Source organism: Urocitellus parryii, chromosome 12 (genome assembly GCF_045843805.1).
Source record: "Urocitellus parryii isolate mUroPar1 chromosome 12, mUroPar1.hap1, whole genome shotgun sequence".
Taxonomy (NCBI): domain Eukaryota; kingdom Metazoa; phylum Chordata; class Mammalia; order Rodentia; family Sciuridae; genus Urocitellus; species Urocitellus parryii.
The window spans coordinates 6,790,642-6,934,820 of NC_135542.1; the positions used below are offsets into that span (position 1 = coordinate 6,790,642).

General features: G+C 40.1%; 2 protein-coding genes and 1 long non-coding RNA gene across 3 annotated transcripts; 2 read left to right on the forward strand and 1 right to left on the reverse strand.

Moving 5' to 3' along the window:
• Positions 1-3,416: 3,416 nt before the first annotated feature.
• Slc67a2 (solute carrier family 67 member 2) lies at positions 3,417-21,509 on the reverse strand. The gene is made up of 6 exons (XM_026408618.2): positions 21,321-21,509; positions 17,451-17,538; positions 16,194-16,237; positions 11,648-11,777; positions 8,863-9,072; positions 3,417-4,907 (listed from the first exon to the last, which is right to left on the reverse strand). Exons 1-6 carry the CDS (start codon positions 21,483-21,485, stop codon positions 4,117-4,119), a joined length of 1,428 nt encoding a protein of 475 aa, XP_026264403.1. The 5' UTR covers positions 21,486-21,509; the 3' UTR covers positions 3,417-4,116.
• Positions 21,510-37,707: 16,198 nt separating this feature from the next.
• Tmem182 (transmembrane protein 182) lies at positions 37,708-89,491 on the forward strand. Its single transcript, XM_026408613.2, has 5 exons — positions 37,708-38,033; positions 38,268-38,367; positions 39,973-40,071; positions 70,401-70,538; positions 87,418-89,491. The coding sequence occupies exons 1-5, from the start codon at positions 37,902-37,904 to the stop codon at positions 87,636-87,638; spliced, it is 690 nt and encodes a 229-aa protein (XP_026264398.1). The 5' UTR covers positions 37,708-37,901; the 3' UTR covers positions 87,639-89,491.
• LOC144249559 (uncharacterized) lies at positions 61,906-64,518 on the forward strand. Its single transcript, XR_013342237.1, has 3 exons — positions 61,906-61,956; positions 62,941-63,217; positions 63,921-64,518. It is a non-coding gene; the product is annotated as an uncharacterized LOC144249559 (long non-coding RNA).
• Positions 89,492-144,179: the final 54,688 nt, after the last annotated feature.

The following is a 144,179-nucleotide window of genomic DNA, read 5'->3' on the forward strand; positions in this document are numbered from 1 at the left end:
CAAGGCCTGAAGTGATTTTTTTATAAGCCTGAAGGAAGGGTATATCCTATCCTTGTTGTAAATTGCAAGGGTATATCCTATCCTTGTAAATTTTCCCTCCAGAGTATGCTTTGCAAAAAAGAATTTTAGTCCTCAAGATGTAATAAATATACTGTTAATCAAGATTGACAAAAATATAATTCTTTGTTCAAACCAGATCCTTACAGTGCCCTTTTATGCTCTGTAAGTTATTAGTACTAATTAGCATTCCTCCATAACAGCTGTAATTATCTTCTCCCTTCAAGGAAAAACACGAACTGTTTCAAAGTATTTCTTTTCAAAGAATAAGAACCATTTCTTACAATGTATTCAACAAAGAAAGCCAGTTTTATTTTAATTTTTTTTCATAGAAAGCTATCTATAAAATGTGTGGTGAATTTAGAGATTTGGGTAAAAGCAGAGATCCAAAATAAAAAATGTTTAAAAATAGGCGCTATGTATCTGCTTCATTAGAAACAAATGCTACCTCAAATTACCCTACTTAACAGCCATCAGTATAAATTTCAGAATACATATATTATTTCATATTACCATAGGGTTGTAAAAGCCCAAGTCTTATTACTGTTAGGCTGTGTTTTAGCATACTGGAGATTAGATTTTTCAAGCACTTTGGGACCCTGAATTTTAAATAAATATATAATCAGGATACAACAATGACTTCTAAAAATACAATTTATTATAATAGTATTTAATTACAATTTTAAAGGGATTTTATTGGCAAAATTATATAACTGGCATGCTCTTCAGGAAAAGAGAATTGGGCCTAACTGATTTTTCAACTTATTACCCTGTTTTAAGAAGAGTTACATCATCATAGATTTGGAGTCACTCATTTCAAAAACTTCTTAAAAGCATGTTGAAGTTAGCTTGGGAGGAACTGGGTGTGAAGAATCGCCCTGATGAGGTTTTTACTGAGTTTTCCAAATGAGCAGCTGTTTTCTGAATGAAGCTGCCCAAATTCGTGAAATATTCCTGAGCCTGGCCTGACTCTCTCTCCTGGTAAGTTTCTAAATCTTTCATAAAAGTGTCCTCAGGAAAAGATGCCAGACAGTCTTTTAAACATCTTCAGTGTTCCAGAGAACAAGTTCCTATAAATGCCCACACATGTTCTCTGCAGGTTAATGGAGACTCAACCACCAGCCTCTTTAACTTTGCCTAGAGCTCTGCCCAGACCAGACACTTGGGCGGCTCGGAGCACCACCTGGAATGGCCCTGCGGGCCCTCCTGCCCAGGAATCTGGTTCCCACAGGCTAGGGCATGCAGCCAGGCCAGAGAACCCGCGGTTTCAACCCCTTCTTTGGGCTCCAGGCATGACTCTTGCACACTTTCTTGTCTAGGCCACCCAAGGCAGCAAGAACACCCTGCTCCTTTTTTTTTTTTTCTTTTCTAACCACAGCTTGAACCAGAGCTTGAACCCTGTGTGCTTAACCCCTGAGCCACATCCCCAGGCTTTGTGTGTGTGTGTGTGTGTGTGTGTGTGTGTGTATTTTATTTAGAGACAGGGTCTTGCTGAGTTGCTTAGGGCCTCACAAAGTTGCTAAGGCTAGCTTTGAACTCACGATCCTCCTGCCTCAGCCTCTCAAGATGCTGGGATTATAGCACCCGGCTTCCTGTCTCTCACTAGGCCATGTCTACTGGAACTCCAAGCTCCAAGCCATCCTCCGCAGCATAATGTTGGAAAGGTCTCTGCTTCCTTCATAAACACCCAGGCAAGTTTAATATCTCTATGATTCCATAGAAAATTATTAAGTTGAACCACAGGAAAATATTTTTGACTTACAAAAAAAATTTCTTGTGACCCAAACTGATATTTTAGAGAGGATTATGGAAATTACCCAAGAAATTTTAAACAACATGAATGTTAGTTGAACAGATTTAATATCCCTGAGATTCATATTCCGTAAACAATATAAAAAGTGTTCATTACACCAGTGGTTTTCAAATTTTACTGTGCAAACAAATCAGCTAGGTATCTTGTCAAAATGGTCCCTGGGAGGTCTGTGCTGGGACCTCAGCATCTCCATGTCTAATAAACTCCCAGAGATGAGGAGGCAGCCAATTTCCAGACCACACTTTGAACAACAAGATGCTAGACTATGTAAGAGGAACTGGGAGGAAATATTTTCTAGGGGGAAAAAAATGAGCTTAACAAAAACTCAAATCACCAGCAGAGAATAACAACATTTCTCTATTCTGTAGAGTAAGATCAATCTTTGGTTTTCAATATTTTCATGTATCTGATTAGTTATAAAGCCTCATTAAGTTTTAGGTTTTGTTAAACTTCAAAATAAAGTGCTATAATTTAAAAAATTAAAAAATAAATGGCTGTATTTAAGAGCTTTTAAGAAACATTTCTGAGAATGAAGAAAAGCTAATCTTTTGGAGAAATCCTTGTGAATTACACTTCATTACATAAACCCTTATTATTTATTGTCCCATTAGTCTAATCTACATGACATTTAGTATGCTCCTTAAGGGCAAGGACATTTCATATATATTTTGGTCTCAAAAGCACTTAGCTCTTGTGTTACCATTTTAACACCTAATGAAAAGTGATTTTTCTTGAAGCCAGGTAAGAGAAAGGACAATCTTCAAACTAAAACATATTTTCAATTGTTATAAATATTTAGGGTCACACCATTCAAAATTTCTGAAACTATGGAAAATATTTTTCCAGTTTACAAACAATAAATATTCAAGTTATGAAAAATTAGTATATTAACATATTGTTTATAATTACATGTGTGTTAGGTTCAAAATAGGAATAATATCCTAATGGACTATTTAAAAGGATTAAAAGGAATGTGAACTTTGGCAGTATGAAGAAAAGTGGGGCGCCCCCAGTGATTTTTATTAGGAACCAATGTAACTGTACTGGGTGGCCTGCCCACCGCATGCCTTTCCTGCAAGTGTGCTCAGTTCTTGCTCAGGGTCCCTTTCCTGACCCCTTGAATGATGCTAACTAATAGCAGTTTAGAGAGGGCCCAGGTAAAGACACACCAGAACACTTCCCCGTAGGTCAACGGGCTCTTCCTGGGAATAGAACTGAACTGAAATACAGGAAATGATTTTTAATACAAACCCCATGGAGTCAAGTTACTCCAATATGGCATGACACCTGGCCCTTACTCTGCATGAGACATTCATCTTAAATGCATTCAAGTACTTTGATTTCACCGCCTAGCAGCACCAGAATGACATAATGTGACTGGGACACAGGCTTCTAGGAGCAGATTGTCATGGCTGAAGCCCAGGGGGATTTAGTCCCAATGAAGACAGGGAGCATCCTAGAGTACATTTGCTGTCAGGTGGGAGAGTGTAACACATGGTGAGTACAGTTTTAACAGTCGAAACTTAATTGGCCATTGATAAAAACATCCGGGTCTCAGGCTTTTACTTTAATGAAAGACAGTACGTCTCAGTGTGATCCTTCATCTAACGGCACGAGACATCACCAGTGGCATTTAAGACTGCAGATTTCTCAGTCTCATCGAGCCACAGAGTCTGTCCAGGGGTAAGGTCAGCATCTGGGTTTTAATCAACTCTGAGAAGTGAAAGCCTGGTTTTAATAAAGCAGCTTCTTCAACCTCTAGGACTTTGACAGCAGCAAAGCTCCCCCTTAGCTTATGGAATTTACCAGGAAGCCCATTTTCCAGGTGGTCTGCATGTGACTGTTGGCTGTCGCTGCACTGCTCAGTGAGGAGAAGACTGTGGCTTCCTCACTTTATCACTCACCATGTTCTGTTCTTCTACCATCATTTCCTTCTCTTGAGCTGGTAGTTTTTAGCTCAGGAGAAATTTAACCTCGTGGACCCAGATGAGAAGAGGTAAACACTGCATCTGGCCCCCAGGCAAAGGATCCCTCCAATCTTAACTCTCCTGCCTTCCATTGTGACTTCTGTTTGACTCAGGCACAGCCGCACAGCGCGGGGCCCACCTGGGAGCCCAACACCAGAGCCACCCACCAGGAAATGAGGTTCACTCACACCAGCCCCCCTCTCTGCAGAGCCCTTATTGATGGCCTTTGTTCCTGACTCTCAGACGCCACTCTGCTTCTTCGTGTGGTCCAGATCCACCCTATTCACGTTTTAATTTACCACTTCTACCACCTCCAGCACGAGATTTGTTTAGAGACATTATGAAAATAGCCACCAAGGCTAAAGCTGCCCCCAGAATGGGGGGACCACAAGGGCTGACCTCCTGGGCCACCCCCGAGAGGAGAGGGGCGATGATGCGGCCCACGGCTGTCACCGACTGCCCCATGCCAATGAGGGTGCCGCTGGCCTGGGCCCCGCCCATGGTCAGCTGGAGGTCTGTGATGCAGGTCCTGCCGATGCTGGTGGAGAAGGACAGGAGCGTGGAGGAGAGGACCACCACGCCCATGGTGTGGGCGGTGGAGTAGAGCAGCAGCAGGGTGCAGGTGAGCGCACTCGAGTGCAGCAGCACCGCATGGGAGTTGTGCTTGTACAGCCGCAGGATGGGCCCCAGGGCAAAGCCGGCCAGCGTCCCCAGGGCGCTGCTGTAACTGATGAGGTAGCCCGTGGTCTTGGGCCGCACCCCAAAGCGCTCCTCCAGGGCCAAGACAAAGTTGCTATAGTACAGCATGACAGCCAGCGCCATCAACAAGCGCACGAGGAATATGTCCCACATTTCGGAGAATATCAGGCTCCTCATGTCCCGCAAGGCCCACGTGACATCTTCCCAGGGCCACCGAGCAGTCCCTTTACTCTCTGAGGCCCCAGGAGTGGGGGCTGCTTCCGGCAGTTCATAGTCGGTCTCTCCCGGCAGCACAGGCTTCCTGCCCAATCTCAGGCCATTCTTTGTACCACTGAGTTTTGCTTCACTCCAAGGAAATAGCCAAACGAGACCTGTTCAAAGGGCATAAGACCTGTTAGCACAAACCCAAAGCACTGAGTTCCTACTCAGTGGCCTACTTCGTGGGCCACCCCTGGGCAGACAGCTTCAGAAACAAGACAATCCACACTGTCCAGTTCCCCTCCTCCCCAGCTGCACGCTGCCCCACTGCAGCTGTGTGAATCCCCACCCTCAGGGCATGCTACTGAGCCGGGGGCTGTGTGGTTGAGAAGCAAAGTTCATAAATTTAATCTTAATCCTCCTAAGAATACTTACAAAACTACCACTTTTTTTCTCCTTGGGGGTATAAGCTATTATAGTGATAGGTTATGAATCTGCACTTTCACTTGCAGTTTGTCCACCATTCTCACAGCTCCCCTGTGATGAGGGGATTCTAGAAATAGGTTCCTCACCTTCCACAAACCCCACCAAAGCTATACCATGAAACATCCACTTTCTCCCAAGCTCAAATATTGCATCATTTAATATCTAAACTTACAAATTTAAATTTATATTTAAATTCTTAACTTTCTTAACTAAGGGTGGGAGGGGTGCAGAGGGGCATGGGGGTGAAAAGGTGGTGGAATGAGGTGGACATCATGATCCTAGGCACATATGAGACTGCGTGTATAGTGCGACACCACATCCTGTATAACCAGAGAAATGAAAAGTTGTGCTGCAAGGTACAGTGAATCAAAATGCATTCTGCCATCATGTATACTTAATTAAAATAAATAAACTAATTTAAAAAAAAACTTTCTGAATCCCTGTCTATCATGTAGCCACATGCCCACGTATCTGTCGTCCATCCACTTATCCATCCATCTGAACATGCAGTACTTACGGAGTGCTTCCTAAGTGCTAAGCCCTGAGCTTGTTGATATATTAACATCGCTGGATGCAGAATATAAAATCCCTGTCCTCAAAGAACTGAAGCCTCCAAAACAGTTCACACAAGTAAACAGGCAATTAGATTGAAATGTAAAGGTCATGTTGCGGGGAGGCTCAGTCTGCTGTGTACAGTGACAAATCAATCTTGGCGTAGGTATAGGGAGACAGCTTGGCAGTACAGCCAAAGTCAGGGCCTCTGTGTGGTATCACAGGTCACACCTGCAAAATCTCAAGGGCTGCCATTCTCACAGAACACACTGCAGTTCTGACCACCATCATTAAGATAATCCTGCCCCTGCCATCAGGACTAGTGTGTTCAGATGCCAGAGTGTGAGTTCTTAACCAGAACAGAAGACATGGGGTACAGACACGAGAAAGGGTTTCTTGGGCAAAGTGGCAGATCTGAGCAAGGACGTGAGAAGCTGAGTAAAAGGGCCGAGCCAAACAACTAAAGTCACATGGGCAGGTGTGTCAGCCAGCTTTTCATTGTTGTGACTAAAATACCAGATAATTTTTAGAGGAGAAAAAGATTATCTGGGCCTCATGGTTTCAGAGGTTTCAGTTCATGATGGGACCACTCCATAGCTCTGGTGCTGAGGTGAGATGAGGCAGAACATCATGGTACAATAGCACGGCAGAGGAAGGCTGCTCAGCTCATGGGCACCCAGAAGCAAAAAGAGGTCAAAGTGCCAGGACAAGATATATCCCCCACAGGCACATCCCCAGTGACCTGCCACACTCTACCTATGGTTACCACCCAGTATGACATTCAAATTATTAATACAACATATAGATTAATCTACCGATTAGGGCACAGCCTTCATAATCTAATCATTTTGCCTCTAAATATTCCTGCATTAACACATGAACTTTTATTTATTTATTTATTTTTTTCAAGACACCTTATATACAAATCATAATAGCAGGAAAAGACTGCAAAACTAGAATGAGAAAACAGCAGTGAATCGTGTTTACTGCACTGGATGGGCAGAGCCCTCTGTGAGACTATCTGCTGTCTCGCCCAGTCCTTCTCCCACTCCTCTGCTGAACCCTTCATCAGCCCAGGTTAAATGTGGGACAAGTAAATCCTTATTGCTTTAAGCCATAGTGGTTGGGAACACCTGCAACTGAAGTATTCCTAACTGACCCATATCCATTCACAGGCTTTAAATAGGACAAAGTACTAACACTATCAATGGAAAATCTAAACTAGAACTCCATAATCATTTTTTGTTTATATGCTGACTCTGGACTTTGAATAATAACACATTCACAAACTGGCCCCACTACTGATCATGTACTTGAAGTCATTTTATCCAAATTTACCCAATCAGGCCTGCCCCCTGGCTGAGGTCATAGGTCAAGTTCCTGGCAGAAAACCATACATGATTCCTATGAGTACTAAGAGATTTAACTTCTGAACTTTACTTCCTGAATCTGATAGTTTAACCCAACATGGTTATCATTCAACATCATGCCCTGAGTGAGAAGATTCAGAAAGTTCTAGTAAAGTAGAATCTGAGTAAATACAATGGAAACTAAATAGCACAAATTATCTTGTTTATGTGGCTTTTTATCCAAGGATTGGCTGCAGCCCAGTCTTTTAGCCAAGATGGTGAAAAATGCTTTAGGCCACAAGCTCTGCAGCCAAGGACCACCCAGCCTGTGTCTCGCTTTGAATTTATTAAATGTTACTGAACATCTGCCATATGTTGGTCCATCCTGCATGGGGTAGCAGCAGTAAGCAGATCTGACAAAATAGCTGGCCTTGTGCAGTGTGCTAGCCAGAGGTGTGTGTTTGGGGGAGGGCGGTGGTGGGAGGAGGGAGAACAAATACAACACAAGCAGAACAATTTAATAAGAGAAGTGCTACAAAGAAAGCGCTATAAAGAAAACTGAGCTCTTTCAGGCAAAATGATTGGGAAGACCTAAGGCAGCAAATATTTGAGACCTGAATAATGGTGGGAAGAGAAAGCCAGTAATATATGGGAAGAACATGGCAGGTAGGGCAAGCCACCAGCATATACTGCTCTCCCCTGAAAGCCAGCCTGGTCAGCGTGAGGAGGACCAGGAACCAGTGGCCAGTGCTCAGAGGAGGTGCAGCCATGCAGGCTGCGTGAGGCAGCGCACTACCATGATGGACAGAAAGCCACAGTGGGGAAGGACTGAGGCGGGGATGGGGTACTCTTTCCTTTTAAAAAAAATACCATAATCTTATTAAATTTTTAATAAATTAGTTTAAAAATGTTTTCACTTAAACCACAACTAAGAGAGTATGCATCACACAGAAGAATGAAACTGAATGCTTCCCTTACACTAAACACAAAAATACACTCAAAACAGATTCAAGAGCCACATGATCCTGAAATTATACAACTCTCTGAGGAAAAAAGCTTCTTAAAATTAGCCTTAGTAAGATTTCTTGGAAATGACACAAAAAGCACAAGCAACAAAAGAATAAATAGAGAACTGTGACAATATCAAACCCAAAAGCTTCTGCACAGCAAAGGAAATAGACAGGAAAGTAAAAAGGCACAACCATGGCATGGACTTGAGGTTTGCAAACCCAATATCCAGTAGAGGAGTGATATCTAAAATGTGCAAAGTGCTCCCACAACTCAACAGCAAAAACAAACACCAAACCCAAACAAACCAAACAAAAAACCTGCTGAAAAAATGGGCAAAAGCAAAAAACCTGTATAGATATTTCTTTATAAAGAATGGCCAACAGGTACATGAAATATGTTCAACATCACTAAAGATCAGGGAAGTGCAAAACCAAACCACAAAAAAAGGGTTACCTCATTTCTGTTAAGAGGGTTATTTAAAAAAAAAAAAAAGAAAGAAAAAAAAAAGATAGCAAGAATTTGAAGGAAAGGGTCGTACATACTACTGGTGAGAATGTAAACTGGCGTAACCATCACAAATAATGATATGGAAGTTCTTCAAAATGACTTTAATTTTTAAACAAGTCTGCCTATTCCAACCAAACACAAATTTTAGGAGATAAAAGTAGGTAGACGCAGAGGCCGTACACATGAGTGATCAGTATAGTCTTGTGCTTAACCATCAACTTACCAGCATTGAGAAGGAAGACGGAAAAACAGATGAGGGCTGTGAGATAGAATCCACCGTCCAACTCCGTGAGATATCCCCCGACCATGGGGCCCAGGATGAAGCCCACGCCGGAGGCTGTATTGAACTGTCCCAGTACAAGTGGCCGTTCTTTCTCTGCAACCAGATCAGAGAGCAGAGCCCTGGAGATGGAGAGGGTGTGTTTAAAAATACCTGCAGGAGGACAAGAAACATGCTCTGTAACTTCTTCCAGACCCAAAGGATCTCCCTTGTGGTCCTGCACTTCACTTCTGTCCCAGATGGAGTCCTGACCTCTACTTTCTTTGAATCTCTAAGATCCACAGGTCCCAGCCCACAGTAACTGTACTGCTGGGCTGGCGTCACGACCATGGTAGGTCACCATGTCCGGCAGCAAGCCCCTGAACCCTCAGCTTCCCCGACTCCTGTCATGACATCCCAGCTTTTCTAGTTCTATGTTATCCATCTGCATATGCATATGGCGGCTTTCATGTAAAGCTATGGTTCTTGATTCATGTACTTACTGAATAAATATTACTGCAAGCCTACTAGACGTCCAGCACTGATCCTGACCCTGAGGATAAAGCCATGGACCAAAGCCAGGAGAAAAAATATGAAAGCTCTTCTTACAGTTCCGGAGTCTGGGTTTCCACTGGAGGGAACATAGAGTACACATTGGAAGGTGTAAAAGGCCATGGGCAGGAGCAGAGCAGGGAAGAGGACAGGGCAGAAGCCGAAAAATGGTGCACGTTCATCCACCCAATTCCAGCTGATTTCCACTAGCTAGAGTCATGGATTTGTTGACCAAACTACCTGAGAGTCGTGAGCTGATTCTGTACCTGCACAGTTCTGAGGATGTATTGGACTCTGTGTCCTCAGACACCCCCGTGTGCTGAACACACACACACTCTCATGGACATACAGTGGCTGTCAGTCTGTGGATCACACATGGCCACCAACAGTCAGCCTGAATCGCTTCTAACTGTGAGGTGACATGATGGCTTCTGATGAACTCCCCACAGGCAGCCTGATGGCTCTGGGCCCAGGTCGGCCTCAGAATTAGAGAGTGCATCTGCTGGGCACTCAATGTCTTCTGGAAACAAACCTATAAGTCCCTTTTAGAAATTGGGCAGGTTGAGTCTTTCTAGACTTGTTTTCTTTAATGTAAGGAAGGGCTGGGATGGAAGATGATTCCCAAGAGGTCTTATAGGAATTCTGTGATTTTAAAAAAATTATATCAATGTCAGATTCGCCTTACACATAGGAGGGAAGAGGACTGCAGAACAACCCCAAGAAAGGTTCTCTAGTCTTTTACAGGCCGAGAGGGGAAAAGCAGGTATCCATTTCAGGCACATTCAAAGTCAGTGACTCACTATTAGGATACAAAGATCTAAATCCTCAACAGACGACATAGTAGTACACTGGTGAAACTCTCTAGGGCTCCCTCCCCATTCATGACCACCAAACGGTATGGCAGTCACATGGGCCCTGAAGAAGAAATTTTTATGTATAGCTTCACTTGTTTGCAAAGATGACGATGTCCATATAATAGAGCTATCAACAGTTAACCAGGTTCGCTTCATGTTAAAGAGAAAAACATTTTAATCTTCCTTATAAATCTCCACCCATTTTGTAACAAATCCTGGTTCTCCTCCAACTTCCTCCTCAGCTTCTTTAGCTATGAACAGCTCGTGCCAGTGAGTGGGCAAAGGGAGCACGCTGTGAGAAACCACACGGCCAGCACTTCAAGAACACGGCACACTCAGCACCAGATGCACATGAACAAGCCATCAGTGGGAGTTTGTGTGCGCTGGGAGGGGTTTGTTAGGATTGTTCACCATGTTTGAGCTGAAACCTCAAGCACTTTTCTACAGTAAATGAAAAAACTGTGAATTTTAGAGTGTGAACTCAATAGACTTTTAGACTAAAGATGTGTGTTCCAGAAATGGTGTGAAAATTCCAAGTGAGCTGATCATCAGCTAAATGTTTAATGCCTCATCTGATGCTCTACTCCTTTGGGGTGTTAATTTAGACCAAGCAGTTTGACTGAATATGGGCAAATGTCCAGTTGTCAAGACCTGGGAACCAGAGTAGCAAAAACTGTCAGTGCTCTCACAGGTACAGGATGAAATAAACACTGAAACTCCAGTCTCCGGATGCTCCAGGAGAGAATAAGGACTTCCATAGTAACTATCACCCACCAGACACCAGCTGAATTTATGGATGGTGTTTCTAAGAATAGACAAAATATTTCAACGAATGCACAAACTAAAAGCTATTTCAAAATGTTAGAAATAGTCAAGACCAGTCCAGAAACAAAAAGACAACCCATGAGCTGTTACATCACAATCATAGCCTTATTCCCCAACAACCTCCAGATTTCTAGGAGGCTGCAGGAAACAGACTGAGGTAAATTTCCTGACTCCATTTGAAGTCAGAAAACCCAGTTATAAAACTAGAAGCTCACGGAGAGAGGAAGTCATCAGAGCACTGGCCAAAGACATTCTGCACATTGTTACTGACTGTTGAGAAGACACCAGGAAGTGGGCAGGTCAGGTGTAGTAGCACAGTGGTTACAGACTCTGAGGGGCTCTGGGATCTGTCACAAGATTGAAGCTAAGTACTCAATAATCAGCAGCTGTGATGATAGGGTTATTATTATCATTGCTGTTATCAAGGCCCTTTCTTTAGGTCAGCTCTAATCAAAGGGACAGGCTTTATGTACAGAGATTTATTTTGAATGAAGACACACTCATGGCCCAGCACTTACCCACAGGGACCCTAGCCAGGGCAAACAGGAAGACATTGGTGGCCATCCCAAGGAGGAGATAACCCAGGGCACTTAGCAGAATGCACACCAGCAAGGAGGATCGTCTTCCCACCACATCACTCCAGCAACCCTGAAGAAAGCAAGAAAAGATCCACAGTAATGATCACCACTGTGACAATGCCCAGGACAGTGTGACCCCCGAAAATCAAGTCAGAGAACCTGGTTTGAGGGCCTCAGATGTTCAGGTCTACTACGCTATTGGCCAGGTTAAGTTACTTCCTCTGGCCCTCCCACAAGGGTAGTGAAAAAAATATATATCTATCTATCCTTGTGGATTTTACAGGATATATTTTTATATATCCACAAGGGATAGATATTGGGAATCAAACCCAGGGACTCTTTATCACTGAGCTAAAAAGTAAAGAAATATACTTTTCTTTATCTAAAAATTGAAGCCTAATGATCTGGTAACTGAGAATTATCTGAAGAAAGGGTGAAACATCATTTACAAAGCCCCATTTTTAAATTTATTCTCATTATATTATGCAACTAAACTCCTCAGAGATAGTATCCATGTCTAAAAATTTACAATATACTGAAAAACAAAATGAAGAACAGAAATCTACATGATCCCAAATCTATGTACGGTATATTTCTTTTAAGAAAATGGTCTGTAGAACTCCATTTTATAACTTCCATTTTTATTATTTGGACATCATTGCATGTCATTAAAAATTTGCCATTGTTACCATCTGAAGGGGTGGATATTGGAAATTGAACCCAGGGGCTCTTTATCATTGAGCTATATCTCCAGCCCTTTTTATTTTTATTGTTCTAAATTTTGAGACAGGGTCTTATTAAGTTGTTTAGGGCCTCTTAAGTCTTTGAAGCTGTCCTTAAGTTTGTGAACCTCCCCGCTCAGCCTTCCAAGTCACTGGGATCACATGTTCTCATTTTTAATCATATTCCACATCCCACTATGTGCCTATGTTTACTTAACTAATCTACTCTTTGTTAGACTTTCGGTTCTTTTCAATTTGTCAGCAAAATAAATAATGCTACAAGAGGCACCTCATAGCAAACATCCCTGAAAATGTCCTTAGAATAAAGTTCCAGCACTAGAATTGTTAGGTTAAAAGATAGGCATATTTTCAGGTATCTGATATACACTGACAAATCACTTCCTTGAAAGATCAATATCCCACATTGGTTTGCGTGTCTCTGTTCCCCATGTTCCAACATTGTATACTGTCAATGAAAAAAATTTGCAAATTTGTTAAGTGGCATCTTCTCCCTGTTATTTTACTTTTTTCCTCCATATGAGATGAATTCTGTATGGGTACCATCTGCATTTTCTCCTGAGAAGCTAGCACTGCAGTGTGTTTGCATCTCACATCCACCTCAGAGTCCTGACAGGTATGGGCTCCCCACTGTGCCATTCTTTATGTAAGGACATTTGCTGAGACCACAAGGAGGGCCAGGAGGAGGCTTGCCCAGTAGGGAACTAGAAGGTTGGTGGTAACCAGCTGGACCTCCCAGTGCCTCTGCGGGAGGAAAGCAGAGCTCATGGGGAACAGGAGCTGAGAAGCACACAAGAAGGTACTAAGCAAGCGGAGGCCAGCAGGAAAGAAACAGGCACAGAGAGGCTGCCTCAAGTCCTGCTGTTCCCTGGGGTGGATCATAGGTGGAAAGAGAGCAGCAAGGTACGTGGGGCTCTAGGCCACCTTTCTAGCTCATCTTTACTTGAATAGTCTCTGTTCCTCAGCAACACATCCAGCTAAAAGAACAGCCCTCACTTGAAAGCAGACAGCCCTGCTTATGAAGATGCACTGGATGTTACCAGGTAAGGCTCTGAGAAGGTTCTTCAGAGGTGGCTGGTTGGCCTTTTGTTCTTTCCTCATTCCCTTCTCCCTGCTCAGACACTTTCCACCACGAGGGAGGCTGAGCAGCCACTCAAGGATGGTAGAAGAGGAAGATAGCAGGGGTCTGGGCCTTTGGTGGCAATTCAGACACCTGAAGTGGATGCTCAGATTGGGGCACTGAGCTTCACTTTTTGTCTTCACACCGTGGAAAGTGCTCTGCTACTAGCAGACAGACATAGCCTGACAAATAACACCCCGTAAACCACGGCACTGACCCATTCTATACACCAAGGTTCGGGGTGAAGTTCTGTTTGAAGGAAAACTGTCTTAAAATAAAATTTGCCAGATACTGTGATAGCAATGGAGCATCATCTGAGACGGGTCAAGGACTGGATTGCTGGGCCTGTGAAGCTCCCCGGATGAGCCTTGCTTCTTGAGCAATACACAGGTCTTCATCAGTCCTGCCTAGGAGGTGAACGAGACCACATCCACCCCTCTGATAAACACAGGACCTCAGCTTGCCTCTCTTGGCCAGAAGCCAGCCACAACTGCTGATTCCCTGTCCCCATTTTTATTTATATGCTTATCTTTAAGGATTTAAAAGATCTCATTGCACAAGTATATAACCTGTCCTAAAATTTCTCTATGAAACATTCTGAGGGCAAATCCTCCAAATATGCCATCCTTTTACAAGTGCCATCAATCTTCTCCCCAACATACATTTCAATGGATTTTAGAAATTTCCCCCTCCCTTCAGATTGTGGATCACTGGCCTCCTGAATTCAGGAGAAATCTGAACTTTTGATTCAGGTTCTCTGGCCTCCTTGCAGCTAACATTGCACTGGTATAACCTGGTGATGGGCCGCAGGACCAAGTTATCTGGGTTCAATTCTGAATTTTGGACATATTAATTATTTTCTCTAAGAATCAGTTTCTTCATTTATAAAAAAGGAATAAATTCTACCTCAGATAATTTTCCCCTCTCAACACTATGTGCTTAATATAAAATGATCACTAAAGACCAACAATGACCCTCCATGCTGGTTATTATGAACATTAAACAATGTTCTCAGAACAGGACTTGATACATTTATATATAACCACATATACAATTACGTATACATAAAATTTAATAAATGCTAGTCATAAAATATGTACTATAAAAGTATTGGTTAAAAAAGAAATTTTAATTAGGTGTTTCTCTGACAAATTTTTAAGAAAAGTTTTCATTAAATTCTAGCTATATGTGAAGAGTGCTTTGTAGCTATATGTGTAAGTGCTTTGTAAAACAATCGACTTGAATAAGTGGGCAGGGTCATAGTTAGCAGTAAAAATTCACATTTACAAAATGCTAACCATGTGTCAAGTCCTCCAATAAGTGCTAGTGACAACAGTCAAACAATTACAACCAGTCTTTATCTCCAGGAGGCCAGAGTGCACCAGGACAGAGGTGGGAGACATGCACCTTGGCCTCACGCTGGAATAGACACACATAACCAAAACTTTGGGAGGTGTTTACTAAGATATAGCCCAAATTCCACTGTCACAAGAGTATGAAAGGTGACATTCTGACTGATAAGTAAGTGCCTGTCTAATTTCAGGCATCTATTTCTATATCACTAAGGCAATGGCAGGTGACATCAGGACATTAGGAGCCTCGAGACTGGTGGATGATTCAAATTATTTAAACTCTAATGAGTCTTAATTTTTAATATAAAATGAAGATACCAACTACTTTGCTGGGTTGTTAAAAAGTTTAAATGAGAATAAAACTATGATTGTTACACAGTTAAATGAAGAAAAAATTTCCATCAAAAGCAAAGATCAATAAGGGAGTAGCTGTTATTTAAAATTTCATCATGGAATCCAACTGAATTTCTTTTAAAAAAATACACATATATACATATACATATATATGTATATTAACATATGCATATTAAAAACTCAAGGAAACAACTATTGGGATACATAAATGCAGAATATCTTTATCTTTCTTCTAAACATGTGAACATCAGGCCAGCTATTCAGACCAGTCACTGATGATCAATCCATGAGACTAAACTGATCATTCTATGGATCACTGGACCATGAGGTCCCAAAATCAGAGTGGCCACAGTAGAATACACCAGGGAGAGAGAAGGGGAATTCTCTGAATTTCAAATTATTGACTGGTCAAAAGCAGAGTGACAGGATTGCCTCTGGATCATTCCACACACGTGGGCAGATTAAAACCAACCAACCACTCCAAATGGCTTCTGTCGATTCACTTAAGTCTTGTAATAATAAGACTCTTAGTTCAACTTAAACAGCCCCAAACAGAATCCTAGAAATCCAAACAGATTAAACGAAACAATAAAAATTGTCAATACTTTTGTTTACATTTTTTTCAGTAAAAACGTAGCAGGGACTTATAGAAAAAGCAGATTACAATCTCATCCCAGATCTACCACTGACCCAGTGTGTCTCCCAGAACAAGCCACCTGAGCCCTTTAGTTCTGCGCCTTCTCACAGGCCAAATAAAAAGAATGCATAACGAAAGGATCCTACTTAATCTAACAACACCGCACATTGCAACCATCTGCAAACCTACTTTTGTAAACCTTAAGCACTCAATCTAAGATAGATGACCCTCAGAAGCATACGCTATGATCTTGAGATGAGCTGCCGGATGGAAGATAACTTACCACCAATGTGCTAGAAAAGAGCTGCAAAATGCCATAGGAGGAACCTACAAAACAAAAAACAAATAAGAACATAAGCAAAATTCCCTAGATCTGGCCCAGAAATAATTTAATGGAGGGACAATTTCAGAGAAATTAACAGAAAAGCATGAGGACTGTTTTTAGTAAAGGAGATTGTCCCATATAGTTTTCTTAGTTGGAAAAAGACAATGACATAAGGCTTTTAGGATAAAATTGAGAAAAGCAGAAGAGAGAATATAGACAGGGGCTGACTTCAAAAACCCTGAAAGACCAGTACTTTTTTGTATGTGAGAACTGGGTGGCTCCGACACAAGAACTTGCATGGTGAGTACTCAAGGGAACAGAAATATGAATTCTAGAGAAATCCTACTCGGTCTTAAAATTTTAACAATGACTCATACATCTCTAACATTTTACAGTCTTACAAAGTGCTTTAATTTTATAAGGAAGTTATAGAGGTTCTTTTTTTGTTTTGTTTTAAACTCCATTATCATGTTACTTGTTCCTTCTGTTTTTCCTAAAAATCTTCAGAAGTCTAGGTGATCCAATATAATTCAAAGTGTGTTTCTCAAAGAAAATACCAATCATGGTATGGATCAGGATTTTAATAAAGATTATTTACAAAATTCTCTCAAAACATTTGCTTTCTAGCTTGTGAATGCTTAAGTGCTGTTGGTCTTAAGGATTTTCTTGTTCATCAGCATAGTCTTAAACCCTGCTAAGTTCTGACTCTTTCATTAATCAATCACTTCTGGATAGAATTTTTACATTGCACAGGCAGAGAAACCCCATCTAAGAAGTACTGGTAGTACTGCAGAGAGGTTGCAACTGATTTACCAAGGCTCATCCAAGCCCATCCCCACAGATGTGACTTCTGTAGACTCTCTCTGATCTCTCAAATGAGATTATAGGCTCCTGTAGGCAAGAGTTCATTTCTATCCTTTAACAGAGACAGATCCCTAGACAGGCTATACCAGTATACTGGTTGCACCAGTGGTGGTATGGGATATAGGGTCAGCACTCCAACTTCAAAGTCATTCTAAAAATGGGTACTCCAGGAAAAGATGAATTATGTTTGCTTCAGGATTATATTTTAAATATTCAGAAAATTCATTTTCTCTCATTTCTCATTTACCTTGTTTGGATTCTATCTGGCTGTAAGACTGAGATATTTTCAGGTACTAAGTTCAGAGGATTTCAAATCCAGTGCTTTGTAAATGAGCACCAGTAACCACCCACCTACTATTCCAGCTACTGCAGGACTTGCTCCAAGGGACTTGACATGAAGGCTCAATAAAGGAACAACCATGCTGACACCAAATAAATCCTAAGAAAGCAAACACAGATTGAAGTCAGTACTGAAATCTACCAGTTTTTTAAGTGTTGATCTTAAAATTATAAACAGATTTTAAAAATAAATCCAACATCTAAACTTCTAACATTCAAGATATCAAAGCTTCCACAGTATGCCATATTAATCAGTTGAAGTTAGGATGAAATCCTAATAAAACGTGTTATAACAGCTGTCAGGTGTAAAAGCCTGACCTAGGATCGATTTTTAACATCACCTTGTTTGTAGTTGACCCTTAACATTCAAGGAGGATGTGTAACAGAATTTTCTCAAATAAAAACAACAAGCAAATGAAAAACCCACAATGTTCTATGGAAGATGAAGGAGAGGAGGGAGGGATGATTAGTATTTATTGGTGAAGCAGCACTTCATTAAAAATTAGAATGTACTTGTGCAGGTAGAAAAAGCAGCAAATATGCTAGAACCTGCAGTTTATCTTCATAAGGTAACACATGAAAAGAAATTCTAAGGATAGCAGGAAGGAGAGAGAAGCATATTGGGAAGGGTGATGTTTTGCAGTCAAGTCACAAAAAGTGCATGGGTGGATGGGTGGGAAAGACAGCTTTCAATTCCAGCTTGGGCCCGTAGTGAACCTGTGCCCTAGAAACGCTACTTACTGCTACCACACTCCAGTGCTGTCTTCTGTGAAGAATGGATCTAATTCCTGCCTGGTAAAACCACCATGAGTATTAAGTGGCACAATGGCCGAGGAAGGTCTCACACAAAAGAGAGGTTCAAATCCATCTCCTTTCTTGAGTTCTGAGGATAACTATGTCCCTGCTGGGTATTTGGAGTTACTAGGAAGATTTAATTTTCCTTTAAGTTTTGCTCTCATTTCACTTGGTTACCTTCTACAACTGGCTTAGGGGAAGAATAACAATGTATACATCATACTTTTTATAAAGCCTGAATTCCCTTTTCTACACACCTGGTTAAATTGAAAGAATACACACACACACACACACACACACACAAATATTTTGTTTAGGCCCAGAGCTAATATTTGAGCTTCTGGTAGCTGTGCATTCACATAATAAGAGAAGTATGAATGTCCACATATACTTCAAAGGTTCTATTTCATGGTTACATCTTTAGATAGCCATATACCAAATATCTAGTATTCTTAGCTCATAAATGTATACTTCCAAAACTATGGCTTATCAAGTCAATTTTATAATTACTTAAACTTTTTTTTAAAGGCTGCATCAATTTCTTTAGGGCTTTTCTATCAGTTCTGTCTCATCAGTCTTCTGATATTTCTATCTCTTTCTGTCATGCTGGATCAACCAGCTATTGAGCATTCTGGATATTTCAGAAAAAGATACTCAATTGCCCAATAAGATTTTTTTTTCCCCAGAAAGTGTCCCAGTATTGTGTCATTTAATATTCAAATGGTTAAAGATGGGAGAGAAATATTTATGTCACAGGCCAAGATCAATGGAAGGTAAATATGAAAATACAGATTCAGAAGCAATAGCTGATGCTTAGTATTATTTTAGTACTATGCAAGTCTGAAAAAGTCTATCTTTTCCTAAGGAGCCCGGCTGCTGGCTCTTTCAGGAAGTCCTATTCTAAATCTGCTATCTCCTTTACTATAAAAGACAAGTCCTCTCTTCTTCTGAATCCATAGCTTCCCAAAACACCATCTTTGAAGGTACATTGCATTTGGCAACTGATCATATGCTTGTAATCGTTTATAAGAAAGTCAGGTCAGATGGGGTCACCTAAGCCTTTCACTGAACATGAATATCTCTCAATGAAAACTGATGAATACATGAAAAAATTTGGCACCTTTTTCAAGGTAGGAACTCCTTCCTATTTCTTTGTTGGTGGACTACCACATCAAAAGTGAATTCTCATTTGCTAAAAGCTAATGAAACAGTAGATATCTCACCAGGGTTCTGGAGGAAAGACAGGATTAAAATCATATATCTTAATATCTTAGATTCCTAACCAACAAAGGCCTATCAGGTCATCTTAGTTTTCTTTTTAAAATAAGTTAAAACATGAGAGTACAGGTAAGAGCTAAAATAGAACATTCTGACATATATTTCTAATCTTGTTCCCTTTGTCTCCCAATCAGAAACCATTTTTTTTTTCCAGGAGTCTTAGGCATTCTTACATATCTAAACATATCAAGAATAATAATTTGTATAGGATATTCCTTAATCTACCTAGCAAAGGAGCATTAGATCCTTCAAAGATAGACAAAGCTGCATATATTTTAATTGTTTACAACATTTTCCACCAAACAGAGAAAAAAAAATCTCTCTCTACTCTTGGTTTTCTGGAAATTTTGCATTTTCCCCTGAAGATATTAGGCATCTAATGATTTTTTTTTCCAAAACATCATTAAAATCACAAAATTTTACATCATGCTTTCTAGATTATATTCGCCATCACACATAATATGGAAAATATATGAGAGGCTGTGAATATAGCAATCCATATTGGAAGGCTGAGCGGCATGAACGATCTTTGAAATGATTTGTTGTACTGTAAAGCTCAAATAACTATTGTGAATTCTAGGTAATGTTAGTTTCCAAAACCTTTTGAAAACAAATCTGGTTTCTGCGAGGGAGGGCTCAAATTTTCTTTCCATTTGGCAAAAGTGGTCCAGTTGGGCCATAATTGCTGGAAGTCCACATCACTTTTCAGAGGGTGGATGGCTTCACTAGTTTTGAATTCTGGGCAACTAGACTGAAATTAGGAAAAACACGTGCATCTTAAGACTGAATCAAGGAAAAAGATGAAAGGAAGAAGGGAGCTGGGCAGAAGGAGTGCCAGGCTCTGATGTCAAAGGCATGGAGCCTGAGAACATGACAGGCACAGGGTCTGCAATACTGATTGGAAGCCGAGAGATCTCCCTTATATACAATAAGTCAGACTTAGAAGGGGTTGGGGGGTGAGGAAGTGGATCAGGGCCACTGCAGTTATAGTGGTTGGGGACTACCAAGGAAAGCTTATGGGTAAGAATTTTAAGTTCTTTGGTGGCAGGAACTCCATATTACAATATTGGAGTTCCATGGCACCTACCACATGGCACATGTTCAAAAATTCCATAATACTAAATTAATGGATTTACCCTACCACACTCTAGGTTCTCCAAGTTTTCAAATCCACGGGGGAAATGACTATTTCTGGCCCCAACCTGCGAGCGGGCGCGCGCGCGCACACACACATCATAAAGAGAGGAAACCTGTGTTGTGCAATACAGAAACGTTTTGTCCAAAGGAAGAAGTGTAAGGTTCACGTGATTTGCATTTTCAAACATCAAGTCAACGGGGAGCCCGAAAGAAAATGTGCCTAATTCAGTCCAGGTGGGATCATCAACAGACTTTCCCTACCTACCCTGGTCGGCCGCAGCCGCTGCCCCAGCAGCAGCTGGCCTTTCCCCAGGTCGCTCTCAGACTTGAACCCCCAGGGTCACCCTCGAGAGCGGCTAGATCAATAAGACACATCGGAAGCTAGTTCTGGGGCTCTTAAAACGGCAGGGGGAGGTCAAGGGCGCCCAGGACCGGGTCCAACTGAAAGCAGGGAGGACAGCAGGCTGTGGGGCCAGATGCAGAGGGACGTGAGTGACGAGTGACAGGGACAATTGAGGTTTGAGAGGCAGGGAGGCAACTGAACAAGCAGATGGCAGGACCGCATCCCCGGCTGAGCTTTGCAAATCCCCGGAGCCTGAACACCGCGGAGCCTCGCTGGAGTCCCCGGCCCCTGACCCAGCCTACCTGGCCCCCAGCCCGGCTCGCACTCACCAGGAATCCCACCAGGTAGAGGCAGAGCAGGAAGCGGCGGGCTCGGACGTCGCCGGGGCCCGGAGGCCCCACCTTTGTCCCCGTCCTCGGCTCGGGCGGGGGCTCCCGGGTCGCCGAGGCCAGCCCCGACGCCGAGCCCAGGCCCCGGCGACCCCCCAGCTCCATAGGAGCGCAGGCTGCGAGTGCTGACGCCGCCGCCGCCGCCGCCGCCTGGCCCCGCCCCCGCCGCCGCCTGGCCCCGCCCCCGACGCGCCGACCCCGCCCCAGGCGGAAGTGGGCAGCGCGCCTGCGCACGACAGCGGAGCGGTGGGGGCTCGGTGGCCGGAGGCTCGACACTCGGCGGGTAGGGGTCCCAGGCTGGTCGAGAAATGGCGCGCCTCAGCGGGTTAGTTTTGTGTGGATTCCGAGAATGCTGTGTTTCCTCGGCCGCCCTGTCACTGAAAAGTGGGAGGGGATTTCCTGATTCTTCTGCTAGCTGGGGGTCGCTGTAGGTGCGGGCCAGCTCTGGCTTGAAGAGTCAGGATTCCCGTCCTTCGTTCACTGTGACAGGATAAGTTAATTCGGATCACCAAGCTTTGGTGTGCTTGTTGGAAACACCAGAGTTGTGGAAATCCTGCCTCTGATTATTGAGCACTTTCTCTGGTGCTCTGCCTTGGGAACAAGACAGCCATGGCCTCTGCCAGTCTCCTGGAGTGATAGTAATCACATAATAAACCAAATGAAAGAATTTAAAAAAAAATGTAGACATAGAATAAATAGAAATAAAAACCAAGGACATGGTAACAAATGATGTAAGGCACGGCCTTGATGTGGGGGCTCATGAAGTAGGGAGTGAACTGCTTTAGAAAGGCAGTTTGGAGGAGGGCACTGAAACTGAGTTGCAAAGAGAGATTTATGATCGAAATTTTCTGAAGAAACTGAGAGGTCAGAGAGGTAGGCAAGGTCGAAGATCACTGAGGACCTAAATGTCGTGTCAGAGTGAGAGGAAGTGGACAGTGAGTGGTGGGAACATGAGGTTAAGGGAGTAATTCTATAAACTGGGCCCATTGTGCTAACCTTCTCTTTCCTTTTTAAGAAGCAATTTACCTGCATCCCTGCCTGGCTTAGGTTGATGGGATTTGTTACCTTCCTCATCAAACTACCAGTCATCTGCAAGAGAAATGCAGGCCCCAAATGCTGATATGAAGAGCACAAATTATACTGAATTGGGAGATTTTGTGACTGTTGTGTAGACTGGAATCTGGAAGTCAGGATGATAAGGATAATTCCTCTTAAGCACAAAATCTGTAAGAACAGGTTTCAATTAGAACAAGTCAACATGGACCAAAGTGATCTAGAGGTACCATGTGCAACTAGCTTGGAAGGTTGATATCATCCTACCGTCAGTCAAAAGTCAAGATGTGATCCTCAGCAGGACTGTCTGGAAACTTCCCTGTGACCCCTCCTCACCCACCCATTAAAGGAGGGCAAGAGAGACTTACTTCCTCTGCTTCTGAAAGAACCCACTCTCTCCCTTGAGAGTGTCCCCTTTTCCCCTTTCCTATTCCCTCTAATAAACATATACTTATTACTCTGAGTGACATGTGGGAAATCTTTCTGGAATGATGGCAACAATCAGGGATTGAAGAAGGGGTCTCCTCAGTTACATAGCAGGCCCCAGCCCTATAACTAGAGCCTTGGAGTTTCTGAGTGCAATGTGAAAAAATTAAATGGATGCATGATACAATATAGTGTGTATAAACCCCTAAGGGCAGTGCCTGACACATGTTAAGTACCTCATAAATATTAACTATGGTTAGGAGCCTCTCTTTTATTCAGCAACTCAGTTTATTCCTTATTTCTCTCATTCTGATATCAAGAAGAGTCTTGAGATTTTACCAAAATTTTCTCAAAATCCCATTTTAATTGGGTCTATGGCTGAATTCTGAGATCTGATAAATTCAATCTTTCAGTGTTTCTCAGGGAAAAGTAAGGGATCTGTTTAGGGAAGGATGTGATACCAAAAGTTAGAATGAAGACATCTGACTGGATCCAAATGAAACTGTTGGTCTTTAACTCCTCAATCTCCTGAATCTCATTTGTCGGTAGCTGTAGTTCACTTTCCTGAATCTGAGGAAACTAGTCTTTTTTTTTTTTTTTTTTTTTTTGCTTAGAATTTTGTTATTGAACCATCTGAGATAGATGTATTGACAGGTGAAGTTCATATTTTTCATGATTATTAATTACCCACCAAGGCCACTAGACATAGCTAAGTTGAAATCTATATGCTCCAGAGGATAGGTACACATCATGACCTGGGGGATAATTGTTTACACATGAGAAAAATTGGAAGATTCTGCTAATACATAGTCAGCAGAAACCTTGGAACTATACTGGGAGAGGTTTTTGCAGATATTAGATTAAGAGAGCAGGGAATTTTAAATTAGGTAAAATTCATTAATGGGTACATTCACTAGAGATTCCTGATGTGATATGTTAGCTTGTGCAGCTGGAGGTGGCTCTAATAGCTTGCTTGCTTGGTCGGCTGAATCTTGTACTTAAAGTGGCCTACATTTAATGCAGTTTAGATGCTAGAGTTTTTCTGGCATAATCTGAAGAAAATAACCCAAAATCTTGGGAAGATATGCATGTTATAATGCATTTATCATGTATGAACTGCAGTCTAATCTCCCAAAATATTTCACAAGAAGGCCTCCAAAGCCCTCCCTTCACTAAGGCGTTGAGAAATATGTTGTGGGAGACTTGCTTGCATTCCTGTAAAGGTTTGGGATTTTGCCCTCTTTCCTAGGCCAGGACTATCCATGCATGATACCACTAGTGAGATGAGTTCCTGACTGACAAGAAGGAGATTCTAAGATTATCAGAGACTTGGTGGTAGCATTTAAATTCCAAAGGTAATATGGGCACATTTCCCATAAAGAGCAGCTTGGATAGCCCAGTAATCAGAATGCCTTGATCTACAGGTATTTTTGACTAATTGAGTTGTAACCCTAAGAAGGAATAGGTAGGAGGCTTAAGCTTTATAATAGAAGAAATTCTAGAACTAACACTCCAAACTCTGACTTGATTTGCCACAAAGGAAGAGAATGAAAGTGTTTCCAGTTACCAGCCAAGGGTTAGTATTTCAAGCAGAAGTTTCAAAAGATAATTGTCAGGCCTGCTATAGTAAATCTTTTTTTTTTTTTTTTTTTTTTTTTTTTTAGTCAGGTGATAAATGGAATCTTAATTTAAGCCAATTCACAGTGGGCCCAATTGCTCAATGGATGTCCTCAGTTCCTGAATGTATAATTGGAATTGTATACTTGACAACTGGCAGTGTCCATACCTTAGCTCTCTGACCCATAGGGAAGCTCTATTATAATAGAAAAGCATAAGTAGAACTCTCTAAAATGTCCTTGTAAAGATAGTAAACCAGAAGCTGGAGATGAATGTCATCATCAAAGCCTATAAGAAGCAAAGGTAGCCAGACCTATTCCATCCCGTTTAATTCGTTTGCATGTCCTATGAAGAAGTGAAGTGCATCCTAGAGACTGGGTGTCATTTGTCATGAACATAGTCAGTGGAGACTTCAACTGTAACAACTGGCCTGGCTGATGCTCTTTTTCTTTTTCTTTCTTTTTTTTGTACATACCAATTGGTAAGAGCAAATTGAAAACGAAATTTGCATTTACTTTACACTATCAAGAGCACATATTCAGTTTTGCCTCAGGCCAAGTAAGTTCTTCTGTCTCTTGCTATAAGAAAGTTGTTCACAGACATCTTGATCACCTTAAAAATTCCCAAAACATCCCACAATATATGTCTACTACATTTACAACTTTATACTGGTTGGATCTGATTTGCAAGATATAGAAAGAACTTCAAGTAACTTATTAAGATAAATGCAAACTAGCAGGTGGGAGATGAATCCCACCAAAAATCAGGGCTGTTCACTTTGAAGTTTCTGAAGGATTAAAGATGTGAAGCATATACATGGATCCCTTTCAAGGGGAAAGACAAGCTCCTGCATCATTGTCATTTACCATGAAATAACAGGCATGATGATTGTTAGGGCTGTTTGAGTGATGAAGACAACATATTTCCATTTGATTGTACTACTTCAAGCCAACTAGAATGTTACCAGTAAAGCTGACAGTTTTGCGTGGGAAATTCAGTAAGCGAAGATTCTGCAGCAAGTTCAGGGAACAGTTCAAGGTGCTGTCATAATCAGGGCTCACAATTCAGTATATCCACTTATCTTAAGAATATCTGTGGCAGAACTGGGGTGTAACTTAGTGGTAGAGTGCTTACCTAGCATGCATAAGGACCCAGGTTCAATTCCTAGCACTGTAAAAAAACAAAAAAACAAAACAAAAAAAAAAAACAACCACCCAAACAAACAAACAAAAGTCTATGGCAAATAGGAAAACTGCCTGGTTCCTTTGTCAACACCACTGTGAGAATCATAACACAGATTGCTAAGATGTTATCACAAATATATGCTCTCTTCAGCACATACCTATTATTCTTTTGAATCTTCTAGATTGCTCCCAGGTCTTGGTGGGAACTACACAACTAACAGTGGAACATATGGCCTATGAACTGCATGTTCTCCGAATCTCCTTATTAGTTTCCTATAGCTGCTGTAACAGATTATCACAAACTTGGCAGTTAAAAATAATAAATTTATTTTTTTACAGTATTGACAGAAATCTAAAATCAGTATCACTGGGTTGTAATCAAGGAGTTAGAAGGGCTGTGCTCCTTCTGAAAACTCTGGAGCAGAATGCTTTTCCTGTTTGGTTTAGTTTTGTTGTTTCAGCTTCTGGTAGCTGACAGCCCCCCTTGGCTTGAAGCTTTTTCACTCCAGTCTCTGAGTGAGATCTTCAAAGCTCTCTCTACTCTGTACTCACAGAACCTTCTCTTTTGGGTATGTGTCTTAAGGATTCATGGGTTTGCATTTAAGGACTATCTGAATAATTTAGGATAATCTCCCATACCTTGAACTTTAATCACATCTGAAAATAACTTTAATTTTTCCATGTAAGATAACACTCATAGGCTTCAAGAATTAGAACATGAATATCTTTTGAGGAGCCATTTTTTGTCTCACCATACCCACATAGACATGAGATGGTATGTGTGCATTATTAAATGGAAGATCAATTTTGGGCTATTCTAGAAAGGGAAAATAAATTATTTGTACTTATGGACTAAAGTTTGTAGCTTGATTCAAAATCCTTTAACACTGCTGAGCGCAGTGATGCATGCCTACAATCCCAGTGGATTGGAAGGAAGAAGCAGGAGGATTGCAAATTCAAAGGCAGCTTCAGCAACTTGAGAAGGTTCTGAACAACTTAGTGAGACCCTGTCTTAAAATTTTTAAATATGGGCCGGTAATGTGCTTCAGTGGTTAAATGCCACTGGGTTCAATCCCTTTCAATCCCTGGTACAAAAAAAAAAAAATCCTTCAACACTGAAACCCATTGCAATATCTTCCCACATTCTGTCCTGGCCCATAGCCTCCTTGAGGAGTTCATTATAACCAGCTGACCGAGGAAGACACAAAGTTGAGCCTGGTTTATAAATAGCTATGCAAGGTATTCTTCACCACCTGAAAGTGGGCAGCTGGATTACTACATACTACCCAGAGGCAACTCTGAAAGATAATGGTGAGTAAAAGTATTCCCAGTGGATGGAACTTCAAATGGTGCTTTTTCTTGTCTATTTTATCTATAGTGAGAGATGGACAAAAATAAATTATGCTATTTGTGGACAGTTTCTAACAGGCTGGATGCAACAGATTAGTGACAAGGAAGTCTGCAGAAGTATGTTAATGGATTTTTCAAGGGAGAACAGGAAGTGGAAGATGTTTTTGTCCTATGTGAATGCCCATGAATGCGTTTCCACTGCAGAGTCAGTTCTTAGTGATCAGACAGACAGGACGATGCCCTCTTTGGGTGTCACCACTCACACAATGCTTCTTCAACAAGCAGAGGCTATCTATGAGCTTAACAGTATGGTCCTCTCCTTACTGATGCTATTTCTTTACACCTAATCTGCCAACAAAACAGACCAAAATTGAGATCCTTCTATGCCACCATTTCCTGAAGAAGACTAGTTAGCAACCTGGTAGATACATTAGACCTCCATTATGGAAGGTGCAGTCATTCTCGGTGGAATACACACATATTCTTGATGTGATTTGCCTCCTCTATTCAGAATGCTTGTGACACTGCTACCATTTCTGAGTCACAGAGTACCTTATTCACTATGGCACTTCACAAAACATTGCTCCTGATCAGTGTTCTCATTTAACAGCAAAAGGAGTGAAACAGTGAAATAATGGGCCCATCTATGTTGAATTAACTGATCTTATTCATCATCACCTATGAGAAACTGACCTAACTGAATGGAAGATTGGCTCACTGAAGGTGCAGTTATAGTGCCAGATTGTGATAACACCCTGAAAAGACAGATATGTCTTAAGGTATACAGAATTTGCTTTGAATCAGAAATAATTTATGGTGCTGTCTGTTCAATGGACAGAATACATGAGTTTGAAATCAAGGGGTGAAAGCAAGAGTGCTTCCTTTTAATATCCAGCTAATAATCCACTGACAGAACAATTACTTCATAACCTGAGAATTTTGAGCTCTGCTGGCTTAGAGAGCTAGATCCCAGGGTGGAAATGCTTCCAATAGGAGGTGTAACAAAACTTCTGTTGAATTAGAAGATGAGGCCACCAGTTGGGCATTTTGGAAGAAAGAGAGATGACCCTTCTGATTGGAGTATTTGATTCTGATTACCAAGGAGAAGTTGAGTTGATATTATACAACAGTTGATACATACTGCAACAGTTGATATTATACAAGAGGACTATATCTGGAAAACTATGAAAACAAAATGGTGGAACTATTGAAGAATCACACCCTTCATGAATGAAGGATGCACGTCACTCCATTAACTACAGAAGACCAACAAGTTGATATTTCTGCTGAGTGAAGTATGAAATCAGTGGCAAAAGAAAAAATAGATGTCAACTATAACTGCATGATGTTACAGAATGAGGACTGTAGAAGCTTTGCATATTTTCCTCTTTGTTTATTATGCATATGTATTAACTATTGTCTCCTTCTGAACCTTCATTCAATATAATTTTATATACAGGTAGTTGGAGCTTAACTTTACAATGTAGTATTTAGATAACAATATTCAGTATTCAGAGATTGACTAAATTTAAAGAATAATTAATGTAGCCGACAATGATTACAACTATTGAGACTGTTTCTTTTTGTAAGGTAGAAAAAGTTATTTTTATTTCATAGAATTGAAAGATGTAAATGGAATCTGAGTAATCAAAGGGTGGAATGTGCCAGTTATCACTTTATATGAGAGACTTTGTTTCTCTCGGTTTCAAATATGTCCTTTATTGCCCTGCTTTACACTACTGAAACTGGACCCCGTAAATGCTTCTTATTGAATGGCATGCCAAGTTTTGTCAATAGATGGTGCTAAGGGACACTGCATGAAGAAGGGGCTTCTCTTCCAGCTTCATCTGCTTTGCTCTCTCCTTACTTCTGTGGAGAGTGGTAGCCAGAAGAGTGCAAGACATCCAGTGGTCCTTAATCCCCTGGAGTTTCAGTAGCACCCACGTAGTCAGAAATTTCCCTGGCATCCTAGTCGGTTTCCAAGTCAGCCTCCCAAGTGCCCCAGCAAGTAGTTCCAAGTTATTTCCATAGGCAACCCTGTTGATGACTTCTCAGTGAGTTTTGTCAAGAGAAAGAAAAGATTGTGTACAATAGGCATGATAAAGAAATAAATTTATATTTGAAAAGAAGTAAAACCATCTTTAATCACAGATTACATAGTCTATGTAAAAAATTCTAAGAAATCTACAAAAAATTTACTAAAATTAACAAAGTGATTTGAGTGAGGTTGCAGAATACAAAGTTAGTATAGAATTTTATTCACATGTATTATTAGAAATCAGAGTTTGAGAACAAAACCATCTTTGAAATATTAAATATGGAAAAATAGGACCAAAATGTGCAGAGAGACAATCCTCCTTTGGTCTACTGCCCTACACTTCATGATGGGTATACCAGTATAGCACTGATCTGACCAATCTTTTATTTTCACCAGGTGAATATACACCTTGTGACCCTGAAACATGAGATAATATCTCCCAACTGGTCAAAAAAGAAAGCTTACTGTTTAAAAAAGCAATGGATAAGCCAAGATCTGTCTTCTTCAATTGTAATGCAAAACTCTATGTGTGAGGCATCCATAGGGGTCTACCGCATTGTGCTTATGGGATACGGAGGCAAGGGAAAGCAATACAGATATGCTTGTGTTTGTGCCGATTGCTGTTTCTTGAGTGAGGAAGTTTTTTTTCCTCTGGTCCTGTAATCTCATGTCTTCTTCTGACATCCATGAAATTATAACAGGCTTAGTTTCTAAATAGGTTAAGGTCAAACCAAAGACGCAACAGTGTTCGGCATACTGAAAACTATGAAACATTGCTGACAGATATGAAATTAGACTAAAATAAATAAGTATAACACCAATATGAACTGGAAGATTGCATATGATTAAGATGACCATTCTTATTTATAGCATACCACATTGACAACTTGTTGTTTTATTGGTTAAATATTAAAAGATTTTGCCAAGAGTTTGTAGGACATGAAACAATAATGCACAATTGCATAAGCACTTGGGAAAAGAGTTTAGGATTTCTTAGCAAGTGAAACAAACATCCACCTACCATATGACCCAGTTTTCATACTCCAATATATTTACCAAAGAGATATAAGAGGAGATATGAAACTATATTTTTATACATACATATATTTACTACCCCCAAGCTGGAGACAACCTAAATATTGATCAATAAGTGAATGGAGAAACGAATGTGGCATATCCACACAACTGAGTAAAACCGTAAACAGTTCCTATAACAAGATGGAGACAGGGAGTCCCTAGAGAAAATCCAAAGACAAAGAAAGAGAGAAATAAAACAGAAGTTCTCAAAGACACTAATGTCTCTGACACCTCTACCTGTGAAACTATTCAACACAGTTAAGCTGCTGGTCAGACTAATGTTCAAGCTGTCACTAAAAGCCTAGCTACCTGAGATTCTATTACTCACTACATCATTTCTTCACCAAAAAATTACAACCCATGCTAAGAGACAAGAGAAACAGTCTGAAGACACAAATCAAGCATTAGAGCCAGACTCAAAGATGACACAGGTCTTGAAATGATCAGACAGGGAATTGAAAATAACTACTTACTGTATTAAGGATGCTAATAGAAAAAGATAGATAATATGAAAGAACAAAGAGATAAAATAATCAGATGAAAACTAAGAAAAGGAAATGATAAAAACCAAGAACACTGACAGAAATACAGATTGCTTTTGATGGACTCATCAATAGGTTAGACTCACTCATGGAAAGAATCACAGAATTTTAAGATAGGTCAATAGAAGATTCCCAAACTGAAAAGCAAAGAGAATAATATGATTTTTTTAAAGAATGGAACATTCATATGTGGTGGGACAATTTTGAGAATTGTAAGATAAGCATATTGGATTACTAGATAGAGAAAAAGAGAGAACAATCATTTGAAGTAGTAATGGCTCAGAGTTTTCTAAATTTAATGACAGACGCCAAATCACAAGCTTAGATAGTTCAGAGAACACCAAGCAGGACCCATATCAGAAAATTAACAATGCAGAAAGCCAAAGATAAAGAAAATGCTGAAATAAACCAGAGGACAAAACTACCTATATAGAACTTTACCATCAGATGTACAAGGTTTGAAAAGTGAAACCTACCACCTCATATGGATCTCCTGTGGTTGTAAATAGGATAGTTATGCTTGTTTACTTTTTTCCCTGATGATGTTGTTTCTATCCCAAGGAAATTCTTCCATATGAGTGTTCCTTGAAGAAAGACTTCTTTTTTTCTGGAATCTGGAATATTTTCCCTCTTCTTTTGTCCATCTGTCCAATTTATCACAATAGAACATTTTCCCAAATGTTAGAGTCAAACCCTATGGAAATGATTATTGGTGATTCTTCAAGGTCTTTGCAGGTATTCATGGGTGAATAAAAATTTATTGAATTGGTTTGAACTTAGGTATTGGAATGGGTATCACTGAAACCCATTCTCTCTCAGACTGCAGAAGTATTGTAATGAATTCTTTCAAGAGTTAATGTACTTAAACCCATTAATTTTGTTCTTCCCACAGCTGGCAGCATCAAACCCTTTTACAAAATGAAATAAATGTTTTGGGGGTTGGGGGTACTGGGGACTGAACTCAGGGACACTTGGCCACTGAGCCACATCCCTAGCCCTATTTTGTATATTTTTAAATTTAGAGACAGGGTCTCACTGAGTTTCTTAGTGCCTCACCATTGCTGAGGGTGGCTTTTAACTCGGGATTTTCCTGTCTCAGCCTCCCAAGCTGCTGAGATTACAGGCATGTGCCACCGCACCCAGCATGAAAGATATATATTTTTTTAACATTTATTTTTTTTAGTTAAAGGTGGACACAATATCTTTATTTTATTTTTTTGTGGTGCTGAGGATCAAACCCAGTGTCTCACGCATGGTAGGCAAGCACTCTACCTCTGAGCCACAACCCCAGCCCTGTGAAAGATATTTTTAATATAACTTCCTTTGAGCCATTTCTTGTGAGCCATTTGTGTGATTAACTCTCAATATATTTTTGTTGTTGTTTTGGTAGTGGGTGTTTAGCCCAGGGGTACTTTACCACTGAGCAACATTCCCATCCCTTTTTATTTTGAAACAAGTTTTCACTAAGTTACTTAGGACTTCACTAAGTTGCTGAGGCTGCCTTTGAACTTGTGATCTATCTACCTCAGCCTCTGGAATTGCTAGGATTGCAGGCATGGCACAGCCGTAACTTTTGATTTACTGGAGAGTAAACTGCCTAAATTCATGAAGCAAATGAGCCTGCAGATTTTGATACAGTTGTGTTCAGTATAAGCTATTCATCAAGACCTTCATACTACAGTACTAAACATATTAGTTAGGGCTATTCCACATCTTATGCCATGAAAACAGCAAATCCCTGCTCTGCAATATTTTTAATGTACAAAAAGCTCAACGACTGATCATGTAGCACTGTAGAATGCAAATTTTATCTGTGGCCAGCAGATGGCAGTGTTCAAACCTATTCTATACAAATGGATAAGATTGGTAGTTCAGTTTAACCATCTACAGAATTGAACAAGATTTTAGGGATGCAACAGAAAACAAAAATAATAAGAACCACTTCTTACCCCCATAAAGTTTATCTATCATTCTTGCACCATATGTAAGACTAAAAGATCTCTGAAAATGTCTCAAAATGCTTGTGATGTGGCAGTGTGGTCATATTGGTTAGTTGGGAGGTGGAAGAGTAAGAGGATGTCTAGGATGTAAAACAGGAAGCTAAGATTAACAGCATTGATAGAGGGGCAGAGAATGTGGGTCATAGTAAGAATCTGTTTAAATGATGTTCATAGGAAAGTGATTTAGGGTCATCATAAGTTTGGTCATCATAGGGTCATCACTAAGTTTACAGTCGTATGTCTCAGACCTGGACACCATCACTTATCTGTAACCCCTGGGTACAGATGTGTTTAGATCTCAGAATTTGGAGGGATTTTAGAAAAATAGCCTGATGCATATACTATATGCTACCTAACACTATACACTTGCAGTGGTAGTTGGGGAGCCCTCTCATCAGACCTTCTTATTTATGAATAAAATATAGGAGAATCCACATTACAGTTCATATGCAGCCTCGTATTCATCAGATATGTGGTGCTAAAAGCTTTAGATTTCAGAGACTTTTAGGTATTGGATTTTTGGATAGTGTGAACCTATAATATCACATGAACAAAAGAATGTACCCTGAAATTAAAAAAAAAAAGTCTCAGTTTTCTTTTGTATACCATCCCAATATTCTGGAACATAGAGTCCATAAGAGTTTGATTTTATATTTGTTTTTGATTTTATATTTGCTTAGAAAAAGGAATCCTATCTTATTAACTGCTTAGTTTTGATTTTCAGCATATCTACTGATGATCTATAATTTATCTATCTACATACACATGTGCAAATACATGCAGAGTTAATTTAACAAAGAGGCCTTGGATCAAAGCAGGAGAAGTCTTCCAATGTTTATGGTCCTGCAACCTTTTGGTTGTCACATTTAACATGTGAAAATCAAGGGAGAAATTTATCATCCTACCTTGGAATGTTTGACTTTTTAACTTTTATTTTTTTAATTTTAAAAAATCAGACTTAAAAACTATCTCCACCACAATTTCTCTAGGTGACTAGAGATTCCAGAAGGGGAATTATTTCCAGGAAGTGAGGAGGATCTCCAAATGAAATTATGGCAGTAGAGCTCATCAGGATGGTGGAGGAAGGGAGGGTTGACCAAAGAGTTCCAGGAGCTTACCCAATGGAGAAACCAAGTAGAAGGGGTATTTTGGGTAGTAGTCTTCTAACACCTGAATTCAATAAACTGTCTCTGTTGACTTGCTTCATTCTACTCTTTATCTCTTTCTCAAAAGCATTTGAAGCCCCTTACATAAATATGTAAGATAGCAAATCAAACATGTGTGTGAAAGAGACCAGGTAGACAGGAGGGGAATCCAGGAAGTCAGAGAAAAAGCTGGACACTGCCATTTGTACATTTGCTGCTGGGTTTTCCAGGTACCACAGCAAAAAGTGAAAAACTCTGTATATGAAAATACCACCTGTTGTCCTCCAGAACACACCACATTCCTCTCTTAACGCAAGTGGTACTTTACAAAAATGTTTATTAAATGAATCAAGATTTATAGTGTCTTTAATATTATAAATAACAGTAGTGCTCTGAGGAAAGTCAGCTTCTTTTTAGCACTTGGAAATTTCCCTCTTGGCTTTTCTCCAAATGGAGATATCATAGAAGTAGGGACCATGGTCCCTAATAACATCTTTTAGAATCATGGAGCAATTGTCATATGCAGCTTTCATTCATTTGTTCATTCATTATTTAACTGGTTTGTTCATTGAACAACCATTTGACCCAATTTGTTTCAAGACATATGAATTCAACAACTATCAACCGGGTGCACACCTCTAATCCCAACTACTCAGGAGACGGAGGCAGGAGGATCAGCAAGTTCAAGGCCAGCCTCGTCAACATGGTAAAACACTGTCTCAAAATAAATTAAAAGGCCTGGGATGTAGCTCAATGGTAGAGCACTTGCTATGTAAGGCCCTATTTTCCATCCCCAGTATCAAGAAAAAAAAAAAAGCTGTGTAGAAGAGGGAGAGTTTAAATAAACAAATATAAAAATGTGGCAGAGCTTGTATAAGGGTCTTCTTGTAGAGTGCTGCTGTTAATACCTAGAAGCATAAGTTGCAAAGGGTAGAAAGTTACTAAATTCTTGTGAGTGCATTAATGAGGTAGATGGAAAGGAAATAACTTCATTCAGTTGGGGGCAGAACACAGGGAGATTTGGGGAGCTGCTGGTGGCCCAGGGGCTAGGGTGATGTTCATGAATGGGTGTGGGAAGGCTGGAGACACCTTGTGTCATTAGTTTGATAAATAGATCTTAGTCCCATCTCAAATGCAATAAATGGGAGTTTTATTGTATTTTTATTTTGTTAACTTCTTTGTCCAGAATGATCTTCAGCTGATGGCAGGATAGAAGACAACTCTCATAGGAAGAGGCAGCAACTCCTTTGACATAGGTGACCTCATTATATATTCTCAATAAACCCCCCCAAACACTGGTTCCATTTTCCATAAAACTGAGAGCTGGAGAGTTGATTTGCTGAAGATCACTCATCTAGGCATTGGCGGGGCTACATTCCTTCCTGGAAGCTCCGGGGGAATCTGCTTCCCTTCTGCCTCCAACTTCCAGGCACTGTCTCCTCTCTCCTTTGCCTATGTCCTCCTCCTTCCACCCTCAATCAGCAACTCCTGACCTTTTGGGGTTGTCACATTTTTTTTTTCTCTGATTGTTCTGCTAGCAGAGGTTCTCTGCTTTTTTGCTTAAGGATTCATGTGATTAGTCAAGGCCTGCCATGATGTTGCCATGTCAGTTATGTATTTGCAAAGCATATGACTGTGTTTAGGATTAGGGCATGGACATCTTTGGAAGTCTGTGATTCAGGTCATCATAGCATGGAAATTAGAAAGGTAGTGGTATTAGTTTGTTGGATTATTGCAGTGAACGCTTATATTTTTAAGTTGCCTTGGCATCTACCTCTAAGAATAAATTTAGCTTTCTCATCACCAGAAACAGGTATCCATGGCTCTTAACAGTTTTTAATTCTACACCACACCCAAATGGCTCAAGCTGATGGCCAGAGGTAACAATTCAGAGGCATCTCTCCTGCCTTGCTGGCTGCACTTCCCACTTTTGTGCCACTTCTTTAAAAGAAGTATTTAGATATATGTCCATGCATTTCACCTGTCAGACAGCATGGTTGCCTACGTCCAGGTCCAGTGCCTCTGGCTTTAAACTTACCAATCACAGCTCCCTGAAGGAAATCTGTTTGGATGAGGGTCTGGCCCCAGCAAAGGAGTGGGCCCACAAGTGTGTCTCTCAATCTGCCTGTGTCTTGGCTTCTGGTGGTTACTAGAAGCAGCAGCAGCAGCAGCCAGATTCATTCAAAACAACCATATCTAGAATATTTCATGATGCCTCACTTTGATCAAGTGCTTGAGAATTGTAGGAAAGAACCAGAAAAGACAGATATGGAATTATGTCCATGAAAAAGATATGTCAAGGAACCGAATGCTTAACATTTAAAAAAAAAAAAAGACCATATGAGGAGTGGATGCTTATCATTTCAAGTTGGAGTGGGATCAGGACAATGGGTTAAGGAGGCATGAGATGATTATAAAATATCTTCAAGTTCTGTCCCACAACAGAGGATTTAAACTTGTGCAGTCTATTCTCAGAGGGCAGATCAGGACCAATACTCTGCAAACTCCTATGATAAAAAGTTTGGCACAATTTTTGGCAGGACATGTAACAAAGCAGTATTACCATTATTGGTGTTCTTAAATGGTACAGTCTAGAATTGCTATAGCTGAATGGTATGGAAAGTCTTATGAAAAAGTTTTGAGCATCAGATGAGGGATCATTTCAGATCAGCTTTCAAATTCAATTTAACCCCTACAGTTACTGAGTCTATGGCTAGGATTTCACTCCTGGCTTTTGAACACTTCTAGTTGTATATAAGTGGAAATGAACAAGGAATGAAAGGGGGGAGGTGTTCAAGTGAACATACTATGCATTTCTTCTTCAAAATACTGATGCATTTGCTACTGAGGAGGACAGCACTAGGCATACTTCCTAGGGATTTTTGGCCTTCGACAGAATCCATCATAAGAGTTCATCCTATGCCCACAAAAAGGGGATGCTGTGTAAATGGTTGTTTGCATTCAGATGCCTCCTGAAAATATTGAGTGGTCTGTGCAATTATTGAGAAACAATATTGTCCCCAGCCAGAGGGATAGTAGAGAATCACAAATAGCACACAGATATTTTAAAAAGAACACTCTCTGGCATATTCAAATGTGAACACCAAACAAACAAATGAACTAGGAACAGGTAAGACTTTAAGAAAATGTAGATGCATTGCATTGGGTGGTCCATATGGGCATTTAGTGTGACTTGTATATTGAGGAAGTTAGATATTTGAAATGGAAGAAGAAAATTTAAAAAAAAATAGACCAGATCATTTCATCTTATTCCTGAAGACAATCATTATTTTGAGTTTTTTTTTTGTTTGTTTGTTTGTTTTTACCAGTTCACTTTGGGGATGATTGTTTGGATTCACTTACATCAGTTCTATGAGCTTCTATAGAAAGTGTTGTTTTTATGTCATTATGTGGATGCTGCTTAAGAGTATTTCTTTAATATTTTTCAAGGCATACCTACATTTTAAAATCATAAACCGAAACAAAAATTATTTTCTATCTCAGAAATATCCACAGAAATTAAGAGGTTAGTTAGAATTTCAGTTGTATTTCAGAGAAGTCTCCATCATTCCTTTTAGCTGCGATTTATGTATCTTCCAGGAGAATCTGAAGTGTCTTTGAAGTTGTAATGGTCATTCTAGACTAAGAGGAGCTTGTTCTGACACTTAAGTTTTGTGTCCAATACGGTCAATGACTTCATAGTCTTTCCATCTTCTTTCCACTTCTGCGGGTTCCCCTACAGCAATAATTCGAATCCAAGCCAGCTCCTGATACGCTTTCTCTGTAGTCAGGGGAAGGTCAGCTATTTTTTGATCCCCATGGGAGAAAAGACAGCTCCTCAATCAGTATCTTAAAATAACCAGTCATTCTCAGCTGCCGGGTTGGAGTCCTTCCAGCGGGGACCAAAGGGAATTCAAATCCACGGGCTGGGTCTAAGGAGAGAAGCCACCAAAACATGAACTAGAACTGGCTTCTTGGGAAGATCTTGCATCCTCAAAGATCTTATTCTTTCTTTTTTTATTGTTGTTGAGAAGCTACGTGTCTGCCCTACTGCATTTTCTTATTTAAAAGGAAACCAGTGGACTGAAAATGAGACTAAATATTGCCATCTTCTTCGGGGCTCTCTTCGGAGCTTTGGGGGTTTTACTGTTTTTAGTGGCTTTTGGATCGGACTACTGGCTTCTGGCAACAGAAGTGGGAAGGTGTTCAGGTGAACACAATGTGCGTTTCTTCTTCAAAATACCGATGTATTTGCTAGAGAGGAGGACAGCACTATGCATCCTCTTGAAGTCAGAGAATAGCAGTGGGGTGTCTTTCTGTATAGAAGAGATCTGTAGGAAGCTACTGGTCATCATTACAGGGGAAAGAAGACATTTCTTCAAAATTTTCTGGATGCAGGAATTTTGATTATATTCTGTGAGTCTATGGCAAGTTACTGCTTTTGTTTCCTTACAGATAGAGAATATCACTTTCCACCATGAAGGATTCTTCTGGAGATGTTGGTTTAATGGGATGGTGGAAGAAAATAACTCCAACATCTGGAAGTTCTGGTACAGTAAGTACAATTTAGCTTTATTTCACCCCTTGTCTATGAAACAAAAAAGCAGGCTGTTTCCTATTTAGTACATATCCCTTACGAAAGTACTGGATTCTTGATTATAAAATCTCAATGAGATGTTTTCAAGGGTCCCAAAGAGAAATATCTGTAGGAATAATTATTTTATTTTCTACCATAATTTAGGAATCTGAATACTTATGGAAAAATGGAGGTATCTGCTGTTGCTCTGCTCACATTTAAAATACACTAACTCTAACAAACAGAACAGATATTATCTACAGTGTTCCTTTTCAAGTGTCTATTTCTATGTTGCAAATAAATGTTCTTTTGGGGGGTGCTATAAACACGTGAAATCTCAAATGTAAAAATTCAGAAATAATGGTATTATTTTATATTCATAGCTTCAAAGTTTTTAAAAAAATGTCTTTTTTTATGTAATGAAACTTAATTACCAGCAGTGGCAGATGAAAGCTTTTTCATTTGGTCTTCACCCAAGTTTGTAGGCAATATCAAGAAACGGTTTGCTTTTGATGTTTTCATTCTTGTATAGAAACTTTAAAGTTCCCTTTTGAAGTCAAGTAACTTTCTAAGACAATGATGCACTCTTTCAACTGTATTCCTTATACTCTAATAATCTTTGAAAATCAATTCATTGACAATAGCTAGCATTTATTTTATTGTCTCCCACAATGAAAGATTTGTTTATTAGCCTAAAGCCTATTGAGGGTTGAAATTGTTAGTGTGCTTATCAAATACTCCTGTGAAAAATCAAAGTGTGTATTTACACAGTAGTCAAGGTTACAGAATATATAATAAGACCATAAGGTCACTGAAGACTTAAGCTGATGGCACGTTGTTATATACAAAAGGAACAAAGTAGACATGAAGTGGCCTTTTGAGAGGAGTGCCTGCACTGTCCTGCAGAGCATTTGGGGCTGGAGAATAAGCCTGCAAATTGCCCATGGAAACTTTTTAGACCCTAATAAAGCGGAGCAAGTCAGAATGTGCAAGAGGAAGATTTTGCCAGAGACGTAGAGAAAGAAAGAACATATTCCTCCTCCTTACATTACACACAGTGATATTTTTTCAGACAACATAAATTTCCTTCATGTGGTTTCCTCAAATGCTAAAAATTTATTTGAATCATTAACTTGGATGATCTATCATTTGTATCTTTTCTGTAAAATAGAATGGGTGTAGAAAAATTATATTAATTGGAATTCATCTAAGTTATATCTAATTTTATTAGATTTTTTTAAGTTGCTTTTGAATACCTATTATGTTAGGCATTATGCTAGGTATTGGGGAACATGTGAAAACAAATGAAACATAATGCCTTCGATTTTAAGGTGTTACAAAGGGCATTTATTTCATTAAATTATGTCATGCAGCTAGATGTTCTAGATCAGTCTAACTTCCAGGTCCCCTGTGCTAATCGGTAGAGGTTTTGTTTCTCATACAGCAAGTCTGTGCATTTGTTGATGGAACCGACAGTCTCACTGTGCTTATATACCCCTGGCCCCATATTTCTGCTCCATTGGCGAAACGTGTCATCTCAGCGCCTCTCAATAACTAATAGCATTGATGTGCTTTTCTTCCTAGCCAATCAGCCGCCATCCAAGAACTGCACACATGCTTACCTGTCACCGTACCCCTTCATGAGAGGCGAGCACAACTCAACTTCCTACGACTCTGCCATTAGTAAGTACCCCACACTCCACATGCCTCTAAAAGTAACTTAACCTTCTGTTGTGAAATTTTTGTGAGAAATTTAAAAATAACTTAATACTTATAATTCTAATACTTTACCTCATATTAATCTTTTAAATGTTAAAATACATTATCTTAACACATTGTTTATAATTTTAATACGACATAAGTTTCATCTAAAAACAGAGCAATTTTGCCAGGCATAGTGGTGCACACCTGTAATCTCAGCTACTTGGGAGGCTGAGGCAGGAGGATTTCAAGTTAGAGGCCGGCATGGCAATTTAGTAAGACCCTGTCTCCAAAACAAACAAACAAAAAATAGGGCAGGCTGGGGATGTAGTTCTGTGGTAGAGTGCTGTCCTGGTACCTCTAAATAAATAAATCAAATCAAATTAATAAACAAAAGCAGAACTATTTTGATTCACTTTTTGCATATAAAAATAATGTGGTTTTCAATATGAAGACAATGATGGATGTTTCTAAGAAGCCTAAGAGCTTAACTGACCTAAAACTAGTCTTATAACTCAAAATATTATAATACACATACTATTTTTTTTAATTTTGGTACCAGGAATTGAATTCAGGGGCACTTGATTATTGAGCCATATCCCCAGCCCTATTTTGTATTTTATTTGGAGACAGGGTCTCACTGAGTTGCTTAGTGCCTCAATTTTGCTAGGGCTGGCTTTGAACTCACGATCCTCCTGCCTCAGACTCCAGAGCCACTGGATCATAGGTGTGCAACACCATGCCAAGCTACAAAGTTTTTAAGACATATGAGAATATGATTATTTTATTGTGTTCATATAAAATGACTGAACTCTTTAGAGTGTGATATCCCACAAAAGATAGATAATCAAGCAGTCTTAACTGGAAGACATATTAGAAACATTTAGCTTTCAGTAACTAAAACCAAGGGTTTATACCAACTATCAATGCCATACACAAGGCCAAAGAGTACGTGCTTGTCAAAAAAAATACCTAATATATTTAATTCTCTGCATAAACTGAAATAGAGCTCTCTGGAGATAGAGAACCAACTGAATATTTATGCAGTTGTTCTGCCATATCCTTGGTGGACAGGTCTTCTGCAGATACCCAAATCTCTGGATGCCCAAGTCCCTGTATGTAAAATGGTATAGAATTTACATATAACCTGCACCCATCCTCCTGTTTATTTTATACTCTAGATGACTTATAATATCTAATATAATGTAAATGCTATGTAAATAGTTGCTATGTAGTATTGTTTATGGCATAATGACACAAATAAAAAGTCTGTACATGTTCAGTACAGACACAATATTTTTCTGAATATTTTCAACCAGTGGCTGGTTAAATCCATATATGTGGAGTCTCCAGATATAGAAGACTGACTGCATGTGTGTAAGTGTGTGTGTGTGTGTGTGTGTGTGTGTGTTTGTGTGTGTTTACATGCAAAAAGAGAGGAAAAGGAAGGGGTAGAGAAAATTGGAATAATTTGTTTATCTATCTATCAAACTATCTATCTATCTATCATCTATCCATTCATCTATATATTTAATGAGAGGTTGGTTTTAAGGATTTGGCTCATGCGATTGTGGGTCCTGGCAAGTCTGAAGTCTGCTGAGCAAGCTGGCAGGCTGGAGATTCAGATAAGAGTTGATGTGGCAGTCTCGAGTCTGAAGCCTCGAAACTCCAGCAGAATTTTTATGTTGCAGTCTGGTGGCTGAATTCCTTCCTCCTGAGGAAAACTTTGCTCTTCAGGCCTTTGACAAATTGGATGAGGCTCACCCACATTATGGAGAATAATCTGCTTTGCTCAAAATGAACTGATTATAAATGCTAATCAAATCTAAAAATACCTTCCTGGAAACATCTAGCTTAGTGTTTGACCCAACCACGGGGCACCGTAGTCTAACCAAGTTGACACATAACATTTACCATCCTAGAACTTAGCACATAGTGGATTCATCTGTTTTTCCAAGTTTGTCAAATAAGCATTTCCATACATTGTAATTTCACTTCGTGTTTGTCAAAGATCTTGCCTTTATCATATTAACATGACTCTTTAAGAAGTGGGTTTGGGGTCTGGAGGAAAAAGAGATGAGGTGACCTGCTTGTGCACCGAGGATTCTTGGGTTCAGAAGACTGCTGGCCTTCAAGTGTGAGGTGTGAGTGTCCCTTCCCATTACAAGCACACCAGGCATCTCACCCACACTTGTCTGGACCCTGTCTCATGTAGAATGTGGATGATCTTACTGCTGTGAAAAGAGATGGTGGTATAGGAAAGAGTGGAAAAAACTACTTTTGGTTTATGGAAAAATTACAAAGAAGGGGTCCCCTTCCAGATATTCTTTCTTTTGTAAAAGAAACTCAGAAGTCATGCAGGGATGACTTTCCAGAACACAAGGTATTTGCATTAATATAAGTATTGACATTGTTTTTCATCTGTTGAGGTCCTTCTATGAGCCATGTATTATTGACACTATATATTTTTAAAAGAATCTACATATTTGAAAATTCTGTACCTCAAAAAGGATAGTGGAGAAGTAGAAAAACAAGGTAACATAATCTATGCATAATAATTATGATGGAGATGGATAGTAAATACATGTCAGAGAAATTACACTGCAATTACACTTAGAATTATTATGTAGCACTGCATATAATTACTGTGTCATTTTTTGGATCTAGTGACAAAACCATTTCCAATTTTTTTTAAATTATCAAACTCTTCTTTGGCATACATATTGTAACTCCTTATTCACTTTAAGCTACTTTATCAGAAACTTTAAATAAAAATGACTGAGATGTGCAATACAGGTCCTATGAGAAGTAATACAAGAGTTTCTTATTTCCTCATAATAATGTACAAAGATCTCTAATGTTAGTATGCTCTGTGTTTTTCCTTGTTTCCTGTATCTAAGAGAATGACAGATTTTTTTAAAAAAAATTGTTTTAATTATTGATGGACCTTTTTTAAAAATTCATTTATTTATATGTGGTGTGAGAATCAAATCCAGTGCCTCACACAACATGTGAGGCAAACACTCTACCACTGAGCCACAACCCCAGCCGAAGAATGACATAGCTTTAACTAATAAAAGTATTCTACCTGACTTTTCTGAATGCATTTCCTAGTTAATGAGACTACATAGTCTTCAATACACTCCACAGCTACTACTTAGCTTTATGTAGCTTCATAATTATCCAGCATTGTATGCTTACCAAGTTATTTTCAGTAAGTTGCAAGTATTTTTTATGAAATCTGATGTATTATGACCCAGAACATTGTTGGCAAAACTATCCTGTATTTTCCTGAGCTTTTACAATACACGTGTCAGTGACAAATTCAGTGAAAATAATATCATGGTCTTTGATTGTTTTTTGAACGCTTATTTTTATTCTTTCAGAGTGTCAGAGGACAGTACTGATGGCATCAGTAACTGAGACTTGGAGAAAGCATGAGACCCCTTCACACAGTTGATTATTGGTAGAACCGAAGGCAAAGATTCAAGTCTCTGGTCTTATTTCAATTGACAATCTTATAAACTCCAGTAAAGGAAAAGACTGAAAGCATTGCTCACTTGTAAGAAGTGTAATTCTTCTATTTGTATCTCAATCAAAAACCAAATTAAACCCACATCGGCTTTTTTCTGCCTTTCTATCTGCACCTGACCTGTGTATATGCTCAGGTCTAATTCACTATTTCCTTCAATTATTCTTTTTTAACTCTTAAATACACATTCTGAAATCCAGTTTTTCTCAACTATAATTATTTGAATGATTGGCCAAGACTAGGGAGAGTGGCCTAATTCTCAGAATTGTCTGTGACACAGGCTTACTATTTCAAAGTCCCTTAAATCATTCTATTACCTTTTGAGATTTCTTAGCCTTTAGATTTTCTGGTTTATTTTTTTGCTTCCATTCAGTCATAGTTCACTTTTTTGGTATCATTTGGTAATGATATACTGGACATAAATTAATTTTCAAGATAATTCAACCCTGAGGGAATTAATTTCCCCTTTCTTGGGGTTCACATAATCTCTGACACTCTGCTCCCCACATATCAAAGTGCTGTTAGCTTAGCTGTAATTGTTCACCTTAGATTCTTCATTATTTCTTCTAGCTCCCGAATGGCACAGAAGGTAACCTATTTGTAGTTTTATCCCTAGGACTTAGTTTTAGTACCTGGTAATTGAGAGATACTTAAAAATTTGTGTAGAATAGCTTTAAGCAAAAAAAAAAAAATTGCATTTCATATTTTCATCAATAAGACACTTAAATTTTAGGTTTTATTTCAGGTGGAAAATTTTAGAAACTTAATTGTATTGTAATATTTTTTTTTCAAGAGAGGACAGTGCTGGGGATTGAATCAGGGCCTCATACATGTTCTACCACTAAACCACAAACCTGCTCTAATTTTCTCACTAAGCCACATGTATTGAACATAATTTCACTTTTTCTTGGCAGATTGAAACACACACACAGCTAGCTGCCCTAGCCTTTGAGTTCTGCAAATTCAGTGTTTGTCTCTGTCTTCAAGGCCTTTTTGCATTCTAAGACCTTCCCACAATGAAATTCTTGTTTTTGTATCCCATCCTCCCTTCATTTCTTTAAACAGGTTTATTCTTTTGCTAATTCAAGTTCAAACCTCAGTGTTCAGAGGAAGGCTCCTTTCCTGTCCCTCAACCCCACTTACATATGGACTAGATCAGCTTCTCCTTTATGAAAACATTTTTTCAGATAATTTATACAAAATATTTTAATTATTTATTTGCATAATTACTGTGCTCATGTATTCTATTTGCAATTCAGTCTAAATTCCATGAGGATGGTAGTCTCATGTGACCAGCACACTGCTGTATTGTACCCACTCTAGGCTAAACTCCCAGTGAATATTTTGGGGAATTCTCCATTATTATACTGCATATGCCCAAGTATATATTGATGTGTGGAAGATTCCTTGAACATTTTACAAAATGATCCCATATTTCTCACACATTGATTTTTGCATGCTTTGTAACTTTTGGTCTTTAGCATTGTTTCCACCTTTCAGTTGTGTTTTATTTTTATTGCCAGTGTTTGTTTATGCATCTAGTTTTCTTTCCCAGTCTTTCCTTTTTTTCACACTTATAGAAATTGTAAACTGATGGGAAGAGTGGGAGACTAGCAGGAGGAAGATAGTGAGTGTGATATTAGTCAGCAATGCATTAGGCTGCAAGTAAGAGAAAACACAAATAGTAGCTAGAAAATAAGGACTACTTGGGTCCCACAGCAAGAAGATCGGATGCAGCTGCCATAGTGGTGCTCTCAGGGACCCTGGCCATCTTTGGCAAGAGGACAGTCATCTTCATGCTTTATTAGTGTCAAGGTTGCTAGAATTTTCCAGTAGGATTCTGTCAGTGTTTTATTTATCAGAGTGCTGATGGATGCTGCCACATGTCCTCAGGCTGGGACATAGAAGAGGAGAAGGAAGAACAGCTGGGAGTGAGTGTGGAGTGAATCAGCTGGAAGAATCCTCCTCAGGGGACAGGATGATAGCCTTGCCAGAAAATAATCAGGGGTTGAACAGGGTGTGAGAACAAAGAGGAGAGGGGAATAATAGACATAAATGATACTTGAAGTGTTAATGAGTGAAATTTGGTAGCCAAATGCAAGAAAGCTTGGGAAATCTAGGGTAGAACTCTTTTGAAGAAGGGGTCATTCAGTTTAAACAACATACACTAAAAGGTAATGTAGTGACTTACCTCCAAAGGATCAGTCATATTTTAGTATTGTTTCTTTCCAGTCCTTTTTATGTGAAGAGTTGTAGTCATTATACATACTGATGTGTATCTTGCTTTTGTGTTTTTATGTTAGCAAACATTTCCCCATGTTTCTGCTGGTTTCTCAAATTTTCCGTAACAGCTGGTATTCCCAGATTAAAAATAATTTTGTGTCTAATATATTTCAAAATTTTTATTAATGTTTCAGGTAATATTTCCAGAAGGATGAATGGTGAATCCAAAGATAGAAATGGGTTTTCTTTGTTTCTGTACCAGGTTGTTTTCCAACTGGTACTTGTTGGAAATGTACCAACAGTACCAATTGGAAAATGATTTCCACCTAAGAAAATTAGGTGGGGAGGACAGAAATGTGAGAGTTAAGAGAAGGAGTTGTGTTTCAAGGTGGAGGACAGAGTGTTAGGGGTTTGGACATAATTTGAGTTGATGATGGCATACCAGTTGAAGTAATTTGGCAGGTCATATGGCGTGCAAAATTGTTTTTTGTTTTTTGTTTTTTTCCTGAAAGGCATCGTCATCAGCACAACAGGTACTGATGTGAAAGTTGCAGGGGTAATTTTTGGATATCAGATGTAATCTTTCAGGAAAAATATCGTAGGAAAAAAAGACTGCAAAATATCAATCATACCTAGAGCAAGAAGGAAAAACCAAAGACAGCTCACAAACAACAAAGAGAAAGACACATTGAGGAAATGGAGGAGCAGTTCAATGTAAGGTCAAAGGAGCCCCTGGAGGGAGAAGTTGGGGAAGCAGGCCATGGTCCCCATGACCCCCTCAGAACCGAGAAAGAGAAAGGAGCACCTGCTGCCCAGACAGAAGTTCTGAAGGAGCCTACTCATCCCCTCCCCACCAAGGGTTCAGCTTTATGTCCATAAAGACGCCTCTTTCCAGGTACTGCTAGCACCCCTACACCTGCAGGCCCCAAGGGTCAGCCTGAGACTTCCAGAACTTCTGCCCTGGGGCCAGTTCCAGTTCACCGCCCATTCTCTCAGGCTGAACTCCAGGTCTCTTTTCCAGGTGAGACCCTTCCTCCCTGCCAGGGAAATCTTTCCTTTTTCTGGCACATTTTCTTGCCTGATGATCCTCCAGAGACCCAAGGCCCACCCCAGGCTTCCTCTTCTCTGCTCCATGAAGCTGTGACCCTCCCAAAGGGGTAGGGCAGCAGAATGCTGGGAATGTGAAAGCTCACACCACCACTGGGCCAGGCGTGGGCGGTGAGAAAGTGGAGACCTTTGTCTGTAGCCAAGTTTGTGCCTGGAATAGCTACCATAGAAGAAGGTATTGCAGAGAGTATGAGCCTACAAAACAACCGCGCGCGCGCGCACACACGCGCGCACACACACACACACACACTTCTCTTTATTATATTGTACAAAATATAATAATGAACGTCTTTACATTTGACAGTTTGAAACAGTACCCGAATGAATTAGGATTTGAATCAAAATTAATATAAATGTAAATACTTAAGTCATTTAGGAAACATAGTAACTTGTCCTGGGTATCTAATAATCTCATTGAATTCCTCCTGCTTACCCCTCTCAAACTGATTTTCTGGGGTAGCCGGGTCTGTTACTGAACTCCGGTTTTGGGATCCCAAACTTGTAGACTAACGTTATACTCAGAAAGGATTTACACACAGGCTTAACTGTTAGGGACTTCTGCTCAAGCCAGTGGGAGTCACAGCACTTGCAGGGAGGTGCCAGGGCCAGACAAGTGAGCACCAAGGGGAACAGCTTCTGTGACCTCTATGGGCGAGGCAGGAACTCGGTCACACGTAAAGGTGGGACTTTAGTGACACGCTGCTCTCTTCTTCATCATGCCTTTCACATGCTGCCTGAATCACTACCATCCCAAGTGCCTACCTGGGGGTGCCAGTTTTACTATGCTACTAAGGCCAAGATAACTGTGGGTACGTTAGTTGACTTTTCTACACAGGCATTTGTCCCTCCTCACTAAGAATTGCCTTCTCATCTAGAAAAGTCTCTAATATTATTTTTTTAAATTTAATTTGTTTATTTTAATTAGGTATATATTAGGTATATATATGGAAGTCTCAGAATAATGCATTTTGATTCATTGTACACAATTGCAGCAAAATTTTTCATTTCTCTGATTGTACATGATGCAGTATTGCACCATATGTGCAGTCATACATGTACCTAGGGTAATAATGTCCATCTCATTCTACCATCTTTCCTGCCCCCCATCCCTCCCTCCTCCATTTTCCCCATGCCACCCCCCCTACCCCCCAATCCCCACCATTATAGATCAGTATCCACTTATCAGAGAGAACATTTGACCTTTGGTTTGGGGGGATTTGCTTACTTTACTTAGCATGATATTTTCCAACTCCATCCATTTATTGGCAAATGCCACACTTTTATTCTCTTTTAATGCTGAGTGATATTACTCATTGTGTATATATACTACAGTTTTTTTGTTCATTTGTCTACTGATGGGCATCCAGGTTGCTTCCACAGTTTAGCTATTGTGAATTGAGCCGCCAAAAACATTGATGTGGCTGCATCAGTATAGTTTTCTGATCTTAATTTTTCAGAATAGTGTGGACCCTGCTCTGTCTGGCTGGAACTGGCATTTTTGCTAATCACAGTCTTGAAAGGCCCAGCTGACCTTCCCAGTCTCCCATCTCCTGGTGGGTCATCTCACTCCCAGAGACTTGGAGACTAGTCTACCTTTTAATTCCTGATTTTTCTGGTATGGCTAGTAACCCCATAAGACTGAGAGCTGGCTTGGCTCTCTTATTTCTCATGAGACATGTCCTTCTTTTAATACTGAGGGGTCCTGTTTTTAACTATATCAATTTTTAAAATATATTTTATATGTTAATTCTGGACATTTAAAACATTTTCCCCAAATATGTTTAAACTGTCCTCTTCCGCTTTTGTTGTGAAGAAAAAATAGTGTATTACAAAATTTAATGGAAAATGCAATCTAGTCATTTGTTTCCCATAAATGCCAGGTACCTAGGTATCCAAAAATGCCTTAGTGACCCCTTAATTTCCTGCTATTCATTCAAATGTGATATATCACACAGCCATGACCACAGACCCAGCATTTTACAGGGGTGGTTGCCATTCTTGATCAACAGCTGACTTTCCATGTAGGACCCAGGGCAGGCCCCCTGGTGCCCAGGTGTGAGAGCCAGCCTCATGGTCCACACTGCTTTCTCATCCGGCTCCTGGGAATAGAGGTAGCTTTGTACTCACAAGGCCCAACATTGAAGTTGTGGTTAATTATCTTTCCCTTTCTGGAGGGTACTATTTCATGTTGTCTACAATTTATTCATGGGATTCTCAGGATTGTTGGCAGTTTATGAAACTTTGCTCCGATAATAGAAGGTGACTGTATTGTGAAAACAAGACCATGTGGTCACTCACAGCAGTGTGATGTAGCTTTCTTTTGGGAAGGACAGTCTCCCAACTCTACAGAGCTTTCTGGTGGTCTCCATGGAAATCTCACTCTGAAGTGGTGAAATGTTCTCTCATGGGGAACCGAGAGCAGGGTTTCTCAACCTGGGTGGTATACGCATTGCTGACTAGATCATTCTTTTTTCGGGTTGGGGGTGGTCTAGGAATTGAACTCAGGGGTACTCAACCACTGAGCCACATCGACAGCCATATTTTATATTTTATTTATAGACAGGGTCTCACTGAGTTGCTTAGTGCCTCACCTTTACTGAGGCTGCCTTTGAACTCCCCATCCTCTTGCCTCAGCCTCCCAAGCTACTGGGATTACAGGCATGTGCACCACACCTGGCTTACTAGATCATTCTTTATGTGCATTGTCAGATGTTCAGCAGCTCCCCTGGCTGCCAGTAACAAGCCTTCAGTGTGACATCCCAAAAAATCTTCAAACATTGACAGATGTGCTGGGAGGGGTGGTCAGGTTGGGGATGGGCACAAAAATCACGCTGTAAGCAGAACCCTGAGACCTTTTAAACCTCCACTCCTGACCCAGGGTCCAAGCTTTTCTTTGGAATTACAGTTGTCCCTTGACATCTATAAGGAATTAGTTCCAGTATCCCCCATGGATACCCAAATCTGAGAATGCTCAAGTTCCTTGATAAAATGGTATTGTTTGCACAGAACTGACACACAACCTCCTGTGTGCACTAAATCATCTCTAAATGACTTATAAGACCTAATACAATATAAATGTGCTATACACAGTAGTCATATGGGTTGTTTAGAGAATAATGACAAAAAAAGTCTGTTGGTGTTCAGTTCAGAGACCTTTTTTTTTTTTTTTTTTTTTTCCTGAAGACTTTCCGTTTTGGTTGAATCCATGGATATGGAGCCTGCAGCTACAGAGGGCTGATGGGTACTCTTCCTACCCTCACTATGCCCAGCTCCAGTTCTGGGACAGAAATCACATAATAATGCTTAGTTTTCTTCTGTCTCCTTCTTTCCTTCAGAATAGCAACTTAAAATTAACTTAAAATTGACTCTCTCAAAATTAAAAAAATAATAATAATAATTAAAAGGGCTGGGAATGTGGCTCAGTAGTAAAGCAGCCCTGGGTTCAATCCCTAGTACAAACAAACAAACAAAAACCACAAAGATCTTGCTCCTGTTACCCCTTTACCTTAACCTCCACCATGACCCATCCTTAGCAACCACTGTAATTTTCCCATTTCAACAATGTTACCTAAACAGAATCATACAGTATGTGACCTTCAGAGACTTTCTTTTTTAAAGCATATGCCCTTGCACCCACCCAAGTTGTCACATCATGTATCATTAATCCATTTCTTTTTATTACTAAAGAGCTTGTTTAATCAATCACCTACTGTAGAGCACATGGGTGATACTATAAAGAATGGGTCCTGGGGCTAGGGATGTAGATCAGTGGCAGAGCACTTGCCTAGCATGTGTGAGGCACTGGGCTTGATCCTGAGCACTACATAAAAATGAAACAAATAAAGACATGCTGTCCATCTACAACTACAAAAAAAAAAAATGTATACCGCTTTTGTGAGGACATACATTTTGGTTTACTTGGGAGACATGCCCAGCAGTGCCACCGCAGTGTCCTTTGGTGATTGGATATCCAGGTTGCTTATGAACTGCTACTGTTGGCCAGAGGACCCACATCCTAAACAGCTTTTGATATTGTCTCGGTTTTTCACATTAACCATATTCTTTTGGTTTATGTCCCCTTTTCTTATTTTAGTTTTTTGTTACACTCCAGTTTGGTCTATGTCCCCTTTCCTTAATGTCCAGTGGTGTGAACATCCACTCCTGGCTTTGCTACCATCCCCAGATCCCCATGAGTAGAATTCTCCTACCATCTCTTGTCCATTTTCTACCTGGATTATTTACTGTTGAGTGTGGAAAGTGCTTTATCATCTACATAAAAATCCTTTTTAAGATATGTAGTTTATAAATCTCTACCCGTAAACAGCTTGCATTTTTATCACCTTAATAGAGACTGTTGTAGAATGAAAGTAGTGAATTTTGATAAAGTTTAATTTATTGATTAAAAAAAAAAAAGAAAAACAGCCTGTCATCGCAGCAACTCTGGAGGCTGAGTTCAAAGCCAGCCTCAGTAACTTAGTGAGGCCCTAAGCAACTCAGCAAGGCCCTGTCTCTAAATAAAATATACAAAAGGGGCTGGGAATTTGACTCAGTAGTTAATGCCCCTGGGTTCAATCCTGGTACCAAAATAAATAAGTAAATAAAATGAAATAAAAAAAAATAGACCACTCTTTTGGAATCTCATTTAAGGACTTCACTAATCAAGTCTTGAAGACTTTCTCCCATGTTTTCTTCTAAAAGTTTTATGGTTTTCTGATTTACAATTAAATTCATGATGCATTTTGAGTTAATTTTTAAGTAAGATGTGAGGCTTTTTGTTTTGTCAGTATTTGCTCAGTTCTTCCAGCTTCTTTTGTTGGAAAAGATTATCCTTCCTCCATGGAGTCATTTTTTGTATCTATGTCAAAAAATAGCTAATCATACTTGGGTGCCACATTTTTTGAATTCTGTTTCATGACCCGTGTATCTGTTTCAGTGCCAGTACCATACCATCTTGAATGGCTAAGCTATATCATACATGCCTAATTGAATGGAGTGATTTCTTTTACATTCTTTTTTTTTTCAAAGTTGTTTCTACTAGATCCTTTGATTTGCTGTATAGTTTTTTAAAAGTTCACACACACACACACACACACACACACAGAGTCTTGTTTGGATTTTGATAGAAATGAAGTTATATCTTTATACTGATTTGGGGAGATTTGATGTCTTTCTGATATTGATTCTTCCAATCTGTGAACATGGTATATACACCCACTTATTTAGGTCTTTTTTATTTCTTCAGCATTTTATAGTCTTCAGCTTACAAATACAATGTGTGATTTGTTAACATTTATGTTTAATTGAATATATTCATTATGAGCAATTTTAAATGGTATTGTGTTTTAAAGCTTAATTTTCATGTGTTTTTTTTTCTTTTGCTAGTATAAGGAAGTTTCATTGATTTTAAAATATTTAACAGACTATTTTTAGAATAGTTTTCTTTTACAGAAAAATTGAGTGGAAAATACAGAAAGTTCCATTTCTATTACCTGTACAGTTTCTCTTGTTACCGAAGTCTTGTCTTAGCATGGTACATTTGCTACAATTAATGAACTTATTTCAGTACCTCGTTATCAACTACAGTCTATCATTTACATTAAGGTTCATGTTTTGTGTTATAAATTCTGTGGATTTGGACAAATGTGTAATGGAATGTGCCTGCCATTATAATATGGTGGGCACATGCCACTATGGAAGTCCACTGTGTTCATCTATCTCTCTCCCCAACTCCCAGAAAAGATCTCTAAAGATGTACCTATAGTTCTTTTGAGTGAATCTCTTTGTGTAGCTTCTGTGATCATTGCTGTAGGTATTGCATTATAAATATGTTATCACAGTCTATTATTTTGACATTTACCCACAGTGCAATGCAAAACCTTATCTCCCTTTATGTCCATTTGCCCTCTGACAACTATAATTGTCTCACCTATTTCTTTCACATACATTGAGAAACACGTGGCTCGTGACATTTGCTTTTTTAACTTTAGTTGTCAAACATGATTTAGAAGATTTACGAGGAGGAGGCAACATGTATTGTGCAGACTGGGACTTTTTAATCATCAAGTGCTCCTGAGTTCCTGGGTTTTTGATTAGCTAGCCACAGTTGCTCACTTGTCCCTCCCTCTAAGGGGTCTCTTCTCCATTATTCACTGTGGGATACTTTTGTCTTTGCCTTTTTATGAAAGAAGTGTGATTATTGTGTGTTTCATCATGAGTTTCTTTGGCTATATCCTGTGTAGTTTTGCTCATCTCCTCAGATCTTTATGTCTTCTGAGAATTTTTAAAATGTTCAGCCATTTTTCTTTGAAGGTTTTCAGCCCTGTCCTATTTCTTCTCTCCCCATAAAACTCAGGAAAAAAAAATTTACTTTTGTATCTTTTGTTATAATTCCATGGATCTCTGAGTCTCTTTCATTTTTTTTCAATTCCATTTTCACTCTTGTTCAGATGGGGTAATATCCAACATCTGATTTGGAAGTTCATTGATGATTTTCTCTCGTCCTTTCATTTTTTGGCAAAAGCTTATTTGCCAACTTTTAAAAACTTTTAGTTTCATATCTTCCGAATACAAATTTTCCACTTAGTTTTTTATTTTATTTTCTGATTTTTTTCATTGGGTCCAAGTATTTTTATATTTGCTTTTGAGGCAATTCTGTTTTAAACATGGCTGCTTCAATCCTCTCCCATGTTCCCATGTCTCTCATCTTGGTGCTGGTGTCTCTGGACTGTCCTTTTGCATGGAAGTTGATGTTTTCCTGGTTCTTGCTATCACTAGTGATTTTTTTTTTTTTTTTTTTTTTTTTTACTGCAAATGGGACTTTCTGAATATCCTGTTATAAGAATATGGTTCTTATTTTAGATTTTGTTACACTCCTCTCTTCTGGACACCACTCTGATGAGGGAAGTGGTGGGCGTGGCCTCATTCATGCCAGGTGGGGTGGAATTCCAGGCTCCTCCCTTCCTCCTCTGACCTTGGGTTAGGGAGAGGCTCTTTGCTGCTGCTGCACAGGGACAGTGAGGGCTGTGTCCTCCCACTGTGCTTCCTCAGAGAGCAGGCTGGCTGGGTGAGGCCCGTGATGGCTCCATCACATCCTCTGGGACAAGGTGGGACAGGTGGGCAGTGTGAGAAGGTGGTGCCAGTCCTGGCTCTCCAGTGGGCATCCTACAACTCCCTTGTGGGAGGGCCCTTCCTCCTTCACACCACAGGGCTGGGAGCCTGGGCACCCTGTCTGCTCTCTGCTGGAGGGTGGTTTCATTGCCAACTGTGGGGATGGGAGTCCAGGTTCCTTGGAGGTTGAGACATCTTGTTACAGACCATTGGGTAGAAGTATAGAGGGATGAATATAGAAGTATATTCATCCCTCTACTGTAGCCAAATATCAGAGGAATATTTGGCTACAGTAGAGGGATTAATCCCTCAAAGAGTTTTCTCTTGCTGTACTATTCCTCACTTAGTCTCTTGACTAGACATATTTCTTTTTTGGTTAATATTTTATTTTATTTTTCGTCTGTGTCTGTTGTTGATTCTGGTATCCTACATGGGGCCCTAAGAAAGCTCAACAAATTAAATTATAGTGCTGTTCCTTGTCCTCTGGTCCCTATCTGGTCTGTCTTCTGCTGTCCACCTCTTAATGTCTTCCTTACCCTTATCTTATGCATAATATTCAGGGTGTTGTGTTGTACTTAGTGGAAGAAATAGAGACAGGTGTTTCTACTTCATCTTCCTGGATGCAAACAATCTCTTTATCTGGTTGTATTCTAAAGGGACAGCTGGCTGGATTTGCTGATGGATGGGGTGTGCGGTGTGAGGGAAAGAACAACCAATGGCAACTCTCTTTTTGTCTCAGCAAGTGGAGAGATGATGTTGTTATTAGTGGAGATGGGGAAGGCTCCGAAACTTTGGAAGTTTTTGTGCATGTTAAGATGCCTGGCGGAGAGGTGAGGTCAGCTTTGGGGCTAGAGAGTCTGGTGTTAAAGGTGGGAACTGCATGTTTGGGAGTCATTGCAGGGAGGGATATGGAAAGCCATGGAACAAGATGAGACTATTTGTGGAGTGAGTGTAGACAGAAAGGAGGTCAGTCAAAAACCAAGCCCTAGGATGCCTCAACAGCAAGAGGTCAGAGAAGAGGAGATGAGGAGGCTGCAGGTGGATGGGCAGCTTGGGAGGCAGGAAGAACACCAGAGGAGCACAGTGTTCTGGAAACCAGGTGAAGACAGTTGGTTGTGAGAGCATGAAGGCTGGGCCGTGCCTCTTGAGGTAGAGAGAGGCACATGGAAACCTGACCCTCGGGTTTGGCAGGTTGTCCAGAGCAGCGCACCAAGGTGCCTGACCCAATGTTTTGCCTCACGCGTTTCTTCTTTGCCAGGCTCACTACCACAGTTCACATGATTCATGAAGGATAAATATGAGAACCGCTTGAATTCCAGATGAGGAACTTGACCTCATGAAATTATAAACAACTGGACACATAAAATGCTCAGAAACACCATCATAATTTCTTAAGAGCTATTTATTTATATTATTCTTTTCTCTGTGTATTGAAACCCAGGAAAACATCAATAATTTACAAAAAGAAAAAGAAGAGTTTTGTTGCTTTATAAAACTTGCTGATACCACTCTAAAATGACTTCATTTCACTTTTTTTTCACAGGGTATGGGAATAGTGGAATCTGACCTAAATTTCCTAAGTGCATATATGAATATACCACAGTGAATATCACCATCATCTACTTCCACAAGACCCTAACTAAAATTTTTAAAAAAAGCAAAACTAAAAGTAAATAGCAGAAAGATCAGTAGAGGGAAGGGAATGTGGGGAGGAAGGAGGAAAGAAAGGGGATATACTGGGGACTGAATTAGAGCAAATTTTATTCCATGCTTTTAAAATTATGTCAAAATGAATTCTAATGTTATGTTTAATTAAAAGACCCCCTCAATATAGACTATAAAAATAGACTAAGTTCTATTGGAATTGTTGAAAAAAAATTCAAAGTTAATGGAAAGTAAGTGTGAATTTGTTTCCACAGCAATCGCAATTGCTGTAGAATACCGAGAATATTTACTCTAACAGCTTGTTGAATTAGTAGCTGGGGAGGGGAGACTTCCAAAGATGTACCCTACCACGACAAATAAATCATAAGTCCAAACCCCTCCAAACCATGGGCAAGTGGCTATGGGAACACTCTGTCTGATTTTTGCAAAGATTTTCTGTTTCAAATGGGCAGTTTTATAAGATCGGTCCTTTCCAGTGGAGACTTTGAAGTTTGGTGCATGCTGTTCATTAGTAAAGGGACACATTGACCATCTGCTTGCCTGGGACACTATAAACAGAAGAACTAAGGTGACTTCTGAGGTCAGATATACTTTTTAATAGAGTAGTAAACAGAAAACCACACAGGTTGGTTAAGTGACCTGCTTCTAGAAATAGACAGTCAACCTAGTTAGTGAGGAGAACAAACTCAAAGTTGCCAGGAGACATTTCCATCACCTTCCTTCAGCTCCATCTTTGGAAGAGGCCAAGTGAGTGAAAGATGTTCAAAGAAAATTTGGGCATTGTTCTTAGGGAGTGCTGACTTTGAATACCAGAGATCACATTGCTTGCTAAGTGGAGAAAATGTAACTTGGTCTGTTCACTGTGCAGGGACCAAAGGAAGCCTTTTGAAATGATGATGGAGTTAAGAAAAGATACACTGATTTATTATGTATCACAAAGTCTAAGTACCCACCAGCCTAGGTGATTATAAACATATACACCCCTTCTCCATGCGGAAGGAGGAGGAGAATGAAACCCGTTTTTAGGACAGTAGTAAATTATATTCAGGTGAATTTAGTCGGCCTGGAGACCCATCCAAAGTCCCCTGTGCTCTAAGAACAGACAATGGCTTTTAAATGATCCTCTCTGGAATATTTAGTGGTACTTAAATACAAGACAGTAGTATATGACAAAAGTTTGTCCAAATGTGGTGACAGAGTTCCATCTTTCTTCATGTATTTAGAGTTTACTTAAATGAAATCTCAGGGAAGGAATCAGAAATAATCTCTTCGTTTCTTGGCGAGTCCAGACTTTCACTAGACAAGGAGCTATCCTAAGAATGTCCCTTCTGTCATTTGCCACTTTTTATGTTCCAGTAATTTAAAATGATCAGTACATCAGGGTGCCCTATTTTGGGGTGTCAATTTCTTGACTCCTTCATTAGGAATAAACAAATTTTAAAAGTTTGTTCTAGAGTAAATGTGCTAGTGGTGATGCTAGTGATGTCCCAGCTATCTTTTCTGTTCCAAGAAGATACTCATTTCGCTTCAGCTATGTTCAGACTCATTTCTTGCATGTGAGGTTCATATCTCACCCTACACAGGTCCCAATTCTGCATTGGTCAAATGACTTTCCAAGGTATCTGCTGGCAGACACAGGTCACAAATGCCAGCACAAATCCCCAGTGCAGCCAATGGCTCCTCTCATCTCTGTATCTTTAGTTTCTTCCTAGAAAAATATTTTTGCTCCTTTTCCATTTTCTTCTAACTCCATCATAAAATCTCTTGCTCATCTCATCATCCCCACGAGGCAGGTCAGTTTCCAGAAAGTATTGTCAGACATTTTGGTGCCTTATCTCAAAATATTTTACTCCTTAAGGAAAAAAAAAGATGAAGGAAAAAAGTTCTGTAAGAAAGAAAAGGAAGTATGCAAGTACTTGCTTTTTTCTTTATGGATATTTCTCACGGAAAACAACCGTGTGCAAACTTTTTCTCCATTGTTTTGATACTCAGAGATCGAAGATCCACGTGGGCAAAAAGACCTAACTTATTTAAATTTTTAACATTATTTAATCATATTTAATATGATTTTAAATATTATTATTAGGGTAAAGTTATTGAACTTAAACCAAAAATATTTTGCTGGAAAAAGACCCCATGCTATGAGGAATTTCATTCTGTCTTCCACCTTCTCCCTCCTGCCACCTCCTTAGCGCTCAAGCTTTCCATCACTCTGCATTTTCACACTGAGCCACTGGCAGGCACCATTCCTCCCTCCTCTCCTGGGTTCCTTTGTTTGTTCTGACTGCTGGGCCAACTCCATTTCCTGGTCATCTCTTCTTTTCCAAGAAGCTTTATGTAGTATGCTAAGATCAGGTCAGGTACTCCCTCTATCCTTGCATAACATCCCCCTCCCTTGAACTTGGCGTAGCTGATGGCTGGCAGCCATCTGATGGTGCATTTTTGTCCCCTTAGACTACTGGATGGCACATATTGTACATTTTGGAGATTATAACACCAATAATTGATTGCCTATTGCAGCCTGATACAAGCTAGATTTTTCAATCAGTGTCCAGGCATGAGTGAATGCAAGGGTGGAATTCAGTTTAGTTGTTAACCACTTCCTTCTTGGGTAGTCTTATGATACAAGTAGGGGGAAAACACCCAATCTTTTTAGCGCTGTGGAATTCCTAAACTCACTTTTCTGGTGTGAAAAGTTACACCAGTCACAGTGCTCGGAGGAAGATTCCTGAGTGTATAACACCATTATACAATAAGGGACCTCAAGATTCCCTAGAGAAATATGATTTCTAGGGTATTAGAAATTTGTAGAGGAAAATTGAAAGACATGAAAGTAAACATTCAGCAACCCTAGAATATTTAGACTAGAATACTTGCAACTAGGTAAGTAAGTTTTCAATATAATTATTTACTGCTGTACAAAAGCTTTTGGGCAAGTAGATTCCAGTTTGTGTTCAAAAAAGTGCATGAATAGAATGTTCTTAAAAGTGTTCCTTTCATGGCTCCTAAGCCATGCAAATCTTTCCAGGTGTACATTAGCTTTTTTTTTTTTTTTTAATAAAATGGAAAGAGATGAATGAGGAAATTTGACCATCTTCTGGTATTTTGAATTGGGCAGAAACACTCCCAGAATCTCTCATACTCTTGATTTATTTTTATGCACTGGTATTCAGGTGATGAAAAAGAAGATCATGCATCCCCAGGTAATACCTGGGTGTGACCATCTGTGCCTTGATTTCTCAGCTCTTCTTTTCTTTTTCATAGGGATTTAGGTCATATAACCTCTCTAGCCATGGTGACAATGAGGTCAAGACCATAGATTTATTTCCATTGGAATGAATTCCCTTCATTCGGTTGCATAGCCATTGCATAGCCCATTAACCTTAAGATGACAGTGTGTATAGAGTGTAAATTAATGATTATTCACTCACTCAATATTTATTGAGCACCCAATACATGGCAGGTATAAAGCTTCCGCTTGAGTAAAAACCATGAGCAAGACTGAGTCTCTGCCCTGAAGGAATTCATAGCCATTAAATGGAGGTGGTTCAGTAAAGAGAGATTACCATGCCGACTGATCAATCCAGAGACCATGTGTCAAGAACTTGAGTCAGGCACTATGTTTAATGCTGACCAGCACTATGAAATGGGTAACATTTTAGGGAAGGAAACTGAGGCATAGAGAGGCCAATTAACTTGCCCACAGTCACACTGCTGGTGAGGGACATCTGGATTCCTACTGATTCTAGTCTTGCCTGCATTTCGGTGGAGGTGAGGTAGCAACCCTACCATGTCCCCTCAAGAAAAGAGGGATGCTTAAACAGCTTTGGAAGGACAAGGAGAACAGTAGCTAGGGCTGTTATGACAAAATCCCACCGCCTGGCATCGTCATCTATTTATCATAGTGCTGGAGGCTGGAAGTGCAGGATCAGTGTGTCAGCATGGTGGGGCCTCAGGGGGCCCTCTTCAGGGGGCAATAGCTGCTGTCTCACAGTGTCCTCACCTGGCAGAGAGAGATCTCTTCCTCTTCTTACCATGGAATGAATTTCATGATAAGAACCTCCACCTCCTGACCTCATCCAGACTTTGAATTTGGGTGAGCAGGGAGGAACCACAGCATTCCATCCACAACAAGTAGGAAGACGGTTTGTTCCAGTGAGAAGAAAGAGAAATGCAAAGTCCCTTTCTCCCAGGGAACTCTGGCACAATTTCAGTTTTAATTTATGGAGGCGGAGGTAGGAAAACCTAGAGTGTGAAAATGTGATCCTAGAAGACTTAGAAAGATCACTGACCACTTATTTGAAAGACACAAGAGATAGAGGCAGAAGGCAGCCGAGATTCCAAATAGCCCTGAAATAAAATCTTCAATTTGCTTTTAATGATTGTTTAACTTGGGGGTGACACTCTCTGAACCTCATCTGCAAAACACAAAATAGCAATAGATATGATGATAAAGAAAATAATATCTGTAAAAGCTAAACTGCTGTATGTACAGAGGCACTTTTCCAATAAAAATAGTGGCTTAGAGAAATGAGAAGTCTGTTGATTCTCAACCAGACTGTCTGTTACCGTTTCCTAGTGGGTTTAATTTAATTAATTTATTTTTGGTACCAAGGGTTGAACCCAGGGACATTCTACCACTGAGCCACATCCCCAACCTTTTTATTTTATTTTTTTTATTTTTGAGACAAGGTCTCACCAAGTTGTTTAAAGACTCGCTAAATTGCTTAGGGACTCGCTAAGTTGCTGAGGCTGGCTTTGAACTTGTGATTCTCTTGCCTCAGCTTGTCTAGCTGAGCTACCATGACAGGCATCCTAGTAGGTTTTAAAAGAGACTGATGCTTGTGTCCAATCTTAGAGGTCCTCATTCAGAGAACTGGAATCTTGGCCCAGGTGTAATGTTAAAGCTCTGCTAGTGCAGGGGAGATGCTGATTCAACTCACCACACCTGCCCCTGAGGTGGGGACAGAAGGCGACCTTGGAGCCAAAGAATAAGCTATAGCTCCTCATGATTGAGCATCAAGTGGCTTCATATGTATTGCCTAGTTCCTCATCACTGGGCCTGAGCATGCTACACCTACTACTACTGTTCCAGGTGCTCCTTGACTTATAGCGGGGTGATGACCGCATACTCTTAACCTACTGAAAGGATCCTAAGTCAAAAATGCATTTAATGCGCCTGACTTGGCCGCACACCCTAATGCAGCAACCCAGTACGCTGCCAAGTGTGGATCATCTTCCCTCCTCGTTGAGCTTGAGCTACCTTCAGATGCCACTGCCCAGCCTTGCCAGAGAGGATCTGAATGCACAGTACTGGCCAGGAAAAGATCCAGATTTAAAATATCATCCCCACCTAGTGTGTACGGCTTTTGCACCATGGTAAAGTCAAAAATTCATAAGTGGAACCATTATAAGTTGGGAACAGTCTGAACTGCTGTCACTGAAGCCACCTCCTCAACTACCTCCAGTAAGGCAAAGTCACCCTTCCCAGGCCTCAGAGGGCTCCCTCCCCATCCTGAGCTGCTTAGGAGGAGGAATAAGTGTGATGATGAACAGGGATGCAATTTCAAACCCGAAGGCTCTGGCCACCTGGGAAGACACCCAGAATTTGCTTCAAGGACTGTCCCAAGGTCATGGCCCAAGTGGAGGGTAGAGACTCTGCCCCTCCTGCTGGTGCGCTTCCTCCCTGGCTACGGGGCCAGTTGTTAGAGTAGGGAGGGGCATGAACTCCACTGGGTCTCTCAGGGTTCTTTCTGTGTTGAAAGATAAAAGAAAACCTCAGCGGACCCTGGGGAAAGAGGAGCAGTTGACTTTGCCTGGCACCTCCGGCAACTGCAGAGTTCAGACTCGGACATATTGTACAATCCTTCCTTCTGCTCTGGTGCAGGGCTTTCTGTATTTTTAGTCTTTCCTGACACTGCCAAGACAAGCAGTACATGGAGAGGAGGACAGGCTTGCTGGCCTGCACGACAGAAGCTTCTCGCCTAGAGAGATGGCAACATATGCTGGAGGACTCTGTTTGCCGTGGGGGCTGGGGGAGGGGCGGCGTGCTTTGTTTTGGCTTCATTTAGAGCATTTACAGCACTTCACACTCTGTGCTCCAGGATGTGTCGGAACAGAGGATTAGCTGGATGAACTAGCTTTGTGGGTGTCTGAGGCAATATAGCAAGTTTTGAAAAAATGGATAACACTTAAGTTTATCTTTAAGCTGCAAATAAAATATTTACATTTGGGTACGTACGTACAGCAAAATAGCTTATCAAAACACTACGAATTTGGAATTGTGATCACTTGGGTTGACTTCTCCCTCTGTACTCTGAATAAAAGAAGATTGGTTGCGTAAATTATAAGTGTGAAAAATCCAGTAGAAATTGGTAAGATGTTAACTGAACCAACCGTGTAGACTGTAAAGGAAAATGACCAACCCGGTTTCAGTATCATTATGAAAACAGAAATAACGGGTCCGTAGCAGACCTCAAATGGATCAGCAAGCTTTCCTTTGTTCTGCAGCTGAGTCAATCAATCGGGCAATGGCAGGGATCATTTTCTGGGTACGAAAATGGTCCACTGGTTACAGAAGGAGTCTGAACTTTATAGGTTACAATAAGGGTGAATTAATCATTGGAGACCAAGGCAGGACTTGTTGTTTGGGGCAGTCAGGAAAGAAGTTGTAAAAACTCCAAAATTCACTGACCCTGGGAAAAGCTCAGAACACTGCTTATCTTCCTTCCTCTGGGACCCATTGTTACCCAGAGCTTCACTATTTGCTTTTCTTCTTCCAGGATTCACCAACTCTGGGTAATGGTTAAAGTCCACAGCTCACCTTTCAGTATCTGCCTCCCTCCTTCAGGGCCCATTGTTCCTGGAAAACAATTTACTGGGAGAGGTTTAGTGTTTGGCTAAATCCCTCCCTCCACCAGAGGGGTTGTCTCATAGAAATATCATTTTCCATAACCCTTCATATACAAATCAAAACTCATGAAGACATCCTTTATTCTTTCTGGTTTCTTACCCTCTGTAACAGCAGTAATACCAAGCCTAATTTCATCTCTACCTCAGGAGCTCCCATGAGAACAGGGTTAGTCTAACTAGTCTCCCTGTTCTATACCTGTTCTATACCTTTTCCTAGCAAATCATTCTCTATGCAGTGATAAGAATTATATTGCAATACCAATTTGATCATTATCTCTGATTTGTGATGTTCCGTGTCTCCCCAGCAGCAGTATAAGAGAGCGGCTCTTTGGAACTGCACACTTCTTCCATGGATGTTTCTGACTCTGATTAGACTGGCTTTGTCTCTGGCTTTGTGAAACTCTAGGAAAACATGAAGACCTAGCACAATGTGACTTTTCTCATTGCTACTCACCTTCCAAAAAGTGTGCTCTTGGTGCAATAGTTCATCAGGTGCTGTGATATTCCCACATCTCCATCAGGGTACTGGCCACAAGCTGTTAAACCTGTTTGCTTTTCCCCTGCTGGGATGAACACAGGAGGGTAAGGATTATGTCTTACTCTGGCAGTTTTTGGCGCCTTGCACGTGGGGAGCCCTCGGCATATGTTTGCTAAACTAAGTGGCTTCTGGTTGTCAGCCATGTGCCCATTTGCCTGGCAAGGCTGCTCTTGGGGTCCCTGGTGAGACACTAGTTTGAGTTATTGGATTAATGTGAATGGCTTGGAATGGAACTTTTTCTAAAACAACCCACACTTAGGCTTCAGGCTGCTTTTGCCCATCATCTAAATTAACAAGATTGTGGTGTATTTTATTATATTCTAGTGAAAAAATAAACACTTGGGGCTTTATTTTTCTAACCCTTTACACAGAAATCAAAATAGGTGCCCACTCTGCTATTCACTTCCTGTCTGTGCCAATCTGCACACACACACACACACACACACACACACACACGCACAAAGCCACAGAGGAACACACCTACTGACATAGACTAATACACACAGATGTACTCACACTGACACATTGACACATATGCACAGATGAACAGCCACACACACACACACACAAACATACACACACACACACACACACTCAGGCACACTCATGCACACTCCCACATGCACATATACTAATGTGCACTCTTAATTAGTAGTCCATTTGATTTCATGTTCCACGCTGTCCTGTAGTTTTGTTTTTTCCCTGAAGAATTCTTAACAGTTTCTTTTTCCCTCATTTCCTACTTAGGCCTTTTTGGATTTTGACCTTTTGGATGTACTCAAGATGCGAGTTCCTTTGATAACTGTTTGAATCTCAAATGTGAAGTTGCAATGCTTGATGAATAAAACAGGCATCATGAATATAGTTTTGCATTCCACGCGCACTTTTGTAGCAAGCTACACAATCTCTAATGACTTGATGGCACTTCTCTATGAGTAAACAACAGAATACTCCTCAAATGAAAGGAGATACTGAGTCTAAGGGAAATGTTATAAAATATGAAATGGTATAGAGAATATGTCAATGTCCTATTTCAGTATGCTCTGGGCTGATGAATTTCATTCGACATCTACTAGGATGAAGTTACTAAGTAAATTACAGGGGAAAATAATACCACAAGAGGAAAGGTTTAATCTGTTAGGAAAATAAAGTCTAGATGAGCCATTTACGTAATATCTGAGGTGAGACTCATTACTAGCCATCTTCCTCATTTCAACCACCTCACCCCCGCCAAAGACCTCGGTTAGGTCAATTTATTTAAAATCAACCAATTTATTTAAAATCAACAGAACTTAATTTCTTTGAAAATAGTATTTGATTCTGGTCTTTCATGGATTCAGATAAAGCTTTCCTTTAATTAATCCAAATTGTAATAATATAGATTGCATGTAAATCTATTTACATTGTAAATCTTCATGTTTCAATAGAATTAATAAATATTCAGTACTGTTTAAGTTAAACATTGAATTGTGTGAGATGGATTTTTAGATGTTTTCTCTAGGCACACTCCCAAACCATCAAAGACAAGGCCTAGCAGCTCTCACAGGCTCTCAGAAAAAAACGGGAAAGAAACTCAGGTTTCTCTGAGGTCTGTTTAAGATCTCAGCATCTGAAACAATAAAAAAGCACTACCTAGACATAAACATGCTCCCCTCAAAATTGTATAAGCATACAAATAATTTTAAATGCCTACCTATATAAATAACACAATTGTTATTATGTAAAACATAATATACTATTATTATATAAACATAATTAAATATTAAATTATATTAATTGTATATATACATATATATGAACTATACACACACACACACATATGCACATAAAGACTACACATGGGATGCCTGGGGAATCTTCTAATACATGTATTACGATGGAAAGCCTGTCTCCATCTTAGATCTATGAAATTAGAAGTTATCTGTGTCAACTGTATTGTTGATAACAATGTTTCATATTAGAGTTTTGATAATTAACAATAATCACAGAAAATATACTGAGGACTTACTGCATGCAGCCACTTTTCATATGTTATCTCAGTTACTATATACTGCAAACGTATGAAAAGATATTGCATTCCAGGTAAGGTCTATTCGAATCACCCCGTTAGTAAGCAGAAGCACCACCACATGGATTTGACTCCCTAGAACATGCACTTAATTTTTGGGTAAGATGCTCTTAGCTTTACTTAGACAGTGACTAAACATGACCAAACCCCACAAGCCAATTCATGATTGGGAATGACCATTTTTAATTATGGAATCAAAGTGTGATGCATAGGAAAAGTACACAGTTATAAAAAGTTATAAAAGTATACAGTTATCTCAAGAAACAGGAAGTTCTAAGTTTTGAAATGTGCATGATGCTATCTGTGCACTTTTGAATATTAGTTAGATGCGTAAGCGGAAAAATAAAGTCCATGGTGACATGCCCTGGGAGGATATTTCTGTGTGGTCAAACCTCTCCAGGTAGCCAACAAACTACTCCCTCTCTTTCTGTAAATACCAATCTGTGGTTCCTTCTTTTTAAAAGAGAGTCACAATTAAAAGTCAGGGTATTTTCCTAGAGCAGATGAGAGGACAGGATCTAGCGGTTGACAGTCTGGGGAACATCCATTCATTGTTACCATTTCTTTCTTGATTTCCTTCCCCATGTGTTTTCTCAATCTTACGTCTCCTCTTGCTCCTCTCTGTGTGCAGACTTACCCTGATTCCTCTGTGTAATCTGAGCCCTTCACTTTGGCTTTCTGTCTCCCTGTGGACCCAGCTACCAGGGCTTCCTCTCAGCTCAGCTTGTGAAGTTTCCAGGTTTCCAGTCCTCAGGGAATCACCCTTTTCTAACTTGTAGGTCAGAAGGTCTGGTTTGGAGGTCACCAGGTATGGGCTGTCTTGCGTCAGCTGTTTGCTTTCACTTATTTGTGTTTGGGGAGTTTAGGAGTAGAGTGACATGATATGAAAACATGGCCAATGATTTCTTAGAAGGTTAGTGGACAAGGATCCCATGGGAGACGGTATAATACCTTTTGGGAATCTTTCTGTATTAGTAATCTACTTTGCTAAAGTATGACTGTTATATGCACTGTAAGCCATACAAGAGACTTTTTACCTCGATGGAACATAAAAAACATGTACAAGCCTTTCTAGGGGAGTAAATTCAGTTCCCTATTTTGAGCCCATTATCACCTGATTGTAGGGACAATGAAACTTGAACAAGAGCCACAATAAAAACTACCACAAAATGTCATTCATTGGTCTCTTTTTATATAGATTATGAATAATATTTCTAATAGATCTAAATCATGAATATAAATATCTATATTTTACAAGAAAAAGAGACAGAGGTTCAAGAATCTTCAGTGACTGGTCCACGGTTAATAATGTTAAGAGTGTGGTAAACACTCCAGACCCTCTGATTCCCAAACCTATGTTTTTCTACTATTTTTTATTATATCGATAATACTTTCAAATTGTAACAGTCAAATGTACCTTAAAGAAATAGGAGAAAAATGCCCTACTATATTCATACAGATATCAGCCATTTCTGTTTCTTTGCCCTCATTTCTTAAGTTTCAGGAGTGCTCTTATGTCTTTTTTCCATTAGCCTCTAGAACTTTCTGTAGTGTTTCTTACAGAACCAGTGTGATGTGATAGATTCTGTTTTCCTTCTTCACAGACGGCTTTATTTCACCTTTATTTCTCTAAAATATCACTAGATGGAGAGTTTTAGGTTGACAGGTCATCTCTTTGGGCACCTTGAAAAGTTTGTACAGTGGTACAAACGGTGGTCCATGCCTATAATCCCAGCTGCTTAGGAGGCCAAGACTTGAGGATTGCAAGTTCAAAGCCAGCCTCAGCAACTTAGGGAGGCCTAAATAACTCAGTGACATGCTGTCTCAAAATAAAAATTTAGAATAAAGGGTTGAGGATGTTGCTCAGTGATAAAACACTCCTGGGTTCCATTCCTGATTACCGCCCCTGCACCCCACAAATAATAAAATAAAAAAGTTGTACTGTCTTTTGGCCTCCATCATCTTTTTTAAAAAAATTTTTTTTTAGTTGTAGATGAACCTTTATTTTATGTATTTACATGCTTTGCCGAGGATCGAACCCAGGGCCTCATGCATGCTAGGCAAGTCCTCCATCACTGAGCCACAACCCCGCCCGTCCTCCACCATCCTTGATGAGAAATTTTCAGTCATTAGGATTGCTATTCCCTCTATGTAGTGGGTCATATCTTCCCCTTCTGGCTTTATCTATAGTTTTCAGTAATTTTATTTTTATGCATTAGTACTAATTTCTTTGAATTTTTCCTCTCTGGATTTGTGTGTGTGTGTGTGTGTGTGTGTGTGTGTGTGTGTGTGTATGTGTCTGTAAGTTTGACTTTCACCACTTTAGGGAAATTTTTAGACATTAATTTTATATTTTCCTACACTATTATCTCTTGCCTCCAATGACAGTCAGTTTACTTTTGATATTCTCCCCCAAATCTCTGGAATTACACTCATGTTTGTTCATTATTTTTTTCCCTTGCTGTTCTTCATATTGCTGGTGATTGTACAAGTTCCAATACAGAACTTCACAGTCACTTCCTCAGCTCTCTCCCCTGGGGGGTTTCCTTCATATCCTCTGGCTTCTAGAGTCCACTTTTCCCAGTTTCTCTGGCCATTAGGACTAATTCTCTTGTTGGAGTTTTGGCCTTCTGTGCTGTGGTGCAATTGCCTACATTTGGGCCACAGGACTAAACAGCAACAGAAAGGAGACCATCTAACAAGGCCTCCTCCACTGTCACTACAACACAGGTCCCTTCTGCTTCCCCTGAAGCAAGGGTCAGATCACCTTTCAAAACCTTTGATGATCTTTCCTCCACGGGGTGCAGATCTATGTATGAAGCTGATCTGGAGGTGCCCCCACCCCCACCGCCACTGGCTTGCAGGGGCCTCTTTCTCTTGATCTCTATCCACACTGATGCACTTAACTAATTTTTTTTCTTCGTTATTTGCCCTTTTCACCGTTGCATGGTTCCTAGTTTGGCTGGCCTTCAGGCCAAATCTAGGTGGAGAAAAGTAAAGAAAAAGAGAAAAACAAAATGTGAAAACCCTGCTCAGTCAACTTGACCTTTCTGATTTCCCTTCTCAATCCACTGGCTACTATTCACTTGGAGGGTCTTCAGCCGGTTGTTGGTCATACATATCCAGATTTAGTTGTGATCGGCAGAATCACAAAATGAGATCCTTATTTCTTGGACTGCGTCTCCGTCGTGTTTCTCTCCCCCGAGCACGTGCTTGGCACAGAGCCCACTGTGTGATAGACAGCGCCAACCATTCTGCAAGTGAAGTGAATGAAAATGAAAAATGTGAGACTCATCACTTATCCCTTAAAGTCTGGCAAATATTTGGCCTGTCGTCTGCCACTCTCACTTCCCACGCTCAAAGCTGCCATTGATGATGCTTGTTCTTTGGTCTCCACTAGAGATCTGTTCCAGGACTGCAAGAATACCAAAAACCCATGGATACTCAAGCCCCCTATATGAAATGACATAGTATTTGTATATCCTCTGCACATCCTCCCTGATCTTTAAACCATCTCTAGATGACTTAGAATACATAATGCAATGTACATGCTATGTAACTAGTTGTTATATATATCGTTTAGGGGTTAATGCCAAGGGAAAATTGTCTATGCATGTTCATTGCAGGCATGGTTTTGCTTTTTAAATATTTTCTATCCAAGGTTGGTTAAACCCTTAGATACAGAGCTCATGCATTTGGAGGGACAACTGTATTTCTTTGCTGCTCTACTCCTTGCTGAGCCTGAAAACAGGTGCAGGATACTTTTAATAGCAGAGTTGGAAGCACTGGGGAGTGAGGTAAATGCTGACCTTTTGTTCCCATGGAGGTCTAACATAACCAACAGAAACCCTCCAGCCTTCCTCTCCCATTCAGCTGTGAGGGCTTCTCAAATCTCATCTGGCCATCCTCTGTTCTCCAAGGTTCCAGCTGATTGATATAGTTCTTCCTTGCAAGCAGAACTGTTCAGAAAAATAACTTTTCACTTTGCAATAAAGTTTCTGTTTCTTTTAATTATAATTTGACAAATATGTTTCACTGAGTTTTTTTTTTCTTTTACATGAACAAGAATTCATCTTCTTCTTTTAGCCATAGGGAAATGGTGACTTTGTTTAATAGATTGGTAATTATCCAGCTCAAAAGAGATTATTAGAATTCCTTTTCATTTGATTACTATATATCTCCAAACTTACAGTCCATTTATCAGCAGCTGCATCCATTCACTTGGCCTTGCTTGTCCTTGACTATGAGACTCTTGAGCTTTTCCTTTTTACTCTTCCTAAATACAAACATTAATAGAATGTGGTATTCCTTAAGTATATCTGATATAAAATTTCAGGTTTTTTTTTTAAACAGACCTGTACAAATCTTTTTATAATTGTCTTGGTCATTTTAAAAATTTTATTGCCCTAGTTATTTCCAACTGAGCAATGATCTAAATAGAAATGTATTTTTTTCTTAGGGGCTTGGGGTGATTATCATTAGCTTTCAGAGAATCATTTTTGTACAAAGTGCTTGGGAAGTGTTTGTGATATGAATGTCTATTCATGCCTTTGTACATTTGCTGGGAAATACCCATGTCTAACTAGCAACTGGCACTTGCTCAAGAGAGCTTGGTCTGGAATTTTAAGTGTTGCCACTTTTAAAATGGGGAATCTGGTCAGGAAAATGAGCTCCTCTTGTGTATGAGGTATGTGTGTGGTGCAAATTCTGAACATAAGTTGGGCACAGTGGCACATGCCTGTAATCCCAGCAGCTCTGGAGGCTGAGGCAAGAGAATCACAAGTTCAAAGCCAGCCTCAGCAACTTAGCAAGGCCCCAAGAAGCTTTAGTGAGACCCTGTCACAGGAAAAAAAAAAAAAAAAACAAGTGCTGGGGATGAGGCACAGTCGTAAAGTGCCCCTTGGTTCAATCTCTGGTACCAAATAAATAAATAAATAAAGAAAAGAAAAGAAAAAAATTTGGAGCTCAAGATTCATTGAAGGTCACCATCATTGTCATCACTGAGTCCAAGGTCACCTGGGAAGAAGTCCTGTTTGAGACAATCAGGACCAGAGCCTGGGATTTCATCTAGCAGTGCTAAGAAACTTACCCTGTGACAGCCTGTGGTGTCCATGATCTAAGTGGACTGTTCTTTCCTTCTTTTCTCCTGTGACGTCCAGTTTACCGTGGCTTCTGGGCAGTCTTGATGCTCCTGGGGGTGGTCACCGTGCTGACCGCCAGCTTCCTGATTATCTGCGCAGCCCCCTTCGCCAGCCACTTTCTCTACAAAGCCGGAGGAGGCTCCTACATTGCCGCAGGTATGTATAGTGAGAAGGGTGGGATTCTGGCCTCGGGTTTTCTCTGTGTGTTTGTGATTCCATTTCTAGATATATGTCTCGATTCTGGTCTTCTAGTCATAGTAATATAATAAGGTGCATGTGCAAAAATTCCCAGGCGCCAGCTGTGTGTCTGACTCTGTTTTGCACGTGTCACCACAATAACCCTCTTGACCTCACTGGGTTGTCATTACATAACAAGAACACGGAGGCTCAGAGGGGAGAGGTCAGCAAGAGCCTTCTTATCTTTCTTGCTCCATTGATTTTCTATCGGTAGAACAACAGAGGTCACAACATGTCAGGCTATAGGTACATTTTGTCTGCTCTTAAACACATAGCTCCTTGATGATATTTTTGAAAGATATATCGGCATGATTTACTTATAACAGGAAAACATGTTTTTCTACATCCTCACCACTGAGTTTCCTTAATTGTGGTTCACCTGCATTATCTAAACACACACTTTTCTGTGCAACACCTGCATTTATTTAAGTTGCATTCCAACACATTTTTCTAATTTCTGCAAAGATGATCATAAGATAGATAGAAAAACATGAGATAGATGACTCTTGTGAACTGTCTTTTTCATTTAATTAGGAAGTAAAACCAGACCACTCTTATGAAAATATAAGCACAAGGCTGGTATTTGTAAAGGTAACAATTGTAGAAAGGTAGATGGGCTCCAATCTGACTGGACCAAATTGCCCAAGACTGTGCTGTATTCCGGCATCAGGTCAGACAGAGCATTTGTATGGAGACTGTAGTGACGGGTGATGAGAACAGAATGGGGAGCTTTGCTACCTTTGTAATCATTGCTAGGACAGCTTGTGAGGCTGCCATCGTAATTTAATCAATGGTCGTTTAGCAAAACCCTCTACATAATATGATGCTTAATTCTGCTGAGGACATAAAACAATGATCAGATATGGATCCTCTGTAAAAAGCCAAAAGAAAAAAAAAGTCACTCTGAGAAGAAGCCTGTTTAACTGATCTTTTCTTCCATTGGTTTTACCCACCAGGGCTTGTCAGTTTTTAGTAATCCTTTTTGATTGAGGTAGAAGTCACACACCATACAGTTGACCATTTTGAAGTATATACTTCAGTGTTTTTTTTTAATATATTCATAGATGTGTACAAATATCACCATGCTCTGGATTCAGAACCTTTTCAGTGTGTCACAGAGAAGCCCCAGGCTTCCTTCCCCTTGCTCCCTACCTGCCCTGAGAAGTCAGCAGCCTACTCACTATCACCCTGGGTTTGCTAACTTCACATAATTGGACTCATATACCTGTGGCCTTCATGTCTGGCTTCTTTCACTTAGATATCAACATTTATAATCTCTCTGCTTTAATTCATAATTCTGTAAGACCAAACATATTATGTGTGTTCCCTAGCATCTTCCTCACCAAATAGCTTATCTCCCCTACACCACATTTTATCCTTGACTCCAACAAAATTCTAGTTTGGGTGCATGTTTGTCTTCCTAGAAATAAAATCACTTTTTTTTAAAAGGATTTGTTTTTTTATTTCTTTGGCTGTTTGTATTTTTGGTGGTGCTGAGGATTGAGCCCAGGGTCTGGCCTGCACCAGGCAAGCCTCTGCCATTTAGTAACACCCACCCCTACTTTTCTTATCTCAGTTCCTTATCAAAGGGAATATGTAATCACAATAGTACTAACACATCATAAGTAACACATTTGTTTTAAACTTTTGTTTGATCCTGGATTTAATCCTGTTATAGAATTGCATACGAGTTTGCATGTGTGTATTTAGTATTTTTGAAAAATAGTTACTTTTGGTCATTTTTTTTTTCATTTTATAATTTGTGCAAGGAAGTAGTATATCCGGAGAATTAAACTTGGCTGAGAATATTGCAGGAAGACTAAGCAAGCGCCTGCTATGTACTCACATAATCCTAAAAATGTGACCAGGGGATTTTCTTCATTCTGCAGGTCTCCTGATAAATATCCTAAAGCCTTCCCTTCTTTGTGCTTCATGCAGATGAGCCCTGAGAGCTTTTCAGTATCTGGGGGTTCTGGGTATCCTATTTTGAAAGCCAGACAACTAGATGATTATGAGAATCCTTTCTTTAAATTTGACTTTTAATTTTCTTGATGAGACAATTATATGTTCTTTGTGTCTGATCATTTGTTTTGCAAGAGCAGAGAGAAATATTCTGTTGCATAAGATAAAATGTTACTATTCATTGTATGATCTTGGGCAGGAAAAGTCATGTGCTTACAGATAACTAAAGATGATTGTCCACTAGCAATTTCTTCCACTAAAGAATCCTTTAAAGCACTTTTGAAGCCAATAAATCAGCCTTCAACACTTCTCCACAGAAGGATTTTTAAAATCTTATAACTGTGTATTATTAACAATCCCTGGTAATAAGGATAGGCATTCTACTCCTTCAAAATCAAAGATGAAAACTTACACACTATCCTGGAAAAGATGAAGAAAAAATGGAGGATTTTTCTTGTGCTAGGTTTGTCAGCCAGCCAAGTTCTTTTCTGTGCTACATTTAATACAGATCCATGCATGTAGTCATTTACTGAGCTAAATCGAATTGAATTTCCAATGCTTTCTTTGGTTAGACTTTATATTTTCAAAATGAAGACATCTCAAAGAATGTCTAAATCTCCTTCTTTTAGGGCCTGCCTTGCCATCGCCCACCTGTGCCTGTGCCTGCTCTATGCCAGCCTTGTGCTCTGCAGAGCAGTTAGGAACAGGTGCAGCGCGGGCTCAGGGTGCTTGTGGCTGCTTTATCAATGCCACAAACAGGACTGGACACTCTTTATTTAGGCAGATGGCCTTAGGGAAGGGCACGGCCAGATTCCAAATGGCCATTGCTGGGTGTGTGCACATAGAAAGACTCTTTGGCATCAGTAAGATGACTGCTTTGGGGCATTCCATGCTTGGCAGATGATGCCGATATCACAGCTGTCGGGTGGGAGCGGAGGGTGCTGGGCCAGCAGTCTCGGGGCCAGGCTTGGGGGACAGCTTCTTCCTCAGGCAGGGCAGGCCGTGTATTTCCTGGGGAGGGTCAGTTCCTCACAGCGTGTACAGTCATGGTCAGGACATTGCAACCCCACGCTTGTGTTTCAGTGACTTGTTATTCACCTCAACAAGCCTGAACAACCACTGTGACCTGTTTTCATGTGGACTCATGGAGAATTCTGAAAGGGGTTGACCTTTGTCTTTCCTTGCCAGAGGGAAAGCATCAACCCTTTATCAGGGGAGACAGGAAAGCTGCAGAAGGAGTTAGAATGGGTAGGCAAGGCGGTCCAGACATTGGGGTTATCCAGAGAAAACCACCATAGAGCTGATGCTTCCTAATTCCAGTGTCACAAAGGAACATCAGGACACCTTTTGCTGTTTGAGGAAAATGTGGGAGTATACGAGAAAGGATTAAGATACTGATATTGAAGGACAAACACCAAAAACCAGAAATGGGCATTTGCAAGCATTATCAGGGTAGAAATGCTTTTCATACTTGAAATCACGTGGTCTGGGATGGAGGTCTGGAACGACGGTAGAGATGGACAGTCTGTCACCTGGACGCTGGGAATCGGGGAGCTTCTGCACCTCAGCCAAGTTTCTTGTTAGCCCCTGGGAGTGATGAGATGACTTAGACACCTGGTAATTCAAAGGATGAGACCAGCTTCAGGCTCAGGTGTGTTAAAGGAAGTAAAAGCTGCTTTTGCTGTAGTCTCCTTCTTTTGTGCTGATGGAGGCAAAGCTTTGGCTTGTCCACTGGCACGTGTCTGTTTGCTAGGTCCCATTCTGTGACTTTCCCTCTGGGGCCATGGTTTCCTGGACTGTGATGGCTGATCAGGGCCATGAGTAGAGCAGATTATCACGAGCCATGGAAATCCTCTGTCACGTGGGACAAACAGCCTGATGCCCAGCCTCCTGTGGACACTGTGTCCCTCCTGCTTAGAGATGTTTTGTAAATGGGGAGTGATGTGAGCCTCCTAAAAAATCTAGTCTAAGAAAAGCCAATGGAATTAAAAGGAATAGAACAATTGCCATGAGATGATATCCCTCACTTAGTTACTTAGAAGCCAGGGGACGTAGTTCTGAGGTCACTTTCCTCCAGTTGAGAGATCACACGGCTCCCACAGAGGCGCTCCATGTCATGCCTGTCTTCCTCCAGATAAAGAGGAGTGTGGCATTGCTCAGAGCAGGAGCAGGGGACGGTACACGGAGGCAACAGAAGACCCAGAGCAGGAAGGGATTAGGAAAGAATTGCTGACCTGGAGGCACCCACGTCTCCTCTGAATCTGGGCCTGCGCCTCTGCATCCAGAAAACTCCAGCCTGTCAACAGCCACCGGCCACTGACGCCAAAGGGGACTCAGTGTGAGAGAACAGGCCTGGGTACACATACTTGGCGATGGTGCCTTTCTAAAGCATCTGTGTTTTAGTAGTGGCTATAGAAACAGGCTTTCAGGTGGAATCAGAAGCCCGACTTTCCAACAGGGAATGGAATATTTCCCCAAAGCTCAGGCCTTCACCTTTTTACAGCCCTGGTGTGTTGGAGATGGGTGGAACACGAAAAAATTATTCATAAGAATGATTTGTGCCTGGCCTACCTGCCACCCAGGAGGACTTCTTACAGTAGAAACAGCCTCCTAGTTTTAATGATCTAGAGAAGAGCAGTTTGGATTTCCTCAGGGCTTCTTGTAAGCAAGAACAGACGTTCTGGGCCATGCTCTAACTCCTGTCCAGACAAATCTAGGGATCAAGAGGCCAGATCAAATATAAATTTGGTGAAATTTTTCTGGAAAACCTTGAACTTCAAATTGGAGTTAATGCACTTCCCCCAACTCTCATATCTTCCTCTTTAAAAAAAAAATCTGTTTTCTTCTGAGAATTAGAGCTAAGGCTGGTAAGTGAATATTTTCACTCAAATGAAATCCTAGTTATCCTGAAGTTTATGTAAGGGTCTGCCGTGTGCCTTGCAGTGTGCTGCCTGTTGTCCTATTTGGGAATTTATCTAGAAAAGCTGTGAGATTACAGTGTGGGAAGGCTTTCCTTCACGTGAGTGCAGTTTTGCTGACATCCTCAGTCTGACATTTTTCATAAATGTCAAGTGCTAAAATCAACCTTGTTCAATATTACATAGGAAATAGTTGCAAAGAGTTTTAATTGCAAACATATTTTGAAATGTTACTACTTTTCTTTCTCAGATTTTTCCATGGGTGTTTTTCCCCTGCCCTCTCCCACCAGTGCTTTTCAGTTTAAATGTGTCTGACAGATTCTCAGAACCTATTTCCAGTGGGGTGTTCACATGTGTGACATGTGGAGAGGGGACCCAAAGCCCTAGAGGAAGAATTCCAAATGCACATTTCAAACTTCATTCTGAGCTTGGAACCTCTCAGCCAGGGCAAGTGGGAAGGGAATGAGTGGGAGAAGAAGCAGAGACAGAGCAGTGGTTTCTCCAGGGAGAGAGGTGGCTGTCCTGAGCGCCCCCTCACATGGCTCTTCTGTGTCCTTGTTGGAGACGTTCTGGGCCATGCTCTAACTCCTGTCCACACAAATCTAGGGATCAAGAGGCCAGATCAAATATAAATTTGGTGGAATTTTTCTGGAAAACCTTGAACTTCAAATTGAAGTAAATACACTTCTCCCAACTCTCATATCTCCCTCTTTAAAAAAAAAAATCTGTTTTCTTCTGAGAATTAGAGCTAAGGCAGGTAAGTGAATATTTTCACTCACATAACATATTATTATGGGGTACAATAAATCTTCATTAATTTCAGGGATTTTTCAGATAAGTAATATGTCAAGATTATTACTGGCCATGGAAAGACAGAATGAATTCCCATAGTTTTATTCTTTTTCTAAACTCTCTCTGTTACTAGCATCTACTATTTACTCAGTATAGTAAGAATTTAATTTGCCTTTCATTCCACATTTCCCCACAAATACTCAATTTGATCAGAAACAACTAGATTTGCTAAAGATTTTTTATTTTGGCTTTTTAACTCAATCGTATAATTTTTATGTGACTTTTTTTTCTTCTTCACATTTTCTTGTTATGGAAAAAGGAACATTTGGTATAGTCTCATTAGAATTACCACATTGACTTATGCTCAGAGCTTGTTCTAGAAATAATTTTTACTTTCTATAACTAAAGGCCTGGTAGAGAGGGGCAGGTGACTTACTTGACTGCACTCTTAAAGCAGAAAACTTCCTTAATGTGAATGAGTAAAAGTCTGGATTCATCTTCTGTTCAAGATGTTCAGTACTAGGACTGTGGGATGACTGGTGCCACCTTGTGGAGAGTTGTAGTAAGACACTGACGTAATCATTTCCTCACTTTAGTTCTTAGAAGTAGAAGGGGCCATGGGAGATGATTCTTTTGCTTCTTGGCCATCCTGAAATAACTCAGTCACATGCAACGCTTTAAAAGATTTCAGAGAGTGATAGTTTCTAGACATTAGCAGTAGCTCATGCCAGAGCTTAAGAAGGATGATGATAGCAAACACAGCCTAATGTTTATCAGGTGTTGCTGCTGTTTCAAGTATGGTGCCAGGTGTTGTTCCTCAAGACTGTTTTCTGAAGGGACACTTGCCCTTCATTTCTATTTTCCCAATGAAGACAGTTAGATGAAGAAGTAACAAAACTTCTCAAGTGTACTGAGTAAAGTGTAGAGTTTTCTGGCCACTGAAACTTTAGGGTGAGATTTGAACCAGTGTGGTCAGAATCTAGGCTTGTGCCCATCAACAATATCCTGAGGGCTGGGGCCGGGGCTCCGTGGTAGAGCACTTGCCTGGCACGTGTGAGGCACTGGGTTTGATCTGACTCAGCACCACGTATAAATAAATAAATAAGTAAAAGTCCATCAATAACTAATAAATACATAAAAAAAACCAATATCCTGAAAATCAGTTATTGTGAGTCATAACGTTCAACGAAACCCTGCTTTCCAGGTTAAATCCTAATGGTAAGGATGCATAAAACCTCAGGATCATAATTGTCAATAGAGAACAGAGGATTGAGTATACAGATGTATAATGCTGATAATTATCATGCCAACCTAAGAAAGTCAGAAATGTTTGGGAAATCCAATATGCTTTATGTGGGTTCAAAAATATGAGTCTGGAAAAATGAAAGAGAAGAGGCAATGAATGAGTTGGGAAGGTGGTGTGGAAAATTCAAATTAATGAATTTGGAATGTGCAGCAGGGAATATTGGGAAATCAGATAGGTGTAACCATGACATTACTAGGTAAGGGATCACAGTTGTCTCAGACAGTTGGAGAAAAATCAGCAGGAAACAAGTTCTGAGAAACTGAAGGATGGAGGGAAGCATGAGTTGTTCTGCGTTTTTCTGAAATACGATACATCAAAATGAGCATGAGCTTAGTATAAGAGAAAACAATAGCCTATTAATGTAAAGAAGAAGCAACTAATTCTTACAAAACACAATCCAAACTATTTTTTAAAAAATTGAGCTTATTTTCCCAGAAAAACTATCTCATTCTTTAATGAATGCAGTAATTATGAGATTGCTTTGGATATAGGTTGCAATATGATGATAAGTTTTACGTTTTAACAAATGTAGAATTGGCATTCTCCCTTTTTCTTTATCTAACGTGTAGAGAGAAGTGTACGTGCTGGACCTGGGGATCCGGCTCTGAGAGCAAGTCAGCCTGCTGGATCCCCATCCTTTGCTAGTATGATACCCGGGGCCTCCTGGGGACTGAGAAAGGCCTCAAGCACCACAATTCTTAAGGTTTCTAGCACCTAAAAGGGGAAAACAGGCTTGCAAATACTTGGCATTTTAAAAGTGCTTGTATTTAATTACTTAATGCTCTATACTTAAAAAAAATGCATAGGTGAAATGACCCTGTATGTGAGAGTCCCCTGCCACGCTCAGGGAGTATATTCTAAGATTGCCCATGAATTCCTGAAAACTATACATAATATGTTTTTTTTTTTCCCTATGCATGTGTCCTGATGACAAAGTTTCATTTCTAAATTAACCCATTTTGTCCCATTGTTACAGATGTGGAACATCTAAAACACTTACATATAGTATATAATATAATTATACAATAATGATAATAGAATTATGTAATTAATAATTGTAATGATAATTAATATTAATTAACATAATAATATATATGTTCTAGATTAACATTTCCAACCTATATTAATGCTCCTGTGTTAACTTTATTGAAATATTTATAAAATTAAAAACCTGAGGCACAATGGGTTAAGCATAGTAAGAAATTCAGAGCAATAACTACCAAATAAAATGGAACAATTGCAACAATATACTGTAATAAAAGTCATTTAAAATTTATGAATTACTTATTTCTAGAATTTTCAATTCAATATGTTTGGCCTACAGTTGACCCTGGGAATCTGAAACCATTGAAAACAAAACCCCAGGTAATAGGGGTCTGTTATAGAATATCATTTGCAGGTATCATCCAAAGTCTAACTGGGAGTCTTTCCTGAATACAGGACTCCAATCCAATAATCCTCTTTCCAAAGGAGTCCAGGAAAAAAATGGTGAGAGAGTGAGTGTTCCCAGGTTGAGACCTGGTGACAGTGTGCATTTTACACTTAAGCTGCATGACATTCATTTACATGTCATTTTAAAATGTTGCCGGTAATAATGAAAGCTTTAAAATGAATGAAAGGACTAAAAACAACCAGTCACAAAACAATCCTTGTGCCTCAGGCACTTGGAAAACTTAATCACTCTGAGTGCTTTTAAGCCACTGTCAAAAGTTTTGTTTGGAAAACTGTTGTTTGAGGGAAGATGATTAAGGCAATTTTTAAAAGAACTGTGTTCTCAGTCAGCTTTAGCAAGTCTCATTGAAGAGAAGGGAAGGCCCTTTAGCCTGTGGACTTCAGGTCTCTACCATATATCAGTAGGACCTGGTGTTCTTAGTGCAATTAAAAAAAAAACAAAACTATTTGTCTAAGCAAATGCTGTTCATCATTTCAAAACTATATATCTTAGAACATAGCAAGGCAACATATCCCTAGTTGCTTAATTCTTAATAGTTGAAATCAAGAAGCAACTCAATTGTTCATCCGAAGATGACCAGATAGACAAGTTGGGGTGTACTCAGGCAATGGAGTAGCACCTCCAAGGCACAGATGAATTCTCAGTCGTTATGGTCAGTAAAACAGCTGAAAGCATCAGGCAGCATATCATTATGATTTCACTTACAGGATGTTCTAAGGGCAAAACTTCGCCATTGTGCTAGAGGCTTTGGTGGGTGGGGAAATGATGGGCATCCGGGACCTCTCTGAGTGAGGAGTACCTTGTTAGTGGGTTGGGACTACACTGGTGTTTACATTTGTCAAAATTTATCAGATCACACACTGGGAATATGTACGTTTTACTCTATAAAGCATACATGATTAAATGAAAGAGAGACAAGAGATGGGAATGTCTTCACCCATTAGAAAAACCTTCAGACTATTGGGGTTTAATAGAATACCTTCAAATATCAAGAATAGGCTCATTGAATGAGTGCTCATATGAGAAAGAGTAAAACCTGCAAAAGCTCCCCACAGGCATGTTGTTAGTTGGCTGTTCAGTGTCCAGCACGCAGATGTAGGAAAAGCATCCGTGATCACTGCTCCTCTGATTTATCTATTTATTTTTTATTATTTTTTTTAGTACTGAGGATGAAACCCAGGGGCACTTAACCGTGGAGCCACATCCACACCCTGCTTTTAAATTGTTTATTTAGAGACAGGCTCTCCTTAAGTTGAGCAGGGCCTTGCCCAGTCGCTGAGGCTGGCTTTGAACTTGTGATCCTCCTGCCTCTGTACTTGAGTGGCTGGGATCACAGGCGTGCGCCACTACACCCAGCCATGATTACCATGCTTAATGAATTGCTATGCTTCTTCTTAGAAAATTAGAGCAAACACATCCCTTCTAAGTTTTCTCTTGGCTAAAAGTTCACCACTCTACTAAGGCTGCTCTCCTTGACAGTCTCACACCCCCAGATTTGGTCTTTGTCTCTGTGCTTAGCACAAACTCCCCTGCCGGCTCATCAGCGGTTCCACCTAAAATTTCACCTGCCCCTGCCCCTCCACTGCCTCCTTATTTTTTTCCCTGTTGCTGGGAGGTTGTGAATGTCTCCATCCTAATGGCCACACCTGCCTTCCAGGTCTAGTCTGAGATGTGCCTCAGGGGAAATGTGTGACCCTGGTGGACAACTAATCAGAGCAGACCTCATTCTCATCTTCTGAAAATAGCCTCAATGAGTAAGCTGATGCTATCATCTCCTCCGAATTTTATGATGTTTACTTCATACTTCTATGTGGATGCGCTTGCTGGATCACATCCTCTGTCTAGTGTGGTTGCACCCTCCAAGTAGAGGAAAGACCATTTTCTAATTCTAAATTTCTTTCTACCTTCACTTCCTTCATAACACATTTTTTTTTTTAAATTACAACATCCAATGGCCTTTCTTAAGCCTATTGGAAGTTGACATGAGTTGCCACTGTATTTGTCTGGAAGGCAAAGAAGAGGCTGGAATTGATGCTTCTTCCCCAAGCAGCTGATCACTGCCTTTGATTTAATCTAAATCACATTCAGAGAAAGTTTAGTTATATCCAAATGGTTCAAGATCAAGTTTATCCTTCTTAAATAAATTTAAAACATCCTCTCTTTAAAACAAAAGCATGTCTGTACAAGACAAGAATAAAGAAGTTCCATTTGCCCTATTTTTTTGTTTTAGAAGAAAAGTTTCATTTCTGTGGCTAATTTTCTCCCAAGGGAAAGGATTTTTAAACCTTTTTTTTTTTTTATAAAAGCAGTAAAAAAGATTTTTACAGCATGCATTATTTTATGTTCTTGTTTTTGTGAAATATTAAGGAGGCACACTTTTATTTCTCAGTATTTTACCTGGACTTGGGGTAATTTTCATGTTTTTGTTCCATATGGTGATTATCATATGCCGTTTATGTATATTTTATATTTTGTTTTCATAGCTCAATTACATTCCTATGTCTATTTGTGATGCGATTTTATATGTCCATTGTCTCAAAAAAAGAGTTCCTTTGGGAAAATTTTTTAACTTTGTAAGATAATCCATGCAAATTCATAAGTTTGAATGATTTTTCCACGTGGTACCAATAAGAGACTCAGTGTTCTCTTTGCCAATTATTCGCCCCTGGTTTTATTATGATGATAAATCTTCTTGGGCTTTGATGTCACATTTTTTTTTCATCATGTTACTTTTTTTTATTAGTTGTAGATGGGCACAGTACCGTGTTTTATTTTTATGTGGTGCTAAGGATCGAACCCAGTGCCTCACGTGGGCCAGGCAAGTGCTCTACCACCCACCGAGCACAACCCCAGCCCCTGGAGTCAAGTTTTGACTCTGCCTCCAGTGACCTATGTCATGAATTTTAAAATTGGACTTTAAAAAAAATAGTATCATAAAATTTAATTGTAAATAAATTTGTGCTTTAAAAATATATGACAAAATTTACGAATAATATTATTTAAAAACAAATTGCTACCTAAATGTTAGCAATAATTCCTATTCCTGCTAAAAATCACTGGGGCAAATGAGTCGGAAATGTAACTTATCTGTTCCTTAAGCCAGTTATTGTTTCTATTTATATAAATGAGAGTCTTAAGAGATATCAAGGAATAATAGTCTTCTATTTTGTCCCAGTGGGGACATTCTACGTGGTAGGTGGACCACATCAAGGCTGTTACTGCCCATTAATAGTCACGCTGTCCCACCAAATGGAGACAGGTACTGCTGGGTGGATGCACACCCTCACCCCCTCCTCCCTGTCTCCCCCTCCTCTATCTTCCTCCCAACCTACAAGGCCACAGACTTCTGCCACACTTTTGCTTTCAAGTCATTCATTTGGGCTTGATGAAGACTATCTCCAGATTAACATCGAAACTGAGAATCCTTTCACCCAGAGTCTCCATTTGAGTTTTGCTAATGTCCCATCAATGTCTTTGTTGCAGAAGGATCTAATCCTGAATTGTGGATCCTCTTTCCTTGTTGTGTCACTGGAGTCTCCACCAAACCAGAGCAAGTCCTTCAGTGGCCTTCATGACCTTGACACTTGAAAAAATAAAGGTCTTTGATTTTGTAGGATAGTCTTGAGTTTGGGTGTTTGCTGTTTCTTTGTGCCTGAACTTGGGCTTTGCATTTTGGGGTACACTCTCATAGCAGTGATGCTGTGTCCTCCGCAGTGCAGTCCATCGAGTGACATGTGATGTTGATTTGTCACAGCCCTGGTGATGTTAACTTTGATCACTTGAATATGGTGGTCATCCACTGCATTTCTTTAGGATACAGTTAATATATCCCCCTTGACAACTAGCAAGTATTTTGTGGAGAGAAATTCTGAGCCTATGTAAATACCTTTTTATTCTATCCAAATTCAACTCCTGTTTTAGTGTCCTTTTAGTTTCTTGTTATTAAATGAATGCCAAGTGGTGATCTCTAATTCTTCCATTTCTTCTACATTCATCATTTGGTTTACTACTATGAGGGATAGCTTTCCCTTCTCTGCATTTATTCATTCACTAATGTGTTTATATTTCTGTGGCTTCCTATTTTGTTCAATAAGATATAATGTGGCAGTATTTGATGATCGTTGTCTCAGTTTGGGCTATAGGAGGCCCCATCAAACTGGCTACTAGAAACACCACTATGTTAGCCAGCATTTTGATGCTGTTGTCATAATCACTCACAGAAACACGGGAGAGGAGGAGAAGTTTATTTTGTGCTCACACTTTCAGAGGCTGAATCCGTGACTGGCTGACTCCATTGCCCTGGGCCTGAGGTGAGGAAGAACATCATGGTAGGAGGGGTGGTGGGGGAGGTTGCTCATTCATGGTGGCCAGGGAGCAGAGTGAGGGAGGAGAAGGGACCACTGGGAAGATGAACCTTCCAGGGCACACACCCTGTGACCTGCTTCCTCCAGTCACCGCCCCCCACTTGCTTAAGTTACCTCCCACGCACTAGTCCTGTCAAGCTAGGAGGGACTGAGTGGGCTACAGGTCTCACAATCCAAGAGTGTTCACCCAGGAGCTTTGGGTAAACACCTCACATCCATCTTTCTTCCAACACGTCTTTACTTTCTGATATTACAAGATGTCCAGGGTCATCATGCACGTCTTGACACAGCCTGGCTTCAGTTATTTCCTTGAGAAGTCAGGGTCTGGACAAGTCAAGGTTGGTATACCCATGCTACTGGTGATGATGCTTTTAGACCCTCTCAGAGAACAGAGCCAGAACATATTAGACATGCATGTTTTAAAAGAAACACATAGACACTCTTGCTTCTACATTTGCTTCTCTCCTGTCTATCCATCCATCCATCCATCCATCCATCACTCTCTATCCATTCATCCAATGGAAATCATGAATTCACACTGATATATTCAATTTTAGTCCAATGCCATAGGGCTTATTCTAGCTTTCCATCCCTTTCAAATTTGTAACTGAATTTTCTGGTGATAGGACACATGACGCGAATCAGTTTTAAAGCATTTATTTCTTTATCAGTGCAGCTATAAATAGTAGCCTCTGCCTCTTGTCTTGGCGACAGACCTCATGTAAGGCCCTGTGATAAATTCTTGCTGCATTATCAGCTAAATCTTTGTCCTTTGGTGTAAACACTTTACCAATGTTGGTTAGCTCGTTTTCCTTCTCTCTCTCTCTCTCTCTCTCTCTCTCTCTCTCTCTCTCTCTCCACACACACACACATGCACACATACACACATACCACAAGCACCATTTGTCATTTAATGGGTAGGGAGACACTGACTACTTTACCCCATGGGTGAGATATAATCATAAACTGATTTGATACAAATTAAATGGACTGCATCTTCAATTAGTAAACAAGTTAAAGGCTGTTGTAATAGAAATGACTATTCTTCAATGCTTTTCTAATTTGATTCCTTCTCAAATAATGACACTGTTTAAATATAAATTAATTCTTCGTTATTAAGAATCATCTATGTGATTACCCGCAATACACTTTTAATAATCTTAAATTGAGTTGAGTTTTACAACTTTTGATGTGTATAGAGCTACTGGCTTTTCACAAGGGCGATTTCCCTTTATCATAAGATATATGAAAGCATGAGATTCACATCATGTAAAAAAGATAAAAACCACAACACTAAGGTGTGCACTGTGTTTGCATAAGCCAAAAGATATTATGCAAATAACTAAGCCAGACCTTCATATTACCAGAGAACAGTGTGTATGTATTTGCTGGAAAATGTATTGGAAGGCAGAGTCACTAGACCGCACACAGCATGGCCATATTGTCAAAATCTGCTGTACAGCTTTCTAAGGAGTTGGTTTGCTGACATCTATGACTTTACTATTTCTTTGTGAGATACTTGTTGTTCGGTGGCTTTCTCTCTCTGATCTGTGCACCAGTATTTGCATGCACACTGGAGACTACTATGTGAAAGATGTTTCTTATTAGTGAAGCATCTATGCTGATTCCTCCTTGCTCTGTACCTGGTATCCTGATTATGAGAAAAGTCCAAGCTCTAGTACTGGCACACTGAAACATATTTATGAACCTTTCTTCTGTGTTAATGCCTCAAGATTCTTATAAAATTGATCGCTCAGTTGGGGTGAGGCATCCACAGTACAGTAGGAATGCAATTAATATGCAAAGTGTGATAGATGGCCAGGCTCTTAAAAGCTGATCTCTTCTATCAATAAGCCTCTGTTTCTGCTCTGAGTAGCAGAGTTGCATTACTTTTGAGACATATTAGCATTAGAACATGAGATTTTATACCCCCTAGAGTTTGGATTTGCAATGCCCCTAAAGGCCATGTACTAAAAGTTTGATTGGCAGCCTGTGGTGCTACTGAGAAGTGGTGGAACTTTTAGGAGGTGGGGTCTAATGGGAGGATTCCTCAGAATAGGGGGTCCCTGAAGGTGATATTGGGACCCTGGCCCATTCCCTGTTTTTGCCTCCTGGCCACCATGAGCTGAGCCTTTTTTCTTTGCCACACACTTTTTCCATGATCTTCTGCTTCACCGAAGTACAACAGCAACAGATGTTGGAGATGTGACTCAGTGGTTAAGCACCCCAGGGTTCAATTTCCAGTAAAAAAAAGTACATACTGAAGATTGATTGCACTATTTTCAAATAGTGTCTTGAAAGTTTGAGGGAGGGGTTGACGATAAATATTCTGAGGAATATAAAACCCCAGGTTCAAGATCAAGAGCTTTATGAAATGGAAGGAAGGAAGTCAGGAAGGAAGGAAGGAAGGGAGGGAGGGAGGGAGGGAGGGAGGACGGGAGGGAGGGAGGCTTATTGATAGAAGTCCAAGCAAGCATGGACTTGAAATTCTGAAACCATGAGCCAGAACAATTTATTCTTATAAACTGATTGTCTCAGGCATTTTGTCACAGTGACAGAAATCTGATTAACACAATACCTCATGGTTTGGCTGAGTAATTCAATGAGTGTAATAATCCTTGGTATGTTCGAGTTGGGACTTCAAATATATTTTGCTTTGGGACACATCTGAATCCCTGGGTTGTGTGTCTTGTGTGTGGAGTTTTCACTTGGTAGGAAATCAGCATAAGTGACTTTCTGTAGTCTGTAGCTTGGTGCAGAGGTGTTAGTCTCCTCTGGTAATTATAGTAACAGTTACTTGAAAATTATATGGCTAAGAGGCATTCTTCCAACTTCAGAGTTCACAAAACTGTCTGTGATATCACATGTCAAGGTCAATGGTTCAGCCTGTAATACTTTCTCTACCCTCAAAACCAAGTATGGTTTTGCCTGGTGTATTAGAGTTACATGGAAGTTGTTGATAAATTGTTATGTTGGCTTCTATTACCATCTCCCTCCCTCCCTCCCTCCCTCCCTCCCTTCCTTCCTTCCTGATTTCCTTCCTTCCATTTCATAAGGCTTTTGATCTTGAACCTGGGGTTTTATATTCCTCAGAATATTTATCGTCAACCCCTCCCTCAAACTTTCAAGACACCATTTGAAAATGGTGCAATCAATCTTCAGTATGTATTTTTTTTTTTTTTTTTTTACTGGAAATTGAAGCCTGGGTGCTTAACCACTGAGTCACATCCCCAGCCCTTTTGATTTTGAGACAGGGCCTCACAAAGTTCCCTCAGATCTCACAAAGTTGCTGAGGCTGGCTTTGAACTTTCAATCCCCCTGCCTCAGCCTTCCAAGCTACTGGGATTACAGGCGTGTGCTGCCGTGCCCAGCAGTATGTACATTTCATGTTTTAAAGAATCATGGATGTTCTTCTCTGTGTGTTCAGCACTTTCTTCTCTTTCCTTGTCTGGTACCCATCTTGGCTTTTACTTTCATAGTCCTAATATAATTGCATCTCTCGATAGCTGGGTTATGATGGTATAACTACAATCAGAAAAACCTGGGCTGACAATTAGCTCTAAAAACCACCATCTGGGTCTGTGTATTCTTAAAAAAGGGAGCAAGTAGTAATGGTACATATTTTGCTGTTTTATTGTATAAATTAAGAGAGAGAATGTATTGCAGTGCTCATCCCAAACCAGGCATACAATAAAAGAACCAACAAGCGTTAGAATGCTATCCCACAAGGACTGGGATTTGGACTCTGAAGTTTGCAAACACCAGTGGTAAGTACTGATAAATGCACATCAGAGGTGGCTATGGTTCATCTGCTGATTTAGGCCTTCCCACAAGACTCTGAAAATCGAAGGTGAAGGGTAAGCCTACTAGGAGTACATCATCCTATATTTGAGGCAGCTAGTGATACCTGCAGAGGCAGAGCCTCAAGTGATGGATGGGTTTCACGCAGTATTTCTGCGGCAACAAGTTCAGAAAGTGACAGTGTTTGTTTTGTCCTTCTTAGGTGTCCTGTTTTCACTGGTGGTGTTGCTGTATGTCATCTGGGTCCAGGCAGTGGCCGACATGGAAAGCTATACGAGCATGAAAATGAAAGACTGCTTGGAGTTCACCCCTTCCGTCCTGTACGGCTGGTCATTTTTCCTGGCTCCAGCTGGGATTTTTTTTTCTCTGATGGCTGGATTGCTCTTCCTAATTGTTGGACGACATATTCAGATACATCACTAATCAAACCATTGCCACCCGCATTTTTTGAGAGATTTTTAAAACAGAGCTTATTTGTGTTTTCATAATGGTATCAACATAATGTTAGTTGATGTACCTTTTGTTATCTTGAAGGAATCATTTTACTTGTTATTTCCTCTGTAAGAAGGTTCTAGAATTTCTCTGAATACCAACATGTTTGCATCTTTTTTAAGTACTAGCAAGGACTTAATCTCTAGGGAGCAGGTAAATAGGCCTTCCTTTCATTTCATATTTTGGAGTTCACAGGGATTGCAAAGGTCTGACAGTAGCATGCGACCCTTACCTGGTCAAAAATCAAGGTTGGTTTCAAGTCTCCTTGCTCACATTCACTTCTGCCACTGATTGAGGAACAAAAAACTTAGGAGAATAATTAAAGATGGAAAATAAATGTCAGAAAATGTATTTCATTTCTTCTCTACCCACATCCATATCCATGTACCCCATCGACAGTCTCCTATAAGCAAATTATTCATCACTTAAAAATAGACTGCAGTTGCTCCTGTTAACAGGAGCCAGAGACTCCTAAGTTAAAATGGGCAGCAGCAAACGAAACCAAGGGTAAGTTTATTCTTTCTACTTTCTTACCAACAACAGTTTGATCACCTAACTTTATTCTCTTAACCGTACCTGCTTACACAAACCTTCAACTCCGTTTAAAAGCAGTATATCTGTATACCAACTTCTGTATACTGCAGACGAGAATTTTATGAATCTAAAGGGGGTTCATTATGTAATGTAATACGGTTTAAAATATGTAAAAATCAAGCACCTCAGCTTAGTACATAATTCTATTTGATATTTTAAAATTCCCACTTAAAAATTATATTGCTAAGATATTCTGCCTGTGAAAATTTATCGATGAAACATACTTTTAATATTGTCTAGCTATAAAGTTTCAAAATATTTCCATATGAGGATTATAATAGCCTTGCTTTATGAAAGAACATGAAATGTTAACTCTCCCCCAGATTTTGTGGGTTCCAATTCTTCTGCTCACTTGATTCCCTTAGTTACTGCCCCTCAATTTCTTCATCTTTACCATAGGTGTGTTAACATTTACAGATCCACAATTTTCTGTAACCTCCTGGAAGAAAAGGAGTAATTTCATGTGATTCCCGAGCACAGACATTTGCATATCAAAGATCTTTGTTTGGCTCCAATGTTGATTGAAATCAAACCCATCTGAGGGGCACAGGTTGTGTTTTCATTCTGGAAGCTTCCATCAAGGAGAAATTTGGAGCCAAGGAATGGAGGAACAGCACAGTGTGAAAGCTTTGTTGGAAGCTGAGTTTCATTTTGCAACTGTGGTGAGATGGAAAGTGGGACTGAGGCACAGGAATGGTCACCTGGATGATGCTTTGGGAAAGACGGACTCTCCCTTCGCATCCAGCTGTTGCTGCAATGGAGAACTTCCGCGAGCCCTTGCTGTACATCATATGCTCTATCATTACTCCTGTTTCCAGGGGAGGGAACTTTGGAGAAATAGCAGAGGTCTGATCTATCTACATAACCAGGAGGGCATTTTAGTAACAGGACCTGCCTGTAAATATAATAATTTTTAAAAAGCTCCAGGGATTTAACTGGTTTCTCAAATCATTTCAGTGATATCATAAATGTGCTTTTGGTGGAACTTTACCTTTGTCTTTTTTCTGTTTCATTTTTATATTGCTCCATTTACTTCTTGGCTTTTTTGGCTTTATTATCAGAAAATTAACTCTGGGTTCTGTTATGCTTAATGCCTGTGATATGGTGGCATGCCATTAAGTTTTCCCAGTGATACTGAGATGTGTTTGATTAGTTCATGTCATTTGAAAATACAATTTCTTTTCATAGAACTGTGGAGTGAAACCTTTTTCTGGAGTACTGTATGCCATTTAGAGTTCATGTATAAACCTGCTTTCGGTAAAGATTTGAATGTTTCTAAATTTCAGATGATTACCCTCAGTTTCTAATATCCTTAAGTGGCTACCATGTATTTATCATAAGGCAGTTGCCTGAACAGATGATGGGTATGGCACTTTTACAGAGAGCCACAACTTGGAGAGTCTTTTTGAGTTGTACCATGTCCATCAAAATTAATTTCAAGTGCATATTTTCATCTATTTACCTAGGAGAAGGAATGAAGGTAAGGTGTAACTATACATAAAAATAATATGCATATTTAGCAGATTGTTGTAACAGCCTTATATCTGATTTGAAACACTATTTCCATGTGTCCTTACTATATTCATCTGTATAATGAGTGGATTGGTTACTTTTCAGAAGCCCTCAATGAAAATCGTTTTCCCAACCAGGCATGGTGGCACATGCCTGCAATCCCAGGGGCTCTAGAGGTTGAGGCAGGAGAATTGTAAGTTCAAAGCCAGTCTTAGCAACTTAGCGAGGCCCTAAGTAATTCAGCAAGACCCTGTCTTTAAATAAAAGAAAGGACTGGGGATGTGGCTCAGTGGTTAAGTTCCCCTGGATTTAATCCCTATACCAAAAAAAAAAAAAAAAAAAAAAGTTTTCCAAAGTGTTGAACAGACATCACAAAATTTCATTTTCAGTGATGCTTCTAAAAAGAGTGATGAAAGAGGGCAGAGAATGATGGAGAATGATCCCTGGGACACTTGGAAAGGCTGTGAGCTTTTCCACTGGTACTTGTTCAGCTGACTTGGGACAGTCAGACAGCAGGAGGCACAGTTGGAGAGGGGTACAGGGAAGCTCAAGGGTTATGCCCAATTTATGTGTTAATGGTAAGACTTAAAAAAATGCTATCAGATCATTTGGTCATTTTTACCACTAATCTATGAAATGTAGTTATTGAATTTGAAGGTAAAGACCTATCTATAAAGGGCTGTGATAGAGAATAAAGTATTGTTTAGAATAATCATCAAGATGTATATATAGGTTGTGTGTGTGTGTATGTGTGAGTGAGTTTGTGTATGTGTGTGTGTTTGTGTGTATGTGTGTATGTGAGAGAGAGAGCGAGAGAGAGAGAGCGAGCGCATTATTAGTTTGGGCAGAAAAAGATGAATTGAGTGGCTTAAGTCAATATATTTCAGCTAAGCAAAATTTTAAAAATCAAGTTCTCTTGGGGGACAGTAATATAGTTGTGTTTCCCTGGAGGCCACTTTGTTTTGCTCAACTGATGATGGTTTATTCAGCCAATGTGGAACTTGATTTATATGTTCACAGAAGTTACTCAATTGGGCTTATCAAGAAACTTACAATGTCTGAGGTGCAAACATATATACGATACTAGTAAAATGAGGTAGATGTGATCTGTATGTTATTGGAATTGTGGGAAAAGACCAATAGTGTCACAGCTATAAGAACAAATCTGTTCATAGGCAAAAATCAAAACCTGATTTGATTTTGGTTGGACTTTGCTTGGAATGGGGAGCTCTTATAAAAGAGATAAAATAGAAAACTGAGTTTTTTTTTTTTTTGTTGTTGTTGTTGCCAGAGATTGAACCCAGAGGGGCTCAACCACTGAGCATCATCCCCAGCCCTTTCCTAATTTTTTTAAAAATTAAAAAAAATCTCAGTTTTAGTTTCAGACAGGGTCTTACAAAATTGCTTAGGGCTTCTCTAAGTCACTGAGGCGGGCTTTGAACTTGGGATCCTCCTGCCTCAGACTCCCAAGCTGCTGGGATTACAGGTGAGCACCACCACACCCAGGAGAAAACCAAACGATTGTTGATTGTCGAAAGGAGTCACTTCCTCCATGATGAGCAAATGTAGGTGGAATAAAGCCCCAGAAGAATCTAGGAAGACAGAATCTTAGCTATTTAACAATCAAGGAAGGTGGGGAAACAGTGAAGGAGTTTCCTATGATTAATAGATCTGTCTGGTTAGCAGGAAGAAGAAGGAAGACAAGCGTCCAGTTAGAGGGCAGAGTTTCTGAACTGGCTAAGGGAACACTAGGGACATTGTACTCCAGGAGCAGTCGATGGGTAAGAGGAGAGTCTGCAGTCAGATGGAAACACTCCAGAGACCCATTCTAAACTCAAATGCTGTGCTCCTCTGCTGTGGGCTGTTAAGCCTGTTCTGTGTGGTAGGAAGGTAAGAGACCCATGTCTGAAGACCTGAATTCCAATCCTTCATTGTTTTATTTTACTGATCAATTGATGATTGATTATATTGGGGATTGAACCGAGGGGCGTGTAACCACGAAGCTACATCCCAGATCTTCTATTTTTTTGAGTCAGGGTCTTTTTAAGTTGCTTAGGACCTAATCCTTCATTGTCTTAAAGAGGCAACTGGAGGATGGAGTTTCATGAAAGAATCTACCTCTGGATATAAAGAACGGTATGATAAATCTAATATTTCTATTTAATTCAATCTAAATTATGTAGGTGATTTGACCCTCTTCTATGTAAATTATACATATTACAATTTATTTATAATTATATATAATTTATAAAGTGTCTTTAAAAATAAATGGGTTGAGTGATTTTAGATCCTTCTTCTGGCTAAATCAGAATGAGGGTGGGACTCCTGGTGTACACAGGTGATAGACATTCTCTAAATTGGCTTTTATGAAACAAGCATGGTGGGAGTAATTGGTATCCTGCACCAATGTTGATATTATACAGATAATTCAGTGGGGTCAAATGAATGCACACACAGCCATGGTTATAATATCCTCATGCTTTGGGGAGTCCAGAGTTATTGTGACATAATTCATAGAAACTAGAGAATGGTTTTCCCTTCACATGACAATTCTTATATTTATTTTCTGAGCATTTCTTTTTCCATTAATTCTAAAGAGAGACTGCCACTGTTAAAAAATTCACTGATGCTTACAGATACTATTGGCATTAAAAAATCTCTAAACAAATAGGCATTTAAACAGCATAGTTTAAAAAGAGTGATGTGCCAAGAGGAATGCTTATTGCCTTATATTTTAGCATAGTGCACACAAAGAAATATAAGGAATATCAATAGAGTGTCTTTACTTTCCAAAAATACAAGGGAACTTTCTCTCTATGATGTTGTAGGTGTAGGTTAATACCTGGGAGAGGTGTGAAATAGAAAGTAGGATTAACATGTATGTGTCCATATACATATCTAGGCATGTTTATACGTATACATATATACACATATATCTGTGACATGTATGCATATGTATGCATGATCTGGATAAACCTCTTTATACATCACACAAGTGGTGTGAGTATATGCATATATATGTCTGAATACAAACACACATATTCACATACATATACATGCAGTATGTGTATTTATAAAAATATAAAATATAAATATATTTCATGTACTATAATACATGTATGCCTGTATATAAGAAATGCCTGTTAAACATACGTGTGCACATGTCTGTATGTCTCAGAATTTCCTATGCTCTTGAGGTTTGCTAAAAAGAAGGGCACATTTCATCTTGAGGATATTCCATGCCTATCCTGGGTGGTGAGTGAGGGGAACAGACTCAGTGAGCGCTCTCCCGACCTTCTCTGACTGGGGTCAGGCACGGGCAGTGATGCAGGTGCCACAGGCTGATCGTGTTTCCCTGTAAATTCACAACAGCGCCGACTGTGTTGATGAACATCTTTTTGGAACCACCTAGCAATCGATAACTTTATAAATGTTTATTTAATATTTATAAGCTTTTTTGAACAAAATTTTCTTTCTAAAGAAGCATGCCATGGTTGGTTTTTTCTTTCAATTCCCTTGCAGAAAATTAAGCCAGTTGGGTTTCCTGTGAGCTCCTTACTTGGGTCCCCTATATGGAGACATATATGGTATAAAGGGAAGAGTAAGGAGCCTGTGTCTAAACACCTGAATTCTAATCCTGTATTTTAACCATATATCAACAAGTTATTCTGTAAGGGTCCGGCGAAATGTCGGAGGAAGAGACCACAAGAGACCAGCTTCATGCAACATGCATAAGGGGATTTTTATTGAAGAGGATCCTAATTCAGCGCGCTGAGGCTCAAGGCTCACTCAGGAAGGGAGAGCGGCCCAGAGCAGAGGTCAAGCAGAGCTTAAGTACACTTTTTGGGGATTGCGGGGGGCTTTGCATACATCAGAACAAATCATCATGAGGCGCGGGAAAATTGAACAACAACTCTGAGACAGGATTAGTACATTCATTGGTGGGAACAGGCTGGGCAGGGGTGATTGGTCACTTCTAAGCGGGGTACACATTGAAACTGATTGGTTTTAGGGCCTAAAGGACTACGTGACAAACTACACAGAGTCCCAGGTTATTAGACAACCAGGGAGTCAGTGGGAATATTTACTGGGCAGTTCGGGTATTGTCCTAACAGAGGATTCTAACAATACCTGGTCCTTCACTTTTTAACTCAGGCCCTGCAGCTTGGAAACTTTACAATGCCCGGTCTTTTACACTTTAACTCAGGCTTTGCGGCTTAGAATCAGCTTAGAAATTTTACCTTTACAATTCCACCTCACTTTGGGTCAATGTCTTCATCTAAAATATTTGCTAGTTTATTCAATAAATGGGAATTGTGTCCTATGATAAGTGTCATGAATGGTGCCAAATATTGAATATTTTACTAAACAAAACATAAATAGTCATTTAATTCTTCAAATGAGAGCTCAAGCAAGGAATGTAGACAAGAAACAAGTGAACAAAAATAGATATGAAACACAAGACAATGACATAAGAAACCATGCTTGTTGTATACTCGGAGAAGGTTTCTCTAAAAGGAGAGAATTCTGAACATTCTGATGCATGAAAGTATCAAAGGGTTATCTGTGTGAGAAAAATGGCAGCAAGAAGATTTCAGGTAGGGGGACAAGTGGAAAAGAGCCAGACGTGATCTAGGAACTACAAGGAAGCTTGTGTGGCCAGGAATTGAAAGAACAGGTTTGTGACTGTGTTGGAGGAATTGGGCCATTACAGTATATTTTCAGGGGCAAAATAGAATGGCCTTGCTCGTGGATTGGATATAAGGAGAAGAAAGGGAGGAATCAAACATGACTTAGATTTCTAAGGCATCTGGGTAGAAAAGAATGTGTGAAAGCAAGCAGTCTTAAGACCTAGGAAAATGCAGTAAGTTCAAGTGTTGTTTTAGTCAACATTTTTGTTGCTGTGACCAAAAGACCCGATAAGAGCAATTTTAGAGTAGAAAATGTTTATTTGGGGCTCATGGTTTCAGATGTCTCAGTCCTTAGACAGTCAGCTCCAAGGCTCCAAGATGAGGCAGAACATCTTGGCAGAGATTGTGGAGGAAAAAAGCAGCTCAGGACATGACAATCAGAAATCAGAAAGAGAGGCACAGAATATACACGCCAAAGGTATGTCCCCAGGGACCCACCTCCTCCAGCCACACCCTACCTGCCTACAGTTACCACCCAGTTAAGCCCTATCAGGGGATCAATGCTTGAGTGTGGAATGGAGCATGCCAATGTACACGTGGAGGATGTCAGGACGTTGACAATACCTGGAATGCAGAAAGCCCTCATTGAATCCAACTTGAGAAAACAAAACAAACAAAAATCCTACTGAATATGTACAAAGTACTAGTTCCAGTATTAGGTGTTGGTGTTACAAAAAGTCTGGCAAATCACTTTGTATAGATCTAATGTCATAGTTTTCACGGCTCAGAAGCAAGACACATTAATCAGACCCCAAAGAGTCAACCCAGTTGTCAGATCTGTTATAGTTCTGAGTAGTGATAGAAAGGGACAGCAGACTGTTTGAGAAGTTTACTGTATATCTAGACCATTCCATGAATTGATAATATAGTTAAATGATCCCTGACTTTCTTCCCTAGGCAAGTATTGAGAAGGAAATTTCTTGTTCACATCTGGTGGCATTAGTTTTATTCCTACCTGAAAGAGTCACAGTGACTCTCAGAAGGCCATCCCCAGGTTTAATGAGAATTCTCAGCTTCCTATTTAAAGACTATCAGAATAGGTGGTGCTACTGCGCTGGAATCCAGGACTGGGGTTCCATATACTTATGCTGTCCATTGTGATACAGATTACTTTAAGATAAAAGACAAAGCACTGTGTATGAAAAAGCTGTTCTGAAAGAATCAGAAAGGAGACTTTTTTTAAAAAGGGTTAATTTGAATTTTCAGATTTTTCTAAATTCATTATTTCCAAAGTTTTATTTATTTTTTTTCTTCTGCTGTGCTGGGAATCAAAACCAAGGCCTCATGTAGGCTAGGCAAGCATTTCACCACTGATTTGCCTCCTTAGTTCTTAAATAATTTATTCCTAAAAATACAGACAAATTGTTGCCTTTGCTGCACTCTATATAATTGGCCTCCATGTCTACCAACACAATCAATGCCTAAATCTTTTGCTTGTAGATACTGTGGTTTTTGAGTTATTGATTAACTGCATCTTTAATAGTTTACATTTTCTAGTACTTTTCTCTGTTTGTCACAGATGGCAAAGTATACCAAGTTAATTTGGTTGTTATTGTTTGAATCATAAATATTGAGCCCGATGGCTAAAAATGCTGCTACCTACCAAGTCCCTCCCTACAAATAGTTCCCAAGTTCTGTGCCTGCCTATGCAAAGATGCAACGGGACAGAGAAAAAAAAAAAAAAACATGTTAAAGACATCTTTTAATTCTCCAAGCTGATTTTCTTTATGAATGAAAGTAATAATAGAGGTATTCATTAGGCATGCAGAAAGTACAAAGGGACAACAAGAAAGAAGCAAATTTCATCCATAAGCCTGCCACTAGGCATCATGGGGTAGTTCGGATAGGTAATTAGAAGACAGTCATGCAAAGTTTTGTGAACTTATTTTTTCATCCAATACCATAGTTTTGACATTTTTTTTTAAAAGAGAGAGTGAGAGAGAGAATTTTAATATTTATTTTTTAGTATTTGGCGGACACAACATCTTTGTTGGTATGTGGTGCTGAGGATCAAACCCGGTCCGCACGCATGCCAGGCGAGCGCGCTGCCGCTTGAGCCGCATCCCCAGCACCTTGACATGGTTTTGTGTCACTAAATATATTCCAAAAATTATCTCTGCCCTTTCAACCACAGTCAAGCCTGCACAGCACAGCTACATGCTGATCTGGTCAGTGCTAGATCTTTGACCTTGGAGAGTGCCCTGCCTGTTTTAGTCACTTCACTATTCTCCAAGTAGAATAGAGATGGAGGAATAATAGTGACCATCCATTCAAGGGTGTCATGAGTGAAATAAATGTAGGTAAATGAAGTCACGGTTGTGCGTGCTTATAACCCCAGCAGCTTCAGAGGCTGAGATAGGAGGATCGCAAGTTCTAAGCCAGCCTCAGCAACTTCGCAAGGTCCTAAGCAATGTAGTGAGACCCTGTCTCAAAAACAAACAAACAAACAAAAATAAAATAACAAAAAAACAAAACCTAAAAAAGTGCTGAGGGTGTAGCTCAGCGGTAAAGCACTCTGGGTTCAATCCCAAAACAAACGAACAAATAAATTGTGCTCTCTAAATTTCTACTGAATGAAAGTCAAGACAGATTTAACAACAGTGAGAACTCTGATTTTTGAGCTCTTTCTTTGTACTGATAGTTCTTTTATTTTATTTATTTTTTTACATTGTGGGGTGGTATCTTTTCTTTTTTTCGTTTTAAGTTGTATTTGTTTTAATTAGTTATACATGACAATAGAATGCATTTATGCACTTTGATATATCATACATAGATGGGATATAATTTCTCATTTTTCTGACTATATACGTTGCAGGATCATATTGATCATGCAGTGACATACATACATATAGTAATAATGTCTGTTTCATTCTACTATCTTTTCTATCCCCATACACCCCCTTCCCTCCCCTCCCATCACTTTCCTCTACCTAATCTAAGGTAACGCTATTCTTCCCTAGTGCCCTCCCACCTTATTGTGAATTAGCAGCAGCATATTAGAGAAAACATTTGGCCTTTGGTTTTGTGGGATTGGCTTATTTCACTTAGCATGATATTCTCCAACTCTAACCATTTACTGGCAAATGCCATAATTTCACTCTTCTTTACAGATGAGTAATATTCCATTGAGTATATATGCCACATTTTCTTTATCCATTCATCTATTGAGGGACACCTATCATGATTTCACAGTCTAGCTATTGTGAATTGAGTTGCTATAAACACTGATGAGGCTGCATCACTATCATATGCTTATGTTAAGTCCTTTGGGTATAAACCAAAGAGTGGGATAGCTGGCTCAAATGGTGGTTCCATTCCCAGTTTTCTGAAGAATCTACATATTGCTTTCCATAGTGGTTGCACCAATTTGCATTCCCACCAGCAGTGTATGAGTGTACCTTTTTCACCACATCTTTGACAACATTTATTGTTCCCTGTATTCATGATTATTGCCATTCTGACAGGATTGAGATGAAATCTTAGAGTATTTTTGATTTGCATTTCTCTAATTGCTAGAGATGTTGAACATTTTTTCATATATTTGTTGATCATTTATATTTCTTCTTCTGTGAAGTGTCTGTTCAGTTTCTTAGCCCATTTATTGATTGGGTTATTTGTTTTTTTTTTTTTGGTGTTAAGTTTTTGAGTTCTTTGTATATCCTACAAATTAATGCTTTTTCGGAGGTGCATGTGGTGCAGATTTTCTCCCAATCTGTAAGCTCTCTCTTCATGTTATTAATCATTTTATTTGCTGAGAAGAAGCTCTTTAATTTGAATCTATCTCATTTATTGATTCTTGATTTTACATCTTATGCTTTAGAAGTCTTGTTAAGGAAGTCAGATCCGACGTGGTGAAGATTTGGGCCTATTTTTTATTCTGTTAGGCGCAGGGTCTCTGTTCTATTGCTGAAGAAGTCTTTGATCCACTTTGAGTTGATTTTTATGCAGGGTGAGAGATTGAGGTTTAATTTCAATTTGCTACATATGGATTTCCAGTTTTGCCAGTACCATTTGTTGAATACGCTATCTTTTCTCCAGTGAATGTTTCTTTTTTTTTTATTGGTTGTTCAAAACATTACATAACTCATGACATATCATCTTTCATACATTTGATTCAAGTGGGTTATGAACTCCCGAATGTTTTTGGCACCGTTGTCTAGTATTTATGTGGGTTTGTGTCTGTGTCCTCTATTCTGTACCATTGGTCTACAAGTCTATTTTGGTGCCAATACTGTGCTGTTTTGTTACTATAGGTCTGTAGTTTATAGTTTAAGGTCTGGTATTGTGACACCTACTGTTTCACTTTTTTTTTTTTTTTTTTTTTTTTGCTAAGGATTTCTTTAGCTATTCTGGGTCTCTTATGTTTTCAAATAAATTTCATGATTGCTTTTTTTTATTTCTATGAAGAATGTCATTGGGATTTTAGGAATTGTATTAAATCTGTATAATGCATTTGGTAACTTGATCATTTTGACAATATTAATTCTGCCTATCCAGGAACATGGGAGATCTTTCCATTTTCTGAAGTTTGCTTCAATTTCTTTCTTTAGTGTTCTGTAGTTTTCATTGTAGAGGTCTTTCACCTCTTTGGTTGGACTGATTCCCAGGTTTTTTTTATTTTTGAGACTATTGTGAATGGAGTAGTTTTTCTAATTTCTCTTTCAGTGGATTTATCGCTGATATATAGAAATGTGTTTGATAAATAGCTGTTGATTTTATATCCTGCTACTTTGCTGAATTCATTTATTAGTTCTAAAAGTTTTCTGGCAGAATTTTTGGATCTTCTAGATAAAGAATGTTATCATCAAATAGTGATTGTTTCAGTTCTTCTTTTATTTGTATCCCTTCATTTTCTTTCTTTTGTCTAATTGCTCTGGCTAGACTTTCAAGGATGATGTTGAATAGAAGTGGTGAAAGAGAACATCCTTGTCTTGTTCCAGAATTTAGCAGGAATGCTTTCAATTTTTTCTTCATTTAGAATGATTCTGGCCTTGGGTTTATCATACATAGCTTTTACACTGTTGAGGTATGTTTCTACTATCCCTAATTTTTCTAGTGTTTTTAACATGAAGGTGTGCTATATTTTGTCAAATGCTTTTTCTGCATTTATTGAGATGATCATATGATTCTTATTTAAGTCTTTTAATATAATGAATATGTTTATTGATTTCTGTATATTGAACCAACCTTGCATCCCTGTGGTGAATCCCATGTGATTGGGGTGCACTCTCTTTTTAATATGTTTTTGTATGCAATTTGCCAGAATATTTTTGAGAATGTTTGCATCTATGTTCATCAGGGATAATGGTCTAAAGTTTTCTTTCCTTGATGTGTTTTTGTCTGATTTTGGTATCAGGGTGATATTAACATCATAGAATGAGTTTGGAAGGGTTCCCTCCTTTTCTATTTCATTGAATACTTTGAGGAGTATTGGTGTTAATTATTCTTTGAATGTCTTATAGTACTTGGCTGAGAATCCGTACGGTCCTGGGCTTTTCTTGGTTGGTAAGCTTTTGATTTTTTCCTGTTTCATTTCTTGGAATTGATCTGTTTAAATCATGTATGATATCATCATTCAATTTGAATAGGTCATATATCTCTAGAAATTTGTCAATGGCTTTGATATTTTTTATTTTATTCAAGTACAAATTTACAAAATAGTTTCTAATTATCTTCTGTATTTCAGACGTGTTCGTTGTGATATTTTCTTCTGCATCTTGTATTTTAGTAATTTGAGTTTTCTCTCTTTGTCTCTTCATTAGCATGACCAGTGGTTTATCTATTTTATTTATTTTTTCAAAAACCAATTTTTTGTTTTTTCAGTTTTTTCAATTGTTTCTTTTGTTTTGATTTCATTAATTTTGGCTCTGATTTTAATTATTTCCGTCTTCTGCTTTTGATGTTGAATTGTTCTTCTTTTTCTTGGGCTTTCAGATGTAGTGTTAGATCATTTATTTATTAACTTTTTATTCTTTTAGTGAATGAACTCAATGCAATAAATTTTCCTCTTAGTACTGCCTTCATAGTGTCCCAGAGATTTTGATATGTTGTATCAGTGTTCTTATTTACCTCTAAGAATTTTTTAATTTCAACCTTGATTTCTTCTACTATCCGTTCATCATTCAATTGTGTATTATTTAGTCTTCATTTGTTAACAGTAGTTTCTATTTTTTTATTTTATCATTGATTTCTAAATTCATTCCATTGTGGTCTGATAGAATGCAGGGTATTAGTTCTGCTTTTTGTATTTCCTAAGAGTTGCTTTGTGGTATAAGATATGGTCTATTTTAGACCAGGAGCCATGTGCTGCTGAGCAGAAAGTATATTTGCTCATTGATCTATGAAATATTCTATATATGTGTTAAGTCTAAATTATTAATTGCATTATTTAGTTCTATAGTTACCTTACTTAATTATTGTTTGGAAGATCTGTCCAGTAGTGAGAGAGGTGGTTAAAGTCACCCAGTATTATTGTGTTTTGGTCTATTTGACTCTTGAAATCGAGAAGGGTTTGTTTGATGTACATAGATGCTCCATTGTTTGAGGCATAAATATTTATAATTGTTATGTCCTGCTTATGTATACTTCCCTTAAGAAGTATGAAATGTCCTTCTTTGTCTCTTCTGATTAACTTTGGTTTGAAGTCTACTTTGTCTGAAAGGAGATTGGAAACCCCTGCTTGTTAACACAATCCATATGAGTGATAAGTTATTTCCCCTCCTTTCACCTTCAGCCTGTGGATGATTTTGCCCATGAGGTGAGTCTCTTGAAGACAGCATATAGTTGGGTGATGCTTTTAATTCAATCTGCCAGTCTATGTCTTTTAATTGATGAGTTTAGGCCATTAATATTCAAGGTTATTACTGAGATATGATTTGTATTCCTTTTTATTTTGATTTATTTCTGGTTTGTGATTTGTCTTAGTTTCTCATTTGGTTGAATGTCCCTTTAGTGTAGATCCTTACCTGGCTAGTGTTTAGTTTTTTTTTTTTTTTCCTCTTCATCCTCATGGAATATTTTGTTGACAATGCTCTGTAGTGTAGTCTTTCTAGTTGTGAATTCTTTTAATTTTTATTTATCATGGAGTATTTAAATTTCATCTTCAAATCTGAAACTTAATTTTGCTGGATATAAAACTCTTGGTTGGCATCCATTTTATCTCAGAGCTTGAAATATATTATTCCAGGACCTCCTAGCTTTGAGGATCTGGGCTGAGAAATCAGTTGGGATCTGAATTGGTTTCCCCCCTACAAGTAATTTGATTTTTTTTCCCCTCTCATAGCCTTTAAGGTTTTATCTTTATTCTCTATGTTAGTCATCCTCATTTTAATGAGTCTCCTGTTGATCAACTGCCACCTGCACCGCGACCGCCATTGCTATCAATTCTGATTCCACTGCTGCAGCTGAGGTGGCCTGGAGGTCTTCTTTCTCGGCAATGCTGCCACAGAAGAAACCACTGCCCCGAATGCAGCTGAAGCCGACACTGCTGCTGACCCCTGAAGATTACCTGGTGATGAGCTGCTGATACTGCTGACCCACTGCCTGCTGCCAACCACCACCACCACTACGGCCGCTATCGTGACCTAGAGTACTGCTTTGGTGTTCCAGGTCTGGTTGCACCCATTTGGGGACACCAGCCAGGGCCTGGGGCCTGGGTACCAGCAGGTTTACCACCACCAGAACTTCTGTCTGGGGACTCCAGCTGGGACCTGCAGGTCCAGTGTGGGGGTGCCTGTGGGTTTGGAGGAGCCTGGGGCCTTGCTGCTGAGAGTGCGGGTGGCCCTGGTCTTGCTGCTGCATCTCAGGGTTGCTCCTTGGCATGAGGGTATCCCTGCTGGTCTCTCTGCAAGTAGGAGCAGCACTGAGATCTGGGGACTGCTGCGTGGCTGAGCCTGAGGTATCAGAAGCCCAGATGGGTGGGATAGAGACTGGGTTTATGGGGGCTGCTCTGGGTTTGGTGATCCCGAGAGACATCAGAGACAGAGCTGAGACACTGCTGAACACTGACAGACACAGTTCAGCTTTCTGTAAGTTTTATTTTATTTTTTGATTCCCTTATCTCTTTACCATTTTGGAACAGGATGTTTTTTATGCACCCCTGTGTGGAAGACAATGATATATGAATGGTGTTTAGCATTTTGTTGTATTCTTATGTCTTTAATTTTTTTTCTCTTTGTTCGTATTCTTCCTCTCTCTTGTCTATTTTCTTGGAGTTTCTTTCCAAGTTTTCTCCAACCAACAGCCAGTCTCTGTAGGCTCCTCTTCCACTCTTCCTGTGAAGTTTTACTTCTAGCTTCTGTCTTCCTCCCTCACAAACATTGCATACTACACTACATCTGTTCTCCCATTCACCATTTGAAATTGTAAATCATTTTAGCAAATATTCTTTTTGTACTATAGATGGTTATTGAACTCATAATTTTGGTTTAACACGAGGAAGCAGTAGACTCGTTAGTGGGAGTTATTAGGTTTAAGGCTATATATTGTGTACAATGGGTGCTGTTGATATTGATCTCACCAGTAAAGGCACTGTAGGTCTACAAGGTAGAATTACAAGGTAGAATTTATCCTGCCTTAGATCCATACTTTTAGGTGGGAAAGCACACTAACAACATGAAAAAACAAGGGAATAAAGTGCCTCAAACAAACCAAGATGCTTCAACAACAGAAGCCACTGATAACACAGTAGAAGAAATGTCCAAGAAGGAGTTCAGATGGTATATAGTTCAGCTGATATGTGAGGTAAAGTATAAGAAGTGAAATCAAAGAAAAAATACAGGAAGTGAAAGACACTTCAATAAAGAGTTAGAGATTTTGAAGGAAAAAAAAACAACAAGCAGAAATCCTCAAAATGAAGGAATCGGTAAACCAAATTATAAATTCAATAGAAAGCATCACCAACAGACTAGACCACTTGTAAGACAGAACCCAAGACAATGAAGATAAAATATATAATCTTGAAAGAAGAATTGAACATGTGGAGAAGATGGTAAGAAACCATGGACAAAACATCCAAGAATTATGGGATAACAAGAAAAGACCAAATTGAAGAGTTATTAGAATATAGATGAAGAAGCAGAGATACAAACTAAAGGAATGCACAATCTTTTCAATGGTATAATAGCAGGGAATTTCCCAAACCTAAAGAATGAAATGGAAAATTAAAGGACCCCAAATGAACAAAATTACAGCAGACCCACACCAAGACACATTATAGTGAGAATGGTAGTATCTTTTCTGTTGAGGAATTGATGGAACTAAAATAGAGAGGGTATGTCATTTTCCCAAGGTCACACAGCTAAGAAGAATTGGAGGTACTTGCCAGGTGTTTAACTCTCTGTGCTCTATGATGCTACTGGTTTTTCCCTAGTGGGAAGAAAATATTGTGAACATTTCTTAGGGCTACTTGTTGAATTAGTTGCATGAATGAAACACCAAGTTGCACAAAGTGAATCCTTTTCGATCCTTGGCTGGCCACTCATTGATTTAGTATTTGGTCTTGCATTAAATGAGACTGAATGTTATGTCTAGGTCTCTGTGACATGGGCGGTGACCTCAGTGACTTAGACTCTGGTGTGAGGCAATAGGGATTCTGAATCCACTAGAATGTCTTTTCTTACACAAAGTTCCCACACCGTGCAGGGTAGCGGGGGTTGGTGTTATAGTTCAGAGAGAGCTCCGGAAAAGAAGAGATGGCCAAGGTTGGAATCTAAGTTTCATCATTAGCAGTTCCAGGCCGAGCCATCACGTAATATCCCTGTGCCTCAGTCTCCCCTTCCACAGAGTGGGACAGTGAAATGTTCAGTCAAGGTATTGGGCACAGTGCTTGTCACAGAGGTTAAGTGCCCAGTAACTGTCACCTACTGTTACCATGGTGACTGTCATCATTATCCTCACTTTGAATGGCCGTGCTTCTGTCATCGCTGATCCTGAGCTTCCTATGTCACTATTCTGAGGTTACTGGGGACACTCCCCACCCTGCCAAGCCATTGCTGTCTTACTCCTCCCCATCCTCATCTCAGGAACATTGCACATCTCATTGCATCTGCAGGACTAAGATTGCCCCAGGGGACGTTGGAGAGAGCCCCCAAAACCAGAGGGAGAGGGTGGCCATGGTAATGTCAGAAAACAGACCACCCAAGAAGAGGAATCATCTTAGCAATGACTTGGGTGGGTCTCTCCCCTTGGGTGGGTCTTTAACAGGACACGGCCGGTCAAGTTGGAAGGAAGGAAGGAAGGAAGGAAGGAAGGAAGGAAGGAAGGAAGGAAGGAAGGAAGGAAGGAAGGAAGGAAGGTCCAAATCGAATTAATGCCCCTTTAAAATGGGGAATACATTTAAGTAGATATAAAATGAGAAACACAGGCAGATAATGAAAAAATGTCCCCCTGCGCATCAGTCTCGGGAGCCCTCCTGTTTTGTGGCTTCACTTTGAAGCCAATCGCTCTCCTCACCACACATAGCAGCCTGCCAGCCACCACATGGCTATTGGCAGCTATTTAAAGCACAGATCATGTTACTGTGTTGGAGCGGCAGGCACCCATGTTCCAACTGGTGTATCGCTGGTCTAAACAGAAAGCAACATCAGGTCCTTTTCTCTGAGATGAAACGTGAAGCCACGGTCCCTCCGACCCTCTTTTTCTTTCTTTTTGAATGATTTCTTTTGGAACGGTGTCTTGCTCACACCCCAGGGGGAATTCGGGTTGTCAGTCTGGTACACTGCACTATTGGATAGGTTAGCTTTTCCTCCTTTCTAAATTTGCTTAAGAGCTTATAAACCACAGAGAATTAAAAAGTGCTAACTGGAATGAAATGACCTGTCAAGGGCAGATACAGCATCTGCGAATAACTTCAAAAACTCCCCGGCTTCAAGGTGCTCCAGTCTTGAGTTCCTGAGCTTTTTTGAAAACTGAATTTTTTTTTTCTTTGCTTTTCCCTCCTCCCACTCCTTTCTTCCTGAAGGACTTTTTGCATCATTAATATCGGAAGATTATATTTTCAAAAAAGTCCACTTTGCCCCTGCCTAAGAGACGGAAGACAAAATTGGGAAGTGCAGTTGAAAGTTGAGTGACAAGAGAGCAGATTTAAATTTCACCTTCATTACTAAGCACGGGGTTGGAATTTCACAGAATCTTCCAGAAAGACAAACAAAGCAACTTTCACTCAGATTTGGTTAATATCTACACTAGACCATGACTTGGTGTTTGAAGGTTAAAGAACTAAAAATGTTTTGGAATGTGACGTGGTTAAAAGAGAGGACTGTTTGCAGCTCTTCACCAGAAAAATCAAATTCCTACCTGAGGAGTGGCCCAAGTTTGTTCAGTGTGTCTCAGACCACATGCAACAGAGTTGGCTCCTGGAGGCACAAGTGGAGGGAACCACTAGGACCTGAGGGAAAGTGGACATGGAGCCCCTGGTAAACACAGCACTCATAGGAAAGATATTACTCAATGTTTGTCTGTTTAAAATAGTCATGTAGAGAACTTGAAAAACAAGGTCACAGCTCCTGGCCCCGGTGGTCACGTTATCTTTGTAAAAAAGGCCATCAGGGTCATGATGTTGACATATCTTTTGGTTCTGAAGAAGGATGACCTGTGAGTTATGGTGGTTGACAATTGTGTCATGGTCATACTCTGGTAGTTCACTCCACCATGAAGGTCACAGCAGTTAACTCTTCCCAATGACCCTCAAAGTAAGGAACGTGTTACTGATGCCCTGCCCACTATTTCTGAAGGCCTGGCCACTTCCTTGGCTTTTCCATTTAAACATCTCCACACAAAGTGGAGAATGAAAACAGGGGGTGACAGCTTTAAACACACACACACACACACACACACACACACACACACACAACCTGTAGTGCTAAACGTTTAGCCTGAAATAACCTAAGAACTAATTCCAGAGCACGAGGGATGTATAAATCAGCAGGCACAGACTTAGGCAAATAGTCTGCGGTACATTTATATTGATTAGGAAAAGAACCTTGCTCCTTTGAAGCATTGAAACAGAGAAGAAGTCAGTGAATGCGCCGGTAACTATCTTTCCCTAAGAAGATCCACTGATGAGAAGGTTAAATATCCCTTTCACAGGATGAGGTTCTGGGTTTAGCTGATGTTCCCAACCAGGTGGTAATGGTTTCTCCATCTACACTGAGTATCACTGGATTCAGAATTTCTTACTTACCTGGAACAGTTAGTTGACACGCACTTCATTAGGAAAGGTGCTAGTCATGTTACAGAGTTGGTTCTTGTTATAATTTCTAGGGAAGAGGTTCCCATTTGTGGCAAATGACCAGTCCCCTAATTGCATTGAGGGCAACTGAGCCCAGGACAGTTCAGGGTCAAAGGTGAGTTGGGGAGTCAGGTCCTTCTCTCCTGCTTTCCCTCCCTCCTCTTCCTTCCTTCCTTCCTTCCTTCCTTCCTCCCTCCCTCCCTCCCTCCCTCCCTCCCTCCCTCTTTCTTTCTTTCTTTCTTTTCTTTTCTTTTCTTTTCTTTTCTTTTCTTTTCTTTTCTTTTCTTTTCTTTTCTTTTCTTTTCTTTCTTTTCTCTTTCCTGTTTCATCTCCTGCCCTGACATCGATTTATACAAGGGACACCAAAAGGTGTTAGAAAAAGCAATGACAGAAGCCTGAAGGACACTTCAGCAGTGGTTGTGGGGACAGGAGAGAAGGTGACAGGTCATTACATGGGCAGAGAGCTTATGGGGACAGAGAACATTATTAAGCACACAAAGTTTTGACCAGCAGGTCAGAAAGCCAGGGCCAGGGGGAATAGAGGAGTCCTGTGAATGCCAGAGAGCTCTTGTCAGGTCCAGAGGTCTTTGGCCTTGGGGCCAATGGAGCCTCCTTACTTCAAGTTCCAGGGTCCAGGAAGCCTAGGTGTTTGTTTCTTTTCCTTTTCTTTTTATGAGACTTTTCTTTTATTACATCTTGCATTTTGCTTGGCCATCTCCCCCTCCCCCATGAAGTTAGATGAAAGATACCCCCATACTCGGCCACCCAAGGAGCCAAACCGAAACAGAAAAGGAAAACAGAGGAACACTCCTCCCCCAATAGGTCAAGGTCCACAGAGCCTGTAGGAGGGACAGCTGAAGGTAAAAGGATGTGGGTTCTTATGGCCTGTATCCCATTGAGGGAATCCCAAAAGCTGTTTATGTGTTGAGAATTCAGTAGCCACCCGTTCTAAGGGTTTATGCCTCTTACAGTAGATTTGATTTCTAATCTGTCTTTCATTCACTGTCACAGTCTTAGAGAGATTCCACTCCGGTTGCTGTTTTCATGAATCTAAATCTTCACCTATTATCTTCGATACCATAAGCCATGGACTTAATGGACAATCAATTTCTTACAACCATTTCATGCCATCGACCACTTTTCGTCTGTGGACTCAAGTCTCAGTATTTAGAAGGCTGTAAAAACCACGAGTCTTCCAGCAAATTGGTTTTAAGTGTCTATATATAGATGATCCAGGCCATGGCACCAGCTCTGATCATGGATTTGTGAGCGAACCCAAGGAAGTAAGCTTTGTTCACAACATGGGGGCCTTGGGAAAGTGCAATCTGTCTTCTAACCAACTGAAAAATTAGATTTTTTATTCAGAAACAGGGTGCAACCCACACACGTGTTTTCCATGCAGTCTTGTTAAAAGAAGAGTGAGGAGGATGTCTCGTGCAGAATGAGTACTTCTTGGGATCTGCTTCCTCGGGTGGGTCTTCACCCATGGCGTATTGGAAACATGATGTGCCCAAAGACTGTAGAGTCCTTGTGAAGGAGGGCAAAGAATAATTATGGCCACAGGGCTCACTTTTTTCCCCAATAGGAGAACACCTACATTTTCTTATGCATGATATTGAGGTGAATTGTTTGTGCCAAGTAGAACCTACTCAAGGCAAAAAAAAAAAAAGAGAGAAGTACTGGAGCTATGGATGTGGCTCCGTGGTAGAGTACTCACCTAGCATGCACAAAGCACTGGGTTAGATGCCCAGCAGGTAAAAAATTAAACAACGGAGGAGGAAAAAAAACCCCGAGGAGTACTGATGTATTTCCTGTTCTGTGTCCTTGTCTCCGGTTCCCCCCCTCCCAATTTTAAGCAGGACAGTGTGACAGAAGGACAGCCATTCTCGGATGGAGAAAATGGTCCTCTGTTTCACTGGATTTTTGTCTGCCGACATCCTTTATTCTGTTCTTTTTTTTTCCACTTTGGACATAATCAAAACTTATTCTAGGGAAATGTTTCTGGGCTGTGAATTAGCTCTCCGCTTTCAGTGATTCAATGTTCCTCCAAGTTCTTTCCCCTGAAAATACCTCCTACGTTTGCTGTTGTTGAATCTGTTGCTGCTGTGTCCTGCAGTTATTTTCGATTTGTTTGTCATTTCAGTTATTTTATATCAGCCTTTTGTCATTTCACAATTCTGCTTGAAAATGGTGTCCGCCAACTCAAGACAGTAAAGTGTCTCCGGTGTTCTTCTTTGAAGGTTTTTGCAGGGGTTTCATCCCAGACTTCATTCTTAAAACAATGAAGTCACTGGAGCTGGGAGGCCTGAGCCAAAGGCAGAATCATAGAAACTGTGTTCAAGGCCAGCACTCCCATAAAAGAAAGAGGAAGTTGGAACTATGGCTATCCATGTTTATAATATTATTTGAGGGACAGCTGGGGTCAGTGCTAAATTTTAAATGATCAGATGCAGGGAGGTGACTCCTGCATAACAATAAGCACAGGCTGTCACACTGAGTGGAAAATAACCACATTTTCACCTTGAAAAATATATTCTAAATAGGAGAGTAATTGTTTTTTAGAAAGCTATTCAGTGACTTACTCCCCCCCACCCCTCAAAAACTGCTCAGGAATAAGGTAAACTTTTTTTGTCATAATTTATACAATGTGATAATTTTTTGAATAGTTTAGAATTTTTATAGCCTGATAACAGAGCTGCCAAATTGCACACAGCCATCCTGCACTGGCAGGGAGACAGGCTTGGATGACCCGCTGGGTCTTTCTCATCTCTCATGTCTGCGAGTCTTTGAAATACATCCCGGAGCTTAATTATGACAGCAGTCTTTATTATTCTGAGCCCCTAATGGCACACTTCATGGGAATAATGTAAAAAGAAAAGAGTTGATGTTTTGCAGTGGTTTGCGCAAAAATTGGAACACTCTAGGGCTTCAGGGAGGGGGCTCCCCATTTTTAGGTAGTTGGGAGGTTGGGCATGAAAGTGGTGGATAGTGAGAAGAGGGTTGTTGGCAGGTGTTTACCAAATGAATTCTCAAGAAGTTATTCACAATCTGGTATAAATTAGTCTTGGATAAACTCGGTGGAAATAACCACCATGTCGATGTTGAACCTCTGCATGCATTCAGACAGCTTGGGTCTTCTTTCTCTTCCCCTGCCATAGCCAATCCTAGCTCTGCCTTCTCCTGGGGATGTTGTGAGTGGGGCTAGAGAATCCAATCAACCACCATATTTAAAAACAAAAAAAAAAAACAAACAAACCTTTTTTATCTTGAAATACATTTGTACTTGCAGAACTCCTGCAAGGACAGAGCAAAAAGCTTCCCTATGCCCTCACTTTGTTTTCTCAATGTTAACATCTGATAAAACCATGCATGTACACCCTTCAGAAATTCATCTCAGAAAGACACCAAGTTTAATACTAACTCAATGTCACACCTGATTTATATCTTAGCTGCCTTTCTTCCAATAGGATCCCATGCTGAACTTAGTTACAATGTTTCCTTAGTCTCCTCTAATCTATGACGAGATTTATCTATCTTCCCTGGTATTTTGACCTTGACACTCTTGAAAGGTACGGGTCAGGTACCTTGCCAAGCATGCCCATTTTAGTTTGGTGTGATGTTTTCATAGATTGGAGTCATGTATTTTTAGAAAGAATACCACGGGGTAATGTGTGCTTCTCAGTGCCTGGTATCAGGGGACATGCAATGTCAGCATATGCACACTGGTCATGGTAACAGTGACCTATTGAAGAAGGTGGAGTCTGCTAAGTCAATGGCATACAACTTGTCCCATTTAGGTGACTGGTCCTTATGATAACTATTGATTTAGTAGACTATGGTTAAATAGCATATATGTACATTAAGCAAAGATTCAATGCCTTGAATCATTGGTCATTGGTTGAACTTGCATTTTTTCAGTTTCTGTGCTCTAGGATTTGTCACCATCAGGATGTATATAGGTCTAAATATATCTCTTGTAAGACCTTTCTTGCTTCATAGAGTCATCTCCCAGCCCTATTGTACCTTGGTTCTGACTCTAAGGCTGAGAGACTATCCATCAATGAGTTTCACATGGTACAGTCCCCCTAAAGAAAAATACTGGTCCAGGTACCATCTTAGGGCTGTTTTTATGGACACATATTACATTTTTTTTTCTTCTCCTTGGTTTCACTTGAGATCCTCTACTACCAACTGAACCTAGAGGATGGGGGATAGAAGAAGTGAAATGGATTATAGGAATGCCTATCACCCATGCTCCACAGGCCCCAACCTATTTTCAAAACACTGTCTCACTTGAACAGATGCAATTGAGCCTTAGGAGTGGAAAAAAAATCAAAGACAGTATCATTTCCAATCTATAAATGGGAAAAAAACAACCTGAACTGGATGAGGTGGTGTACACCTGTAGTCCCTGCTAGTTGGGAGGCTGAGGCGGGAGGAGGGCTTCTGATTTTGAGGTATTATGGCACCTCCCTCCATCCTTAATTATTTTTTTTTTTAGGTAGTTTCCATTCCCAGTTCCCTGATACCCTGTGGTGTTTCTAATTTTTTCATATATCATAGAGAATTCTTAGAACATTAGTTCCAACCCAATTCGATTTTTAAAAACAAATGTTAGAAGAAGGTGAAGTTTGCATTGTTTTTTTTTTCCTAATTTCAGAGCTTGTAATTCCAAAAATGTCAACAATTATGAAGTTGTTCATTAAGACAAACAAGAAAAAAATTCTTGCTTTTAACTTGAACTAGAAGGGGAATAAAAAGCACAAACCAGCCTCAGCAATAAAGTTAGACCCCCCATCTTAAAACAAACACAACACAACAGCAGCAACGTCAACAACTGATACTCAAAACATTCAAGGACTCTCCAAGGTCACATGGCTATGATGGTGTCGGGTCTGTTATAGAATCCACAAAACCTAATGCTTGGTCTGTTGACTTGTCCAGCTACTTACTCAATTCACACCTCTACAGTGGCATAGGGCCCTCTCCTGTCCAGAGTAGACCAACAGAGAAGCAGGTGGCTTGAACTCTGAATTTATTACCAAGTTGTTGCAAAAGCCAAGGTCCCTTAGTTTATCACTCAATGTTTCTACTTGGTGGTTGTTATCTCGGGAATAAAATATTCCTGGAGTCTGCCTCTAATTTAATGCCAAGATGCAAATTGTACCTCACCTGTTTCACCTGAGGTGTTATTTAGGCCTAAATAACACCTCCTGGGTGAAGACCCATTGTGACTCTTTCCTTCTTTGGAAATTAAGGATAATAATAGTAATCAGCTACACACAAAGCCGTTGTGGGGGTCGGGTAGTGGGGAAGGCTCAATAATTGTAATAGCTCACAGAAAAACCCAAATCAAGGAAAAGTGTTATGGAAATGCTAAATACGGTAGCAAGAATCATGACATCTTTTGCAAATTCACCAGCAGAAGCCGAATGACACAAACTCTAGGCAAATTTTAAATTCATCTAACGAATGCATGTTAGCTACCTATAACATCAGAATCTCCAGCTAGAAGAGATTTTAGACAATAACCATAGCTTGCATTTTGTTAATAGACATCAAGTTTTTGTGACCTGATTTAGCTTCGTAGCAATATTGTGCAGTCGACACAGAAAGGTCCAACATATGCCCTGTCCCACACCTGCCCAGCCTCCCCCATTATGAGCATCCCCCACCAGGCTGGTACGAGAACCTGATCACAAAAAAGTCCATAGGGTTGCACGAAGGTTCACTCTTGGAGTTGTATTTTATTTTAGGCAAATTTATAGTGGCATGTATTCACCATTATAGTAGCATCCAGAGTAGTTTATTGCCCTAAAAAAACCCCCTGGGTTATGTTTGTTCCTCCCTTCTCCCCACTAGCCCTGGCACTTTCTGCTCATCTTACAGTCTTCCTTCCCCCCATCCCCCCCCCCCCCCCCCGCCGGAAGTCATATGCTTGGATTCATGAAGCATGCAACCTTTTCAGATTGGCTTCTTTCACTTTAGTTATATGCAATTTAGGCTCCTCCATTTCTTCTCGTAGTGTATTTATTTTTAGGGCTGACTAATATTCCATTGTACCACCATTTTATTTTTCACCCATTCACCTGCTGAAAGACACCTTGATTGCAAGATTTGTCCATCATTTGGTAATTATTAACTAAACTGCAATAAACATTCATGTGCAAGTGTTTGGGGGGACATATATTTTCAAATCCTTTTTTGGTAAATAAAAGCAGTTGCTGGATCATATAATAAGGGTATATTTAATTTTCTAAGAAACTTCCACCTCATTTTCCAAAATCCCCACCAGCAAGGACTGAGAGTTGTTCTGCATCCTCACCAGCATTTGGTGGTGTGAGCATGTTCTGGTTGGTGGCAGTTGTAATAGCTGTATAGTTCTATCTCATCTTCCTATAATTTTTGAAAGCAAATTAAATGGCACATCCGAATAACCATCTTAACCATTGATCTCCTTTGGTCCTTAAACGAACCATATAAAAGTGAGTGCTACAATTTTAGCTTTCCACTTTTCAGACAATTAAATGGAAGTTTCAAGAGGTCACCTAGGTTGTCCAAGATTTCATTAACAGCAAGCACAAAGCCAAGTATTCATACCTTGGAAAGTAAATCACCCCACTATTGTTACAAAACTGGTCTGCTTGCCCATTCCCTCCTGGGGAGGATTTCACAACTGCAAAAGGACTCAGAATCACACAGCTATACACAGCAAGATGTGGAAAGAGAATCTGGTCTCTAATCCCCTTGCAACTCTTCAGCCATCAATCATATCAGAATTGGTGTCCAGTGGAATGTGTGTACTCTTCAGCTTTACACTAGGAATTCTGATATGCAATGGTCAATCCAAGCTTCTCCAATATGGTACTTAATTTTTATCACATTTAATGTTGTGTTCAGATTAGAGACAGAGCACCTTTTTGAGCACAACACGCAAAACTTAGTTTCGCCTGGCAATCTAGTAAAGATCTGTTGCTTACCCTGTGCACAAACACCAGCTGCAGACAATGGTTCTGCCTGAGCTAATCTGCCACCTCCCTCCATCCTTAATTGTTTTCTTAGGTAGTTTCCATTCCCAGTTCCCTGATACCCTGTGGTGTTTCTAATTTTTTTCATATGTCATAGAGAATTCTTAGAACATTAGTTCCAACCCAATTCGATTTTTAAAAACAAATGTTAGAAGAAGGTGAAGTTTGCATTGTTTTTTTTTTCCCTAATTTCAGAGCTTGTAATTCCGAAAATGTCAACAATTATGAAGTTGTTCATTAAGACAAACAAGAAAAAAATTCTTGCTTTTAACTTGAACTAGAAGGGGAATAAAAAGCACAAATCGTAAGGTGTTAACCAGATTCTGCTGTCAGTGGGTAAGGGTTCTGTTGCAGAAAATAAGTATGAGGATTCTTAAAATGGAGGGCAAAGTTGAGTGTGCAAGTGGCCAGAGTGAGCAGTGTGGAATTTCTGGGAGGGCTCCAGGCGACTCCAGGGATATGATGATATCACATTGGAAAAGCCTGGGATCCTACTTGTGAGATGCATTTAGGAAAGTGACCACAGGGATGGGAACAGAAGAGGTACACTTTGGTTAGCTGCATAGTCCTGAAGCAGAATAGAGAGCGCTGAACTGTCGGGGTCTGCCCTGGGCAGGAGCTGAGCACACCCCCTTAGCCTTAATAATGGGGATGTGGAACTGGCAGTGTGAAGCAAGTGGGCTTTGCCGTCGCTCAGGGAGGGAGTGCAGCTGTGGGATTGGGCATCACCCAGTGGGACTGGGCTACACCTCCGTTTGTTGAAACATAATCCTTTGCCTTGTTTCGGTGGGATATTCGATTGAATGACTTCCCCTAATAAAAACAGGAGTTCGAGGTACACTTGCTCTCTTGCCTCTTTGCTCCCTTGGTCCCCTTGCCCACCAGTGTGGGAGCTGACACACCTGAGGTCTCAGAGCTGTCCTGGACCCCTGAAAAAAAAAAGGATTTTTTGTGTTTGTGTGGTTTTTTGTGGCCAGTCCAATTCACATGAAGTGACCCTGGTTCCATCACTGGTGGGGAGTGGGTGATACTGAACCTTGAGTGCCTAAGTGGGTTGCTGTAGCTACAGAACTCTTCTTTTCCTGGAGACCCCAGAACACCTGCCTGTTGTATTCTCTTTCTGCTCTCTGCAGGGAACTTGTAGGGAAGTTGCCCGCCCGTGTGGGGAGGCAGAGGTGGCTTCTGGGTGCTCTCCACTGCTAGACTGTCTTCATAATTTGTGGGCCCCAGTGCAAAATGAAAACATGGGACCCTTGTTGAAAAATCATGGAGAATTTCGAGATGGCGGTAGCACCGCACTGAACCAATGTGAGGCCAGAGAATTTAACAGGTCACCTGCCCATAAAGCTGGCCCTGTCCAGTGTGAATGATTTTTTCTTATCCTTATACCAAACCTGTGTCAGGTAGCAGATAGGACTCTGCCTTAAACTAAACCTCTTTCATTGAATCAGAATAGAATTAAGTAAAAAGGAACATAGTTCATTGCTTCAGCTCCTTGTGATTCAGAAAAAGAAAGATGTAGTAGAACTGCTCTACTTATGGCTAATATTCCCCTTCACTGTGAAGTTAGTGCTATTTAGAAATCCAGATTACCAGTTAGGGATGACTATTTACAAATTAAGTCTTTTTTCCTTTTTCTTAATAAATGTAATTATCCTGGGCTACTTTGATGTATTTATTTTTACCCAAATTTGATGTAACTTTCATTAGTCTCAAACTTCTAAACAGGAAAACTCAAGTTTCATCATCCATTAGGTCTAACTTAGTTGAATCAAGGAAATGATTGATTATTTTGTTTTCCTTGGTTTCAAACCCTGGTGTGTTGGACTACAAACATGGTAGACGTAGTCACTTCTCTCGAGGGCTCATATTCTATCCGTGCATGACCATATAACTAAATTAGTGTGACACAGCGTGGGATGTATGAAATGTGTGTATAAAATGTCACATGTGTGCAGAGGAAGAGGGCTCATTCAGTCGCAGGTAGTCAGGGCAGGACTTTGAGGTAGAAGGTCTGCGTCTGTCTCCATCCATTCCGTCTGCCCCTGGGAATTCACAGTACCCATTTTCATTTCTACATACGTAGCTGCTTTTCATTTGACAGTAGTAAAGTCCGGAGGAATCAAAATCCTGAAGACACTTTGGCAACTGTTGTAGTGGATCATGTGGGGTCAATGACCATTTTTGAATCAGGAATCAGTTCAGAGGTGTGTTCTAGAAAAAACAAGTCAGGGGCTGTGCCGAGAATGGACGGAAGGTCCTGGGGTGAAATAAAGTGGATGACCCAAGTCTATGAGGATCTCACAACTGTTCAGGCATGTCTGGGGACCTTACCCAACCCCCTGGCAGAGCCAGGGCAGCAAGAGGATGTATTGGAGATTCACTGTAGATGTGAAAAATGGAGAAGAGAGAGAGAAGTCAAGGATACGGTTAAAGAATCATCATCTTCTCCAAAGCAGAAAAATACCTCACCAACGCGCTAAAAACCAAGACCTGTGTTTCATCTGTGAATAGCTTGCGTCTTATCAGTCACTAACAATCAAGTCAGTGGGGGTCATTGTGCCTGTGTTTTTATGTTTCTGACAAACAGATTCTCAATGGCTCTTCATCTACTTGTTTTGATCCCTTCTGCATTTGACCACCAGTACTGGGTGATTAGTATTCTTTTCTTGCCTTTGTAATTATGCTTGTTTTACATGGCATAAACAGTGGGTGTTAAATACGTGCATTTTTTTTCTGACTGATTCTGATCCCACAGAGGACATCAAAGTGTTTTTACAGCTATATGGGTTTCCTGTATCAATTGCAGTGCTATGCACATGTGGATTAACATCAACTTCTCGGTTTATAGTGTCTTCAAGTAATACCCATTGTTAAAGTCTAAATTATTTTTAATTTAAAATTAATAGTATATATGTGTGTGTGTGTGTGTGTGTGATGTATGCGATATTTTGACATATTTATTGACTGTGGAATGCTTAAATCAAGGTGCTAGAAGAGTAGATTTTTAAATCTACACTTTAACTACGTCCCAGCAGCCTTTCCTAAATCTTTAAAAATTTGTCTTTTGGGAGTTTTTCTTTTATTGAGCACTACAAAACCGCAGGTCTGAGACATGACCAACTCGGCCAATGATACGATTTCTTGGGTGAAGGTAGAAATACCATGAAACTCACCACACGAGCGGTGTAGGTACCTCTAGTTCCCAACCAAACTGAGCCTGGCCCTTGGTAAAGAAGGTGGTTCAAGTGTCACCTCCGTGCTCAGAGACGGATGGCCAGAGTGGCGCTATCTTTCTCAGCATCGGACTTCTGAAGTCAGAAGAGCTGCAGTTCAGCCACAGAGAACCACAGGAGGCTGAAGGATGGCAGATTAACTTTCTGGCAGCCGACCCAAGAGAATGAGTTGCACAGGTAACAATGCACAAAAGAAAGATTCTCGGGAAGGCTGAAGGCTGGGGAAAGCAGTCACAAGGAGTGGGATGGACGTCAGTTCATAGAACTACTCTGGATGCATTCCTGGAAGGAAGCCTCAGAACCAACTACTCAAAATCCTACGAGCTCAGGCTGCAACTCTTAAAGTTGCCACGAGAGGGCGCTTTTCAGCTATAAAGAAATCCTCTTGAAAAACCGGGAACTTTCCAAAAAAGGCCTTTGAGCACATTTCAAAGGAGGGCGGGTGGTGGTTGGGACAGAGTAAGGGAGAGGGAGGGGTGTGCCTATGGGCGGGAGAGCACAAAGGGTGGCATGAGCTGTATGCTTGTATAACTTTGGAGGAAAGTGTGTGCCTAAAGGAGAGGTCACTGGAGCTTATGGTGGCTCTGTTTTCCTGATTGTTGTAAAATCGATGCAGCACCTATTCCAGGGAGAAATTAAAGAGTAGCTATTCCCCTCCACGGGGGACCCAGACTGGACGGTTGCTGCCTCCTTCCTCAAAGGACCCATCTACCCAAATGAAGGGGGAGGAATTCCTGTGAATACAGGGCGATCCAGGTCAGTTAAGGGACATCATTCAGGCACAGAGGGCAGGGAGGGGCACTTAGTGTCAGGCTGCGATGAGAAGTTGAGGGATAAGACAAAAATGAAGAACAGTAGTGAAAAAAGGAACACTTGAGAAAGACACTGTAGCTCTTACCCTGTGTGCTTTCCCAGAAAGCAAAACGTTCCGAGAAAGCAGAAAATTCCCAGCCACAGGGGGAGTTAGAACTCAAATCAGAGGTCCGGATTTAGGCGTCCTCTGTTGGTAATTCTTCACTTTTTATAACACGTCCTAGATCTGCCACCTCACCAACTACAGAACGGACAAACCTTCCATTCACACGGTATGTAAGTGGCTTCCCCATCACTCCTCACAGTTAAAAAATACTTCCCATAAATTACTCTCCTGCCTGGTGGGATATGCCAGGACTCTGTTGTCTGCCATTTATTTCTAAAACATTTTGGCACTTTCTGGAGGAACTCATGGTCTTCTTGATGATGCTGGGGATTTTTTCTTTTTTTTTTCAAGTTTTACTTTGCTATGAAGTATGAGGTCCTGGAGATCCATGGAGAAACCGGCAGTGGTGTCAAAAATGGTGTGTTGAGGAGAGAATTCACAGCCACACGCAGAGACAAAGCAGGGAGCCGAAGGAGAGGCATCACCGTGAGGCATTCCAGGGCACCCCTTCATTGGGAGGTCTTTGTTTGGGAGCTAAAGGAGACCCTGGCCTGACCCCAAAGGATACCAAGGTCTGGATATGACTCACATGGGAATTCCTTCCCTCTCTCTGTGATACCAGCCAGATGTGAAAGGGTCAGGGACCAGTGGTGACCACTTGCTACACACACCCTGCAGACCAGCCCCTCTGGGCAGCCTGTGGGGTCTCCTGCTGGACAGCTGAACCAGGGCCTGAGCTCTTCTTTGTTCCCAGCAGATGTCACTGTGGAATTATGAATCCTGGGAAGACAAGGAACTGCTTCAGCAAGCAGAGCCCCCATGTAGGACCTTGAACGCAAACTGCACAGGGGCTGTGTGGCAATGACATACATGGATCCAAGAGGCTCCCGGCACAGACACCAAGGCTGCGGATACTCAGCATCTGCTGTCTTTGAGCTGTTAAGGTCACCTGATTTTGCAAGTTTCAGAAAGTAAAATAGAAGTTGAACCGTTACCCACAGAGACATTAGAGAGACAGGTATCTGCATTTTTAAAGTGCCGATGACCACACAAGCTTTTGTCCTCTTCCTTGACTGGACCTGTATTTTCATTTGTGCATTTCTGAATTAGGGGAGGTAACACGCTGTCAGGGGAAGGACGCAGGAATCCAGAAATTAAGGTTTCGAGTCCAGCTGTGCCATCCTTCTGTGTATGTGACTTTGGAGAATTTACATAATTTCAAGCTTTGAGACTCAGTTCCATGACAGGGTAATTGGGAAGGTTACATAAAGTAGTCTTCATGAAAGTCCCTGGTACGGGTTGGTTAAATCTGAATCCAGATGCATCACTGAAATGCTGTTTAGGTTTCATTAGGGTTTTAATATTTTAATTTCATTTTGAATAAATGGTGCTTCTGCAGAATTCCCCATGTGTATAATAGGGGTGATGACCTCCAGAAGGAAATCCTGTTCTTTGGCTCCAGGCTCTAGTTTGTAGCCCCTGTGGCTCAGGACCAGCTCTGCTCAGCTATCTGGCTTAGGCTCAAGAGTCATTGACTAGAATCTTCCAAATCCCTTTTCTTTTTCCTTTATATATAGATATATAGATATAGATATAGATATTGTAGATGGACACAATATCTTTATTTTATTTATTTATTTTTATGTGGTGCTGAGGATCGAACCCAGAGCCTCATGTGTGGGAGGCAAGCGCTCTACCACTGAGCTACCACCCCAGCCCCCTTATCTCTTTCTTGATTCCCTTTGATGGTGCTGTCCCTCTTTCCTGAACAGATCAAAACTGGCAATGCCATTTGGAACGTCACTCTGCCTCCTGGGTCTGTCCAGCTGCCCCATGGAGATCTCCATCAGGATTGCCTGCTGGGTTTCTAACTGCAGCAGCTCCTGAGTATCCTGAAGAGCTTTCCCCCAACTCTAATCCCAAAGGCTCCACCTCAATCCACAGCCTCAGAAAGGTAGGGGGGCCTAGGATCGTGCAGATTTCATATACACTGTGAATTTGGTGGGGAATCAGGTCACAGACATCTCTGACCCCAAGTTAAATTCAAAGTACACCTCACTGACGGAAGGCTCTTCTGAAAGCCCTGTTTTGATTTTATTCCCCCTGCGGCATACCCCTGTGATTTTCTATTTCCTACACGATGGCGTCACTTTGAGGTTGGGCGATATCACTCAATTTTTAGGTTCCACGAAGGCAGCCACCATGTGCAACTTGCTCATCGCATAGCAACATGCCATTTACTCAAAAGGAGTTCCCCTTGGTGGTTGCTGGGTATCTGTCATTTCCTCTTCTCCTGGGACCATCCGGACATAGAGGAAAGCCAGTGACTCAATTCTTTGGTCACGACTGTTGACACCGGGTGCAGGCTCCAATATGTACAGAGAGATGTGTTATCTAAAAAAATAGGGAATTTGAAATGGACACACGCTGAGATAGAAAGCCCTGGACATTGAGTCCTGTGAATGGTAAGCTCCAGTGCTTGAGAGTTCTCTTGGCTGAGACTCCCAGACACCCCAGGGAGGCCCATCCTGAGCTCAGGTGCACAGGGATAACCCATCCAAAAATGCTATGAGACCTGAAATAAATAGTCCCCTTTCTCCTTTCTATGCAAGTCTCTCAGAGTCCAATCTCTTTTGCTAGTCGGTCAATGATAAAGCAAAATTTCATACACAGTTGGAGATTGAGCCTGTTCATGGTATAGTTCCAGCTGCTTCATTCATTCATTTTATTTCTCACAATTTTGCACACACTTCTTCTCTAAAGTGTCTCTCCTAACACATTTTACTTTTTTTTTTTCTAGGTGAAATTTTCTCTCCTTGTTGTTTTCCACATTTCTCAAGGGTCCCAGGCCCCAGCCCCTTCCTGAAGCTTCTTTGACCTTCAGTGGTATCTCATTTCTCCCAGGTCCTATACCACTGCTGGGATGAACCATTCACTCATCATTCGTCCTGTATGGGCCCTTCTTCCATTTATCTGCGCACTAGTGTTTGATGCATCTTCAGAATTAGTTGCAGACCTCTTGGAAGCAGACACAAAGTCATGCATTGGCTTTTAAATGTTTTTCTCTTAATTGCTTAATGCTCAAATGTTTGTGTAGCACTCTTATTCCTAAATACTCATTGTTTAAATGTTTCTCTCCTCCAATAGTATGCCTTATAAATATTTATAAAGCGAATGGATGAAATACATACCTGCTTCTGGTTCTAAATAAAGGGAATTGGGGGATTATAGTATTAGTTTTTCTAAAAATGCTTCCAGTTACCCTTTTCCTCATTGTTTCCTTTGTAACATGGAAATGCAGCTCTCCCTTTGTAGAATGTCTGCTTTGTAATTGCTCCTGTCAGGGTGATTAATGGAGAGTGGCTTGTGACCGGGAACCTCTATGGTGACCTAATGGTCAGCAGAGGTCATCTTGTCTCAGATATTTCTATTCCTGCATGAGATTTAAAAAAAAAAATTATGCCTTTGGAAAAGAGCTAAGGTTGCATTACTGGTATATTTGCATGTGGATTCCTGGAGTCCATTGATAGCTAATTACATCCAGGTGGGAGGCCTGGATTGCCTGCCAGTCCCTCAAAACAGGGACATGGGAAGGCCACTCTAGACTGGAGTCAGGCCAGTGCCTTGGGCCACATGTACTTTCTTCCTTATGGCTGTCTGTCTTCTGCCTGTGCCTGCTGTGCCCTCGCTGACATCTCAGGCTCAGGGTCTCTGTGCTGGCCTCTCAGGGCCAAAGCTGAGTGGCAGTGAGGGGAGCAGGGTCTCCCCACATCTCCTGCATCAACTTGTGTCCAGGTTAAAGGGATTTCCACCCTGTTAGTCACGTCCATCACTTTGCTGTCATGGATGTCCTAGAGTTACTTTGGACTACAAGTCCTCTGGTCCCCTGGTGGAAAGCACCAATGGCTAGAGCCAAGAGTGGGAAGGAACCCCTTGTCCTAAGAGAGCTGCCTTGTGCTTTTGTTCCCTATTTCATCATGTCCCTGGTCCCAGGGAGCTGCAGTGTTCCAATACCAGTGCACCAGAACTAGCAGGAGCCCCGTATCGACAATGATTTGTGGAACATTTATTAACATGGAGCCCGATTCTACGGGCTAAAATAAGTGGCTCCCCAAAAGGAAATGTCAATAATAATGTTTCTTTAGAGAAGAGAGCCTTCTCTCTTTTTTTTTTTTTTTTTGCTCTCCCTGGGTGCCAGTTCATCTGTAACTGGCATACATACAGAGTTTTAAGAAAGTCTCCCTCTCCAATCAGATCAGCTCTGTTGGAGGTACTGGGTGGGGGGTCTCAGTGTGGTGGTCAAAAGCAGTGCACGGGCTGCCCAAATTTGTCCATCACCCACTAGCGGTGTGACCTTGACATTCATTTTATTTCCTTGTATGTAGATCGTCTCTGTTGTCAAGTGGGAAGAATTAGTTCCTGATTCTCCAGGGCGGCTGTAAGGAGTAGAAGAAGGAATCCATGAGTCCTGCCAGCTACACTGTAACCAACTGACAGACTTCTGCTATTATTGCCCTTGTCTTTGTGGGTCTCTCTGGGTGTCTACAATTTGGAAAAAAAAAAAAAAGATGGTTTCTCCTGGAAACCTTCTCCAACGCAGGTCCCCTCCCAGCACTTCTCCCATTGAGGGGGATGCCTGTCACTCCTGTTGGATTCTGTAACACTGCCCTAACACATATTTATTCAGGACCTACTGTGTGCAAGCTCCTGGGTACACCCATGGAGACGACAGGCCTCGCCCACTCCTGTGTCCTATCGGGAATGGTGCTTAGTCATTAAGTGACTAGGGTACCACACCAATAAAAACGGAAAACCCAACTATCAGAAAGAGATCCTCAGAGGCACTTCACCTTCTCAGGAGAAGGGTTCGTTTGTTGGGGGCTGAGGCTTCGAGAGCAACCGACAGTGAATCGGAGACAGGAAGAGTGTGCAGGAGTTGGCAGGGTGACCCAAATGGGGACGTTCTCTAGGCAGAGGGTGTGGGCAGTGAGGGGGTCTCAAGCAGAAGGCACAGGCAGACAGGCAGGGGTCGGGGAAGGAGTCTCCCCTGCATCTCTTCCTCCTGTGGTCCCAGCTGGTCTCCACCTGGGTGACCTTGATCTTGACCCCAGAGTGTGGGTGGGCAGTGCACCCCCTGCTGGCTGGCTCCGTACTGTTCCCACCCTCTCATTTCTCCCTGAGCTCTGGGAGGGAGTGGCCTGGGTCTTCACCACCCTGGAGTGGTTTGTGTCCATTCTAAAACTGAGGAAGCTAAGTGATGGAATAAATGGTTGTGTTCGCCACTCTGATTGTCACCTAGTCTATGAAGCAGAGCCTCTGTCCTGGGGTGCAGCTCACACTTCAAACAAGAGGCCAATGAAAGTTTTAAGAAAGTCTCTCCGATCTCATCAGATGCGATGGAGACTTTTCTGAAACTCATGAAGCCGAACTATTTTTTTTTTTTCTGGCCTTGGGTGAATAGAAATGGCGATTTTTAATCCTTGAAAATTAACAATTAATTTTTGAGCCCTTATTAATCTCATGATGTAATTTTGATTCAGATTATAAGAGGATTACCATATTTGGGGTTTATTTATGTAATCCTCACCCCCAAGCAAATAAAACAATATGGAAAACCCAATAAAGATTTCTGGAGATATTTTTAAAATTAGTTTTAGTGGAATATAAAAAAATTCAGTGGGTCAAAAAAAAATCTTTATTACCTTTTCTTGTTTGGGCATTTTTTCTTCTTTTTCTTCCTATCCCTAAACTTTGTAAACCAATGTTCACATTAGGGTCAGAGTTCTTAGTCTTACAAAAGAAGACCAGACAATCAAAGCTGATTGGTGCTCAGTTTCATGAGAGGGTTCTGATTTTATTTCCTGGACCCATAAATATGATGTTATTATTGTGTGGGTACTACTTCTTTTAAAAATTAAATACAAAATGTCAATTTTGACTTTCAGAGTTTAGAGACTATATTTCATCATCAAAGATATTTTTACTCACAGTTACTGGAGACATATACTAAGTTGTGTCCAAGAAATTGCATCTTTAAAACAAGAAATGGACATCTCACATGCTTGTTTTTTGTCGTTCCGTGTCATAGAAATAAACTCAAGTGGTGTCAACCAAGAATAAAATCAACCTGGTGAAGGAGAAAGAAAATCACATTTATTGGGGTCTAAGTAGGAGGGTCATTCAGGAAAGCACAGATATCCAAGCAGCCTTGAAAATGTGCTCCAAGGTTTTACAAAATAGTGATGGTATTCATAGCTTAACAGGGAACGGGGCGGGGGACATGGATAAGGTGTCTGTAATTGCATCACTCATTGATTGGTATTGGCAAAAGTTACACCATTTTGTAAGAAAGGAATTGGGTGTGGTCTCAGACTCTGGGTAGTCTGAGAGAAAAAGTCCTTTGTGCAGAGGTGAATGGAGGTCAGCAAACAATGTTTTGGGAATCTGTGGTTTGGCCCAGGCTAAAGGTCAGCTCCTGGGAGCAGGGGCAGGAGGAGCCTGTCTGTAGCCCAGTTCACAGGTTCAGCTGCCACATGTCTGAGACCAGATTTACTTCTGTCTCCCCACTCCATTTTCGGTGCTCTAGACCAATGCTACTCCACGTTGATTTTCCTCCTCATGAGGAAAAAGCTTTTATTCAGAGAAGACAGAAAAATAGATGCCTAAGGTCTATAGACTTTCCAAGTGAATTGCGGATGGGTTGGTTAGTAAAATTGTGATTGTTCCAAAGGCTGGCTTTCTTTGGTAGGATTTGACTACAGCAGGGTGTGTTGTGGCTAGCAGTCACCAAGTGGTAAACATGTGTGCCTGCGAATGTGATGAGGAATGTGATGAGCTTGACAATTTTGTGACAATGGATGAAAGAGCAATATTTCTAAATATGGCTTTAAATATAATTCAGAATCATCAATTATTTCCTCTGTAAATTAAAAGAATTTTAAAAAAAATGTTGGAAATATTTTCATATATACCAGTCTAAAGAAAGACATCCCTATAATTCAACAAATAACAATATTCTTTCAATATTCTAACAATACTTTTCCAAAGAAAAACTTTTTTGTTTTTCTTTCTGTTACTTGGGCTAGAACCCAGGGTCTCACATGTTAGGTAATACTCTACCATTGAGCTATATCCCCAGCCCTCAAAAAAAAAAAAAAAATTATAGTTAGTTTGTTTGAATCTCAGAATCCCAATGAAATCTACATATTGGTTCCTTTTATTGGCGTGTCTTAGGTGAGGTAGTTTTCCCTTCTCCCTGCATCCTTCTATTTCTGCATATTTTTTTTCTTTCTACAATTCATTTGTTGAGGACAGTGAGCTATTAAACCTGAAGATTTGCACATTCTGGGTTTGTCTGACTCCTCCAGTGTCATTTAGCAGTACACCCATGGTCCAAGACTTGATTAGATTCAGATCATTATCAGAAAAGCATGAAGTCTTGCAGGGAAGACCACCTGGTGGCAGTGTTGGGCACAGCATTGCTTTCTACCACAAGTCTCCATGTTTCCAGTGACTCTGCTCCTCCTTTATCTGGAATTCTCTGCATTTTCCTTGTGCCACCACCTAAGGCATCACCGGTGCTTGTAAAATGAACAGCTTCCTGCCAACTAGCAGCTCATGGTGTCCACGGCTCCTGCTCCTGGGGTCTGCTGCATGTATCTGGGTACAGAGCTCAGGACCTAGAGTGACATCCACCCCCAGCCCGGTTTGCTTTCCCTGTTGGGGAAATCACCAGCTCACATTTAGATTAGTTGGCCCGAAAGTATTAAAGTGGTTGTTGGGTTTTGTCCGTTAAGACTGAGGTTTTTCAACTTAAGTTACAATAAACAATGAGATTTTCAGAGCCTTCCAGGCAACAGCTAATTTGGTAGTAAATGACGGCAGCACAAGATGTTGATTTCAACCCACCTGCCTTTCCCATATAACTATTGACTCTGAGTTTGATCTTCAATTACTAGAACAGGTTCAGAACAATGAGAACTGTGTATTTCTTCATGTGGGTGTCAGGCAATTCCTGGGCAGGTCAGTTACATCTTTCCAAAATTGCTTTGTCCAAACCAGGAACAGTGACCTGTATCGCACAGGAAATAGAGACGTCAACTTGGAAGTGGTCTCTGCGGGAAGGTTCTGCAACTGAAGTTCCAAGTCATTCTTCACCTCAGTTTATTCACCTGTGGAACATGGGCAACAATCAGTATGTAGCAGGGTCAGGACTGAAGGAGTTGAGTGGTGTCCATGTCCGACAGTTGTCCTATAATGATCATTAATACCCAAGCAGGTGAATGGACTCAATTAGACTTAGTCTTCAGAGATGGGATTTGGTGAATTTCAGGCCATTTTAAAATTTGAATCATCACACTGGATGAGGGGCCAGACATTAGAATAATGGAGTGAATGGAGTGGGATGATGTTTGTACTACTGCAAAATTAATAAATGAGGGGGAATTAATTCACTAATATGTGACAAGTACGGATGCAAGCTCCAAACTGGATATTTGCAATTTATTTGCTAGTTACAATTAGGTAAGAGCTATTTTACCTGACTATTTCCTTCCTTGTAATTTAAAATTAAACCTTCAGCCAAGGCGAGTAACTTTAATTTGAATGAATTTCAAACTCTGCTCTTGCGATGCTAATTTCTCTCTGCATCTTTCTGGCTGTATAGTCATCTGCATCAGAGCCCCTGCTGATGAGGTCAGTTCGCTAAAGTGATTTATTTTCTTAACAATTTTAAGTATATTATTTAGACCATTTAAACTGCTTTTAGGAAAATTACTGACAAGGATATTTAAATTCAGAGCCAGGTCACTGTAAAGAAAAAAAGGACAAAAAAAAAAAAAGATAAAACACCCTGGTTTGACATCTCCACACCATAATTATGGTCACAAATAATCATGCACTCCTCTAATACATTATGGGATGGCAAGCTGATACAAGCTGAACAAAATCATTCAAAACATTTCCTGAAGCAAAAAAAAAAAAAAAAATCAATCATATGGTTCTTTCTGTCACATTTTGGGTTCGAACTAATTTATTTGATGATATACCAATGATGAGAAGAAAACAGGAATATTTAAGAAATTAATGATATAGTGCCATGAGTCCTCTGCCAACCACTTCAAGTGGAAGCCAAAATATTAACGGTATAAAATATGTTTATATACATTCAGAATTTTAATGAGCTTCTTTTGATGTGCTGTAAGTTAAATGCCAGATTCATCTGACTTCGGCAGATCATACAGGTATTGAGGAGAATTGGGGTAACGTATATGAAGTCAGATTTAAAAGTTCATATTCTGAGAATTTTGGTAAAAACACATTCCTCAAAGGAATAGGGAAAGTCCTGAGAGATTATTCAGTTTGTGTTCAGTGAAAAACAAAAGTTATGAAATTTTATGGTTAGCTAAGAAAAGCTGTAGTGTGTTTTTTCCATTACCCCCACCCTCCAACCATTTAGACTCTAGTTGGGTGATTCTCTTTTCTACACTCTAATTTCCAGCTTATCCTAAATATAGACCCTGGATTTGAGCCATCCTAATTAAACTGTGAAGTTCTTTTGTAGCAAGCTCTGATGCTTCAGAAATCAATTTCAAAGCTTACACAAGCAGAGTATGTCACCTTCCTGGTTTGCTTTTCCTTTATGAATTTATCTGGAAATGGTAAATTTCAGATAATATTTGGACGGCATATTTGTAAAATTTTCTGGGTCCAGGCTGTTTTTTTTTCCCCCTAAACATATAATTATAAACTTGCTTCTGTTTTGTAGAGATTTAATTCATTTTTCTAAAGTTTCCCACCCTGAAGTACCTACCCCTCTTTCTGCAGGAAGTTAAGTCTTTATATTATAAATGAAGAAAGTGAGATAAAATGGTTTTGCCTAAGGCTACCTGGAGAAACAAGTATCTGATCCTTTTGTTGTTACACAAAATTCATGTCTTTTCTTGACACACAGCTGTTAGAGATAATGGGATTTTCACTCAGGGAATAGAAGGTGAGAATCAAACACAGAAATTTCAGCACAAGCCAACCCACAGGATAAGGCTGAAGGTAGGGGTGCCGAATCTTGGGTGTTGGCTCCAGAGCAAGTGTTTCTTCGCAGCCTTCCTCCAGAGCTGGCTCTTGGCCTCCTGAGATTGTATCCAGGAGCTGCCTGCAAACATTCAGACTCCTCCCATGCTGTCACGCACCTTGGAGAACACCAGGCTGGGGTCTTTGGGCTTGCATTATTGCAGACCAAGATTGCTGGGACTAGAGCTTAGAGAGGGAAATGAGAGAGGCAATAAAAATTCTACAAAAAAAAAAAATGTTGCAAACCATTTTTACCGTAAGCCTGAGTTCTGTGTCTATTGGAGATGCAGTTGCAGAATAATTTTAAATAGACTCTTATTTATCCTTTACTTTAACTTCCAGAGTGTGATTTTACTAGATTGCTATAAGGAAGTGATGATGGTGGAAGTCCTTTTAAATTGACTTTGTAAAGCAGAAATATCTGAAATACTAAGTGGGTTTGCAGGAGACTTGTGAGGTCAAAGAGCAAAACTCAGAGACATTCAGAGTTAGACCCAGTGTTTCTCAACCCTGGCTTCACGTTAGGATATACCTGTAGGATTTTTAACTTAGAAAATACTTGGGCTCTTTCCCAGACAAAAATAAATTAAACTGAATCAATTTCTTTAGTCTGGAGCCAAATGCATGGGTAGGTTTTCAAACTTCCCAAGTGGTATTGTGTGTGTATGTGTGGTGCTACAGATTGAACTGATATTCTAACTTGCAGCCAGAACTGCAGATCAGAGCACTGATTATAAATCTGAAGGTATCAACAGCCCAGAGCCCTGGGGAGACCTATGGTGTGCTACAAAATTCTAAAAATTAGATTTGATAGACTTTATTTAAGACAAAATAGTTAGTGTTTGGAAGGTAGAACAAAGAGGCAAGATGTGCTGAGAAGTCAAATGGACCAAGCACTCATGCAAACAGCAGTTCCATTCTCAAGAGGCAAGGACATTTATCTGGAGGGCTGGGTTTCTCGGTATTGGACTAAGTTATGAAGAAATAATATAAAACAAAGGGATGGTTTAAAAAGACTGGAAGTCATGACAGATGTGATAGGCCATATTTCTTTTTTCAGATAATCTGGTACTATGACAGAAATGTTCTGCTTCAGCTAATAGTACCTGCCAGGATCCCATTGTCAAGTTAACATTATGATATTGCCTAAGAAATGGGCCATTCATGAGCTAAGATTTAGCATTGCTTTGCACTTTAAGATGCCTTTCCCACACTCAGACAGTCAAGGTTTGAGTGTTTACTCTCATATGTGGAACATAGACCAGGATAAGGGAAAAAATGGGTGAAGAGGGGGGGAACCTGATGAAAATTAAGGGGAGATCAGTAGAGCAGAGGAGGGGGGGCTGAGGGGGAGAGGGTAGGAATGGGAAAAAGCAGAAACAGTAGAAAGAAATAGAATAAATTATGCTATGCACCTATATGACTATATCACAGTGAATCCCATCTGTATGTAGATCGTAAAGCATTAATTTAAAAAGTATTAATAAATAGAAGGAAGACCGATTGAGAAGAGGAATAGAAACAGGGTAGGGGAGGACAGGAGGAAACAAGTACTAGAGACTGAAATGGAGACAATTATATTCCATTCATGTAGGAATATGTTCAAAGTAAACCTCAATATTGTATAACTACAATGCACTAGTAAAATCAGAGAAGAAGGAGTTGCTGTTTCTAATACTCATTGTCAGTGGGAAGCAGTGGTTTTTGAGCTTGGGTGCCAACAGGATCATCTGGAACCGGTTAAAATCCAGATTGCTGGGGTCCATTCCCAGTATTTCTGATTCTGTCATCCTGCGGTGCCACACGAGAATCTGTATTTCTCATAATGTCCTAGTGATGTCGTATTGCAGATCTGGGGGCTACACTCTGAGAACCACTGGTCTAAAGCATGAGACAGCTGTACCTGGGGACCCAGGTCGCCCAGTGTGTGTCTTAGACCAGGTTCTCCAGAAACAGAGCTGGAGCCCAGTGAAATATTTCCTTAGCTGAGTAAATATTTGAGGTAGGCAGTCCCAGGGAAGCGACTGTGAGGAAAAGGAGCAGGAAGCCCAGCAGGAGAACAAACACTTCAGGGTGTGTGATGGAGTGGCGGAGCAGGCGCTCACTTTGTCTGAGCTCAGCTTATTTCCTGGAGAAAGGCGAGTATATGAGAAGAGTTTTCCTTTCTCAGTCTAATAAAAGGAAGGTGTTTTAGTCCATTTTTTAACCACCGTGACCAAAAGACTTGTAAAGAACAATTTTAGAGGAGGAGAAAAGTTTATTTGGGGCTTGTAGTTTCAAATATCTCAGCCCATAGATAGCCAGCTCCATTGCTTTGGGCCTGAGGTGAGCCAGAATATCACAGTGTGAAAGAGTGTGGCCGAGGGAAGCAGCTCAGGACATGGCATCAGGAAGCAGAGGGAGAGAAAGAGAGCTTGACTAACCAAGGAAAAATATAAACTCCAAAGCATGGCCCCAGGGACCCACCTCCTTCAACCACCCCCGCCTGCATACAGTTACCACTAGTTAATCTATTCCAGCAAATTAATGATTGGGTTAAGCCTTTCTAAACCCAATCATTCACCTTCTAAATTTTCTTGCATTGTCTCACACATGAGTTTTAGGGGGACCCACTTCATATCTACACCCTCACAGAAGCCTAATGAGATATTGGCAGAGAGTATAGAAGACACTGTCTTCGTAGTCAGACATACTTGGGAAACAAATTCTGTTTCTGCTAACTGTAATCCTGGGCAAGTCGTTAATCAGTCTGAATCTCAGGTCTGTTATCTATAAAACAAGAATAAAGACTATCTTACAAATCCCTTTTTAAAGCGATAAATAAATGAGATGTCATAGAGTAAACACTGAGCATCTAGTAATTACTTGCAAATCTTATTCTCTCTCCTGCTGTCTCTGTATGAATGAACCTCCTGTTAATGTCTTAGTGATGTGATAATCATCTGTATTGTGGTTTGGCACTAAAGGGAAGACAGAGATATGAAAAACTGATATTGGCTGCTATAGTTTGGGTTTGAAGTGTCCTCCAAAGGTTCGTTTGTTAAGATTTTATTGCCAGCCTGTGATGCTGTTGACAGGAGGTAGAATCTTTAGGAGCTGGGGAAGGAAATTATGTCCTTAAGGGCATGTCCTTGAAGGGGGTCCACTGGAAACCTGGGCCCTTTGTCTCTTCTCTCTGCCTCTTCTCTTCAGATGCTTTGAGGTAAACAGCCATCCTCCACCACCTGTTCCCTGCCATGAAGTTCTGCCTCACCCCTGGCCAACCAAGCATGGACTGAAAACCATGAAACCTTGAGCCAAAATTAAATCTTTCTTCTTTGTAAGTTGCTTATTTCAGGTATTTCATCCCAGGGATGGAAAGATAATAAACCCATTGGCTTTTGGCCTCTTCTCCAGAGGAAAAATAGTGATTCATAACTAATAATAAATTAAATCAATTATAATAATACACGGTAATAACAGTTATGTAATGCGGTCTCCCTTTCTCTCAAAGTGACTTGTTGTGTTGTATCCACCCTTCTTCTGATGATGTGAGTCAATACTTAATGAAAATACTTTATGGCCTCCCTAGGGTGTATGTGAATTGCCAGCATCATTACTCTTGAGTTTTGGGTCTTATTAAGGAGATAAAGGTTAATTGAACACAAGTGCTGCAGTGCTACAATAGTTTATTGGACAACCACGAGGACCACTAGGTGACTAACAGGCAGGTAGCATATAGAAGCATAGACATGCTGGACAAAGGGGTGATTCACTTTCTGAGCAGAATGATGCAAGATTTATTTCATCATCCTTCACAGAGCAGAGCATGATTTAGAACTTATACATTATTTTTGGAATTTTCCATTTAATGTTTTTTTGACCCACCTTTGACCATGGGGAACTGAAACCTCAGTAAGTGAAACCATCAATGAGTGGGACTATTTTGTCAGTATTTGTCATCTCGTGGTTGGGGTCAAGAATAAGGGAATGTCTGATCAACGGCACTGGAAAAGAGAGAGGATAATGGAAATGACTTGGTTGACGCCAGCTTGGGGACTTTGACAGGGTGGCTATCAGGGTACAGGCCAGAGCTGCAGTCCTCTCAAGACTTGACTGTGGGAAGATCCACTTGGAGCTTCCCTCTATGACTGCGGGTAGGTTGTAGTTCCTCTCTGGATTTTGGCCAGAGACACGGATTTCTTGTTGTGTGTGCCTCTCCATAGAGCACCTTCCAACGTGGCAGCAGGTTTCTGCAGAGGAATCAACCAAGAGAGGGAGACAGGGTGCCTGAGAAGGAAGACATCCTTCTTTGGAGATATTCTTTCAAAAGTGGCATCCCACGAACTCCATCATGTTCTGTGCCAGAAGGAAATCAATGAATCCAGCTCACACTCTGGGTGAAGGTAGCATGCAAGGATGTAATTACCAGAAGCTCCAGGAATTTGAGGGCCAATTTACAGGTTGCCTATCAGAATCTTCCTTCTGGTCCCTTTGATTTCTATCACTCTCACATGTAAAATCCATCCATAGCCTCTCAATGTCCACATACTATCATAAACTCAGCTCAAAATTCAGAATGTCATTATTAGTATTAGGTCTGGGTGTGAATGAGACGCCTCAGGTAGATTTCATTAAGTACAATATCTCAGGAGTAGCTCCTTTTAAACTATAAATCTGTAAAATGGAGGGGAGAAGTTACACGTCCCTGGATTCAGCTCATACACCATGGTAGGACTCTCACAGGAAACTTGGTATCGATAACTTTGTTTAAAAAAGGAAAAAAGGAAACTGGGGGTCATGCAGAAGTCACTGACATATAGTAATTTTGAAATATAGTTGAAAAGGAAACATTGGAATCTTTTTGATTAGGTCCCACGTCCTGGAAGAAGAATGGTTCTTGATTCCATCCTGTCAATCATCCTTCCTTTCCATAAAATGTGACTCTTGTCTATAGCTGAATGATTTTCTTAGTCCGCTTCTTGAAAATAAAATTCTGGGGGTCCCAATGCCTCTTTTAAAAATTTTTTTCTAATTAGCTATGCATGACGTTAGAATGTCTTTTGACATCTCATATATAAATGGAGTATAACTTTTCATTCTTCTGGTTGTACATGATGTAGAATCACATGGGTCATGTAGTCATATATGCACATAGGGTAATAATGTCCAATTCATTCTACTATCCTTCCTATCTCCATACCCCACCTCCCTTCACTCCCCTCTGCCTATTACAAAGACCTCTATTTCTCCCTCCCTAGCCCCCTGCCTTATTGTGATTTAGCATCTGCATATCAGAGCTAACATCCCATGTTTGATTTTGGGGATTGGCTAATTTAGCTTAGCATGATATTCTCCAGTTCCATCCATTCATCTTCAAACGCCATAATTTCATTCTTCTTTAAGTTGCCTCATTTCATATCTTTGATTATTTTAGTCCACACTGATTATATTTCTCCTAAAACAATTCTATGAAAAACTTTGTGAGCTTCTTGAGAATTTTTTTGTAGTTCACTCTATTAGACAAAGTCCTTGTCTCCGAATCCATCTCAGATAAGCCCTTAAGCTTTTTTAGAGGTCCTGTTTTTACTAGATAGACCCTGTGAGGTATATGTTGATCTTTCTAAGATCTTAAAAAAATTATAATCCAATCCCAAGTTTCCTCTCTAGACCATGTTTTGCTGTGTCCTTGATATGACCTTTCCTCTGCAGTCACTTCTTAATGTTAGCATCATTGGTCACCTGAAGAGGTGGAGAATTTTTAAACCCAGAAAGTTCTGGCTCCTTTCCAAAGAAAAGTCCTTCCCACAATTTCCTCTTTGCATTTTGCTACAAGCAGCAAAGAGAAAATAGTATTGTTCTTCAGCATCTGCATGGAAATCTTCTTAGTTCATCCACACATTCTCTACTTTTTTTTTCTGCAGGTGATAGTGCTGCAAACCTATCTATCACTATTTCAACAAGGATTCTCCTTCCTCCAGTTTCCAATAATGTTTGCTGCTACCTTATAAGCCTTCACTGACTGCACCTTAAAAATATAGAGTGCCTCTAAAACCAAGAAAAGAACCTAAATAAACCCTCTAGTTTTACTTGCTTTTAGTTGACATTTAGCATCGTTCACTCTAGAGGTCACACAGCTCAACAACATGTTAATAATCTTCCACTAGCTCTGCTCTAGATGACACCTCTGACTTGTGGGTCATGATGATAATGGTTGCCTAGGTTACTTTCAGGGACTTGAAGGCTGCTTTTGTTGAAACCATGACTATTGATTTGGACCTGTGTGGGTGTCCAATGGGTGACCTTTTCACATGAAGAGACCAGAAACTCTAGCCTCAGATCATGACACCGCTGCCATTTTCTGAACATGCATCCTATGAAGAGCCGTGGAGATTAAATGTATGCACAGACCACTGATTACTTCACCTCCAATCATATTTCCCCATCCCCGACGTCCATATCCCAGAAATCACCTTACTTCCTTAACCCATAAATATTCACAAGCCTTGTCTCCCAGGAGTCAGAGTGGATTTGAGACATGGGTCTTTCAATAAAATTAAAAAATATTACGCTTCTTTTTCTAACACATTCCAAACCATATTTTGAGCCTTCATTCACTGTCTGGTTCCAAAGCTATTCCCATACTTTACAGTACAACTTTATTTACAAGTACTAAAATGTTTGTTATTTAGCTATTGGGAATGTCTTTTTTTGTTTTTGGTACCAGGATTTAAACCCAGGGGCACTTAAACACTGAGCCATATTTCCAGTCTGTTTTTAATATTTTATTTAGAGACAGGGTTTCACCGAGTTGATTAGGACCCCACTAAGTTGGTGAGGCTGGCTTTGAACTTGGTATCCTCCTGCTCCAGACTCTGGAGCCGCTATAATTTCATATGTACACCACCATGCCCAGCTAAAACTTAGTGTTTTCCTACACAAATATTTATTATTTTAGTTTCTGTGGGGCAGGAGTCTGAGAGTGGCTAAAGCAGGATGGTTCTGGCTCCAAGACTCTCATTAGGCAAGAAATAAGATGCTTCCTGTTGCTTCATCCTGAGGAAGGTTCAATTGTGGCTGAAGAATTCACCTTCTGGCTCTCTTATGTGGCTTCTCTTAAGGGAAGCTCATTAGTGCCTCCCTTAGGTGCCCACTGCCATAGTTTGGATCTTGATCATCCTCCAAAGGCCTTGTGTTTAAAGACTTGGTACCCAAGGTGGTGCTAACGGGAGGTGGTTCAACCTTTAGGAGGTGGGGCGGAGTGAGAAGTCTGTAGGTCATTGGATGTGTTCCCCACAAGGGGACTGTAGAACTCTGAATCCTTCCTCTCTCTCTCTCTCTCTCTTGCTCCCTACCTTGTGACATAAGAAGTTTTAGTCTGCCATATACTCCCACCAAGATGTCCTGCCTTGCGATAGGCCTAAAGCAGTGGGGCCAACGAAACACTATCACTATCCAAAAAACACTTTCCTCCTTACGAGGTGATTATCTCAGGTATTTTGTTATAGTAACAGAAAGATGGTTGACATGTCCACCATTTGGGTCTCTGTATAAGCTTCCTAGTCCTTCTCATGCTATGTGTGTGCAGCATGAGAGAGAGAGAGAGAGAGAGAGAGACTTACCCAGAGAACCAGATGATGGGAGAAGGTGGCCAAGATGGAAGTCATAGTCTTCTTGTAACCTAATTTGTAACCTAATTTCAGAGTGAGAGACTATCGCCTTTGCTGCATTCGATTTGCAGGGCACAGTTTTCCAAATTCGCATGGGCATAGATGTAAGGAGACAGAGCTCACAGTGGTCTATACTAGAATCTGCTGGCCACACTAGATTAGGGGGTAGTGAGTGTCATTGAAGTGGCCCCTGACTCCCTTCCAAGATCCAGACTAACATAGCTGCCTTTGTTTGGGCCAGGAGAATTCAAAAGTATTTATGTGACTTCCATGCACATTTTGTTGGGCAAAGCAGGTCACATGGCTTTAGGCTGACATCAGTGGTGTAGGCAGTATAATTTTGCAGTAAGAAACATGAGGTGCAGGGAACAGAACATGTTTTGAACAATAATGCAATATTCCACAGCAAGCCTTAGGGATTTCAAGATGGAAATCACGCAGCTTGTATTTTTTTACTATGATGCAATTAAGCTGGAAAGCAATAACAAAAACATAATGCAAAGTTCCCATATGTTCGGAAGTTTAGAAAACAAACACAGTTCCAGATAATCTATGTATTAAAGAAAAGGAATTACAAAATTAGAAAATGAATAACAACATCAATATGTATAACAAAACTCATGAAATACAACTAAAGCTGCACTTAGAAATTTACAGCATTAAGGACCTACAGAAGTCTCCAGAATCTATAAACTAACACTTCAACTGAAAATTTAAAAAAAGATAACAAAATAAATCCAAGTAAATTTAGGAAAAGAAAAAGGAACAAGAGCTGAAAACATATAAAAAGTAAAAAACAAAACAAAAACAAAACAAAACAAAAACCAAACAACAACAACAAAATAAAAACTCCACAAAACTAATTAATAACTAATTAAAATCATAGTAACTAATAAAAATAATTTATTGAAAAGTTCATTTGTAATTTTAATAACACCTATTGAAACAGATATAGAAAAAAAGAGAAAAGCACAAATAGTGGTAGTAGTTAGTAACAATGCCAAAGGAAACCTCAGTCAAAATTTATAGTCAGTAAAAATATCCTGACAATATTGTAAAAAAAATTATTATTTCAATAAATTTAAAAATAACTATGAAATGGTTGAATTTGTGGGAAATTATGTTATCAAAATGACCACAGTAAATCTTCAATTTTTAAATAAATTGAAAAGTAATGATAAATCTTCCCACAAATAAACCCCAGGTCCAGATGGCTTATCAGTGGGTTTTACCAAACATTTAAAGAGTAAATATTATCAGTCTTTTACAAATTCTCGAAAAAACATATTGAGAATAAAAGAGATTTCAGGATGGGTTTTAAAATGACAGTATAATCTTGGTATCAAAACTTGTAAGAGAATAAAGAAGCAACAAAATTCCAGGTCATTCTGAGTCAGGAGTACAGTTGTAGAACTTCTGTCAATATAATATCAAATTCCATTCCAAATACCTTCACATTGTGGGTTAGGGCTTCAATATGTAAATTTGGGGTCTTATCCATAAAAACATACAAAGATATAAATATACAAAGTACATATACAATATATGGAATGACCATAAATAAATAGCATTTTTACTTGCCAACAGAAATCATTAGAAAATTGAAATTTAAAAGATAGCATTTATAAGGATATCATAATTTGTAAAAGTATGTCTGACCAAAGATTTCTGAAACCTCTACACAGACCGCTATAAATCTTTATAGGGAGAAATAGAGAAGACCTACATGAATGGAGGGGTATATCAAGTTTGTGGATTAGAAGGTTCAATTTCTGCTAGGCTTGGTGGAGCACGCCTGTAATCCCAGTGGCTCTGGAGGCTGAGGCAGGAGGATCCCAAGTTCAAAGCCAGCCTCAGCAATATAGTGAGGCCCTAAGTACCTTAGTGAGATCTTGTCTCAAAATAAAGATAAATAAATAGATAAAAAGGGCTGAGGATGGTTAAGTGGTTAAGTGCTGCTGGGTTCACTCCCCAGCAAACAAACAAATAAGTAAATAAATAAATGAAAATGAAAAAAATTAAAAAATTGGTAGTGACTCGAATCACATTCTACTTTGATTTCATCTTGGGCCCTTCAGTTTTTCTACATCTGGTGCTGCAAACTTCCAAGTGTGGACATCATCCAATGGTATTATGTTCTAGAGAGCCTGCCCACATGGAAAAGCTCAGGGAATCTCTTTCCCAACGTAGGGCATGGCTGGAGAATAAGAGTAGGCAGTGTTTGACCACCTATTAATAATATGTGGCTACAAACTAAAGCTCTCCAAGTCCAGATGAATAATTTTTGTATTAGAATTATTTGTATGAATCATTTTCATATTAGAAGGCCTAATTTTTAATTCTTAATTTAGAATCTGCATATATTTTTTAATCAACCATGAGTGACACTATGACCCTGTGCAGTAAAGAAATGTGTGCTTTGGATAAGAGGGCACCATCTTTTGCCCCCACTGAATAGCTTTCACATTGACTGGTCTTATGTGTTAATCAACAAAAACCTGCACTGAATCATCAGGCCATAGCATCGGGCTCTTATGACATGGAAAACTTGATGCTGGATGTTACAGTAAAGTGGAAAAGATCATTCCTACTCTTTCAAGGAGGCTCCAGTCCAGTCAAGGAACCCACAAATTACAGATGCAGCTAAATTTTAGGGTGAACCATCATATTTTTAAACTCCTATTTAAAAGTAGCTCCAAATATTGGCTAATTGGTAACCTGACCCATAACGATGGAGATGCTGAGCAGATCATCCTGGGGAAGGTGTCTGGTGAACTCAGCGTCAGGAAGGGAGGAGATAGCAAGCCCTCCAAGCAGAGAGATGTCGTGGCCTGGTCTTTACTGCTAGGATTCTCTAATTCTAATAACTCCGTTAGGGGACCTTGTCTTTAATGATAGCTTGCATGTGACACCTTCATTTACATAGTATAAATAAATGAACTTGGTCTGCAGAGATGAGTTGCTGCCACTGATGTCACTTGAAACTGGTTTAATCCAATATTTCAAACCGCTGTTTGCAACACCCTGACAGGTGCTGTCATGCTCTCACACCTCTCTTTGTTATGGCACTCTAATAGACTAAAATGATATCACATTAATGTGATACGAGATGACAGAGAGTCGAGAATGTAATACACGGGTCCCTCAATCTGTGTGATAAAAAGTGAGTGCCGAGAGGATCTGCCTAGGGACAGACAGGCCACCTCCCCAGGTGCCGGCATCCTGAGGGAAGGGTTGAGCAGACTATAGCTCTCATTCTGGAGTTGAAGTGCAGGGAGGAGTGTCTGGGTGGGACAGGGCCAGGCCCGTGGGTGAGCTGCAGGAATGTGGACAGAATGGTCCACCCAGCGTTGTTCCTCCCTGAGTTGACTTGATATATGCTCAGACCATGGAAAGAGGCCTGAATTTGAAGTCAGTATCTCTGAATACTAGCATTTATATCTTCCTAATCTCTGTTAATTTACTTTTATGAGTCTCTGCTTGCTTTCTTATCTGTACAAGAATAGGTTTTGATTAGAATAAATCAGTCATTACAATTTCCAATGTATAAAAAGCCAGGCAGGTAAGGCAATATGCAGAGCAGGGTGGTATAAATGAGGGGGGGGGGGTTGCTACTTGAGCCTGAGGCAAATGGGACCCCACCAGCCCTGATCACTCCATTAGGTCCCATCACCCTACATAGAATTGAAAACTGGGGACTTAATGTGTTAAAAGAACTAAACTTTGTTTTTAAGCCCACGGTGACATTAGCTAATGGACATCTAGTTGGGAAAGCCCAGTCTTCTCCCAATTGAACGTGTAACTTGAAATTTCCCCCAAGATATTTGACAATCACACAATAATGCTTCACTCTAACTGTGAAAATTAACTGTGTAAATCTGGTGTATTAATTTGGATTACACTTGGTTGCAGGTTGAAGAAACATGTTAAACGGTAGTGACTTAAATAAAATAGAATAATATTTCTTATTCTCGTAAATGCTGACAGACGGACATTCCAGGGCAGGAGTGGCTGCTGTGTTCCACAAGGCCATTGGGAGCTCAGACACTTTCTGGCTATTCCAGAGGTGGGACTTGGCAAACATAGTCATTGCTTCAGATTTTGAGGTAGCAGAGGGGACGAAGTAGCAGGAACAAAGAGGAATGTTTCTTGAAAGTTCCCAGAAACAGTCTCATGAGACTTCCTTTTGCTTCTCAGCAATGTCTACTCAGTGGCCAAGCTTCGAAGCAGCCTGGGAAATGTAGTCTTCACATGCAACCATCATGCATACTTTTGGATTGATTTCTGTCTGCAAACTTATATGTTGAAGCCTAACTCCCAATGTGACAGTATGTGGAGACACAGCCCCTGAGCAGGCAGTGCAGATCACATGATGTCATCACAGTATGGTGCTGATCCAACTGGACTGCAGTTTTTCATAAAAAGAGGAAGAAAGATTGGAGCAGAAAGGCCATGTGGGGTCACAGTGAGAAGGTGGCTATCTGAGGACCAAGAAGAGAACTTCACAAGGAGATTAATTTACTGGCACCTTGATGGTGACTTCCAGCCTCCAGAAGTGAGAAAATGCAGGTTTCATCATGACGGTCAGTATCTGAAATGCATATTATCATGTCAGAGGGTTTTCAATCTCTCTTTGTTCACGGAGGTCATGGAAAGAAAACCCTATGAGTCATAAGAGTGGATTCTGACTGATTTCCACTGTTGAAAATCTGGAAACCTTGATTTATGAGCAACTTATTTTTGAAATCTGTATCTGTGTGGTAGGTGTCTACCAAGATGGCGCCAGTGATTCCCAGCCTCACACCTTACATGATTCCCTCTCCTTGTTTGTTCTCTGGGTTTGATGGTGTCAGGTAGACTTATGGACTCATTTCTAATAAATGTAGATGAGGTGGGATGCTACTTCTAGGTCATCAAGACACCATGGCTTCTGTCTTGGGTTGTCCCTCCCTCCACCTTTCTCTCTGAATCCTATCACATGCTCTGGGGAAGGCATCTGCCATACCATGGGAAAGCCTTGTGGGGAGACCCAGGTGCATGATCTCAGGTGCAGATTTTGGAGTCTTTCCGAAGCCAGGTGCGTGAGCCCAGAAGCCTTGGATAATTGCAGCTCAGATTGCTGGCTGCCTCCAAGGCAGTGTCTGTGGTCTCTGAGTTAAGTCATTCCTAGAGTTCTGAGTCACATCAGACACACCATAATAAATATTCATTCCTACTAGCCACTAAGATTTTGTGGTAATTTCTTGTGTAGCAAAAGATAATTAATACCATGTGTTTCAGTGTGCCTGTGTTCAACACCAAAAGCAGCTTCCATTTCAAGGAGACACAGACTGATTTTACTCAGTGTGAGCCAGGGGGTTGGGTTCACTTAGGTTCTTATTGTTTTGTTTTTTCCAAGAAAACTTTTTATTTATAAGACATCAAAATTGAAATTTTATATAATTTCCACAGCATGGAATTGAGTTTTTAATATGTTTTTAAAGTCATAATCGTGTAACGACCAATTTTAGCTGATGGTCAGTACAAAAGTAGGTGTTCTGTTGGATTGGGCCTACACAGTTTGCCTACTCACGCAGTAAGCAACCAAGTGAAAGTAAACACACCCAGGACCTGGTTAACCAGATGATTTAAACATAATTTTTAAGTGGTAAGATGAAAAAGAGAAATATGCAATTGGATCACCCAAAAAATATTCCCAGCCCTATCTTGTAGAACAGGAAAACCTTTCTAAAGAAGACAGGAAGGAGAGGTAGGAAGGAGGAGTATAAGTATTCAGCTAAAGATGGGAATAAAACGTGTCAAGCCAAGGAGATGAAAGAGAGCAAAAGAGGACAGAGAATTTAAGGAACTAACAGTATCAAAGGAGAAGTGAACTAACTTTATTGCAACTATAGACACTTTGAAAATGTGTGGCTCTCTTTACATGTACACTTGGGGAAGAAGTAATTTTCTTTACTTTTATCCTTAATGTTCCTTTACATAAATATGACAATGACTTTCCTAACAACAGAAACTGCCTGTAACTTAATCTTTCTGGTACTGCTTAGTAGAATATACAAATTTCTTAGCAGTAAAGATTGGGAAAGCATACATTTGGAGTTTGGAAGATTATTATGAACTGGGTCCTATTGTTTTTATTTTTTGGTTTTTCTTATTTTTTCAGTTCCACCAGCGGTGTACAAGTGTACCATTTCCCCCACATCCTCACCAACACTTATTGTTGTTTGTCTTCATAATAGCTGCCATTCTGACTGGAGTCAGATGAAATCTTAGAGTGGTCTTGATTTGTATTTCTCTAATTGCTAGCGATGATGAATATTTTTTCATATATTTGTTGATTGATTGTATATGATCTTCTGAGAAGAAATAACCCAGTCAACAAATGTGCCAAGTTCAGGTACTTGGCACATTTTTTGACTGGGTTATTTGTTCTTTTGGTGGTTAACTTTTTGAGTTCTTTATATACCCTAGAGATTAGTACTCTACTTGATGTGTGAGGGATAAAAATTTGCTCCCAACATGTAGGCTCTCTATTCACCTCACAGATTGTTTTATTTTGCTGGGAAGAAACTTTTTAGTTTGAGTCAATCCCATTTATAGATTCTTGATTTTTAAAAAATATTTATTTAGTTGTAGATGAACATACAGTGTCTTTATTTATTTTTTTATGTAGTGCTGAGGATTGAACCTGGTACCTCACACATTCGAGGCAAGCACTTTACCACTGAGCTACAGCCTCAGCCCCTAGATTCTTGATTTTAATTCTTGCACCAAAGGACTTTTATTAAGGAAGTTTTGTCCTAATTCCACATGATGGAGATTAGAATAAGGCCTACATTTTCTTCTACTAAATGCAGGGTCCCCGGATTTATTCCTAAGTCCTTGATGTATTTTGAGTTGAGTTTTGTGCATGGTGAGAGATAGGGTTTAAATTTCATTTTGTTGCATATGGATTTCCAGTTTTCTCAGAATCTTTTGTTGAAGAGGCTATATTTTCTCTAATGCATGTTTTTGGCACCTTTGTCTAATATGAGATAACTGTAATTATCTGGGTTTGTCTCTGTGTCCTCTATTCTGTATCATTGGTCTATCAGTCTGTTTTGGTGCCAATACCATGCTGATTTTGTTACTATTGCTCTGCAGTATAGTTTAAGGTCTGCTATAGTGATGACACCTGCTTCACTCTTCCTGCTAAAAATTGCTTTAGCTATTCTGGGTCTCTTATTTTTCCAGATGAATTTCATGATTGCTTTTTCTATTTCTATGAAGAATGTCATTAGAATTTGTATCAGAATTGCATTAAATCTGTATAGTGCTTTTGTAAGTATGGTCATTTTGATAATATTAATTCTGCTTATCCAAGAGCAAGGTAGATCTTTCCATCTTCTAAGGTCTTCTTTGACTTATTTTTTTAGGGTTCTATTATTTTCATTATATAGATCTTTCACCTCTTTCATTAAGTTGATTTCCAAGTTTTTTCTTTTTTTGAGGCTATTGTAAATGGGGTACTTTTCCTCGTTTCCATTTCTGAGGATTTGTTACTGATGTATACAAATGCCTTTGATTTATGGGTGTTGATTTTATATCCTGCTACTTTGATGAATTCATTTACTAGTTCTAGAAGTTTTCTGGTGGAACTTTTAGGGTCTCCTATGTATAGAATCATATCATCAGCAAATAGTGCTAATTTGTGTTCTTTTTGTTATGATTACAATATTACTATGTGACTGCACAGGTATTAAAGAAGCAATATGTGGCTCTTGCACTCAAGAAACTTTTAATGTAGATAGAGAAGCCAAACTCACAGTATTTATTTTTATTAGTTTGGAGATTGTATTGGATTTTGAAAAATCAAAATTCTCATGTCTTCAAAAAAGGAAACTGCATTGCACTTTCTTTTTAATTATTATTTTTTATTTATATGTGACAGCAGAATGCATTACAATTCTTTTTTTAAAAAATAACTTCATTTTATTTTATGTGGTGCTGAGGATCAAACCCAGTTCCTCACACATGCCAGGCACTCTGCCTTTGAGCCCCAGCCCCAGCCTGCATTATAATTCTTATTACACATAGAGCACACAATTTTTCATATATCTGGTTGTATACAAAGTATATTTATACTAATTGTGTCTTCATACATGTACTTTGAATAATAATGTCCATCACATTCCAACATCATTTCTAACCCCATGCCCCCTCCCTTCTCCTTCAACCCCTCTGCCCTATCTAGAGTTCATCTATTGCTCCCATGCTCCTGCTCCCTTCCCCACTACCTTCTTGTATCAGAGAAAACATTCGGCATTTATTTTCTTGGTATTGGTTAACTTCAATTAGCATTATTTTTTTCTAACTCCATCCATTTACCTGCAAATGCCATTATTTTATTCTCTTTTATTGCTAAGTAATATTCCATTGTGTATATATGTCACATATTTTTATCTATTTATCTATTGAAAGGCATCTAGGTTGGTTCCACAGTTTAGCTGTTGTAAATTGTGCTGCTATAAACATTGATGTGGCTGTGTCCCTGTAGTACACTGTTT

Bases quoted from the DNA above. Each gene is read 5' to 3' on its own strand.
- Slc67a2 (XM_026408618.2), bottom strand. From the start codon at position 21,485: ATGGAGCTGGGGGGTCGCCGGGGCCTGGGCTCGGCGTCGGGGCTGGCC. The intron at 17,539-21,320 runs GTGAGTGCGAGC...TTGCTTTCTTAG, and splicing joins TCTACCTGGTGGGATTCCTG to GATTTATTTGGTGTCAGCAT. The intron at 9,073-11,647 runs GTAAGTGCTGGG...GTCCTCCTGCAG, and splicing joins CCTGGCTAGGGTCCCTGTGG to GTATTTTTAAACACACCCTC.
- Tmem182 (XM_026408613.2), top strand. From the start codon at position 37,902: ATGAGACTAAATATTGCCATCTTCTTCGGGGCTCTCTTCGGAGCTTTG. The intron at 38,034-38,267 runs GTGCGTTTCTTC...GTTTCCTTACAG, and splicing joins GGTGTTCAGGTGAACACAAT to ATAGAGAATATCACTTTCCA. The intron at 40,072-70,400 runs GTAAGTACCCCA...TGTGACGTCCAG, and splicing joins TTCCTACGACTCTGCCATTA to TTTACCGTGGCTTCTGGGCA.